The 144,179-nt window shown below is 36.7% G+C and overlaps 2 protein-coding genes and 2 pseudogenes across 3 annotated transcripts; 2 read left to right on the top strand and 2 right to left on the bottom strand.

Moving 5' to 3' along the window:
• Positions 1 to 6,694: 6,694 nt before the first annotated feature.
• LOC115508992 lies at positions 6,695 to 7,434 on the bottom strand (annotated as a pseudogene).
• Positions 7,435 to 9,211: 1,777 nt separating this feature from the next.
• Positions 9,212 to 31,221, top strand: FAM221A (family with sequence similarity 221 member A). Its single transcript, XM_030308107.1, has 7 exons — positions 9,212 to 9,322; positions 11,382 to 11,555; positions 15,102 to 15,292; positions 16,871 to 17,077; positions 23,921 to 24,028; positions 27,254 to 27,336; positions 31,079 to 31,221. The coding sequence occupies exons 1-7, from the start codon at positions 9,258 to 9,260 to the stop codon at positions 31,145 to 31,147; spliced, it is 897 nt and encodes a 298-aa protein (XP_030163967.1). The 5' UTR covers positions 9,212 to 9,257; the 3' UTR covers positions 31,148 to 31,221.
• An 8,559-nt stretch (positions 31,222 to 39,780) lies between these two features.
• On the top strand, positions 39,781 to 116,392 carry STK31 (serine/threonine kinase 31). Of its 2 annotated transcripts, XM_030295015.2 has the most exons (24): positions 39,781 to 39,830; positions 41,371 to 41,417; positions 41,506 to 41,558; positions 46,468 to 46,566; positions 52,325 to 52,399; positions 54,348 to 54,506; positions 59,570 to 59,928; positions 61,065 to 61,239; positions 67,740 to 67,855; positions 70,218 to 70,377; positions 73,419 to 73,541; positions 77,230 to 77,409; positions 79,457 to 79,573; positions 81,115 to 81,234; positions 83,771 to 83,902; positions 85,150 to 85,251; positions 86,674 to 86,754; positions 88,595 to 88,720; positions 89,336 to 89,461; positions 89,848 to 89,934; positions 90,583 to 90,732; positions 95,417 to 95,539; positions 105,499 to 105,567; positions 116,035 to 116,392. In XM_030295015.2, exons 1-24 carry the CDS (start codon positions 39,781 to 39,783, stop codon positions 116,260 to 116,262), a joined length of 3,057 nt encoding a protein of 1,018 aa, XP_030150875.2. In that variant the 3' UTR covers positions 116,263 to 116,392. The 2 variants fall into 2 exon arrangements, with proteins under 2 accessions (XP_030150875.2, XP_032448418.1); XM_032592527.1 differs by lacking the exon at positions 105,499 to 105,567.
• An 18,189-nt stretch (positions 116,393 to 134,581) lies between these two features.
• On the bottom strand, positions 134,582 to 140,938 carry LOC115501701 (annotated as a pseudogene).
• Positions 140,939 to 144,179: the final 3,241 nt, after the last annotated feature.

Below are 144,179 nucleotides of genomic sequence, written 5' to 3' on the forward strand. Positions count from 1 at the left end.
GCTGGCTCAGAAGATCTGAAGTCAGTGTGATCCAATAACTCATGGGTAGACCAGTCTGAGACTTCTAACGTGGCCATAGATAGAAAGCTCACCTTCTTTTGTCTTCCTGAAGAATATTGGGGCTACTTGTGAGATTTTGAAGGACTTTGTCTCCTACAGGGGAGAGACAAGTCATGCAGTTTAAGTGCTAAGTTTTATAACAGAAGGTTCAGGGAAAGAACAGTCTTTGGAAAGTGGGAATCAAAGAAGACCCTATAGAAGACTGGATGCTTGTCCTAAATTTTAAAGGTGAAGAGTTTGCATAGCAGACAAGGGAAAAGACAGATGTTCCAGAAATATTGCCAGCATAAGCAATAAAGCCCAGAAATCAGAAATTATCTGAATATTCATGAAAAAATTTCATACTATTAGCTATTTCAGTGTTTTTAAAAGGCCTAAAACTGCCGGGCTGGGAAATAGAGTTCCTTCCTTTCCAGAGCTGGGGACATTTGAGCTGTGTTTTGGGGACAGGAGTTTGATAACCAGAAATGTCAGGGAGGAGGGCGGATGCTGCATTAGCCATTTTATGATAATGAATAAAAGTCCAATTTCACTGCAGAAAATGGCAGACATCAGTCATGATGCCATTTAGCTGCTGAACCAGCTAGATTTTATTTATGCCACTTAAGTTTTCTATTATTTTGAGCAGAATGCATTCCTAACTCTAGAGAATTCAGTTCCATAAGTGGGATGCTTAAAGTAAGAGAATCTAAAATATGGAATTGGCTGAGTAGAGGGGTTAGGATAGCAGGCACTGGGGACCTAGGCTGGTGGTAACAGTGGGAGGGCTGGTCAAATTATTATCAGCTATGTTTTGGGACGAAGAATATGTAACAATAACTTAGCTATAGTTTAAGGAGAAATGTTTGGAAAAATCTCAGGCTTTTGATGTGTGTTGTTACTGTTGAAAATAAGAGGACCAGAAAGATATACAATCAACATAAAGTTGGCATGGTTTTATTAATATCAACTAAAGTAGATTTTATTTTATTTTTTTATTTTTTATAAAAAATAATTTTTTATAAATTTTATATAGAAATAAAATTTATTTTTTCATATGTTATATGTATTATATATAGTATTCTTTTTATTTTATTTATTTATTTTTAAATTTTATTTATTTATTTATTTAATTTAATTTAATTTTATTTTATTTTATATTTGAAATTTACATCTAAATTAGTTAGCATGTAGTGCAACAATGATTTCAGGAGTAGATTCCTTAATGCCCCTTACCCATTTAGCCCATCCCCCCTCCCACAACCCCTCCAGTAACCCTCTGTTTTTTCTCCCTATTTAAGAGTCCCTTAGGTTTTGTCCTCCTCCCTGTTTTTATATTATTTTTGCTTCCTTTCCCTTATGTTCATCTGTTCTGTGTCTTAAAGTCCTCATATGAGTGAAGTCATATGATATTCGTTTCTCTGACTGACTAATTTCATTTAGCATAATACCCTCCAGTTCTATGCACGTAGTTGCAAATGACAAGATTTCATTCTTTTTGATTGCTGAGTAATACTCCATTGTGTGGAGTATTACCACATCTTCTTTATCCATTCACCCATCGATGGACATTTGGGCTCTTTCCATCCTTTGGCTATTGTTGGTAGTGCTACTATAAACATTGGGGTGCATACCTGTATTCTTTTTTCTTTTTTTCTTCCTTTTTTCTTTCCTTCCTTCCTCCTTCCCTCCCTCCCTTCCTCCCTCCCCACTTCCTTCCTCCTCCTCTTTCTTTCTTTCTTTCTTTCAGTTTATTTTTTAGGGAGAGAGAGAGAGGAGGAGGAGGAAAGGCAGAGAGAGAGGGAGGAGAGAGAAGATCCCAAGCAGGCTCCTCACTGTCAGCATGGAACCCCATGTGGGGCTTAAACTTATGAACCATGAAATGATGACCTGAGCCGAAATCAAGAGTCGGAGGCTTAACCAACTGAGCCATCCAGGCACCCCTAAAATATTTTCAAAAAAACAAAACCATCATCCTAAAAGCAGTAAGCTTGTCAGGTTGAAGGATATTACCATCCTAACATTATTTTCCTGGATCATATTACCATATCATGATCATATCATTTCAAACACACAGAGACTTTATAGCAAAATTAAGACCTGAATACTCACAAATTAGATTCAATGGCAGTTGAGTCATTTAAAAGTAAATTGCTTGACATCATGACACCTCACCCTAAGCATACTTTAGCATGCGTCTCCTGAGAATTAGAACATTGTTTTGTGTAACCATAGTGCCATTATAAGAGCTCAATTAACAGTAATTCCTAAATTATGGAATATCAAATTAAAAAATTTGTGGTATTTAGACTACCATATATTAATACTTACTTTGAAGCTGCAGTAATACAGAGGGATTTTGGTAAAGTGTAGACAAATAGACCATGGTACATAATAAGGCGTCTATAATGAGGTACATACATATTTGGACACTTGATATATCAGTAGAAAAAGGAAAGTTTTTGATGACTAGTCCCAGGACAGTTGAATATTAAAACTGAAAACACATAAATTAGGTCCTTAACTTTAGGCCATACACAAAAGTCAACTCTAGCCAGATTAACATTCTAAATGTAAACCTTTTCAAAAACAATATAGATACAGATTGCAGAAACAAATGGCAGAAAACAAAATATATAGTATATATACTTATGACCTTTGGTTAGGAAATGATTTCTGAAAGAGGACATAGAAAGCACAGGGGCACCTGGGTGGCTCATTTGGTTGGGCATCCGGATTTGGCTTATGTCATGATCTCACGGTTCTGGAGTTCAAGCCCCGTGTTGGGCTCTGCGCTGACAGCTTGGAGCCTGGATCCTGTTTCATATTCTGTGTCTCCCTCTCTATGCCCCTCCCCTGCTTGTGCTGTCTCTCTCTCTCTCTCTCTCTCTCCCCAAAATAAATAAACATTAAAAAAATAAAAAAAAAAAGAAAGCAAAACTGGAAACAAAAAGATAGATTAGTCTGACAACATTAAATAATTTTTGTTAACTTATGCTGCCATCTGGAGAAGATACTTATAGCACATACAACCAACAACAAAAAAATATTATACAAAACATGTAAAGAACTCCCATAAATCAATGAATGAAGCACTCAAAATGGGAGAAATTTGTGAACAGGCATTTCACAGAAGAGAGAATAGGGATCCTCAATAAAAATGAAGAGGTGTGCAGTGTCATTAATTGTTAGAGAGATACAAATTGAACAGCAATGTTGGTAAGCATGAAAAGTGGACAATTCCAGATGGTCCCTGGCTGGTTCAGTTGGTGGAGCTTGTGACTCTTGATCTTGGGGTTGTGGGTTCAAGACACATGTTGGGTGCAGACATTACTCAAAAATAAAATCTTTTTTAAAAAGGTGGACAATTTCAAATGTTGGTGATGATAGGTTTTACACTGATGCTGGGTGCATACTTTGGAAAACAATTTGACTTTCTATAGAAAGGAGAACATTCATTTATCATACAACTGAGCAATTCTACACCTCTGTACGTTCCCTAGAAGAGTCTCTAGCCACCAGAAGAAGCATTAGGAATAAAAATTCTCAGTATCACCCAGACCTTCTAAATCAGAAGCTCTGAGGATGTGGCCAACAATATGTTTTAACAAGCTCTCTAAATGACTTTAACATACATTAAATTTCAAGAACAGTTGTCCTAGAGAAACTCATTCAAAGTCATGTATACTTTTTACAGGTTTATGGGGATATAATTACATATCATAAAATTGTTTCAAACATGCCCTAGAAAAACACTTGCACCAAGAGAGATGTACATTGGACATTCATAATAGCAATGTTTATAATAACAAAAACTGGAAACAATCTAATGTCCATTACAGTAGAATGGATAAGTAAATTTTACATAATTACTTGATTACTGTTCAGAAACAAACAGGATATTTAATGCAGACATCAGCGTTATGAACCTCAACAATTTTCAAAAAAACAAATCGTATAAAGTTCAAAAGCATGCAAAATTAACCATGACTTAGGGATGGATTTTCTATAAGAAAAAAAGGAAATATTAGCAAAAAAAAATTACTGGTATTGGTTATTTCTTAAGCTGAAGCTACTACTTGGATGTTCATACTATATTAAAAAAACTGAACTGTGCATATATATTATATATGTGCTTTTGTAAGTATAATAGAGTTGAAATAAAAATAAGAAAAATTGATTTTGTCTAAACAGATGTTTGGCTGTGGTCACCCATACATATAGTTGATCAGAAAAAAGAAAAACACTTGAAGCCTGCTAAATTTTTGAGGAAACTATACTGCCCTCAAATTCTCAAGCTTGCTTGGATAACTCAAGATTCTTCCACCCTCACCATCCCCTGGATCCTGCATTTGCATGGATTGTGAAAGTTGTGCATTTCCCCCAGAAAAGTCACTTTCCCCAGTGCCCACATCAGATGCTGCCATAGATGGCTTTAGAATATCTTCCAAGGAGGCATACCAGGAATTGGGAGGGGATGAATAAGGGACATCCTTCTAGAGAGCAAAATCAGAGTCTGCCTGGTCTGATGGGTCATTCAAGGAACTTTCTCCACTGTTGGAACTTGGAGTCATTATTATTCCTGCCTGGCAGAATTTGGTATTTGCCATGGACTAGTGTTTTCTGTGTATTTCCCATTGTCCCTTTTTCTGAATGAGAATCTTTTTAAATGTTTTATTTATTTTTGAGAGAGAGAGAGAGAGAGAGAGAGCAAGGGAAAGGCAGAGAGAGAGGAAGACAGAGGATCTCAAGCAGACTTTGTGCTGAGAGCGGAGAGCTGGATGAACCATGAGATCATGACCTGAGCCACAGTCGTATGCTTAACTGTCTGAGCCACCCAGGTGCTCCCTTAATGAGAATTTTTTATTGTAATTATCCTATTCTACCCTCATCACTGTAATATTGGGTATTTGGGGAAGGTGAGGGGGGTAAACAACTGTCTTGTCTTTTAGCTATCAACTGCCAAACCATTAAGAGTAGATGGCAGAGCAGACTGCCGAGATTCCAGTCTTCCAGGTGAATGCAATAGAAACTCTGGGGTTGCTTTCCTTAGGGGTCTGACGAATGCATGCAGTGTAAAATGTCTGCATGCGAAGAAAGGTGTGCATGGGTATTAAGCAACTCAAGGGGTGAGCTGTGGCAGACCTTATGGTCTGACTAAGCAAGTCCATGTTTTTAACCCTCTCTTTGACCTCTCACAAAGCCTGGGAAATGTAAGTACTATGCTTCTTTTCCAAGTCTCCTTTATGCAACTAGGGGTGGCCATATGACATAGTTTGGGTCAATCACACGTAAATGAAAAGGTTTTGGAGTGGCTTCTGGGAAAACTTTCTTACTTGATAAAGAGGAATAACTGACGTTGGTTGTCTCCCTTCTTTCTTTCTTGAATTTGGAAAGCATTTCAAGAAATCTTGCAGCCATGGGGAAAATGCCCTGAACCAATGCCAGCAACCGTCTACACCAACATTTCTTTAAAACATTTTTTTTAATGCTTATTTATTTTTGAGAGAGAGAAACAGAGGCTGAGCAAAGGAGAGGGAGACAGAGAATCTGAAGCAGGTTCCAGGCTCTGAGCTGTCAGCACAGAGCCTGACTGGACTTGAACTCATGAACTGTGAGATCATGACCTGAGCCGAAGTCTCAGAGCTTGACTGACTGAGCCATCCAGGTACCTCCCAACATTTTAGAATAACAACAAAGATGAGGAAAACCCTATGTTTAATTAAGCCACTGTTAGTTGATTTATTCTGTTATTTGCAGAAAAAAACACAAGACTGTATATGTAAAATATCTAACACTTACCAAGGCAAGTGTCCCTTTTTCATTTCCATCTGTCCATCTATTTCCTAGATCACTTAAGACAACTTTTAGAGGAAATTATAGTCCCACGATACTTTTTTTTTAAAGCAGAGGTCAAAACCATATATAGTATTTTAATTAGCAAAGGTGTCAGTTTCATAAAAGGTTAGAATAACATTTTCAATTTTGTTCCATTGTCTTATTTGTCATGCCTTATATTTTTATTGACTTTTTTGGTCAGAGTTTATTGCTCCAGCATCTTCCTAGAAGAGTCTACAATTGCACTAAGTCTATTTTAATTATTTCTTTCTGGACTCATTAACTTGTACCTGCCTACATAGACACTCCCCTGCCACTTTCTATAAGGTCACATAGCCTGGCACTTTCTGCCATTTATATTTGCTAGTTTAGCTGCTGCCTAAAAGCAGGGGTTGGTGCTCATAAGGAGATAAAACGGGCAACAGCAAGCAGCCCACCAGGTGTGATTGGAGAGCAGCGTTCTTTCTCCTAAAATCCCATTTTGGGATTACTCTTCTATCTGGCTGTTGAAAAGTTTTTAACCTTCAACTGTCTCTATAAAATTCTAATGTATTTGGGAGATTCTGAAGTTCATTGGCTAAGCCGAGTTATGAGATAAGATTCAGGTGGAGAGTAATTAACAAAAAGTAGTGAGGATGTCAAAGTGGGACTGGGACCTGCCTGAGCAGGCAGACAGCCTTTGGAAAGGAGAAAAGGGGCACCGAAAAGGAAAGAGGGAGGGGCATCTAAACAATATTTCTACATAACATCTTGTCTTTGGGACCCGAAATACAGTGTTCAGGAAAGTACTTTTTTTTTTTTTTATAGATCAGTTATTTAATTAGGTTTTGGTAAGAAATTTAGAACACCAATTTGTGAGGGTAAACTCCATTCGTGAGAGAAAGCACAGAGTGGAGGGAGGTAGCCCTGTAGCTGAGGAACAGCTTTGATTTTTGGTGGAATTTGCGAGTCCACAGCTTTCTGATCAACCTTGCACTGCTGTGTAATCTCATATTTCTCTTTCTCCCTGTTGAAGATCTCATCTTCCTGGTGTCTAGGTTTACTCAGCTTCTTCTTAAAGTAAGCATCTTTGAGGTGTTTGGGGATTTTCACACTATTGATATCAATTTTGGTGGAGGTGGCAAAGACAAATTTCTGGTGTGTTCTATGCAGAGGAACTCGATTGAGGAAAGAGGTCTGGTCACAAGTAGCAAGCCACTGCTCAGTTGCTTCAAGAAAACCACCCTCTTGCCTCTGTGGCGCCCAGTGAGGATGATGGAAATGGTCCTAGGGGCGATGATAGCTAGCAGTGTCCTCACATGTTGACTGAAAGGTTTTTTGCTGTGGCTCAACAGCTTTCGAGGCACATCTTCAGTAGGATAATACCTAGGCATTTTGTAAAGTTTAACACTCGGGTACCACCATTCTTGTCACACCAACTGGTTTTGTGACCGTAGCAAGTACCTTCTCCTTTTTCTTTTCAGTCCTGGATTTAGCTGCTGAATACTTCCTCCTGTACATAGCCTTTCTCGAATACATAGCTGATTGGGAATATCTGCCAATTCCTCTGACTAGGACAGGGTTTTGGCTGCAGTGGGGCTTCTTCTTCTTTAGCCTTGAGGTTATCCTTCTTAGCCTTGCCACCAGCATCAGCCTTCTTGGCTTCAGGTGTCTTCTCCTTAGTATCGGCTTCTCAGCTTTTTTGTCCGCCAACTTGCAAGATGGGAAAGAGTCAGGAAAGTACTTTTGAAATAAAGTATTGCAGTTCAGCCAATTATTTTTCTGTTTGCCAATTATTCCTCCCAGATAATTTATAGAGAGTGCTGAAGGTGATCTGTAGGGAGCCTCAGAGTTTAAGGACTCCTTGAGTAATGATTGATTTCCTATTCTTTTTCTGGGCTGCTAAATGTTCTGCATTGTAATTCAGCTTTAAAAAAGACTTTGGGCAGGAGCACCTGGCTGGCTCAGTTGGTGGAGCTTAGGACTCTTGTTCTCTGGGTTGTGAGTTTGAGCTCCACACTGGGTGTAGAGATTACTTAAAAACAGAATCCTAAAAAAAATTTTTTGTGGAGAATATTTTCAAAGGTGTAAAAAAATCTTGACTATATTGTTTTTATTTGTTTTCTCTTAAACCACCTTTCACTACCTTGGAAGAACACGGTGATTTAGTGACACCCAAACTGGACACAGACACCCAGGACTATTGATTTAACAACACAGGGTGTTTGTGTTTTGTTTTGTTTTTTTTTAAGTAGGCTGCATGCTCAGCGGGGAGCCAAATATGGTGCTTAAACTCAGAAACCTGAGATCAAGACCTGAGCTGGGATCAAGAATCAGATACTTAGGGGCGACTCCGTGGCTCAGTCTGTTAAGCCTCTGACCCATGATCTCACGATTCATGAGCTGGAACTCTGAGTCAGTCTCTGTGCTGACAGTTCTGTGCTGACAGCTCCCAGCCTGGAGCCTGCTTCGGATTCCATGTCTTCCTCTCTCTCTGCCCTCCCCCCCCCCCCCCCCCCCCCCCGCCAAGCTCGCGCGCTCTCTCTCTCTCTCTCTCAAAAATAAATAAATAAATAAATAAAAATAACATAAAAAAAAAAGAATCAGATGCTTAAAGGAGCCACCCAGGTGTCCCTACATTACAGTTTTAAATTTTATTTTTATTTACTTTAAAAATTTTTAAATATTTATTTTGAGAGAGAAAGAGCAAGCACACATGCAAGCTGGGGGGAGGGGGGAGAGAGAGAGAGAGAGAGAGAGAGAGAGAGAGAGAGAGAGAGAGACTCCTAAGCAGACTCCTTACTCTCAGCATAGAGTCTGACCGGGGCCCATCTCACAAACCAAACTGTGAACTCACGACCTGAGCCAATATCAAGAGTCTGATGCTTAACCCAGTGAGCTACCCAGGCCCCTCCCTATATCATAGGTTTTTAAACGCCAATTTTGAAAACACGACTGGGGGAATCTGGGGAGCTGGGCCTCCAACGACCCAGAACCTTTTCAAAATCAGCGGGAAGCTCTGTATGAAGAAATAAGCCACGTTCTGGGCATCCGTTATATGCAAAGCACTGCACTCCCTTGTCACTTGTTATCTTACAAGGAGACCTGCAAGACCAGGGGTTAGGGAGAGGAAACAGGCACCAGGTTTGTGCTTGCAGTAAACAGCATTCCAAGCCGGATGGGCTGCGCTTGGAGACGGAAGGTTTCCTGCGCCAGGAGCTGCCGCCAGGTGGAAGCGCACGCCCATGGGCCTTCGCTGCGGTCTTCGGTCCGGCCAATCAGGACTCGGGCGGGAGGGGGCGCGGCCGGTGGGGTCGGAGCCGGCCCGGCTCCTCAGAGGCCGGCTTCCTAGCTGCTCCGGCTCCGAGCGCGCGGCCGGGCGTCTCTCGATTCCCCCGGCCATGGAGAGGCTGACGTTGCCTTCCGGCGGCAAGGCGGTCGTGGACGAGTACTTGGAGTACCGAAGGTGAGGTTGCGGTTTGGCGGGGCGAGGAAAACCCGGGCGGGCCGCGTCCCCGTCGCCGGAGGAGCGCTGGTGGCGCGGACAGGGGCGGGGCGCCGCCCGCCGGGGCTCCGGGAATCTGTTCCCGGGTTGTTGGGGAGGCTTACTTACATTGATATAAGTTTCGTCTTTTTGTAATTAAATATTGTAATGACATGCAGTTCTATTCTAATAAGTCTCTTCCAAGAGTGTTTAAGAGGTCTCCCTATTTGACCCCTTACAGGAAGAATTTTTAACTCTTCTATTTATGCCGAGGTCCAAGTGTTTTTATCTAAATGGCCACTGAAGAGTTACACATCGAGTGCTCGGGCGTTATAACAGACATCGTTTGCATGTTAGTTTAGTTAATAGGGTATGTCGTGAACTTCCAAACGTGCTCCCAACCCCGAGGTGCTGTTTTTAGGAGAAAGACACTACTGGTGTAGTTTCGGTGGTTCTGGAGAAACTCCTATCACGGAAATGGAAACAGAGCCACCGCTTTGGTTTGAGGACACGACTCACTGCCCTGGGCCCTGAGGAAAGCTGATGCACCTGCGGAGACGTGTTATTTTTTCCGGTCTCCCAAGAAACATTTTTGGTAGTTGGGAGACTGGGTGAGTGGGAATTCCTGGAGAGGGACAGGCTGGAGGATGTGCGGTTGAGGGCGGCGGCAGGGGTGGGTGGTGGGGGTGTGGAAAGGGGGGGGGGGCGGATTGGCCCCGGGGCGGGGGTGGGGGGTTGCGGGGAGGAGAATGTGTGTGTGTAAACCGGCGTGAGGCACTTTCCCGCTCCGCCTGGGAAATCTGAGCGGCTTGGGAAACCTGAGCGAGAGGGGCTGCCCTGCTTAAAGGTGGTCGCTCCAAATCACCCAGGGGCGTTGGGGGAAACGGATTCCTTAGCTGATCTTCACTCCTTCTGGCTGTCTAGGTGGTATAGTTTTTGATAACAAGTAGAAATGGTAATTCTGAGTCAGACAAGTAAGAATGAGTAGCTCGATGGGTCAGGCCTTATCTCCAGTTCAGATGGGTCCAGGTAAGGCCATGAGTCCTGTGCCCAGAACAGCTTGCATCCAACCCTCACCGCGGGCAGAGCCGGCTCCTTTAGCCTCCAAGTCTTCAGGGCTTTTCCCTGTGAGGGAGTTGTGGGCCTTGCTGTTGATTGATAACTTATTAGAGATTTAGATGTTTAGATGTGTGGATTGTGTGCCTTCATATATGGTCTTTTGCCTGGTTCAGATATTAAGGCCTGGTGGAAAATTATTTTTGTAAACATGAATAACCTGGAACATTTCGCTGTAAAAGTTAGAGCCTTGCTACTCAAGGTGTAACAGTCATGGACCAGTGGTATGGGCATCACCTGGGAACTTGTTGGAAATGCACACTCTCAGGCCCATTCCAAACCTATTAATCTGAATATGCATTTGAACTAGATCCCTTGGTTATTATGTAACTACCGTTTGAAATAGTGGCGGCTTGATTTTTTCCATAAGATTTTGAAGTTGTAGTTTTGGAATTCAACAATGATTACCCAATACAGATGTGGGTTTGAGCTTGTGCAGATCCAAGGGTATTTGTGGGTTTAAACTCCCAGCCAGGATTTGGGTTTCCATTACCCATGTTGTCTTCTGCACTGACGTTTTTTGTACTATTGTGTTTTTTTTGAGGGGAGTACTGTTTTTAAAGGAGGAAAATATTAGAATTTTTAGGAGATTAGGCTCCAGCGTTTAATGCAAAGAATGAGCATGTTTGCTTCAGGATCAAAGGACAAATTGTGATGGATTTGTGGTAATTCTCCAGTGATAAACCTGGATCGGTAAAGTCAGATGTTATGAGTTCATTGTCTTCTTTATTTATAATCCTGTTTTACATGGGAAGCAAACGTTTTATTACCATTGTGTCTAATTTTGCTATTAACATAAGCCTAAAGTAAAAAATCAAAGCTGAAGCCGCATTTCCTTTGACTGTACAAGTATAGTTTTAGAGTTTGCTATTTATAATCTGGAAAATAAATATTCAAGGCTTAAGAGACTTTTTTGTTCTTGTAGAATTGTTGGTGAGGACGATGGAGGGAAACATTTTACTCCTGAAGAATATGAAGAATACAAAAAAAAAGTATTACCGATGCGCTTACAAAACAGATTATTTGTGAGCTGGCGATCACCAACTGGAATGGATTGTAAACTTGTGGGTCCAGAGACACTGTGTTTTTGTACACATAGGTAAGATTAGAAAATATAAAACTATGGAAGAGTGTACTTCCTTTGATAAATAACATTACTTGTGATAATTGAGAAACATTAAAAATAGGCTTTATATAATAACCCAGACACTGTGAAAAGTTTTTTTTTTTTTTTTGCTATAATTAAAAAATTTCCAGTATATCTTATTAGAACTCATTATGGAGTCCATCACCCTAAGTATCTTTTCTCTTGCAGTTGGTTAAACAAGATTGGTACCCCTGCAGCTTTGGCAGGGGTCTACTTCACCCACTATTGGATGAGGTACCAGAGGACAGGTCATCAGAATGCAAAACTGCCTTAAGAGTTGCTTGAGTTGACCCATAGTGAACAGGTTACAACCTACAAATAGAAGCTTTTCTCCTCAAATTTACTAATCTCCCTTTGTATTTTAAGAAACATGTTGTGTTGATACCTTTCTTTAAACAAACAAAAATACAAGCACACAGCTTTTTATTGCAAATGGTCTTTTTCCAAGTAAAGCACAGGGAGGAAAGAAAATACAGGAGGCTCCAGTCATTGATGCGTATTGCCAATACCTGAGGTTTGCATTTAGCTGTGTTTGTTGTGTCCTACTTTAAATATTACTACTGTCACAGGTCACAGTTGTAAAACTCAAAAGGACAAAGCTGCATCATGAAAAAAAAATCACTGAACTTATTATGTGTTTTCAGGTAACAACTTTTTCTGTTCAAAGAAACTGTGGAAGGAGAGCTGCCCTGTTCTGATAGTTTCTGGGGCGCTCTCGTGAGAGACTCTTTGTAGAGTTGCTATTTACAGACTTGCTGTCTGCCAAAGGTTGTTAAGCGGTTGCTAGGATGAGTAATGTTGTGTATAGATCTACTTGAAACGTATTTAGCAACCCCGATGAAAAACACCACGGAGGAATGGAGGATGAGGGTTATGTTGATATCTTTCAGAATTGAAGAGGAGTTTGGTAAATTTGTGTTGGTTTTATCATTTATCCTTGTATAAATTTACTGCTAGTCTCATATATGTGTAATTACGTAGCATGGAATTAACCTTCAAAATTGACCCAACCCAACTTTCATCATTAAGTTCTTTAGTACCAGTTGAGCACTCAGTGAGATTTCTGTCTAAACTATTATTTTTCCCTATTATACATATTATAATAATTATTATTTTTAAAAGATTTTTATTTTTATATTTTAAGTTTATTTATTATTTTTGATTGAGGGTGTGTGAGCGAGTGGGGGAGGGGCAGAGAGGGAGAAACCCAGGCAGGTCTCTGCACTGTCAGTGCAGAGCCCTGCGTGGGGCTCAAACTCACAAACCATGAGATCATGACCTGAGCCGAAGTGGGATGCTTAACTGACTGAGCCACTCAGGCATCCCTATTTATTATTATTATTATTATTATTTTTTTTTTTTAATTTTTTTTTTCAACGTTTATTTATTTTTGGGACAGAGAGAGACAAAGCATGAACGGGGGAGGGGCAGAGAGAGAGGGAGACACAGAATCGGAAGCAGGCTCCAGGCTCTGAGCCATCAGCCCAGAGCCCGACGCGGGGCTCGAACTCACGGACCGCGAGATCGTGACCTGGCTGAAGTCGGACGCTTAACCGACTGCGCCACCCAGGCGCCCCTATTATTATTTTTTTTAAAGTTTAGAGAGAGTATAAAGTGGGGGGGGGGGGGAGCAGAGAGAGAAGAAGAGCGAGAATCCCAAGCAGGCTCTGCATTTTCAGTGCAGAGGCTCATGCGGGATTCGATCTCACAAACCATGATATCATGACGAGAACTGAAATAAAAGTCAGATGCTTAACTGACTGAGCCACCAGGCGCCCCTATAAATACTATAATAATTATTAAGGTAAATGAAGAATATCCAGAAAAATAGAAAGAAGACTCATCACCCAAAGCCAGCTGCTATCAATAAATTTTACTATATTCATGTATTTTTTCTTCACAGTTCATTTAGTTGTTAATTATGTGTGCTCACAAATATTGTTTTTAATGACAGATTCAGAGAAATGTTTCCCCATTGTTATGTAGTAATCACAAACAAGATTTTTTTTTTTAATTTGAAAAAAAAATTTTGTTTTTAATTTTAGAGAGAGAGGGAGAGTGTGAGCCAGGGAGAGGGGCAGAGGGAGAAAGAGAATCAATCCCAAGTGAGCTCAATCCCACAACCCTGGGATCATGATCTGAGCTGAAATTGAGAGTTGGATGCTCACCTGACTAAGCCAGCCAGGCTCCCCTTAAACAAGGTTTTTAATACCTGCTCAATATTCTAGCTAGTCCAGTGGTGTTCATTGTATGTTCCCCAGAGCCTTGGAGGAAGTCTCAGGGGTGTACCAGGTAGAAGGGGAGGTTAGGGGAAGGACAGACTCTAGTTCTGGCTCTTTCCCTTGCTTTAACCAATTCTGCTTTTATCTACTTTATATATTATGGTTCTGTAAAAGTGTTTATTTGAAAAAGGGGTTTCACTGCTAAAAATTTTAAAAACTGTTGTCTAGTGGTTTACTTATTCATTCCTTTATTAATGTGTTGTGTATGTATTTATGTGTGTATGTTGCTATTGTAAGTACTATTGCTGATATTATCTATGCACAAAACTCTTTATACACAGAATTATTTTGTTAGGGTATATTTTTAAAAAATGAACTGTCAGGTTAAAGGATTTTTTTCTATTAAATTTGATGATTTTATTTTTATTTTTATTGAAGTGTAGTTGATATATTATGTTAGTTTCAGGTGTATAACAGTGATTCAACAATTATATATATTAGGAAATGCTATATTTGAAATTATATACACTATGGAAATGATGGATCTTTTTAAGTTTCTTGAAACAGTAAATGAGATTGTTTCTTTTGTAACACTCCTGACAGCATTGTGAATTATGTATAGTATAAAAAATGTTGGTTCTCTCTGCTAAGTGAAAAATGATATCTCATCGCTATTTTAACTTGTACTACTTAGCTTAATATTGAGAATAATAAATTTAATATTTTTTTATTGAGTGTCACCTTAAGAGCAGGAAGCGACTAGCCTATTTAAGAAAATTACAGTGTTTTAATTAACAAAGAGCTTTTGCTTTTAAAAATGTTGACAATTTATTTTGAAATTAAAAGTTAAAAATTAAATTATATTAAAATAAATTACATTATTAAACTCATATCAGTTTTAAGTAGCACACCTGTGAAAATAAATTTAAGTAATGCACTTTGATAAAAAGAATTTTTATAAAGAACCTTTTTCACACTCTTAGGTTGTCCATATTAAAGAATCTGTAGTGGTAAGTATTTTAAGGGGATTCTATTTCTTTGTATATTGCTGTGAAAATTGTTCTTAAATAACTAAAAATAAAAATATAAAAGAGTGAAAGATTTTTCTGACCAATTTCTGACATAGTTGACAGAAATACTGCAAGGGAGTTGATTTTTACCTTACTAGCAAGAAAAGCAAAATAAAAAAGAATAGTTGTGCATTTAACAGAATAGACCAATTCTAATTTCCAGCAATACTTGTATTGTTTTTACTTCTTCCCTTTTATTTTTTTAGGTATAAACAACATAAAACTGACTTTGAAACGATTCCACAGCAGCGGCTTATTAGTCTCCCTTGCCGAGTGACTGGCTGCCAGTGCAGGGCTTACCTTTATGTCCCTCTCAATGGTGCGCAGCCCATTCGCTGCAGGTGCAAGCACTTTGCCGATCAGCACAGGGCTGCGCCTGGCTTTATGTGCAATGCCTGTGAGTTAACGTTATTACAAACACACCCAACAGAATGTTTGTACTTCTTTATTGAATATTTAATGTGTCTTTGTGGCAGTTTTATTTAGTTGTGTTGTCAGTATTAAACAACACAGAAAAATTTGATGGACAGCTACTCTAACATGTTACTTTTGTGGAAAAACTTGGAGTTATTTGTATGCTTTGCAATCCTAAGCCTTAACCTCATGTAATTAAAATAAGTTAAATGACAGTGATAGATTTTAAAGAATACCTAGATGTGATGTGGTTTAAATTTTTGAGTGGGGATTTTATCAACTAAATTGTATTTACAGGCTTTTAAAAAGGATTTGATAAGTTGAAAAAAATGTTATGCTTTGCTGGTAGATTATTACGTTATTGCCTAAAGCGTAGGCTGATGGGAAAAGCAAAATGTAACATAATAATTTTAACACTTTATTTGTGATAGCACTCTTACCTCAATAGCTGTACCCAAATCCCAGCCCCGATCCTTTAGGCCCTTTTACTTGATCATCCTTTTAAAAACCCCTTGAAATAGGTAGGACATTAGTTCAGTAATTTATTCAGGAGAGAGTTATTCCAGTTTTCATAGCAGTTGGAATTGAAATACGTTATAAAACATTTTTAATGACAGTGGCAGGAATAAATGTTTCATTGGCTATGGAAGTAGTCAAATAAAACTTATTTATTGTTTATTATGTACACACTTTTTGGAAGTGTGAGCATGTAAAATTTTGTTAATGGTGTATTTTGGCTTCTATTTCAGTATGGCTTGGGTTTTTTTTTTTTAATATATAGCAATTTTATTAAGATATAATTCAAATACTATATAACTGATCCATTTCAAGAGTATAGTTTAATGGTTTTTAATATACTCATAGAGTTGTGTGACCATCACCACAGTCGATTTTAGAACATTTTCATCACCCCCAAAAGAAACTCCATATCCATTAGTAGTCATTTCTTATTCCTTCTTCTCCCCCACCCCTAGGCAACCAATAATTACCTACTGTCTGTATGGACTTGCATATTGTAGACATTTCATATAAATGAATATGTAGCCTTTTGTAACTGGCTTCTTTCATTTAGCATGATGTTTGTGTGAGTCATCCATTTTGTAGCATGTATCAGTACTTCTTTCCTTTTTATTGTTAAACAGTATTCCATTGTGTCCTTTTTATGTCTGTGGGTTGGCTTTCCTATGTGGCTTTTATGGGGCATTAATCCATAGGGAGGTTTCCACATTATCTCTTCACCTGATCCTACCACTGGGCAGACATTTCCTAGCTCTCCGGTGTTAGCCCAATTTCTTTTGGTCCTAGCTGGTTTTTCCAGTATTTTATTTTATTTTATTTTTCTGCTACATGCCTTACCTTGCCTTATCCACGTCAGTACCTTACAGAAGTAAGAGCAGTGGCCGGGAGGGAATTCTAGGGCTGGAGATTAGAGTTACAGAGGCCAGAGGACAGCATAGAAGGATCTGGATTCAGGTGATTGTGGCCAAGCTAAGCATTTTGAGGGCACACAGCTTAGTACCTGTATTTAAAGACATTTAACTCCCTTTACATCTTGATTCAGGTTCCAAGTGTTCAGGATTCCATAGTTGCTTCACTTGTGCTTGTGGTCAGCCTGCATATGCTCATGACACAGTAGTGGAAACTAAGCAAGAAAGACTTGCTCAGGGAAAACCAGTGGGACAGGATGTCACTTATGCAGCAATGGGAGGTTTGACTGGCTTCAGCTCACTGGCAGAAGGCTACATGCGATTAGATGACAGTGGGATTGGTAAGTGACAATCTATGGAATGTGAGTTTGTCATACTGTTTTATGTGTGCTGACAATAGTGAAACCCTATATTTATTTTATACTTTATATTCTTTGTTTTTTTCCAGAAAAAGTCTCTCATTTTATTTTTATTTTTTATAAAGGTTTTATTGCCACTATAAAATATATGGTTATTACAGAAAATTTAGAAAACACAAGAATAAAAGATCACGCCTACCCCAATACCCAAATCCCAACCCAACCCTGTTTGTAATAGCTGAATATTTCTTTTATTTGATATGATAGAGTTTACCTAACTGTTACCCTGTTGTATGCATGTTTTTGCCATTATAGCCATCTCATTTTGGAAACAGCCTTATGTCTATGTGTGCGTATGTCTATACACGTGTGTACATGTTATCACATGATAATGTATGCACACACTGCTTGCATACATGAAAGTTAAGTAATATAGGGAAAAGTTCTGTTGGATGTGTCTTGAACTATTGAAGGTAGCTGGATTCTTCTTTTTTTGAACCTTCTGAGTTGACTAGGATTGGGGAGAATATGGTTCCCATGTATTTATTTATTTATTTATTTATTTTTAATGTTTATTTATTTTTGAAGGAGAGACAGAGCATGAGCGGGAGAGGGGCAGAGAGAGAGGGAGACACAGAATCCCAAGCCAGCTCCAGGCTCCGAGCTATCAGCATAGAGCCTGATGCGGGGCTCAAACCCATGAACTGTGAGATCATGACCTGGGCCAAAGACCTGACCCAGAGTGGGTTGCCTAATTGATCCATCCAGGTGCCCCTATTTTTTTTTAAATTTCTTAAAGTTTATTTATTTTGAGACAGAGAAACTGCACATGCGAGAGCGCGAGTGGAGTAAGGAAAGGGAAGGGTGGAGAGAAAGAGAGAATCCCGAGCAGGTTCCATGCTCACAGTGTGGAGTCCCATGCAGGGCTTGAACTTACCAACCATGAGATCATGACCTGAGCTGAAATCCAGAGTTGGTGGCTTAACCAACTGAGCCACCTAGGGGCCCAGGTTCCTATCTACTTTAAATACTTTGTGTAGGGACTTTTTTGTATTCTTTTTTTTTTTTTTCATTTTTTCATTACAAAAATTATATAAAGATGAACAAACATTTTCTTGTTATAAAGATTCAAACAATAGAAATGAAGCCAACTGGTGGCTCAGTTGGCTAAGTGCTGGACTCTTGATTTCAGCTCAGGTCATGATTTCATGGTTTGTGCGTTTGAGTTCCCTGTAGGGCTCCATGCTAATAGCACAGAGCCTGCTTGGGATTCTTTTTGTCCCTCTCTCTCTGCACCTCTCCTTCCACCCCAAATAAATAAATAAACTGAAAAAAAAGAAAAATGAAGTACTACAAGGACCCCTTAAACACTTCTTTACCCGAGATTCTTTTCAGAGAGTAATTTGCTGTCAACAATTGATATTTTTTCTTTTTAGCATACATTTTTATAGTTTTTATCTTGGAAAAAATTTGAAGGCCTGTCATATCAGGACACACAAATCTATTTAATTCTTTTAAACTGCTGCATAATATTTCACACTATAGATTTATCAGGTTTTCTAAACCATTTCTGTGATTTTTTTCTTTTTTTTCCCTGAGACTTTTTGCTTTTAATAAATCAACAATGCTGCACTAAAGGCGCACAGTCAGACAAATGTACATATTTACAGTTCTTGGGAGCATTTCCTTGTAAAATGCAAGTGCATGGGGCTGATCTTGCCTTCTCAGCCCTGCCCACTGGCCAGGCCCCCTTTGATCATGGTGCTTTGTGGGAGTTTCTAAACCTTGTTCATGAAATTTAGATGGTTTCCTTTTTGTTTTTTTGCCTTTACATACAGTCCTGCCAAAAACATCCTTGAACTTGCTTCCTTGTATACTACATAAATTTGAGCCTAAGGTAGATACAGAGAAGTAGAATAATTGTTGGGTTGAAGTGTGTGAGATTTAATACATGCTGTCAAATTGCCTTCCAACAATGCCTCACTTGTTTATGCTTCCTCTAATGATTTTTTAGCTTCCCTGTTTCTCACATTTATGCTGATCATTGATATCATTAAACCCAATTTTTTTCCAGTCTGACCTGTGAAATGTTATTGTTTCAGTTTGATTTCCCTAGTTATTAGTGGGATAAGAGTCTTCTCGTAGTTATTGGCCATTTTACTTTCTATACTTATCTGTTCATACACTTTGCTCACTTTTATGCTTTTAACTTTTCTCATTTATTTATTGGAAGTCTTCTATATTCTTTTTTTTTTAAATTTTTTTTTCAACGTTTATTTATTTTTGGGACAGAGAGAGACAGAGCATGAACGGGGGAAGGGCAGAGAGAGAGGGAGACACAGAATCGGAAACAGGCTCCAGGCTCTGAGCCATCAGCCCAGAGCCTGACGCGGGGCTCGAACTCACGGACCGCGAGATCATGACCTGGCTGAAGTCGGACGCCCAACCGACTGCGCCACCCAGGCGCCCCAAGAAGTCTTCTATATTCTGTCTACTGATCTTTTGTCATTTACTTTGCGGATATTTTCTTCCAATCTGTCATTTGTTGTCTTGGCTTTTTTTTTTTTTTTTAATGTTTACATATTTATTTTTGAAAGAGAGAGAGGACAAGCAGGGGAGAGGCAGAGAGAGAGGGAGACACAGAATCCAAAGCAGGCTCCAGGCTCCAAGCTGTCAGCACAGAGCCTGATGCAGGGCTTGAACTCATGAACCGTGAGATCATGACCTGAGCCGAAGTCGGATACTTAACCGACTGAGCCACTCAGGTGCCCCTTGGTTTGTGTTTGTTTAATACAGTTTTTAAATTTTGGAGGCAATTTTATAATTATGTTCACCTTAATTTTACTGTAATACTTATTTTTTTTTGTTTTTTCATGTATTTGGAATATATTTTTTGGGAAAGTGTGAGTTATGTATAACTTCAGGTTTTGTCCAAATTGGTGGCAAGTTATCCAAACACAGTTCTTTCCCTAGTTATTTGAAAGTTTATCTTTCTCAAACTCTGTCATACTCACTGTTTTGTGGCATTGGACTATTTGTCTATCTTGTGCCAATATTACATACATTTAATTATTATTCCTCATAGAGTGTTTTGATGTTTTTGGTATGGTAAATTCCTCCTGTTTGTGTGTGTATATGTGTGTGTGTGTGTGTGTGTGTGTGTGTGTGTGTGTGTGTGTGTTTCAAGATTCCTTGATATATCTTTGCATTTTCTCTTCTAGGTAATTTTACAACTAGCTTGTTAAATTCCATAAGTAAATCATTTTTCAGTTTTCTTGGGTGCATGATCGTATTAAACTCATGAAATAGTTACAGAAGATCCAGTTATAAGTGACAGAAAAAATAATGATGTTGTTGATGATGATTGCAGCTTTGTACTGCCAGGAGTCTTTCTAGCCTCTTTATATCTATTAACTCATTTAGTCCTCCCTATAACTTTGAGTTAGGTACTATTATTACTTTTATTTTGCAGATAAGGAAACTCAGCACAGAAAAGTGCAATATCTTGTTCTTTGTTATTCGGCTAGTAAGCGGTAGGTTTGGCTCCAACTCAGAAATTGTTCTGGGCTTGTTAGTGTGCCTCAATGTTGCCTCTTTCTGTGCAACAACCATACTGTTTTCAATACTATAACTTTATAATAAATTAATATTTATGATTTCATTTTGTTACTTAAGAATTTTCTTGTGGCATCTGGGTGGCTCTGTTGGTTGAGCATCTGACTTTGGTTCAGGTCATGATCTCGTGGTTCACATTTGAGCCCCATGTCAGGCTCTGTGCTGACAGCTCAGAACCTGGAGCATGCTTCAAATTCTGTCTCCTTCTCTCTTTGCCCCTCCCCTGCTCATGCTGTATCTCTCTCTCTCTCTCTCTCAAAAATAAGTAAAAACATTAAAAAAAAAGAATTTTCCTGACTATTCTTATTCTCTAATTTTTTCAGAACTTTGGCATTATTTTTTGAAAACATTCTATTATTACAAAATATTCTATTATTTAGTTGATAACACATTGAATGTATACATTAATGTAGGAAGAATTGATATTTTATTTTTTATTTTTTTATATTTATTGTTTTTTTTTTTTAAGAGAGAGAGCATAAGCAGGGGAGGGCAGAGTTAGAGAATCTTTTTTTTTTTTTAATTTTTGTAAATGTTTATTTATTTCTGACAGAGAGAGAGACAGAGCATGAACAGGGGAGGGGCAGAGAGAGAGGGAGACACAGAATCTGAAGCAGGCTCCAGGCTCTGAGCTGTCAGCACAGAGCCTGACACGGGGCTCGAACTCACAGACCGCGAGATCATGACCTGAGCTGAAGTCAGATGCTCAACTGACTGAGCCACCCAGGCGCCCTGAATTTTTAAAGTTTATTTATTTATTTTGAGAGAGGGAAAGCGAGCAGGGGAGGGTCAGAGAGAGAGGGAGAGAACCCCAAGCAGGCTCTGCACTGTCAGCACAGAGCCTGATGTGGGGCTTGAACCCACAAACCATGAGATCATGACCTGGCAAAACCAAGAGTCAGGTGCTTAACAAACTGAACCACCCAGGTGCCCTGATTGAGAGAGAGAGAGAGAAAGAGAGAGAGAGAGTGAGTCTTAAGCAGGCTCCACCATGCTCAGCATGGAGCTCAACAACCCTGGGATCATGACCTGAGCTGGAATCAAGAGTCAGCCGTTCAACTGACTGAGCCACCCAGGTGCCCCAGGAAGAATTGATATTTTAAAATATTGAGTATCTTCATTTGTCTTTTTCTATGTAGGGTGGAATTCTGAAGTTATCTTCATGAAAGTCCTCTATTTCTTAATTTTCTTAATTCTATTTCTAGGTATTTTTTTTTTTTTTAAATAGCTATCATACGTGGGTTTTTTTTTTTTTTTTTTCCTTCCTTTAAATTTTCTAGCTGGTTATTATTTGTTTATAAAAAAGCAAATGTTGGCTGGCTCACTCTGTAGGGCATGTGACTCTTGATCTTGGGGGTTATGGGTTCAAGTCACACATTGGTTGTGGAAGCCTACTTAAAATTAAAAAAAAAAAAAAAAGATTGCTTCTGTTACCAGTCATTATTACTTAATCTTAAGAGTTTAAAATAAATGTTTGGTTGATGTTGTAAATAATGGTATTTTTGCCTTTTCCAATATTTCTGGCTCTTACTCTTGACTAGTTACAATGGCTGGTACTTGCAGAAAAGTGCTAGGGAATAGTGGGAAGAGCTGGCATATTTGCCTTCTTGTGACTTCTGGTATTTTATCACTTAAGCATCTTTATAATGTAAGGAAAGAAAATCTCTCCCTTTTTTTGCCCCCAGGGGAAGGTGGGGTGAAGAAAGGTGAGAGTGAAGAGAGGAAATAAGTTGTTTTTGTCTTGATATCAGATGTAGGGGAGCCTGGGGCAGAGGGACATCTGCTCTGTTAGCTATGTAGAGTCCTGGACAGAGATGGTATCTTGCTGGAATTTGGTTCCTTTATGACGCAGAAGGAGTCCATCATTTCCAACTCCTAGTGGGTAGTTGGCAGGCAGTTGAGCTGTTGGGCCGTGGACATGCTCTGACATTTATCATAGCAAGGGGACCCCGAGCAGAGCTAAAGGTGGGTCCCCTGAGCTCTGGGGGATTCAATAGAGGAAGTTGTAGGCATTGAGGAGTCTGACTTTTAGTGAGAACACGCGTTAGGACCTACCAAGCTGTGGGTCTAAATTACCACTTACCAGCCTTGAGCATTTGAGATAAGTAGTGCATTCAGCAGCCAGAGGACAGCACAAGGACCTGAGTGGACCTGAGTCCCTTGTCTTATATTCCTACAAGCCACATGAGACAGGAGCTAGGGAAGGAACAGACAGGAATCTGAAAAAATGAGCAATTGTTTAGGTTTAGGTTATAAGGAAGTACTCAATTTTATTTTTTTTTTAAGATTGTTTTTTAGGTTTATTTATTTTGAGAGAGAGAGAGAGAGAGAGAGAGAGAGAGAGAGAGAGCGCATGCAAATGAGCATGAAAGGGGGAGGGGCAGAGAGAGAGGGAGAGAGAGTGAATCCCAAGCAGTCTCTGAACTGTCAATTCAGAGCCCCATGCGGGGTTTGATCTTAACGGACTGTGAGATCATGACCTGAGCCAAAATCAAGAGTCGGACACTTAACTGACTGTGCCCCCAGCTTCCTTACTTTTGATTTAAAAGTCAGTGTAGTTAGCAATGGGTATTCATAATTTGTGGATGAATCTTTATTTAATTGAATTTTTCTTTATTTTTCATGCTTCGTTTTGAGATGGTTTCCTAGAGAGGAACAGAGTAAAAACACACTCGTTCTGCCCTCTTCAATTAGAGGTTCTTTGTCACGAATGTCTTGCTTTTTAAATTTTTAAAAAAATGTTTATGTATTTTTGAGAGAGAGAGCATGCACATAAGCAGGGGAGGGGCAGACAGAGAGGGAGACACAGAATCTGAAGCAGGCTCCAGGCTCTGAGCTGTCAGTACAGAGCCGGATGTGGGGCTCGAACCCATGAATTCCAAGATCATGGCCTGAGCTGAAGTTGGATGCTTAACTGACTAAGCCACCCAGGCCCCATGAATGACTTGCTTTTGATAGTGTTTTTGTGACTATATTAAGGTTTTATTCATGCATAATTTTTTTTCTGTGAAGAAGATCTCTGAGAAATAAAAAAATACTTTTACCTAATTCCCTTTACATGGCAGATAAAAATTTAACTAAAAATTTCTTTTTTATAGAAAGGATTTTTCTAATTATTCTGCTGAGGTTCTAATTTATTTTGCACGGAAATAACTTTTTGTATTTTAACAGAGAGATTTAATTTTCATTCTTCATGCATTTTGTTATCAGGTGTACCTTCAATGGAATTTTTAGACTCTCCAGTTACAGCCATGGACCACCCATTTCTGAAAGCATTTCAAGCATCATCTAGTTCTTCTCCAGAAACACTAACGGATGGTAATGAAAATAAATTGACAAATATTTTTGGATGTGGTAAATAAGAATGTAGATTGATTTCATTTTTTAGATCTTTTTTTCTTCAGTATTACCACAATTTGGTTATCATTTTACTTTTTTTTTTTTTTTAATGTTTATTTATTTTGGGGACAGAGAGAGACAGAGCATGAATGGGGGAGGGGCAGAGAGAGAGGGAGACACAGAATCGGAAGCAGGCTCCAGGCTCTGAGCCATCAGCCCAGAGCCTGACGCGGGGCTCGAACTCACCGACCGCGAGATCGTGACCTGGCTGAAGTCGGACGCTTAACCGACTGCGCCACCCAGGCGCCCCTCATTTTACTTTTTAACCATGCACTGAGAAAAAAGCAAGAAACTTCTTTTGGTGGGCAAACTTTCTAAACAGGAGCATTATGAGTATTCTAATAATTCAATAATTTAAAGTTTTAAAACCTTATTTTTGCATGTGATTGTTTTGATGTCTGAGTAAGAGAGCCCTCTAGTGGACTGCCTTGATCCTTCAGGCTCTCCCAATCAGGATGTAATCCAGTGGTAAGTATAAATTAGCAAGGTTTTGTCATTTATAAATTATGCATATACATATAAATTATACATTATACATATACATGAGTTTTATTAATTTTTAAGCACTTGTATTCTATTTCCTTTATTAAGACAAAACATTGAAGAAGGAATTTTTTTTTTTAGTGTTTATTTTTGAGAGAGAGAGAGACAGACAGACAGACAGACAGGGCACGAGCAGGGGAGGGCAGAAAGAAAGAGGAAGATACAGAATCTGAAGTAGTTTCCAGGCTCGAACTGTCAGCACAGAGCCCAATACGGGGTTTGAACTCACAGACCATGAGATCATGACCTGAGCCGAAGTCGGACGCTTTAACCGACTGAGCCACCTAGGTGCCCCTGAAGAAGGAATTTTTATGGTGCATTAGGTATTTAATATTTGCAAGTATTTTTAAATGAGAATTTTTTTTAATAATTTCATATAATCTTTTCATGTACCCTGACTTTCTCCACAAGGGATTTTAGGGCTACTTACATACTTACAAAAACAACACACAACAAAGTAATGATAAAATATAGATAGAAGTAAGAAATGTAAACCAAGAAAAAGGATACAATTATATCAACTTTCCAGGTTGATGTAATTGCTGATGATGTAATTAAGCTTTAGTTTTGACTGAGTGTAGTGGCATCCAAGGCACAGAGAAAGGTGTGATCAGCCAAATACTTTTCATTATTAGAAAGACTCATCATATTATTGTGAGTTCCACAGTGTTAATGAAAGGTATACTGGTGCTGGATTTTATTTTATTTTATTTTATTTTATTTTATTTTATTTTATTTTATTTTATTTTATTTTATTTTATTATTCTATTCTATTTTATTATTATTATTTTTTAACATTTATTTATTTCCGAGAGAGAGAGGCAGAGCATGAGCGGGGGAGGGGGAGAGAGAGATGCAGAATCTGAAGCAGGTTCTAGGTTCTGAGCTGTTTGTTAGCACAGAGCCCAATGCAGGGCTCGAACTCACTAACTGCGAGACCACAACCTGAGCTGAAGTCGGATGCTCAACCGACTGAGCCACCCAGGCACCCCACCAGTGGTAGATTTTAAAGATGTGTCTATAGTGTGAACCTCAATGATGCAGTGGCCCAAGGTCCTTGAAAACTTTTTTCAGCAAATGCAGCATGTGGTTGCTCATTTCTGATAGTCACCTTGATAAAAGTGGTGAAATACTGTTTTACCGGATAAATGGTAACATATCATTAAAATGCAACTCAATGAAGGTGATTCTACAAGTGACTTAGCTCAAATGGTCCAACATGATCCAGAGAAAGACCCGTAGTTTTGAGATGAATGGATAGGCAGCACATATTCTAAGCATTTTTTCTTACTTTTCTCCATAGGCTTTTGTTAGATAGTTGACAGAGTGTGGTTATACTCTGTGCTGATTGTCTGTAGTTAGGTGATTTTTGTGTTGCTGGTTGTGGTGAATTTATATGCTTTGAAAACTAGAACATGTATTCACGTTGATATTCTTTTTTGGATACGAAAGGACCCAAGCAGCACATTCCCCTGAAATGAAGGTGAACTTTTCATGGAACAAGGCTCTTAGTGCCCTTAGTGTTTTCTTCATGAAATCCTGATTTTCCTTCCTGAAGCAATTTTAAATTCCTTTTACAACATAAACTATTGCTTGTTTAGCTTTAAAAAGTGAATACCAAAGGGGAGCCTGGGTGGCTCACTTGGTTGAGCATCTGACTCTTGATTTTGGCTCAGGTCATGATCCAGGGTTGTGGGATCTAGCCCTGCATCGGGCTCTGTGCTGAGCATGGAGCCCACTTAAGATTCTGTCTCTCCCTCTGCCCCTCTCCCCTGCTCTCTTTCTCTCTCTCAAAAAAAAGGAATACCATGGAAAATGGTTAAAATTATTTTAGTTTTGAAAAGTTTCAAAGCAGGTAGTATCTTGGTTGCTTATACACACTGCCATAGTCCATTCGGGTGGCTATAAGAAAATACCATAGACTGTGTAGCTTATAAACAAAAATTTATTTCTCATGGTTCTGGAGGTAGGGAAATCCAAGATCAGGGCACCAGCATGGTTGTGTTCCGGTGAAGGTCCTCTTCTTGGTTCATAGCTGGTCCCTTCTCATTGTGTCCTCATATAGTGGAACAGTTGAGGGATCTCTGTAAGAGCACCAGTCCCATTTGTGAGGATTCCACACTCATGACCTAACACCTCCCAAAGACCCCACCTCTTAAGACCATCTCACTAGGCATTATGATTTCAACAGATGAATTTGAGGGGAACACAAACATTCAGACCATAGCATAGACCTTCTGTAATTACTTCTGTGTGTTATTGGTTATGGTGTTACACGAATTTCTAGTTTCACTATAAAATTTAAAATGTCGTTGAAGAAAGCAAAGTGTGCTCTTATGTGAAGTAGCTATATGGTATTATTGAATATGAACCAGTTGGACATTAGCAGAATGTTTGCCAATAAAAATTACTTTGTCTTACAATGCCCTGAACTCTAAAAAATAATTAGGTGGTAGGATTAATTACCATTTAGACCATTCTGGTTTGAAAAATAAGAATTCATCATTGGTAACAGTAAAGTTTTCTTTCTTTTTTTTTTTTAATTTCAGGAGAATTTATAATGATGTAAATATATCACATAGAATTTTTTTTCTTTATTAGTAGGTACAAGTGGTCAAGTTTCTTCCTTAAAGAGACCTGAAGAGGATGATATGGCTTTCTTTGAAAGACGATACCAAGAAAGGGTAAGTCTGTGGGGAAATCTGCTTACTTTAAGCATTTACTTGTGACAAAGACACAGTAGAATTACATATTGATTGTGGATCATCATTGAAAATAATTTATAAAGTCTCTACTTATAGCTGTATTAGGACTTGAGGCTTATTTAGAATGATTCAGAGAGAAACAGGATGAATGAATAATATGATATCTAATATGCTAATTTATGAAGGTCATAAATATTGATTAAATATACAAATAAAATCGTCAATAATAAACACCAACCATCAGCAGATTTGTAAATTACGTGTATCTTGAATTCTTTTTTTTAATCTTGAAATTTTAATATGTAATATTTCTTCTTCTCAGTGCATTCAAGGTATATCTAGACTCAAATTAAAATTACCCATTAGTCTTTAAGAAACAGAACACAAAACCTAAATGTATGTTAGCGATCCTGAGAGCTCAGCAACTGTAGTATTGATGTTTTCCCAGCTTTCACTAGTGATAATTTTCATCAGTTCTCCACCACACTATAAACTCCTTAGGGATAAACAGTATTTCGTTCCTTTTTATATTTTCTTCAGAATTAACTACAGTGCATTGCACATAATAACTTTTCAATAAATATTTATGGAAAATTGAAAAAGTAAACACTTATTGATTGATCATCACTTTCATACATCTCATAAAGTTACACATTTGATGCATTTCCTGGCAGTGTTCATATTTGATAGCTTTATTTTTGGTTATTGCCAGATGAAAGTGTGTTGGTTTGATGAGGTATGGGGAATGGTATCCATCCATATGGTACATTACCCAAAGTGCTTTTCTTAGGACTATTTTATAGTTGTTCAGTGGCTATTTATTATCTCTCCAACTGGGTAATAAGTGATAAGAAAGTAAAGACACTCTTGTCACTTTTTGTTGTAGCTTATTGAGTAACTGAGGGTGGTAAAAGGAGACCATTAAATAAATTCACCTTCCAAGAGGAGAGGAAGGGTGTAGGGGGCAGAGATCAGCTTGGTTTTCCTGATGAAGAATTTTGAAGCAGAGGGGGAGTGTCCTAGATATGATTTAAGGCAGAGAAAGAACTAGAACTTTTTGCAGTGATGCAAATGTTCTATACCTGTGCTGTAGCTATTCATTATATGTAGCTCTGTAAATCTAAATTTAAATCAACTGAAACTTAAAATTATTTTCCTCAGTCACACCAGCCACATTTCAATTGCTCAGTAGGCCACGTATGGCTAGTGGCTACCTTAACTAGAAAGTACTCATCTAAAGGTAAAAGGTGGTGGTAGGATCTCTGGAAGGGAGATTAAATGGCCAGAGTGAAGAAAGAAAAGGCTATTTTTACAGTATCATTAAGGATAGACTTTTTGAATTAAATCAGTCTCCATTTTTGGAATACACAGGTGCACAGCTGAATTTTAGTTTTTCGTCCTAGGCTCATGAGGAACAGTGTTCTAGAACTCCTTCCTTCCTTCCTCCAGAAGCCTGGGTAGTATTGACTACCTTGAAAACATGCCAGTTGGTGTTTGCTTGTGGGAAGATAATGGGGGGAGTTCTTATCTATGATTGTTTTAGAGGATATACCTGGCCAATCCAGGCTACTTATTATAAATAGACCTAGAATTTATGGATTTATGAGATGTAGTTTATAACTCTCCAGCTTGTGTGATTTGTGGATTTATGAGACACAGCTTATAAACTCGCCAGCCTGTGTGATTAATGGAGTATAAAAACTAAGAAGTTCAAAGCTAAACAACTTCTTCTGAGCTGACATGTACTATACACATTATTAGTACTTGCATTTTACTCCATGCACTGTTGAGGGAAAAGGGATAACTAGGAAGCTCAATCTGATAGGTCAGGGCCCCTTTAGAAAGCAATGCGATGTCTGTATCTCGTTTTTGCTTGTATCCTTTGCTAATCATTGGTAACATTTAGTGTGGGGAAGGATCTATGATAAATATGAGTTGGCTTTGATAGTTGATGCCTTTGTGGTAACATGGTTTACTAACTACTTTTAGATATTATTGAAGAGTTGCTTCATTGCTTTTATATCTTAGGTCAAGTTATTTTCTTCCATTGTGGATGACCCTTGGTCTCCTATCCCCAAGAAAGGAGAATTTTATTAAGGAAACAGTTATCAAAGGCCAACTAGGTGCAAGGTGCTATTGCTATTAGTGCCAGGAAATTGAAAAAGAAAAAAGGAAGGGGGAGATATCTTTGCTCTTCAGACACTAGACTAGGTGGATGTATTTGCTAAGTACTATTTTAAGTGAGGAAACCCTGCTTTAGCTTTGTTTGGTTGTTTAGCATTTTCTCTCTTTTTTGATATTACATAAAGCTAACACTTGGCCCTAAATGAGGGGAAAGGATTTGTTGACTGCTTATTAAGTACCTAGATCTTTATATATACGATCTTATTTACACCTTTAGAACAACCCTGAGAACCACCTATTATTATGACCTTTTTTTTTTTTTTTTTACAAATGAGAAAATTATTGGTTATGTAGCTTGTCTCAAATAGTTAATAAATGGTAAAGATTCAAATACGCTTTTATAATCTTTGCCTATAATCTTTGCCTTAATATAGGGTATTTTTTGGAGGTCCTTCAGATGACCTGCTGACTGATCCAGTGTATAAGAGTGATATGAATGTATGATTTCTTTTTTTTTTTCCTTTAAAGCTTATTTATTTATTTTTGAGACAGAGGGAGGGAGAGGAAGTGGGGGAGGGGCAGAGAGAGAGAGAGAGAGAGAGAGAGAGAGAGAGAGAGAGAATCCCAGGCAGGCTCTGTACTGTCAGCACAGAGCCCAATGCGTGGCTCGAACCCACGAACCATGAGTTTGTGACCTGAGCCAAAGTCAGATGCTTAACCAACTGAGCCACCCAGGCACCCCTGAACGTATGATTTCTGAATCAGGTCCTAACCAACTCAGAGAGGAGAGAGAGGGGAAAAAATGGGGATGAGACAAATGTAAGATATAAACATTTTATTATTGGGATGTTATGATTTACAATTTGATAAGATTGGGTACTAGGTCCCTTCTGGTTTCTTGATATTATTCCTATCACCTTAGAAGGTAGGAGGCCCTGCCTCCACCTATCATGCCCCATATTTTGTCTCCCTTTGTCTTGCAGAGAGAAGGCAGTGGTGTTGCCTCTGGGAATTGTAAGAGGCAAGTGGGCTCTCTGTTCTCTGGGACGTTTTTTCCCATGGAAGGGGTTTAAATGTTTCCAAAAGGTCAGAAAGCCACTAGTAGGGAATGCAAGCTGCTTCTTTGCTTCAGTTATAGTGGAGCCTTCAGGGATGTAACTGTGGAAATGTGAAAACCAGAATTAGAGGAAACTGTCCTTACAGTAGCCCATGTGCCAGAGATAATTCAGCTGCATTAGGTATATTCTGTAGGGAATATGCATAGGCTGGATGTATGGTTAGGTATTTAAGCTTTTGTAAGACAGTTTTTAAGTGGAAGTTAAAATACACTTAGTAATTTTCTCCAAAGCAATATTCACTATGTTATTTTTATTAAAATGCTTCTGTAAAGTTGAAATCAAACCACAGTTTAAAAATGCAGTTAGGTCCCTTTAACTATTAGATTTTGGCTTTAGAATTTAGCAGCTTAAGAATTGCTAAGTAACTGTGTGAAATGGCTGTGATAAATGAGACATGAATCCAAATAAGGTGTGTACAACCTTTTTTTCTTTAGGATGTTTTACACATTATTGTATCAACAAATATTTTAATTTTACAGATAAAAATGGAAAAGGTTGCTAAACAGAAAGGAAAAGCACCGTTGCCATCAAGTACAAAACCTTCATGAAGACTATCAAATTAAAACCATCATCCAAATAGGTTTTGTTTGTGTTTATTTAAATACAATAATAGTTTATTTTCTCCCAAATTATTTACTTATTTTACTATGTAAAAATGTCATTTTGGTTGTTTCCTTAATTTTTAAAAAAAATTTTTTAAATATTTATTTTTGAGAGATCAAGAGAGAAAGAGAGAGAGACAGAGTGTGAGTGGAGGAGGGGCAGAGAGAGAGGGAGACACAGAACTTGAAGCGGGCTCCAGACTCTGAGCCGTCAGCACAGAGCCTGACGCGGGGCTCGAACCCACGAACTGTGAGATCATGACCTGAGCCGAAGTCGGACACTCAACTGACTGAGCCACCCAGGTGCCCCATTGTTGTTTTCTTAATTTATTTAAACAAGTGAGAATACTTTATATTACTTCTGTCAAAAGTCATCATTTCATATCTTGTATATACTTTTTGTCTCTCCTAACAAATGAGGTTATTTTCATATTAGTCAAAATGAGAAAATACAGTAACTGTTTTTAGTCCGTCATACATTATCTTTTTAAGGCTATTTAGAAAATTAAATATGTTATTGAGGGTTTTGACCACTGCTTAAAATGAGTAAGTTAAAATCTTGATTTTTTATTTTTCAAGCTTTGTAATCTTGATTTATGTTTTTAAATAAAAAGCTGTATTTTAAAATTATATAATCATTTTCTAGTGGTGTCTACTGATTTTTTAAGTTGTTTTGTTAACTATGGGTTGTATATAACTGTATTGACACTTCTCGTGTGCTACTTCAAATCCTCTTGGCCCCACCTCTTACTCCATTACTGCTGTGAAACAGTTTGAGGCAGACTCTGACAGCTTCTTATGGACAAAAGTACAAATTTCATTTGATGGCATTTCATCTTGGGAGCATTTCATGACTCTCTCGCTTTTTTCTCCAGGGATCTTCTGACACTGTGACTTGGGATGCATCATAGATGTATGAAATATATGGGGGAATTAATGACCTCAGGACCACCCTTAACTAATGGGTAAATGCTCTCTTCCATCTCCTAGGAAGATAGTTCTGAGATGCCTTTTATAAGCTTCCTCAGAAAATCCTGTGGGATTGAGCACCAGTCACCCATAGCTGTGACCAACTCCATAATATATTGTTATGTTAGCTTTCTCTAACTTCTCCCTTTCTGATCCTTCTCTCTGGTTCCCTCAGATTACTTCTCAAATAAATACCTGTATGTGAGTATTTGTCTTAGGCTTTGCTTTTGGGTGGCTGGTAAACCCAGGCCAAGATGGGTACCAGGAATGGCCTTAAAAAGCAAACCCTCTGGTTTGGATTCTGTGACTGGATCATTCACTGGACTGATGATAACAAAGACCCAATAGCTAGTGGTAAGTGGTGTAGTGATAACTTCTGTCACGTGGATGCGTCATAGTTTCTGAATTGGATTTGGGTAGGGTGTAGGTGGAAGGTGAAGTGTTAGGTTACACAGTAGCTGTGGCATTACAGTGAAATGAGACTAATGGAAATTATAAAGCTGGAGATGTTGGTTAGCTATTGTTAACTGCTTTAACAAGCTTGAAAAAAGAAAATGGCATAGGTTCATGTTAGCTATTAAGTCAAGGGATGCTGTGAAAGCCAGAGTGCTGCCTCCATAGCACCCTTTAAGGAAAAATCTCATCTGCAGACGCTGGCAATCTGTGCTGATGATCCAGCCCAAATAGTAAAAGTGGCAAGGCCACAAAGGAAACTGAATGCACAGCCTCAATCGTCTCCTCCAGCAAAGTCAGTATGCTGATAGGAAAAGATTAGAACCTTGGATCATAGAATGGGAATATTTGTGTTGGTGAGCCTGAGAAACTTGAACTCTGATGTTCCCTTGGTTCTCTGAGCCACAGAAGCAGACTCTTCTCCTCCACTTTGCTGATGGAGATCAGTGTACACTTGTTTGGAGATCCTGCATAGAATTTATCGGGGGCACTTGCATTGTAAGATGATACTTGCCCTCTTCAAGACCCACCCCTGCTACCTCTCCTTACTCCAAACTGATAACTAGGATCAGGTCTCAGCATACCCTAAGTGGGGAAATACAGTCCTTCCTATAGGAGGATAAGTTACAACTGAATGAACTGCAGGTTCTTCTTAAAATGTATTGGCAGGAACCTGGGAAATATGCCTGGGAGTAGGTCTCGAAGGTGTTGGAGGGGGATGGAATATATGGCTTGATAGGAGAGAGTAACATGGTAGCACTTAAACTCCTAACTTGGGTTTTAATGCCTTAGATATCTGGAGTTGGTCCTAACACTGCTAGGGTGGCATCTGGAAGATATGGTGGAAATGCTAGAATTTATCTGGCATGGTATTGAGGAAGGGGTCACAAAACTCAACGAAGTCACAAGGTTAGAATGGATGTGTTGTTTGAAACTTCAGAAGCTACCACTTGAGCGTTTTCCCTGTGAAGGCTCAGATGACACTCACAATTAAGGAAATAAAAAATGTAATGGTGAAGAGTATACTGGCAATTTTGAGAAGATTGGCTGTGGCTGACATCTACAGGCTAGAATTGATGGTAGAAGATGCTGCCATGATCTTGGGCTCCTTGAAATCAATGTAGATGATGGGATGCAGTTGAAGGCCAGGTTGTGGAACTGAACTGTCAGATGCCCAGTGGACATAATTAATGGATACCAAGGCATGGATCTGTGAAGGAGTTTAAAATCATGGTGTTCCAAGGGGCAAGATAGAAGGACAGCTGATTAGGTTGTTACTTGATTTGTAAATCCACTTGTGTAACTACTGGATTCTTCACCTAGTTTTCAGACTTCAGGTAGGTCAGATCTAGAGCCCACTCATAGAAGGGAGAGCCCAGATTCCCTTGAGGAGGGGTCCTCCAGTATATATGATAAACATCATGTATATACTTGCCCCAGAGGGGCACCCATTAGTGTAACTATGCAGTGGAGAAAGAGGAATACTCAGATTTTTCAACCAAGGAGTTTTGGATATAGCATCTGAGCTCATATGGATCCCAAAGAACCCAAAACACCATTGTGGTCCTCTGGTTGTATGCAACCCAGTGATTAATGGAGTCCTAACCAAAGTCTGTCCCAGTGAGTATAATGTATCTGGCCCCACTTTTTGTTTATTTCTAAAGTACCTAAATATATATAATTGGGACAGATATACTCTACTTAGAAGCTGATAGAGTCCTTGAGCCTACATTGATAACACTTGCTTCATGCCCCAGATACTGTTCAGATACTGTAGGTTTGGGTCAGAGTTAATGACCCAGGGGCCTCCCTTGACCAAAGCATTATATAGGCACAAAGTCAGTAAGGATATAGAAGACTTGAACAACTATTAACCAACTTTATGTAATTGACATTTACAGAACACTCAACCCACATTTTTTTTTAATGCACATGAAACATTTACTAAGATTGACCACATTCTAGGTCACAAAACAAGACTCAATACTTTTAAGATAATTCAGGTCATGATGTCTTCTGATCATAATGGAATTAAATTAGAAATCAGTAACAAATATATCTGGGAAATCTCCAAAAATTTCTAAGTTATATAATATCTATATAATCCATGGGTAGAGGAAAAAAAGTAAAAAAAGGAATCAAAGTACTTTTAACTGAATGAAAATGAAAACTATTTGTGGGATTTAGCTAAAACAGTATTTAGAGGAAAATTTATAGCATCAAATGCCTATATCAGAAAAGAAGAAAGATTTCAAATCAGTTTCAACTTAAGGAACTGGAGAAAGAAGAGAAAATGAAAACTAAAATAAGAAAAAGGAAATAATAAAGACCAAAGCAGAAATATAAAACAATGCAATAGAGAAAATGAATAAAACAAAACAGTTTGTTTGAGAAGACCAATAAAATTGATAAGCCTCGGGGTGCCTGGGTGGCGCAGTTGGTTAAGCGTCCGACTTCAGCCAGGTCACGATCTCGCGGTCCGGGAGTTCGAGCCCTGCGTCAGGCTCTGGGCTGATGGCTCAGAGCCTGGAGCCTGTTTCCGATTCTGTGTCTCCCTCTCTCTCTGCCCCTCCCCCGTTCATGCTCTGTCTCTCTCTGTCCCAAAAATAAATAAACGTTGAAAAAAAAATTTAAAAAAATTGATAAACCTCTATAACCAGACTGATCAGCAAAGGCTAGAAAGAAAGAGAACACACAAATCACCAATATTAGGAATGAGAGTTATGACATCACTATATGTTCTATTAGAAGGATAATAAGGGAATGTGATAAACAACTTTATGCCAATGAATTTGACAACTTAGACTGAAATAGATAAATTCCTTGAAATACAAAAACTGAAGCTCATTCAATAATAAATAGATAACCTGTTTAGCCCTTTATTGTATGCTGTTAGCTCATATATCAATTAAAGAACTGATTTATACTTAAAAATCTTCCCACAAAGAAAATTCCAGGCCCAGATGGCTGTACTGTGAATTTTACCAAACATTTAAGGAGCAAAGATGACTAATTCTATATAGCCTTTTCCAGCAAATTAAAGTTGGGAATTCTTTACAATTTAATCTATATGGCCAGCATTACTCCGATATGAAAACCAGACAAAGACATCACAAGAAAAGAAAGTTTCAGACTAATTCCTCTCAAACATAAATACCAAAATTCTTAACAATTTTGGCAAATCTAAGAATATGTAAAATGGATAATATTTCATGACTGAATGGGTGTTTTCCAAGGAATGGAAGGTTGGCTTAACATGAAAATTAATATAATTCATCATATTAACAAACTAAAAAAGAACCACATGACCATCTTAATAGATGTAGGAGTACTTGACAAAATTCAGCACACATTCAAGACAAAAACTCTCAGCAAACTAAGAATTAAGGTAATTTCTTCAATCTGATAATGGGTATTTACTAAAAAGCCACTGCTAACATCATAGTTAATGCTGAAAGGCAAACGCTTTCCTCCTCAGATGAGGAACATGGCAAAGATGGCTGCTCTTGGCACTTGCATTCAACATACTGGAGGTTCTAGCCATTGCTATAAGGAAAGATAAAAGAAAAGATACCCAGATTGGAAAGGAAAAAGTAAAAGTCTTCATTTGCATGTGACTTATATGCAGATAATTCTATTAAATATACTAAAAAAAACTCACCGGAAATAAGTGAATTTAGCAAGGATGCAGAAAATAAGATCAATATACAAAAATTATATTTCTATATACTATCAACAAAACAACTAGAAATTGGAGTCAAGAAAATAATAACATTTACAATAGCATAAAGAATTCTTAGGGATAAATTAGACAAAGATGTACAAAACCTTTTGTACATTGAAAAATTTGTTCATTGAAAAAACATTGAAAAATACAAAACATTGCTCAGAGAAATAAAGTAATATATAAAAAATGGGGATATATACACAGTGTTCATAGATCAGAAGACTCAATATTGTTAAGATGTCAATTCTCAGTGTATAGATTAAATGTAATTCCAATAGAAATCTCAGCAGACTTTGTGTATGTGTTGTGTGTGTAGACATTGACAAGTTAATTCTAAAATTCACACAGAACTGCAATGCTAAAACAATTTTGAAAGAGAACAATATTGGAAGGCTTATAGTACCTGCCTTATAATAAGTATCTGTCTATAATAAGTCTTAAAGACTTATTATAAAACTACAATAATCAAGATGGTGTGTTTTTAGACTAAAGCAAATATATTAGTGTAACAGAATAGAGAATTCAGAAATAGTCCTACACATATATGGTCAATTGATTTTTTTTAAATGTTTATTTATTTTTGAGATAGAGAGTGAGCAGGGCGGGGGGACGAGGGGGAGAGAACGCGCACGAAAGAGAATCCCAAACAGGCTCCACGCCATTAGCCCAGAGCCCAATGCGGGGCTTAAAACCATAAACCGTGAAATTGTGACCTGAGCCAAAACCAAAGTCAGACAACTGACTGAGCCAGCCAGGGACCCCTGGTCAATTGATTGTTGACAGTGATGTTAAGGCACTTCAATGGAAAAAATAATAGCATTTTCAACAAATGGTGGTGGAAAAACTGGACATCCAAATGCAAAAGTATAAACTTTGATTCATGCTTTGCATCTTATACAAAAATGAACTCAAAAAGAATTATAGATCTAAACAAAGCCTAAACATGTAAAATTTCTAGTAGAAAATATAGGAAGCTTTTGTGAACTGGGTTAGCCACTGATTTCTTAGATACAACACAAAAGCATGATCCATAAAAGACAAAACTTATAAATTGGACTTCATCAAAATCAAGAACTTCTGCTGTTTGAAATACTCTTTTTAGAGAATGAAAAAATAAGCCACAAACTGTGAGAAAATATTTGCAAATTTGAAGGAGTTATATCTGCAGTATGTAACAAACTGCAAAGCTCAGTAAGGAAAGAATTCAGTTAAAAAATGGGAACAAGTCTGAACAGACACTTTACCTAAGAAGTTGTATGGTTGGGAAATAAACATGAAAAGATGCTCAACATTTTTAGTCAATAGAGAAATGGAAATTAAAACTACAAGGAGATGCTATTGTACATAAATGTCTAAACTTAAAAACATGGACCATATATAGTCGGTTAAACACCCTGACTCTTTTTTTTTTTTTTGCAACTTACTCTTGATTTTGGCTCAGGTCATGATCTCATCCTTTGTGAGTTTGAGCCCTGACTGGGGCTCTGCCTTGCTGGTGTGGACCCTGCTTGGGATTCTCTCTTTCCCTCTCTCTCTCTGCCCCTCCCCTGCTTTCTGCCCCCCTCTCAAAATAAGTAAGTAAACTTAAAAAAATAAAAATAAAAATACAGAAAAAGAAAAATAAATCTATATATGGGGCACGTGAGTGGCTCAGTCGGTTGTGTGTCCAACTTCAGCTCAGGTCATGATTTCATGGTTCATGAGTTCGAGCCCTGAGTCAGGCTCTGTGCTGACAGCTCAGAGCCTGGGGCCTGCTTCAGATTCTGTGTCTCACTCTTTCTCTGCCCCTCCTCCATGCTCTCTCTCTCTCTCTTTCAAAAATAAACATTAAAAATAACAACAACAACACAGACCATATAAGATGATGATGAGGATACGGGGCAACTAGAATTCTTAAACACTGGTGTGGGAATATAAAATAGTAAAACTATTTTGTGAAAATAGTCTAGGAGTTTCTTAAAAATTTAAACACATGCAGTAATATGACCCAAACATTCTACTCCTAGGTATTAACCTGGGAGAAATGAAGGCATATGCCCATACAAAAACTTGCACATGAATGTTCATAGCAGCTTTATTTGAAACAATCCCAAACTGGAAACAATCTAAATATTAAAAGGTAGATAAATTGTGTTATATTCATGTAATGGAATAGTACTCAGCAATAATGGGCAATAAACTGTTTATACACATGACAAAATGGATGAATCTGAAAATAATTATGCTGAGTGAAAGAAACCAGACAGAATATACATAGTGCATGATTTCATTAACATCAAATTCCAGAAAAGGCAAACTAATGTATGGTGACAGAAAGCAGAACCTGTCACTTTGAGTGTGTGTGGGGGGGAAGCCAAGTATTTTTCTGGGGCATGAGGATACTTTTGAAGGTGGTGAAGGAAATGTTTGTTACCTTGATTGTGAGGATGATTTCAACAGTTGTATACATATGTTCACCTATGAAATTGCATACTTTTAATAACTGCAGTTTACTGGATGTTAATCATACCTCAGTAAAGCTGTTAAAAATTAACAGGGATGGGGTGTTTGGGTGGTTCAGTGGATTAAGCCTCCAACTCTTGATTTTGGCTCAGGTCATGATCTCACAGTTTGTGATATCAAGCCCAGAGATGGGCTCCATTCTGAGAGGAAGAGAGAGGAAGAGAGAGAGAGAGAGAGAGAGAGAGAGAGAGAGAGAGAGAATGAGAACGTTAAATGAGCGCATGCTAAATTCACGTGACATGAGCCGAAATGAAGAGACCAGGGCTCAACCCAGCTCAACCCACTGAGCCACGTAGGCGCCCAACAGAGGTAACTTTCAACTGTTGTGCAAAGTTTGCCACAAATAGGTGCATATAACAGCTAAGCTCTACTAATTTTTGTTCCTTACTGTTCTGAAAAAAGGCCGCAACAAGAGAAAGATCTGATGCCAAGTTTGGCTGGGAAGTGCTTGTAAAGCTACTGATATAAAGTCACATTTCATTTACTTATTTTCCAACTTGTATAACAAATGTTGGGATTCTTCTATTTCGGTTGTTTTAAAATTTAAATCAATATGAGCAAATTAGTAGACTGTGGAATCCAAACCACTCTCTTCCGTCATTATTTGAAGCCTTGTAAAATTAACCTCCCACCTGCCATCGCGCGTGGAGCCCGGAAGCTCAGGAATCCCCGCACTTGCAGCCTCTGTGCGCAGCTTTCCCCGTGCGTGGCCCCGCCCAGCACGCCGTGCCCCAGGCCCCAGGCTTTGGCGGCCACGTGAACCAAGCAGCGGCTCCCGAAAAGCCACGGTGATGGCGCAGCAATGTGGGCGCAAGCGCAGTGCGGGGCCTGAGCGACCTAGGCACGCGTGGTAAGTCTCTCTGCACGTGCGCGACGGCGGGCTGACGGCAAGCCGCGGTCGCGGGCGGTGGAGGGCCGAGGGCCCAGCATGTGGGGTCAGGGGCACTTTTCTGGAGCTTCTGTGGTGGAAAGTGTGAGGTCAGTGGTAGTCTTTTTGGTAGGTGCGGTTGTAGCCGCCGCAAGGACCGTCTTTTCACCTCTGCTTGCCTTTTAGGTCTCCCAAGTATGGGGTAAGGCCCATTTCCTGGTCTTCCTTCGCCTTGGAGCCGTCCACCTATTTCTGAGGGTGCCGGGCACCCCCGGTTTTGAGTGAAGGGCTGCGAGGCGAAACCTGTTTACAAATAACTTGGGCCTACGTAGTCTCGGTGGAGATGGGGTCTTGCAGGCCTGTTGTGCGGTGGAGTTATCTTTTCCCGCAAATTCTGTGCCATTTAAACTTCAAAATCCCTCATAAAATAGGTGTCAGGGGGCAACCTGGACTCACTTATTCCGAATTTTGCCACGAATTGGAGATTTGGAAGTGCCATCTGGTAATCCACTTTTGCTGGAAGCGGGTACAGCGTCGGTTTCTTCATAATCATCGCGGGAAAGTCTTTTTGACCCCTTTTAAAATCAGATTTTATGATGAACCATACAGCTTCTCGGCATTTCCAGATATTTTCAGTTTTACTAAGTCTAAGCCAATGGCTTACAGAGAAATACAGTCTCTCTAAACATTTCATCTTGGTTTTACGACTTTTTGCTCAATTAAATAAAAAAAAATTTTTGACCAGTAGTGGAGGTAGGATACGTATTTTGAACACCTTTTCATGCAGCTTAATGTATGTGAAAAAACTATGTAAGGTATAACAAAAACCAGAAGAATAAAAGTTTAAAATTTTTGACTTTTTTTTTTTTTAACCTGGGACAATTTTTCTCTTTCTGTTAAGTACTTGAGGGAGCATTTGAAACTCTGGTGTAACACAGTTCTTCGGTAACTTTTAAAGCTCTTAAAAAGTCTGTTTTCTGTTTCCTTCCAAGAACTAACATTTATGTAAAGGGCAGTATTCTAGTATATTAATGATAAAGTTATAAACAAGTAGACATTTATTTTGAAATATTTTGGAGTTAGAAAGTATAATACTGTGTAATGAAAATTAGTTTTGAAGTAATAGGCAAAATTTGATTTGATTTTGCAGTCTTTAATTGAAATATCTCTTCAAAAATAGAAATCACTGTACCTTTTAAATAAAATTGATTACCAGTCTGAAGCGTTTGGTCTCTATATATTTGTAGTGTTTCTTTTTGTTTGAATTGTAGAAGTCCTGCTCTCCTTTTGGGAGGGCATCAATTTTTTTGAAAGAATATGCATATTGTTCTGAAGTATTGATTTATGTAACTGACTAGAATATGTCTAGATATCTACTTCAGTGTAAATTTGTAAAATCTTGGCTAAAAGAGATAATTTCAAAAGATAGAGATTGTATATGATGAAATTGCAGAGTACAGTATACTCAAGACAAGAATTATTGGAGAAAATCTCTCAGGTCATGTTTGATATAGAGGTTGAATTTTGATAACTTTATTTAGGAACAAAACATACTTGCAGGAATTTGAACATTATATAGTTTAGGCTTTCTTGATTCACTGTGAATGGACAGATTATTAGAACTTAATTTAAGGTATTGAATTGTTTTAGTTTTTCAGGAATTGCCCAGATGGATGAAGATACACATTACAATAAAGGTACTGACACTAAAAATTATTTTTGGATGTAAGAGCTAGATAATCTTGATTAGTTTCTAATTTTCTTTGCATTTTGATTTGGTTTTAGTTGAAGATGTGGTTGGAAGTCATGTGGAAGATGCAGTAACATTTTGGGCCCAGGTAAATAGCCTGGTTGATTTCTTTCCCCATCCCTTTCCTCCACCAACCCAGGTCCTGCTCAACAGAAACAAAAACAAAAACCCCAGAATATAGATATCCTTGTCATTCTCAGTGCCTAATTATTGAACATTTAACACAAGCCATTTTTGGAAGCGCACTGGTTACAGCTGGGACTTACTACCTGAGTTATGAGTAGTATGCTTATAATGCACTGAGTTAAAAAAGAAAGAAAGCAGCAAGATTATAGTTGTGGTTTCAGAATTACACTCAATTTAACACCAACAATCTAGGCTGCATAAATTACTGAATGCGCTAGGAAACTTATATTTGTGAAGTTATAGCCCCATCTAGGGGTCTTTTATAAGATTGTTTCTTGAAAGATACTACCTTTTTAATGTAATTTTTTTTAATACTTTAACTTTGAATTTGACATATAATCTCTTTTTCATCATGAAGTTGGAAGCACTAGTGGAACATTTATAGTTTTCTACAGACTTCAAGTCAGATAAGTTTCCTTAGGTTTAAATATAAAGCAAAGTACCAAAGTGCTTGTGTTCTAGAATTTAAAAAGGTGAATTCCTCTAATTACACAATTACTCACTAGTTTTTAATTTTGTGAACTACACATAATATGGGAGGGAAAGGTATGGCATTTTTCTGTAAGAATTGCAGTATGAGAACTCTTTTGTGGTGGTGGAGCGAATTGGCAATATGGGAAATAGAATTTACGAGAAGAAACGTTGTAGAAGTTCGATTAACCACTGTTCTTATATCTATATAGAAAACATTGTGGAAGGGTGATATTCCTAGAAAACTTGTGGTAAATTTGTATTTCTGCTTATGCAAATATTTTCTGCTTATGCAAATATATTCTACCCAAATGTTTTATGCATGTTGTCTCTGTATTAATAGCAACTGTGTCACTCAACAATGTCCCAGATTAGATGATAGATATGTTTAAGCTCATAGCTTAAATAAGATTTTCTAGACCAGCACTGTCCAGTAGAAATGTGTGAGCCACATAAGTAATTTAAAATTTAGCAGACTCATGAAAACCTAAAAAGAAAGGGTGAAATAAATTTTAATATACTCAATATATCCAAATATTTCAAAATGCAGTTAACACAGATATATTTACAAGTATTTTATTTTCCTTTTCATATTAAGTTTTGAAATCTGATGTGTATTTTAGATTTACAGTATACTCTATCTCAAATCAGACTAGCTACATTTCAGGAGGGTATTGCCTATTGATCAGTGCAGCTGTAGACTTTGATTTCAACTGACCTTTTTGTGAAGCTGTTGATTGAATTTGGAGTTATTATTTTTTAATTTTTAAAATTTATTTATTTATTTTGAGAGAGAGAACCAACAAGGGGGGGCAGAGAGAGAGGGAGACAGAGGATCCGAAGCAGGCTCCACGCTGACAATGGAGAGCCTGATGCGGAGCTTGAACCCACGAACTGTGAGATCATGACCTGAGCCGAAGTTGAATGCTTAACCGATTGAGCCAACCAGGCATCCGAATTTGGAGTTATTATTTAAACCAGGAGTCAGCAAACTATTCCTGTAAAAGATTAGATTGTAAATATTTTAGGGATAGTGGGCCGTATAGTCTATAGTAACTATTCAACGCTGTCAGCTCTGCTGTTGTAGTGCAAAGGCTTACGAAGACAGTACGTAGATGTGGCTGTGATCCATTAAAACTTTATTTACCAAAGCAAGTGGTGGAGGCCAAAATTTGCCAACCTCTGATATCAACCATGAAGTGGAGGCCTTGTAGAAATTTAAACATTTTAAGAAGTTATGAAACATGTCATAAATGTATGAAAAGATTAAGAGTTAAAGCTACTAATGGCATTCATATGAATTGAATGATTATTTCAAGAAGCAAGTTATAAAATTTGACTGGAGTTGGAATGGGATATAAATAAAGAATAAATATTCACAAATATGTGGAGGCTGATCAAGATGAAGTTCTTCTCACCTATACTCTCTGTTTTTCTGACTCCATGGATTTCTGCCATATAGGCCACTTATATGAGAATTTTTGGTAGGCCAAGTGGAATGAGTAGCAGCTGAAGGAATCATAAGTGGCCTTCACCTTTTTTTGAAAGAAAGATATTTCCTTATTTTAGTCATATAGCTACAAAATATTTTGTAGATATATTAAGAACATATATGTACATTTAATTATTTATTTTGAAATAACTTTAGATTTATGGGAAGGTCATAAAATTAGTACAGTCTTTCTTTATACCCTTCATGTAGCTTCCAGTACTGCTAACATTTTATATAACCATAATACAGTTAAACAAAGCCAGATAATTAGCTGCAGCCTGTATTCAACTTTCAACAGTTTTTTCATTGTCTTTTTTCCATTTTTTTTAAATTAAAAAAATGTTTATTTATTTATTTTTTTTAATTTTTTTTAACGTTTATTTATTTTTGGGACAGAGAGAGACAGAGCATGAACGGGGGAGGGGCAGAGAGAGGGGGAGACAAAGAATTGGAAGCAGGCTCCAGGCTCTGAGCCATCAGCCCAGAGCATGACGCAAAAATGTTTATTTATTTTTGAGACAGTGTGAGCGCATGCATGCGTGAGTGGGAGAGGGGCAGAGAGAGAGAGGAAGAGAGAGAATCCCAAGCAGGCTCTGCACTGTGGGCAAGGAGCTTGACTCAGGGCTGGATCTCATGAACCTTGTGAGATCATGACCTGAGCCAAAATCAAGAATTGGATGCCTAACCAATTGAGCTACCCAGGTGCTCCCATCTTTTTTTCTAGTCTGGGATCCCTCATTGTATTTAGTTGTCATGTTTTTTTAGTTTCTTCTAACTTTGTTCTTTTATTTATCCTTGTCTTTACTGATTTTGACATTTTTGATGAGTACTGGTCACTTACAGACTATTTCTCAGTTTAAAGTTTTGATGAGTACTGGTCACTTATTTTATACAACATCTCTCAGTTTAGGTTTGTTTGATGGTTTTTCATAAATAGATTGGCTGTAATACTATAGAAATGATACTTTGTCCTTTATAGTGCATTATCTTGGGGATTCATGATATTGATAAATCATTATTGATAATGTTAACCTTTATCCACTTGGTTAAGGTGCTATCTGCTGGGTTTCTTCACTTTAAGGTTACTGTTTTTCCTTTTGTAATTAATAAGTGTTTTAGGGGTGCCTGGGTGGCTCAGTCAGTTAAACGTCCAGCTTTGGCTCAGATCATGATCTTATGGTTTATGAGTTTGAGCACTGTATTGGGCTCTGCACTGACAGTGTGGAGCCTGCTTGAGATTCTCTCTCCCCACCCCCCCCTGCTCTGCCCCTCCCCCACTTGTGCCCTCCTCCCTCTCCCTCCCTCCCTCTCTCTCTCTCCCCCCGCCCCGAAAATAAATAAATAAATAAATAAATAAATAAATAAATAAATAAATAAATGTTTTAGAGGGAGATACATTAAGATTGTCTAGTTGTATTTCTCTTCAACTTTTCACCCACAAATTTTATTATTTATTACTGTAGTCATTGTCTAATGATGATTTTTTAAATTTTTTGTATGCTTTCTGCATGTATTAATTGGAATTCTTCTGTGAGGAAGCGCTGTATCTTCTCCAATCATTTATTTACTCAATTATTTAGGTTACTATGGACTCATGGGTATTTATTCCATGGGCTATAATACAGCACTATCACTACTTACTTTGTTGTTTACATTGTTGCAGCTTTGGGCATCAGGAGATTATTCACATAGGCTGTTGTGCCTTTTAAAACATATCCCCATTTCTTTTTTGAGCATTTCTTTACTTTCTGGCATGACCAAAAATTCCAGTATCATCTTTTTTTCCCTATCTTCATCCTGGAATCCACCACTCTCCAGAACCCTGGTTCCTTTTATTGGAGAATGGTGTTTAGATATCAAGATCTGGGCACTAGGTGTGCTTTTTGCTGATGGTGTCATTGGTTTTAGGCCCTGTCAGCAGACAGAGCTGGAAAAAATATGTGTATAAAAACGTACACATGTACATATCTATATTTTTGTATCTTTCATATATGCATGTATATGCACACAAATGTGTATATATACACATACATACTATGAGTTCATATGAATATCTTCCAATTCTAATCTGACGGTGCAGGTTCATTTTATCCTTCTTTCTTTTTTTTTGTAACTTCTTTCCTGCTCTCATTGTCTGTGGTATATTTACTTATTTGTTCGATCCTAGTATACACTTCAAAATTGTTAGCCCATACCCATGACAAATGAATTTACTAACTAGATTGCAGTATTTGTGTATAGAGGATTATATACATTTAACTTTTTTTTTACATCTGTTTTATCCAACAACAAATATATGAGAAGACTCATCATTTGACCAAAATATGCTACCCATTTTGAGCCGTTAGATGTATAGTAAAATCCAGACACAATTGTTTATATTACATTTTAGGATTTAATAGTTTTTGCTTTCTTAGTTTGAATTCCAAGTAATTTGAACTCACTGCAAAGTAAAGATTTTCTAAAGCGTAGTACCACTTCTTAATAAAGAACTCATTTGAATTATGAAAAAATGTTACTGTAAGAATTTGATTTAATCTCTAATGCTCCAGAATCTTTTTTTAATGTTTATTATGTTTTGAGAGAGTGCATGAGTGAGGGAGGGGCAGAGAGAGAGGGAGCGAGAATTCCAAGCAGCATCTGTGCTGTTAGCGTGGGGCTTGATGTCCTGAACCGAGAGATCATGCCCTGAGCCGAAATCAAGAGTCCCAACGCTTAGCCAACTGAGCGATGTAGATGCACCTTGAATGCTCCAAAATCTTTTAAGTAATGCTTAGTAGAACTCTCAGTTGTATAGCACTGTCAAATAATTTATTGAATTTTACACTATAGCTATTCTTCCTTCTAGAGTATCAGTAGAAATAAGGATATTATGAAGATTGGTTGCTCACTGTCTGAAGTTTGTCCCCATGCCAATTCAGTTTTTGGGAATCTTGATCCAAAGAAGGTGAGCCATATTCTCGGGTATAATTATTCCCTCTCTCCTGATGGCTTTCTTATGTCTTAGATTTTATAATTTTTGGAAGTTTTGATGTATTTGAAAAAGAGAGGCAAATTTTTAGAAGTGATATAAACTATAGTCATAATAAATTTATTCTTTCAAAAATACTATGGACTGTGTGCTCTTACGGTGGTAAGCATTGAGTATACAATGGTGAACAAAACACAATCCTTGTCTTCGACACTGATTGACAAAAAAAATCTTTAAAATTTATCTTTATGGAGAAAATTTTGATGATTTTTTTTCTTTTTTTAAAAATTGAGGTATAATTTACATACAGTAATGCATACAAGTCATAGCTGTACAGCTTAAAGAATTTTTATGCAGATCAAGATATAGTAATCACTCAGATCAAGATATGGTTTCCTCTTCCTGGAAAATTCCTGCAGACCCTTTCTCAGTCAATTCTTCGTCAGTAGTCCTTCTAACAAGATGTAATTATTCTGATTTCTGTCACTGAAAATTCACTTACCTGTTCTTAAATCATACAGTGTGTACTCTTTTGTGTATGTCTGGCTTCTTTCATTAGCAGAATTTCTGAGATTCTTCCGTATTATTGTGTGTATTGGTGTTGGTAGTTGTTCTTTTTCAAGCTATGCAGTACTTGTATAAATACACCACAGTTGATATGTTTGTTCTCCTTTGATGACCGTTTGGATTGTTTGCAGTTTTTGGCTACTGTGAATTATGCTACTATGAAATACTTACACAGTTTTTTGTTGGATGTATTAACTTTTTTATTTTGACTGCATACCTAGGAGTAGAATTGCTAAGTCATGGGGTAGGCATGTTTCACTTTGGTAGGTACTGGCCACAGTTTGGCAAAAGTATTGAACCAATTTTTATTCTTACCAGCAAAGTATGAGGTTCTAGTTCCTCACTGTCCTCATCAATCCTTTGCATTGTCATTCTTTTAAATTTTAGCCATTTGGTGGGTGTAGTGTGGTGTTCTGATTTTATTTTCCTGAGTACAGAGCTTCACCATATTTTCATAGTTGTAGTTTTTCATAGGTTTTTTTTTTCTTTTTTTTTTTTGAGAGAGAAAGTGCACATAGGGGTGTGGCAGAGGGAGAGAGAGAATGAATCTCAAGCAGGCTCCCATGCCCAGCACAGAGCCTGATGTGGGACTCTATCTTACAGCTGACCCTGAGGTCATGACCTGAACTGAAATCAAGAGTCGGACGCTTAACCAACTGAGCCACCCAGGCGCCCCACTATTTTCATAGTTTTATTAGCCTTTTGAATATCCTCTTTTGTGAAGTGCCTTTTTACATCTTTTCCCCATTTTCAAGGTTGTCTTAATTGATATGTAGGAAGTTCTATATATATTCATTACATAATTTGGATATGAGTCCTTTGTCTTACATGTGTATTGTTAGTATGTGCTCCTTATCTGTGTCTTCCCTACTCACTTTCTTTATGTCATTTGTAGTCTAATTTATAATTTTTTTTTTTGGTATATACTTTTTGTTTCCTATCTAAGACCCCTTTACTTAACCCAAGGTCATGAATATATTCTATGTTTCCTCCCAACCCCTCAAGCTTTTATCTTTTGGATTTGGGGCTGTGGTTTACCTCCAGGAAAATTTTGGTTATGATGTGAAGTAGAAGTCAAATTTATTTTTTTTCCCATATGGTTATCCAGTTATGCCAGCATCACTTATCAAAACAGTCATCCTTTCTTTATTGAGTTGTACTGGAATTTTTGTTTTCAACCAGGTGATTGTAAATGAGTGTTTTTGAAATAATAAATGCTTGTATTCTTGGATACATCAATTTCTCTGTCAAAAATTTACCCTTTGGACATTTTTATAAGTACACAAAGAAAGGTGTTTTATGATTAATTGCAGTATTATTTGTAATAGGTAAAATGGAGATTAACTAAATATCTAGTAGTAGTAGTAGTAGTAGTAGTAGTAATAATGGTAGCTGGCATTTATTGAATCTTATCCTTTGTGAAACAGTGTTCTAAGCACTTTACACGTATTAGCTCATTTAGTCCTCATAGCATCCCTATGAAGCAGATGCTGTTATTTTATATGTGTTTTTGAAAATTGAAGCATGGCTATGATAACTTTATGAAAGTCACCCACTAGTTTATAATGGATGAAGTATTCAAACTCAGAGAGCCCACCCCCTTAGATGTTAATCTGATACTGGAATAATTAATGAATTGTGGTAGATCCTTATTTTGGAATACTTAGTTATTTCAGATGCTGATACTATGGTAAAGTAAATGGAAATTTTAAGGAGGCACTTACATTTAAATTAAAATTTAAGGAGGCACTCTAACGTACACCTCAGAGTGAGTGCCTCTTTAAATTTTGGCCATGGGTGCCTTGTTTGCCTCACCCAACTCTAAGCTCTGTTTGTAAATAAGATCTCTTACTTAAGATCTCTATATTTTAATATGGAATTAGGTATATAAAATAGTGGATGTAAAATGAGCACATTTGTGTAAATAAACATATCCTAGCATATATGTAAAATTAGTGTAAGTGTAAAATTATTTTTAGGAGGTGTATGTTGAAGAGTGTTGGTAAGGAAGTCTTACTTTTTTTGATGTGCTTTGATTGTCTTTTAATAATGTGCCTCTATTACTTTTATTTTAAAATAATTACAACCCCAATGGCATATATAAAAATGTGTAAAAAGAAGAGATTAGAAGGAAAGAATGTAGGTTGGATCTGAACATTAGAATGGTTAACTAGAATTTGTGAACTTCTAGGTTTTTTTTAAGCATCCTTGTAGTCTAGGATTGTGTTTACTAGTGTTATAAATTAAAATATACCCACTTTTCCTCTGTTGAATGCAAAATAAATTACTTGCTTTACAAAATACTCAAACTAGTTTCAATAATAGATTTCCTGTTATAAATGATTACTCAGCCACTCTGGTTACTTATGAATGGATTATACTTTGTAAATTTTCCGAAGTGAATGAGTATCTGCCTCTCATCCTGTAGATGGGTCATGGGCTATAAATAGTGGAGCTGTGAGAGGAGAAGATTGGTACCCGGCACAATGGGAGTGCATGTATAGTTATGATAGTGTTTGAAAGTTATGAGGGGCGCCTGGGTGGCTCAGTCGGTTGAGCGTCCGACTTCAGCTCGGGTCACGATCTTGCGGTCCGTGAGTTTGAGCCCCGCGTCAGGCTCTGGGCCATCAGCCAAGCAGAGCCTGCTTCCGATTCTGTGTCTCCCTCTCTCTCTGCCCCTCCCCCGTTTATGCTCTGTCTCTCTCTGTCTCAAAAATAAATAAATGTTAAAAAAAAAAAATAAAAAAAAAAAAATAAAAAAAAAGAAAGTTATGAAAGTGTTGAAATTTCCTCAAGATAGAGTTGTATTTGTGCTGGTTTTTGTGATTATTCACACTAACAGAGTCAAAAACTTCAGATTCCTCAGCTTTGTTGGGTCCCAGCTCTATTCTTGGATACAAGTTTCCCCACCTCTATGTACACTGGGTTGCAGTGATGCTCCATTTATGTCACTTACTTAATATTGAATTTTTAATTATATTAGCATATTATTACAAAGTCTTAACTAAAGGTTAATGTGACCTTTTGCAGAGTTTGAAATTGGATAGGAGCTATTTTTGCTACTAAACCTTTTTGCTTGCTGAAAAATGAAGTAAGATGGTTGGGAGAATGTACCCTGCCATTTGTGTTCTCTGTTGCTCTCCAGTTTTTGAATGTTAGCTGAGGGAACCAGAGTTAAGTGCTAATTTCATACCTATCCTTTGTAATATTTGCTTTGTTAGATATCCATTGTGTTTCTGAATTGATTTGTACTTTGTTGCTTTGGGAAGTTGAGGATTTTTGTATTTCATACTGTATATATCTTTGCTTCAAAATCTGTGAATTTGTCTTACTTCAGAGTGATACACTTAAAATTAATATTTTTTATTTAAATGTTTATTTTTGAGAGAGAGAGAGAGAGAGAGAGAGCGAGCACGTGCATGCCTGAGCAGGGGAGGGGCAGAGAGAGAGGGAGACAGAGGATCTGTCCCACGAAGTGGGCTTTGTGTTGACAGCAGAGAGCCCAATGCAGGGCTTGAACTCACGAACTGCAAAATCATGACCTGAGCCAAAGTCAGATGCTTAACTGACTGAGCCACCCAGGCACCCTTAAAATTAATTTTACACTTCACTTAAGGCAGTGTTCCAACCTTTCATATGCCCTTTTAAGGTATTTTTTCTCTAATGAGTCTCCTCACCTCAAGACATATTAACACCATAGATACACTATTTATCTGTTTATGCTGTCAGATAGGTTTGAACTTTGGAGGGCTACAAACAATTGTAATATCGAAGACACCCCTCTCTTCCAAACCAGTTTTCACTCCCTTGAGAATAGTATTTACCCTGTTGAGAACGTATGATTAAAATGAATGATTTAAAATGGCTGTGTGGCTCAGTCGGTTGAGCATCCCACTCTTGGTTTTTGCTCAGGTCACAATCTCATGGTTCATTGAATGAGGCCCATGTTGGGCTCTGCACTGACAGCATGGAGCCTGTTTGGGATTCTTTCTCTCCCTCTGTCTCTGCCTCTCCCCCGCTCATGTGTGCTCTCTCGCTGTCTTTCTCTTGATTTCAAATAAACTAAAAAAAAAAGAAAAAAAGAAAGTCATTATCAACCTAGGGTGATTTTGTATCCCCCACCCTCACCCCCAGGTGATAATTTGGCAGTGTCTCGAGACATTTTTGGTTGCCACACCGGAGAGGGTGCTTCTTGGCATTGTAGGTGGAGGCTAAGGAGGATGCTGCTAACTATCCTACAGTGCACAGGACGGGAATGAGCCCCTGCCCCATCTTCCTGCCAAGGAATTATCCTGTTTGAAAATGTCAGTAGTGCTAAGGTTGAAAAATTGACATAAAGTATGTAAATTTTCCTTTGTTTTTTAAAAATTTTTTTAAATGTCTATTTTTGAGAGTGAGCAAGTGAGAGAGACAGAGTGTGAGTGAGCAAGGGAGGTGCAGAGAGAGAGGGAGACACAGAATAAGAAGCAGGCTTCAGGCTCTGAGCTGGTAGCACAGAGCCTGATGTAGGGCTCAAACTCATGAACGCGAGATCATGACCTGAGCTGAAGTCAGATGCTCAACCGACTGAGACACCCAGGCGCCCCTCCTTTGTTTTTATATTTAGCATAATTAAATTAAAATATAAATTTAAAATAAAATTCAGTATTAAGAATATTATCTAATTTAATTTTATCCATTTAATAACACTAGAGTCCTTACATATAAAGTAAAAAGTATAAGAATCTTTCTTGGCTGGTAGGATGTATGGATCCCACATGGTTGAGATTTATGGTATGTACTTGGCATCTTTATATTTTAAGAACAATTAATTGTACCAGTTATGTCTTCAGACATTAAAATAGCATGATTTTAAGTCTTTGATGCATATGCTTTTTTTTGAATTTTGTTTTTTATGTCTTTTTTTTTTTTTTTTGAGAAGCAAAATTGAATTATGGACTCTGAAATCAGATTGCCTGACTTTGAATTGTAGCTTATGAGTTTGGGGATATAATGGTGAACAGAAAGTATCTGCCTTTTACAGTTATTGTGAGAATAAAATAAGTTATATATAAGGTGCTTATTGCCATTTAGTAAGTGCTTAATAAATGCTAGCCATTCTGATCTACGTGGCATGCTTTGAGTCATTAAAGTGCCAAATAATTTTACTTTCTTTTTCTCTTTATAGATTTATGGTGGATTATTTTCTGAAGATAAATGTTGGTACAGATGCAAAGTACTGAAAATCATCAGTGATGAAAAGGCAGGAGCAAGTGTTTCCGTTTTTTTTTTTTGCCCCGAGTGACAATTATTTTGGTTCCAAAATTCTATGCTTATTTAGCCCTTCATTCCTTATATATAGTAGTAATAAGATCTGAAGATCTGGTTCAAATGAACTTATAAATTGATTAAAACATTTTTTTTTTTTTTTTTTTACCTAGTGAACACAAAGGAGTGAATTGCTTAAAAAAAATCCAGGTTAGATTCAGGAATATCCTTCTGAATTTAAGTTGTCATATAATCACTGCACATTGTCCTAGGATAGATTACATAATTTGTGAATGATTTTTGCTGACCAGTGGGCTCTTTGTGTCTCGGTTCTTAATCGTCATGTTTGGTTCTTGCTAAGTAACTTTAAAAGTTCATTCTATTAAGATTGAGTAGGAAAAGAACATTTGATCTACCCAAAAGAAGTTCTCTTTATCTTTTGCTTAGTTGATTTGCATATTGTTAATGAAGATTGGCTTACTGCTTTTTCATGCTTTGGTTAAATGTGATGAATTTTCTTTGTGTTTAGCTATTTGATTTTTTTAAACTGAACTTGAGGGAGATTTTAAGGGGATTTGTGGAGATGAGATTCTGAATGGCTGTTTGATGGCAGTTACACATTACAGGCTGTGTAAAAGCATCTCTGTAGGCTTTCCTTTACTGTTTTTTTTCTTGTATCTGCTTTACTGGAGTTAAAATATTTTCTTTTTTTTTTTTTTTAACGTTTATTTATTTTTGAGACAGAGACAGAGCATGAACGGGGGAGGGTCAGAGAGAGGGAGACACAGAATCTGAAGCAGGCTCCAGGCTCCGAGCTGTCAGCACAGAGCCCGACACGGGGCTCCAACTCACGGACCGCGAGATCATGACCCGAGCCGAAGTCGACCACTTAACCGACTGAGCCACCCAGGCGCCCCTAAAATATTTTCTTAAATGTATATGTTTTATAAAATATTTTTCTTGGTGTAAAAGGATATGATAAGATAAAACAAGTAATGCTCAGAGTAACTTAAAAAAAAAATCTCATGATTTATTACCATCACAGGTAATGGTTTATCTTGGTGAAATAGATCTTTCTAATTAGATGTTTTCCCCACAATTTGACACCTGGAGATGATATATTGTGTTTGCTTTTGCTTTGGCTGTAACTTTTTAAAATTAAGGGGCAAGATGGCTTTGACCTCATGATAAACTCATTTTCTTTTTTACTTTCTAAATAGAGCTGGATGTGAGGGTGAATTTAATTCATATCCTACGTCTAACACCTGGGATGAGCTTAATTTTACCAAAGGAAGTTTGAGAATTTCCTTTGCTTTTCAGGTGTTACTGTTTCCAACTTGGATTTAGAAGTGTTGATTGATTTTAACATTTGAGATAGGGGAGGCCATAAGCTTCATAGATTTGTTTATTTAAATATTAGCTGTTTTTTTACCTTTTTATTTATTATTATTATTTTTTAATTTTAGAGAAAGAGAGAGAGCATGAGTGGGGGAGAGGGGCAGAGGAGGAGAGAGGGAGGAAGAGATAGAGAGAGAGAAAGGGAGAGAGAGAATATCTTAAGCAGGTTCCACACTCAGCATGGAGCCTGATGCGGGGCTCAATCTCACAACCCTGGGATTAAGACCTAAACTGAAATCAGGGGTACTGTGTGATAGTAGTACTGTTTGATACTAGTATAACTAGTTTGATAGTACTGGTTGATACTAGTATAGCTAGTTAACTTCCAACCAAACAGAAATCACTGGAATCTCATGAACTATGGATGGATTTTCTTTAGTTTGGGGGTATTGTTTGAGCTCTTGTTTCTGAATGCATTTTGTCAATTTGAGGTGAAAGGCTGTCTTGATTTACAGGTAATTAACAGAAAGCAGCAAATTGGTGGTTTCTTTGGAGATGTTTAATCTAAGTTCCCTTGTGTTAGTATTTGTCTAATTTTTTCTCAGTGTCTGGTGAGATACATTGACTATGGAAATACTGAAATTCTAAATCGATCTGATATAGTTGAGATTCCTTTGGATCTGCAGTTTTCTAGTGTTGCCAAAAAGTATAGACTTTGGGGACTACAGATTCCTTCTGGCCAAGAAGTTACCCAGTTTGATCAGGCAAGTCACAGATTTTTAATATTTTTGTTAATAGAGGTAAAGCTGTGTGCTTGAAACAAAATATAAATGTAGTTAAATTCTTCTAATTCTTTAATATAAAAGCCTGTATAAATTAGTGAAAAATATGAATTATAGAACGATTCAAAAACAACTATTTGTGCTCATCTTTGCCATGTAAACATTTGTGATGACCAGAGTGATATGTATGTGTATATATATTTACATAATAAGTGTAAATAGTTTCTTCTCATGTGAAAATTTAAGAGTCTCTTATGATGGAGAAAATGATAATATAATTATTGTTATCTTTTGCTTTTGAGAGAGTATTAAATAAGAGTGATCTTTAACCTAGCCCTGGCCATAAATACCACAAAAAGTGGAGTTGTGAATTAATCAGATTTTATCATTTTGGCAAGGGTTCATTCTGTTTGGTATAGCAGTTGGCAGTGATGTTCTACTATCTAGATTCTAGTTTGTATTCATTCCATTAAATTTTGGATTAGTAGCCTAGTTCTGGCTGATATTTCATAGTTTCAGGGGTAGTCTTAAATTCTACCTCTTTTTAAATCTCCTGTGCAGTAATGATGTTCTTTTGGTGGGTGTTACTGTTGTTGAGGAGATACTATACTGCTAAGTAATCAGATTTATATTTTTTAATTTAGTAGCTCAAATAACATGTTAAAAATGATTTAATCAATACCATGAGGAATAGTAAAATTCAGAAACCTATTTGCCTCCTTTTTTCTTTAATTTGAGAACCTTGTAGGTTGTTGGGTGTAATTTTGTCTGCACTATAGTTACTTCGAAGAAACATTTCTGTACTTGGAACTTAAGACTTTCAGAAATACAGAGTAAAGCATAGATATTATTATAAATTGATAGCCCTAAGTTTCTGGTTTAAAATCTGAAGTTTATTATGTTTCCCTTTAATGTAGATGTTTTGACCAAGGTAGAGGCTCGTCTTGAATTTCTTGCAAGCCTAGAAATTTATTGACCTTAGAATTCATCTGCTCTCACCTCATTACTTTACAAATAAAGAAATTGGCTCTAGAACAATTAGATGACTTATTTAAAGTCATAGGCTAATTATGGCTGAGCTAAGGCTGGAACTCAAGTCTGTTCTGTTCTCATAGTAAGATGATATAAACTTTATGTTAATTGAAACAAACATGAATAAGAATAAAAGGTCATTTTTAAAAGTTGGTTTTGGAACTGAGGAATAAACATTAGTTATTGGTAATGTTTTGTATGCTTCATAGGTTCTTTACAGGTGGTACTATTTGTGTTTGTATGTTTAAGTTCAGTAAAAAGACTGTTGATTGGAGTTCAGCTAATTAGCAAACTGAATGTTTTCTGGAAAAAAATAGTTATTCTTGAGTGTCTCTGCTCAAGAATCCCATGTCTAGCCATTAATTTTCAGTTTAAGGCTCAAATAAAATTTCCTGTATAATGTCTTTGCTAATACCCACCATCCATTCCCCTGCAGCTGTTTTAGTCACTTAGTGTATAAGGCATACAGAGTTGTGGTCTTTTTCTTGCTCCACAAGATAGTGAGCTTGTAGAGATAAGACTGTCTTAGTAGAGAAAAGTGTTTTATTTATTTTTGTATGCCTGATCTCCCTGCTCTTGCCTGTTACGTGTTAGATCACCATCCAATTTATCTAACATTTGAACAAATGAATAGTAGAGATTTAGTTAAAAAGAGAGAGACTTCCAGAGGGTGACCTTGGCACTAAAATAAGTTCAATACATTTTAAACCAGTACTTTTATACCCATGTTATAACACAGTTGAAATTGATACTCAGAACGGTGGTTACAAATGCTGACGCTCAGAAGATTTATGCCCTAAATGCCTCCCTTGTTTTAAAAAATTTACATAGTATCAGGGAATGAGAGGTAGAGATTAGAATTTGGGTATAACAGATTAAAGGCCTTTTTGCCTGTTTTCTAATATTAGGTAGACTAAAGTAGAAAGAAAGTTATGCTTTCTTGTTTCTGAATAAAGCTTACCAGTTTGGGAAACAGAATGAAATATGTCTTAGAAAAATGACATCATCTTTTTAATCATTGAAAGCTCTGTGTTCTAAAACAATGACCAGATTTATTTAACAGGTAAATCTTATGCCTTTTAAATGCCTAAATATGTTTTGAAAATAAATATATCTCTTTCCAGCATGCAAGATTTAATGAGAACTGTAACACATTTCTCACTATAAAAATTAAATATTTGACATTTAAAAAAGAATATGTAGGGGCGCCTGGGTGGCGCAGTCGGTTAAGCATCCGACTTCAGCCAGGTCACGATCTCGCGGTCCGTGAGTTCGAGCCCCGCGTCGGGCTCTGGGCTGATGGCTCAGAGCCTGGAGCCTGTTTCCGATTCTGTGTCTCCCTCTCTCTCTGCCCCTCCCCCGTTCATGCTCTGTCTCTCTCTGTCCCAAAAATAAATAAATGTTGAAAAAAAAAATTTAAAAAAGAATATGTAGAAAATATATTTATGGTAAGTTATAATATTAAAATACCCATGTATCATCTACTGGGTCATTCTTTCTATTAGTTAGAATTTAGGAGAACTTAGATTTTATTCCAAATTTAGGGTTCTTTCTTTGTGATTATAAATGATTCAGGGAGAATTTTGTTGAACAATTAATTGTTATTGGTGGCCATAACTAAAAGGAATTTGACTTCAGAGAAAAGTCTAAAATCAGATTTTTGCATAAAATATTCTAAGCAAGGAGTAGTATACCTTTGGAGCATTCAGCTTCAGGTAATTGGAACTTTTGTACAAAGTAGATTATTTCCATTTAAATCCATATGTTGCCCAAAGACAGAGTTACTTGATATTAAGAATTCTACATATTCCAGTAATAATTTTCAGACACTGTCACTTCCATTAATATTGGTTGGGAGTGGAAGTTGTACTTGATTTTATTTTGTTTTTATTAAAATCTTTTTTTAATGTTTATTTTTGAGAGAGACAGAGCACAAGTTGGGGAGGGGCAGAGAAAGATGGAGACAGAGAATCTGAAGCAGGCTCCATGCTCTGAGCTGTCAGCACAGAGCCTGATTCAGGGCTTGAACTCACAAATTGCAAGATCATGACCTGAGCTGAAGTCAGATGCTTAACTGACTGAGCCATGCAGGTGCCTCAGTTGTACTTGATTTTAGATAAACTTTCAGCATAAAGGGTTGAAACCAAGGAAGGGGTTTTGTATGAAAGAGGTTAATCCAAAACTGTGTTCTGATTGATCAAAATCTTAATCTGATATGTTTCTATGAGTTGTATTTTGAGTTTGTTAGCTTTGCTTGCTTCATCTCATTTATTGGTGATGGCTTTTTTTTTTTTTAATGTTTATTTTGAAAGAGAGAGAGAGCAGGGGAGGGGCAGAGAGAGAATCCCAAGCAGGCTCTGCACTGTCAGCACAGGGCCAGACTTGGGGCTTGATCCCATGAACTGTGAGATCATGACTGGAGCAGAAATCAAGAGTCGGACACCCAACCAACTGAGCCACCTAGGTATCCCTCATTTGTTGGGGATGCCTACTGAACCACCTTTGCTATCTATATTGGTATTCTTGGTAAATTCAAGCCTCTCAGGATGTGTGTATTTAAACATTTTGTGGTTTGAAAAATTGATAAAAACTGTGTTTTTATAAACTTAATATACTTTGTAATTTGGTTTGTGGATGCTTGATGATCCTTGAGCATATATAGTTTGCCTTCCTGTGCCCTTTCAGATATATTCTAGGTACAGGGTTTCTTAACTGGGGGTTAAAATGTATCACAGTGAAATAGTTTTCTCTGCATTTAAAAACATTTTTCTGAGGGGTATTCCAAAAGTTCCATTAGCCTGATAAAGGAGCCCGTGGCACAGAAAAGGTTAAGAACTTCTCCTACACAGGTTTCACTTTTACTCTTTACATACACTTTTCTACTCTTCAGTAATATTGTATAGTTAAAAAAGAGAAGATAGTTACTTCCTACCAATGTTATTTAGTTTCTTGACATTTTTTTCTTTCTGTAGCTCCTCTTCCTCCTTGGACCTTGAAATTTTTTTTCCCTCCCTCCTCCCCCTCTGCTGCCCCCTCCTTTTTTATTTAAATGTAGCCAGCTCATATTTTCTAGTTTTTAGTTTGGTCTTTATGCTCTTGTTACCTGGATTATCACTGGTATGATTTCCTTTTTTTTTTTTTTTTTTCTCTCCTGTTGTCTTACTTTAAAACCAGAGTACCTTTTTTTTTTTTTTTTTTTTTTTTTTTTTAGATTTAATTTTTTTTTTTTTTAATTTTTTTTTTTTTTTCAACGTTCATTCATTTTTGGGACAGAGAGAGACAGAGCATGAACGGGGGAGGGGCAGAGAGAGAGGGAGACACAGAATCGGAAACAGGCTCCAGGCTCTGAGCCATCAGCCCAGAGCCCGACGCGGGGCTCGAACCCACGGACCGCGAGATCGTGACCTGGCTGAAGTCGGACGCTCAACCGACTGCGCCACCCAGGCGCCCCTAGATTTAATTTTTAAGTAATCTCTACACCCAAGGTGGGGCTCAAACCCACTACCCCAAGATCCAGAGACACATGCTCCACCCACTGAGCTAGCCATGCACCCCTAACCAGAGTACCTAATTCTGATTCTAAAACTATTTTTAAAGTTTTGTTGAATTTGAGCCCCTTAACTAGATACCAGAATTCATTTTTATGTGCTGTACTCCTCAGGACACCATTTCATTTCATTGGGGCCAAAATGGTCAACACAGTCTGCTTGCTTTAAAACAACTATTCTAGGATATTTAATTGGTACACATTTAAAAATTTAAAATTTATAAATATGGCTGCCTATACAGGTGCTAGTTCTACTTCTGGAAAGGAAGATTTTATTAAGTGTGTAATTGGAATATATGCATACACATACAGAAATATATTTGTGTACAGTCAACAACAAGGTAAGACTACTTTTATAGAGATTTCAGCATGAAAGAAGTATGGTTGTTTGAAAAACTGGGTAGAAACAAAATAAACACGTTGGTGTAGTTGGTTTACCTCTTTTTTTCCTCCTCATCTTTCTTAGGGAAGAACCTTTCTGGGGAGCTTGATTTTTGAAAAGGAAATAAAAATGAGAATTAAAGCAACTTATCAAGATGGAACAGTTATTGCTCAGGCTGAGTATGGCAGTGTGGATATAGGGGAAGAGGTGGCTAAGAAAGGATTTGCGGAAAAATGCAGACTTACTTCCAGCACTAACATCTGTGAGGAAAAAAGATCAGATCCTGGTCAGCTTGTCCTCAGGAACCTCAAAAACCCCATTCCTACATGGGGACACAGATCAAACCAGTCAGCCTTTAGCCGACCAAAGGGGCGTTTAAGTGGGAGGATGATTCTGGACTCGAAGAATGAAAATGATGCAGGAAATCATGTGACATTTCCAAAGTAAGACTGTTGTGGGGATTTTAGTCTTAACCTAGTTTCTAATTTATGGAAGAAGCTCTTGTCATAGTAGAAGGAAGGTTTATGTTTTAGAGTCCTCATCTACATGTCAGTGATTTTGAGGGATGATACTCATTTCTATTTTTCTCAAACATGTATTCCTCTCTGTTTTAGCAGGAATATTTTCATTAAAAGCCACTTTGAAAGAAAAGTCATTTCTCAGTTGTTTAAAGTTCACATACCAACTCCTCATACTAATTCTTTTGAATATGTTTATCAAAAATTAAAATCTGTCCCTAAATCTGAATTATTTGGGCAGGGCCAGAATTTCAGTTAAACTATGAAGTTTTCCTATGGCTTTAAGAATATTTTAATGGATTTCAGGGAATTGCCTTTCCTTTTTAACAAAAGAGAAACTCTTTGTTCTTCCTGTGATAACTTACTGTGGTAAAATTTGATTATTATAAAGGGAATTCACTTTTTAGTGAATTTTAAACTTTTTGAATTATAAACTTGAAGCAGAAAGCCAGGTTTAATGTTTGTAAGTATCACACGATTTGTATACTTCTGTGTAATGATCCAACAACTGGAGTGGGGTTGATGGGGAGGAGGAATTGGAAGAAACTGATATAGAATGCACTTTACTGTATTTGCCTGAGTTGATATTGCTACAAGGCAGTTGGAATATATTTGAGTGTTGGTAGCATTGTTTTTGAAGTGTGACCTTAGTTATAAAACCTAGTTTTCATTAAAATATTTTATAATGTTGAACTAGATAAAGGTTAAAAAATTATTTTTTAATGTTTATTTATTTTGGGAAGACAGAGAGACAGAGTGCAAGCAGGGGAGGGGCAGAGAGAGAGGGAGACACAGAATCTGAAGCAGGCTCCAGGCTCTGAGCTGTCAGCACTGAGCCCCACGCAGGGCTTGAACCCACAAAGCAGAGGATCATGACCTGGGCTGAAGTCAGATGCTTGACTGACTGAGCCACTTATGTGCCCCAAACTAGATAAAGGTTTTAAATTAGTTTTCAAAATTAAGGTATAGTGTGGTATAAAAAGTCTAGGATGATTTAGTTTGTGATCTCTGTCAGCCTTACACAATTTGGTTTTTAAAATGAGTGAATTTGCTTTTAATAGGGACAGTTTGGCTGTTGGAGACTTGAATCTAGGGTCTAATGTCAGCCTGGCAAAAATTAAGCAGGACCAGAAACTGATTGAAGAAAATGAAAGGCTTAAAGCAGAAAAAGAGGTTCTTCTTGAAAGTTATAAAACTTTAGAATCCAAAGTAGAACAGACCATCCAGGAGCTGCAGGTATGGTATGTTCACTGGTATAAGGTAAAGAATGACCAGCTAGGAAATCTGTGTACTCCTCTTCTTTGTTTAATTTTCTGTTACTTTGTGTTGTCTTCCTTTTCTCTCTCCCTTCTCTCACTCTGTCCTTTCTTTATATTTGTTTACAGATGAAATTTTGTCTTATACTCCAAACTAATCATCTTTGGATTTCATTGAATGTTTGAAGGACTAATTAATAATTTCTCATTTACATTTCCTTTTATGTTTTTTTTTAAAAAAACTTAACTATGAGATATTTCAAACATTCCAGAAGGAGAGAGAGAATTGAATAATTGATCCTGTGTACTCATCACTTAATTTTACAATTGTTAAACACATGGGAAATCTGTACTTCCTGAGTTATTTTATTTTTTTAAGTTTATGTCCTTTGAGAGAGAGAGAGAAAGCACAAGCAGGGAATGAGCAGAGATAGAGGGGGAGAGAGAAAATCCCAAGCAGGCTCTGCACTGTTGGGCCTGAGCCACCTAGTTACTTCCTCCTGAGTTATTTTAAAACAAATCCCATTCATAATATTCTACTGTATATGTTTCAGTGTGTATCTCTAGTTGAAAATAATTTCAAAAAAGACAACCATCATACTGTTCACACTTACAAATTAACCATCATTCTGTAATATCTTTTAATATCCAGTGTTCAGATTTCTTGGATTTCTATGAATGCTCTTTAGTTTCTTCCACTCAGGATCTCAGTCAGGCCTATGCATTGCATTTTGGATGATAAGTCTCTTTAAATTGCTTAATCTGCATCCTTGCGTTGCTTAAGAGGCTCCTTTATCTCCATCTATTTCCTTTTATGGTAGTTAGGTCTCAAGGTTTGCTTAGATTCAGGGCATTTTTTCCCCTAAGAATACTGTGTATTTTTTAAATGTGTACATTTTTTCTAGTGTACATTAGAATAAATGTACACTAAATGTATTATTCCAACACTGTTTCTACAGTTCATATCACCACCTGGATGTCCTGCATTTCGTTTGTGACACTAAATATCAGGAGTTGGCACAGACCCACAAGTTAAGGACTCAGTCCCATAAGACTTCTGTTTCAGATACCAGCCATAATCATGTCCCTCAGCTACCCCACTTCTGCCTATAAATTGAGGGTTCCTATGATCCCTACTCTCTTTGTTCAATAATTCACTGAAACAACTCACAGAATTCAGGAAGGTGCTATACTTATGATTACAGTTTTATTATAAAGAATATAATGCAGGAACAACCAAATAAAAGGAAGAGATGCACTGAGGATGTTATGATGAGGGTGGAGGTGGGGTAGGGGAGCAAGGGTATTTTATTTTAGCTTGCCACTCTCCCAGTACGTTGGTTTGTTCACTAATCTGGAAGTTCCCTAAAATCTAATTATTATTATTTTAAAGTTTATTTATTGAGGGGAGAGGGGCAGAGAGAGAGTGGGAAAGAGAATCCTTGGGATTCTGAACAGAGTGGGGCTTGATCCCATGAACCGTGAGATTGTGACCTGAGCTGAAACCAAGAGTCAGACGCTTAACCAACTGAGTGAGCCACCAGGCATCCCTGGATTTTTTTGTTTGTTTGTTTTTTGTTTTAATCAGGGTTTCGTTAGGCTCAATAAATCAATGGTCAGGATTGGTAACTGAACTGAATTTTCAGCCGTTAAATCCATAAACCCATATCCATAGGGAGCTCTGCCTCATAAATCCATAAATCTTGGGTTCTAACTATTATAAATACTATTCATTTATCTAGGGACATCCTCCTAAGGGCATTTCAGAGATAAGAACTCTTCCTCTTAGAAAATAGTCTGTTTTCTTTAGAAGTCTAATTGACAAGGAGATTAATCACCTGCCTTTTCTTTTCTCTGAGTGTGTTCCTCTGTCCTTTTCCATGAAGACTGTAAATGGATTAAAGGCCATTTACTTTACCTACTCAACATTAAAAATGTTTAGTTCAACTTCATAAAGTTCCTTGGTGCCTCCTTATAGTCTGTTCTCTTCCTCCTACCCAAGGCAACCACTATTCTGATTTATATCACCATAGTTTAGTTTTAGTCTTGTACTTTATATAAATGGAATCTTCTGATACATACTCTGTTGTGTCTGGTTTCATTAACTCAACATATTGTTTGTGAGATTTATCTATGTCGTGTGTATTAGAAGTTTGTTCATTTTTTATTGCAGAGTAGTATTCCATTGTAGCAATATACCACAGTTTGTATTTAGGTTGTTTGTTTCTGGTTTTAGTTGTTATGAATGAAACCACTGTGTACTTACTTTTGTACACCTCTTTTTGTGGACATATGAATTCACATATTTTGGATTACAAAGATTCTTTCCTCAGCTGTGTCCAGTCTACTGATAAGTGCATCAAAATGGTTCATTTCTCCTATAGTGTTTTTGATCTCTAGCATTTCTTTTTGTATGTTTCTTAGAATTTCTATCTCTCTGTTTATAGTGGCTGTCTGTTCTTGCATGCTGTCTACTTTATGTGTTAGAGCCCATAGCATATTAATAATACCATGTTTAAAATTTCTGGCCTGACAGTTTGAGTATCTACCCATGCCATGTCTGAGTCTGATTCTGATTCTTGCTTTATTTTTTCCAACTGTGTTTTTTTGTCTTTTACTATATATTGTAATTTTTTATTGGTAGTTGGGCATAATGTCCTGGGTAAAGGGATTTGCTGTAATCAAGCCTTTAGTAATGTGGTGATAAGGTGTGGGGGAGGAAGGAGCATTTTATAGTCCTCTGTCTCTGGGCTTTGAATTTCACACAAGCTTCCCCCCACCGCCCACCCCTTTTAGGTAGGACAGGGTGGCTAGAGTGGGCTAGAGTTGGGTATTTTCCTTCCCTCAGGTTAGTCTCTGATAAAACCCCAGCAAGTTAGGCTTGGTTTAAATAGTTTCCATGAGGGCAGATCTTGTTAAGAATAGAATACTCTGGCATATTTCAAAATGGTTCCTTTTCCCCTTTCCCTGGGAGCTTGAGGGGACTTTTTTATATTTATATTATGAGAACCTGGTAGAGATTCACAAAACAGATGGACATCCTGATGACAGTCTGCCTGGAGTTTCTAACTCCAAGTTGTTCACCTTGAGCCTTCAGCATTTGTCAGTTAAAGTTGAGGTGTACCTATACCAGACTGCTTCCCTCAGAAGTTTCTGCTCTAGTTAAGTTGTGGATGGCTTTTATTTGCCTGTCTCTCTAGTTTTGGGGGTAGCAGTTTTGCCCTGTGACCTCACCTCATGTAAAGTTTCAAGACTTGTTGCTGTTTCAGTTTATTTAGTTTTTTTACTTGTTAAGATGGTGTGGTGATTTCTAGGCTTTTTACATGCTGGACCAGAAATGTGAAGTTTTTAATGTTTTCAAAGAACTGATTTTTGGATCTCTTGGTTAAAAACATTTTTTTAATGTTTATTTTTATTTTTGAGAGAGAGACAGTGCAAGCAGAGGAGGGGCAGACAGAGAGAGGGAGACATAGAATCTGAAGCAGGCTCCAGGCTCTGAGCTGTCAGTACAGAGTCCTTTGTGGGGCTTGAACCCATGAACGACGAGATCATGACCTGAGCTGAAGTTGGACACTTAACTGACTGAGCTACCCAGGCATCCTAGATCTCTTGGTTTTTTAATTTATTGTTTCTTTTGTATTGATTTCTTTGCTTTATGATTGCCTTTCTTCCTCTTTAATTTGCCCCTCTAGTTTCTTTAGATGGAAATTGATATCATTTTTAAAAATCTTTTGTTCTTTTATAACATTTAAAGTACTTTTAAAAAAATTAAAAAAAATTTTTTTCATCTTTATTTTTGAGATACATAGACAGAGTGCAAGTAGGGGAGGAACAGAGAGAGAGGGAGACACAGAATCCGAAGCAGGCTCCAGGCTCTGAGCTGTCAGCACAGAGTCTGATTCTGGGCTTGAACTTGTGAACTGCGAGATCACGACCTGAGCGAGATCATGACCTGAACCAAAGTCGGACATTTAATTGACTGAGCCACCCAGGTGCCCCGAAAGATACTTCCTTTTAATCATCACTTTATTTGTAGCCCACAGATTTTGATATTTTGTTTTTTATTAATTAAACATTTTTATTTTTTAATTTATTTAATTTATTTTACTAGCTATGTGATTAAAAAAATTTTTTTTAATGTTTATTTGAGAGTCAGAGAGACAGTGTCTGAGCAGGGGAGGGGCAGAGAGAGAGGGAGACACAGAATCCAAAGCAGGCTCCATACTCTGAACTGTCAGCACAGAGCCTGACCCAGTGTTTGAACTCACAAGCTGTAAGATCATGACGTGAGCTGAAGTTTGACACTCAACCAACTGAGCCACCCAGGTTCCCCTAAACATGTTTTAAAAATTATTTTGTGATTTTTTTGAATTATGAATTATGTTGCCTGATTTTAACATATTTGGAGATTTCCCCCCAATTAATTTGGGGGAAATAGTTAATTTTTTGGTATCAGAGAGCATACTGTATGATTTCAGTTCTTTAAAATTTATTGTATTTGCTTTATTACCTAGCATATGGTTTGTCTTTGGAAATGCTCCTTGTACTTTAAAAAGTTGTGTGTATTCTATAGTTGTTGGGTAGAGTGTTTTATAAATGTTAGGTAGTTCGAATCAGTTGATAGTGTTGTTGAAGTCTTTTGTATCCTGACTGATTTTCTGTCTATTTGTCTGATCCATATCCAGGGAGGAGTGTTGAAATCTCCAGATATTATTGTGGTTTTGTCTGTTTTCTCCTTTTTTGTTAAGTTTTACTGTGTGAATTTGAAACTTTGTTATTAATTGCATACACATTTAGGATTACTGTGTCCTCCTGATGAATTGACTCTTCTTTATGCAGTATCCCTGGGAATGTTTCCTGTGTTAAAGTCCACATTGCCTGATATTAATATAGCCATGTTTGCATGGTATATCTTTTCCATCCTTTAATTTTTATCTTTTTGTGTCTGATTAGTGTGTCTTAGCATATAGTGGAATGTAAGCTTTTTTATCCAGATTGATAATCTCCTATCTTTTAATTGGAATGTTTAGCTAATTTTCATTTAATGTGATTATTGATGTGGTTGGGTTTAAATTTGACATATTTTCTGTTTGTCTTACTTGTTCTTTGTCTTAAAAACCATACTGTTTCTATCTGAGTTCTATTTTTTATAAGTGGATTAATAATAAATTCAAGATATTTGAGTTTAATTTCACAGTTTTTTTAGATCTAAATGATTCTTTCCCTCATATTTTATAGTTCTATTCCACATATAATTCATTAGCAGCTTGTGTTAAAGATTTGTTTTAATGTAGTTTTTGTAAATCAGTAAGCACTTTTTCAAAGATTTAACAACTTTTTATTTTCCCACTTCTATTTCTTATGTTTATGCAATTTTGGAGTAATTATAAGAACAATTCCAGTAGTTGTAAACAGAGTTATGAACAAACATAACTGATTCTTCATGGTCTCCTGCTCAACAAATGAGAGCAGAAGGGCATGAGCATACCTGAGTGTAGCATATTAGTAATAAACATCCAGTATATGCTGGTTCTCTCTCTCTTTTTTTTTCTTCAGTTTTTTAAATGTTTTATTTTATTCTTGAGGGAGAGAGACACAGTGTGAGTAGGGGAGGGGCAGAGAGAGAGGGAGACACAGAATTTGAAGCAGGCTCCTGGCTCTGAGCTGTCAGTACAGAGCTCGACGTGGGGCTTGAACCCACAAGCTGTGAGATCATGGCCTGAGCTGAAGTTGGTCGCTTTACTGACAGAGCCACCCAGGTGCCCCCTCTCTCTTTTTATTTAACTGAAGAGCATGTTGTTCAAATACTGAGTAGTATTTCTATGTTTAAGCGTATATCTGGTTTGTAGTATAACTGGAATAAAACTGCCAGATCTTTATATTATTGCTCTGTATGTTATTTTGGATGATTATGGTAGACATGTATTTGAGATACCACTCAGAATCAGGGAGTTTAATCTAGTTTGGGTCAAGTAAATAATGTTTTTGATTCTTTTGTAATGTAGAATGACGTAAGACTTTGTCAGAAAATAAATTGTCATTGAGAATCATTGGGTTTCTATGGGGATCTTTTACTTATCTTTTTAAAATTTAAGTATTAAGACATGTATTATATGAAATTTGTTTCTGTTTGGCTTATTAGGATGAATCCTAATCTGACTCAATGAATGAGTCCCTAATCTGTGTGAAGGTAGAAGCCTGGAATATATTATCTTTTTCAGATCCCAATTTATAGGGAAGTCAGTTTTCCTCTGGCTTACCATTAAAAAAATTTTTTTAAAGTAATTTCAGTGCCCAAAGTGGGGCTCAAACCCATGACCCCAAGATGAAGAGTTGCATGCTCCACTGACTGAGCCAGCCAGGTGCCCCCAAATTTTTTAACCTTTAAAATTTTAGTTATGCCTTAAAATCATGTAAGTGACAGTAGAAATACAGTTTCCTGTTTGAGACTCACTAAGATGTGCTAATTTTTTGTTGCAGCAAGAGAAAGCAACTACCATGGATTTGACTAAACATTTAGAAAGCACTCTGAAGACTCGTGTAGGTACCAGAATGAAAAATCTGGCAGCCAAGGTTGAAATACTGAAAGAAATTAGGTAGGTTTTTTAAGAAGGACAATTTAAAATAATTGCTAATTTGTTAGTACTTTATTTAAATTGTATGCCCACCATTTTTGCTTTGAGACTTAATCTTTATATTTTTATGCCTCAAAGAGAAAAACTAAAACTCCTGAGATAAATTTTGTAGTATTTTTGTCAGCATTCCTTTGTCATTACATGTAGTTATATTCTTAAAAAAAATTTTTTTTTGAATGTTCATTATATATTTTTTGAGAGGGAGAGAGAGAGACAGAGCACGAGCAGGGAAGGGGCAGAGAGAGCCAGAGAGAATCCGAAGGAGGCTCCAGGCTTGGAGCTGTGAGCACAGAGTTCGACGTGGATCTCGAAATCACCAACCATGAGATCATGACCTGAGCCGAAGTCAGACCCTTAACCAACTGAGCCACCTTGGCGCCCCCACATGGAGTTATATTCTAAAGTCATCTATGAGAGTGAAATGTAAAAATTAACACAAGTTCTAAGTGGTAGTTTGATGGGAAACTACGAAGTCCAGTTGGAGTTCTTAGTGTTATTTTCAGGCTTATACTGAAACTAAAGATTTCAGTAATTTATTTCATTTTATTTTTTAATGTTTTATTTATTTGAGAGAGAGAGAGAGAGCGAGAGAGAGAGAGAGAGAGAGACAGACAGACTGCAAGTGGGGGCGGGGCACAGAGAGAGGGAAACATAGAATCTGAACCAGGCTCCAGACTCACCAGGTGCTGACAGCTCAGAGCCTGATGTGGGGCTTGAACTCATGGACTGTGAGATCATGACCCAAGCTGAAGTTGGACACTTACCTGACTGAGCCACCCAGGTACCCCATAGAGTTCGGTAATTTAAATACTTAATAGTACTCTATCTAAAGAAAGAAAAAAGTGGTTTTCATACAGTCAGAAAAGTAGTCTTCCTAGAGTCAGAAGAAGAAGAAATTGGTAAGCAAGTCTTGTACACAGTTTATTTGGTTTTTCTTAGACTCCATATATGATTTATGTAGGTATTTTATATTAGTAGAGAATAGCTTTATTGTTGGTTAGTGATAATTTGTCACCCTGTTCTGGAATGTGGAAAAAAATAGTTCTCAAGACAACTTCGTTCCCTTTCCAATCTAAAATCAGTAATTCATTTTCTCATGTACTTTCAAATACTAAGAAGTTGGTGACCTGAATTAATACTGTGTGTTGGTGTTTTGTCCAGTAGAAATTTATATACTCCAGTATAAATCCATCAATTGTCATCTGGTTTATAAGCCTTTAGGTAGTTTGAGTAATTTTGTCCTTCTAGAACCTAATCAACTTTTGATGCACTACCAAAAATTAAGTGGCTACACTGGCACAGCTGTGAGTCAGACTTAGGACCAAAATAACCCAATAATTGTAATCCATCTTTGAGGAAATAATGTGCTGTTAGAATGGTGGCAGTCTAGTTGGAAACTAGAGAAAAGAATATGGATGGTCCTCATTGGTTTTGCTAACTGGCCTGCTTCTCCAAATGTGTTTTTGTTTTTTCTTTTTTCAATTCCACAAATGCTAATCTGCTTATTAAGGTACAAGGACTATGTGGCTGTAGTCTTGGTAAGCAAGATTGGCCAAGTCTAACATTTTTAAGGAAGTATTCAGAAATCTAATTGTAGACCAAAATTTAAGGTCTGTTTGATATCATTTAAAGTTCTGCAGACTTCCAAAGTTGTCCTTTATGTAAAGGTTTTTTAACAAGTTTTATTTGCTCTTTTTCTCAATCAAATATTTTTAAGTTTTTAATGTTTATTTTGAGAGAGAGAGCACATGTGTGTGAACAGAGGAGGGGGGGAGAGAGAGGGAGAGAGAGAGAGAATCCCAAGCAGGCTCCACGCTGTCAGCACAGAGCCTGATGTGGGGCTTGATCTCATGAACTGAACAGTGATGTCATGACCTGAGCCAGAATCAAGAGTCATATGCTTAACTGACTGAACTACCCACATGCCCCTCAATCAAATGTATGTTTAATTATAAGTTATACCAATTATTTATGATTTTACGTAAGGTTTTAAAAAGTACCTCTTCATGTTAATGTTGTACGTAGTTACTTTAGACCATTATTATTTAAGTGTAACTTCTTCCCACATCCATTAAAAAAAATTTTTTTTTAAATGTTTATTTTTGAGAGAGAGACAGAGCATGAGCAGGGGAGGGGAGGAGAAAGAGGGAGACACAGAATCTGAAGCAGACTCTAGGCTTGGAGCCTCATCTGGGGCTCGAACTCAACCAATGGCGAGATCATGACCTGACCTGAAGTCAGATGCTTAACTGATTGAGCCGCTCAGGTGTCCCGAACTTAAAAATGTTTTGATCTTTTCCTTTTTACTTTTGTTTTTGAATAGACGTGTCAACATCAATGTTCGTTTTGGAAATGACCTTTCAGATGCTTTGCAAGTGTTAGAGGAAGAGTGCTTTACTAACCCAGCTTCTTTGACTGAATTAGAGAGAATTTGGGCAGAATACAGTCTTGCTCAGGAGAACATACAAATTTGTGAAAATGTGGTAGGTCAAGAATTTTTTTCTGTTATGGTTTTATTTGTTGAACATAAGGAGATATCTTTTGAAAAAGAAGAAGGATTGTAGATAATGTAGTGCTACTTTGTATGAAATCTTTAATTTTTATAGCATCTTCATGTTAATAATTTGATATCTTTTATTGCCTTATTAAAAAAAAGTAGGATAGATAATGGTGACTGCGGATAAAGCGTCAACAAAATCTTTTCCCCTTTTGCATGAGAGTTTGACCTTTGGATAATTCTCTTTCTGTTTCCTTGGTAATTTGATAAAATGATAATTCAGTCATGTTACTAGTTTAGATAAATAAAACTTCCTAGTTGGTAATTTATATCTGGACTTGAGGAGCTATAAAGTACAAAGAATTGGTGGAGGCTTTTGCAACTGGGCATACCATCCTTGAGGGATCTTGGAAGCTATGCCTATAAAAGATGGTGGTTTTTGAGGGGACTGAAGCTTGTAAGCCAGGGTGACTTTGACACTTGCTAATGTATCTTGTTTTTGGGTCTGATTGGTGTGTTTTAAGCTTCAGTATTCAACTCTGCCTTACTATTAAATGCTATTAAAGCACCCCTTGTTTAGAGGTGATTATTTGTGGGTAGGGGAGGGGTATGGAGAATGGATTATTTCCTATGAATTCTTTATTAGCATAGGTACAAGTATATTTATTTCGTCTCACAGTTTTCTTTAGTTTATCATATTGAGCTGAACAGAACCCCTTGTTTTTCATGTGAAGATAATTCACCACAGTCATAGCTTTCCAAAGTACCTGTAAGCTCTATACTTGTGTTTGGAGTTGCCCTGTTGTAAGTATTGGTGATTTCTGCCTCTGGGGATTGTACTCTGAAAGTCGTCTTCCCAGTTCATACCTGGGCTGCCCAGTTGGCAACCTAGCTGGCTCTCAGTTGAGAAGTGAACAGAATCACTAGGCCTTTGAAAATGTCGGGGATGTTTAATTTGGAGAAGCGATTATATTTGTGTCATTTTACATATTTGACCCTAACTGATTAATTCTGATGATAGAAGAAAAAAAAGTGACAGAAGCAAGAAGTTTTGAATCTCTATGAAACACAGGTAATGTTAATAGGTACTTTATAAACTTTTTCTTACACTTACTTTTGAAAGGACATTTTTGCTCTTATTTATAAATGAGGAAATTGAGGCCCACGTAGCTTAAGGAAATTGCTGAAGATTACTTAGCTCTAAGTGTTAATATGGAATTTCAACCCAGGTATGTCTGACTGCAGAGTATATTTATTCTCTCCCCATTTAAACTGTACCATCAATATTAAAATATTTCATAATGTATTTTCATGTAATAAGATGAATAAGAACTGTTTTTTAACTTTTGTTTTTCTGGTTTGAGCATAGGACAGTGATTCAAGACAGAAAGGAAGAGGGCTTAATGTAGCTCCAGGACTTAGTATTTTAGTAGAACAAATGTGATTTTTTTTTAAAAGTGATATTTGTTTCTACTTATTGCTAATATTTTCAGGACTTACTTTTAGGCTTCATTGCCCTAAAGCTCATTTGATAGGCCGAAGAGTGGATTATTGGATAAATACAGTCATAACTGCCACTCAAAGTTGCCATTTTATTTCCCTTATTGAACTTAATTTGGGTCTTAGCATTGTTATTTTCATTTATGTATTTGTATTTTTGATGAAGAGATTCTTTTCTTTAGTCTGTAAAGCTATAAAATGGTCTGATTGGGTGGACACAAAAAATATTCTAAAATTCAAGCTTTAAAATTTTTTTTTAATGTTTATTTATTTTTGAGAGAAAGAGAACACAGCACGAGTGGGGGAGGGGCAGAGAGAGAGGGAGACACAGATCTGAAGCAGGCTCCAGGTTCTGAGCTGTCAGCACAGAGACCAATATGGGGTTTGAACCCATGAACCATGAGATCATGACCTGAGCCAAAGTCAGATGCTTAACTGACTGAACCACCCAGGCACCCCTAAAACTAAAGCTTTTAAGTGTTCATGCCAGATATTGTTACAGGTAGCAAAGATACAGATTTGTTTTTGTTTTTTTTTTTTTTTTCAATGTTTATTCATTTTTGGGACAGAGAGAGACAGAGCATGAACGGGGGAGGGGCAGAGAGAGAGGGAGACACAGAATCGGAAACAGGCTCCAGGCTCTGAGCCATCAGCCCAGAGCCTGACGCGGGGCTCGAACTCACGGACCGCGAGATCGTGACCTGGCTGAAGTCGGATGCTCAACCAACTGCGCCACCCAGGCGCCCCGATACAGATTTGTTTAAGACATGATCTTCTCTATCCTTCTTGGGTATGGGATAGATATACAAATAGTTTCAATGTAGTTTGATAAGTACTATAATAGAAATCATGTATGGGGTTCTTGGATATCTCTTTATACCTAGGCAAATTGGAGGTTTTACTATGGTGGAGATTAACTGAATCTTGAAGGATAAGTAGATGAAGGAATTGAGGGTGGAATGGGAGTAGGAGGGAGATAGTATGTAATTAATAATAGAACTTGTATAATTTTCTTAAGAAAAACAAAAATTTCATTGTTGCACAAATAACAGGAAAAATTAGGATTGTTAAATATCTTATTTCTAATTAAGGGAAAGAACTCTGTGAGTTTGGCGATCTCAGGAGAGATATATTTGTCTTTTTTTGTTTGTTTTTGAGAGATTTGTCTTAAAGGCTACTGTGTTTGAAGAATGTAATGTTAAATTTTTTAAAATTAATTTATTTTGAGAGAGACAGAGACAGTGCAAGTAAGGATGGGCAGAGAGAGAGGGAGACAGAATCCCAAGCAGGCTCTGCATTGTCAGTGCAGAGTGCAACCTGGGGCTTGAACTCATGAAACTGTGAGATCATGATCTGAGCCAAAACCAAGAGTGGGATGCTTAATCGACTGAGCCATCCAGGCGCTCCTATAATGTTAAATTTTATTCACTTTAAGAGATCATTTTTTTTTAATATAGGTCAGTATGTAAAAAAAAAAAAAAAAACCTGATGTATTAATGACAGTTATTCTTTGTTTTCTTTTTCCAGAATGAAGTGAGTATTTTGATTGCCGAAAGAAATGAAGTGCAACAGAAGCTGAACATGGCAGTAGAAGTTTTTATTCTGGAAGTAGATGAGTTACCTCTTAATAAACGCTTGAAAACATTGCAGGTTAGAATTCAAAAATATATTATATATACATTAAAATACGTTTATCATTTGAGAGGTGAAATGAGCCGAGAGACCTCAGATAGTACTGATGGCTGCTAAATTTTCTCTTGTCTTCTTTGATGAATTCTGATTTTTTTAATAGAATTAAAATTTTACATTTATCTATTTAATATTTATATATATGTGCGTGTGTCTATCTTGCAAATAAGGTAAAATGGTCAGACACATCATGCTTGCTAGAGCAGCATTCACTGGGAAAGCTCATAGAGACAGAAGCAGTAGCAGGCATGTGAATCCCTGTTTTTAGCAGAAAATCTGGTAGGGTCACGTCAAGAGTTACAAGAGTCCTGATCCTTGAGTTTTAGGGCTTTTAAGATCCAGGATTAGGAGCTAGAGTATAATAGCTATAGGATGTTATGGAACTTTGTCTTCAGCCCTTTCCCTCCATCCTAGCAATGACTTTAATTTGGAGTGAACGGGCATGACAGTATTATCATTCTACCTATTAACACAATTTTTCTCCTCACTTATTCAGATCTTTTTTTTTTTTATTGTCTCCTTTAATGATGTTTAAAATTTTTCTCTGAAAGTCCTCAGCATTTCTTCATTTAACTCCAGGATGTTTATTTATTTATTAAAAAAATTTTTTTTAATGCTTATTGGTTTTTGAGAGAGACAGAGAGAGGCAGAGAGAGAGAGGGAGACACAGAATCTGAAGCAGGCTCCAGGCTCCAAGCTGTCAGCACAGAGCCTGACACTGGGCTCAAACCCACGAACCATGAGATTGTGACCTGAGCCAGACTCAAATGCTTAGCCAACTGAGCCACCCAGATGCCCTTAAACTTGGTTTTCTTTTTAACCACTATATAACTTTGTTTTTCCCTTGTGGTGTTAAAATATTGTTTCCTTTAAAAATTCCTATTCCACCTGTTTTTTTGGTTAATAATTGCTTTGTAGATCTTTCCTTTTTCCCATCCTTTGTTTTAAATTAAATGTCTTTCTTAGACAACATGCTAATGGCTCATTTTTTTTTTTTTTTGAAGTTTACTGATTTTGAGAGAGAGAGAGAGAGAGAGAGAGAGCACTTGAGCTGGGGAGGGGCAGAGAAAGAGGGAGAGAGAGAGGATCCCAAGCAGGCTGCACACTGTTAGTGCAGAGCCTGATGTGGGGCTCAAACTCATGAGCTGTGTCATGCATGACCTGAGCTGAAATCAAAAGTCGGAGGCTTAACTGACTAAGCCACGTAGGTGCCCCAACTAATGGATCATTTTTTAAAAGAATCTAATGTATAAAATTATCTTTTGATGGGTAACTTGATTTATGTATTTGTAATTACTGTTTTAATAGAACTTATTTCTGTAATTATTTTGTATTTTTATCATGGATTCTTTTTTTTCCCTCCTTTTCTACCTTCTCCCCCTATATCTTAGAACATTCTCACTTGCCTGTGGTGTGTCTTCCTCCTCTGAATTTCCCTTTCCCAGATCGGGTAACCGAACAACCACAGTTGTTTAGGATTTTAGGCACAGAGTGTTATGGGTATTGTATAGGATAACTCAGATAAAAAACTTTAGAGTTATCGCCTCATTCTTGTTTTATAAATTGTTGGTATCTTTTGATTTTTCTCTGTGTATGAAAGTATTTTCTCTAAGAGTGCTTTCAAAGATGTCTTTGTGTGGTTGATTTTTGTGAGGTATTACATGTCTCAGGATATCTTATTTAAACACTAAAATAATTGCTTACATTTAAGCACTTTAAACATTTGTTTAGTTGGCTATAAAATATTAGGTCCAAAGCCCATTTTTCCTTCAAGCTTTTGACAACAGTAATCCGTTGTTTTCTTATTTCCATTGTTGTTGGTATCAGTCTGCCTTTTGTTCTGTGACCTTTTCCCTCACTGGAAACTTTAACATTTGCCCTTGACTTTGTTCCTTAAATTGCACTAAACATATTTAAGTTTAGATTTAATCTGAGTCAATTTAGTCTGAGGTTTTATATCTTTCTTTAACTCTAGGAAATATTTGATAAATATTTGATAACTATTCCTCCTTTCCCCCCATTTACTTTTTCTCATTCTGAGACTTCTGTTAAATGGAGATCTAACAGAATGTTCTCTACATATTTTAATTGTTAATCCATTTTTTTCTGTTTTTTTTAATCTTTTCTGTGTCTTTTTGGAGGTATCTGAGGAATCCTTGACTTAACCATCTAGCTCATTAATTGGTTCTCTAGCTGTATCCTTTTTGAAGCTTAGCCAACCCATTGTGTTATTTATTTCAAAGATTATTTTTTTATTCTTAATAACTTCAGTTGGTTTTTGTTTGTTAATAATTGGTTTCGCTTTGTATTTTCAATATTTCTTTTTGTTGAGAGTATTTGTTATGCTTGTTTTGAGTTCGTGACTTTCCTTTTTATAAGATGACTTAATTTGTTATATTTCTTTCAGAGTTCTTGTTTTATTCACACATTTCACCCTCCTCTGAACCTCCCTTCAAAGATCTTATATTCCCTTTGAAAACTATAAGCTGTCTTAGTTTTGTGCTGTTTTGTAGGTATGGGATAGGGTGGTAGAGGGGTCCTAGGAAGGGGTGAAAGTTTGGACCATAAATTAAAAGATTTTGGGTGGTTTAGGGAATAGGATGGGATAGTTTGTCAGAGCTTCTAGGGTTACAATCTGGGTTCAGATACTTCCTGTTGGCTTTTCTTGTAGAGGATCTTACTGTTCAGTGGACCTCCCAGTCCCTCTGCCTCAGCCACTAACTACTGTTTTCCAGGGCTACTACCCTTGGGTGTAAATGCTACCAGGTATTCATGGGAAAAGAGAAGAAAAGTGTTTAGGAGTGGGCAACTTTTCTGTACTGGTTATCAGTTTTTGCCTCATCTAGGTTCCTATACTGTACTTGTATAAACCCATTGCTTCTTGCTTTGTACTTCTGCTTTCCGGTGTGAGAGAGAAGGGCATATGAAGAAGGTTTTCTTTTCCTACATGCTATTTTCTGTTGCAGTGCAGGCTTTTTCCCACTTTGCAGTGATTATATTCATTATTTGCTAAGCACCAACTGTCTTCTGTCTTTCCAAAGGTTTCTTAAGAGTTTTGTGATAAAAATTTCTGGGACCTTTTAAGTTTTCCTCTTGCTTCAGTGACATTTCTAATTTTTAAAAAAATTTTTTTAAAAAAATTGAGAGAGAAAGAGACAGAGCATGAGTGGGGAAAGGGGCAGAGGGAGAGAGAGAGAGAATCCCAAGCAGGCTCCACACTGAGCATGGAGCCCAATGTGGGACTCAATCTCATGATCCTGAGATCATGACCTGAGCCGAAATCAAGAGTTGGATGCTCAACTAACTGAGTCACCCAGGTGCCCCTCAGCAACATTTTTAGAGTTTGATTCCTAGAGAGAGCAACTAGGCTCTAAGGTCTCATCTAGTCCTTTCAAAAATGCTTTTTAAGTACATGTATATGTTCAGTGTCTTCCTTAATAGAATTGTCTAACTTACACTATTATAGTTCAAGTAAATCACCTTCTATGTAGTTTTATGCTTTCATACCTAACTTTTCGAAGTTTTATTTATAAGATTCTCAAGGATAGGGATTCAACATACTACTTTTATCTCTCATAGATTATAATATAGTGTTTGAATGCTAATATGAAGTTACTAAACTTTAATAAACAGAAATATCTTTCTGTAGGATTTGTCAACCTCTTTAGAGGCAGTATATGGAAAGGCCAAAGAAGGGGTGAACTCTGAAGAAATACTTAAGAAATTTTATGACTGGAAGTGTGGTAAAAGAGAGGAGTTCACCAGTGTTAGAAGTGAAACAGAGGTTTCTCTACAACGTCTTGTAGGATGGTTCCAGAACACTGTGAAGGTAATAAGAGCTCCTGCCCAGTGGTGGTGTTGGTGTTGCAGCATAAACCAGGGAATGTGGGCTTTTTAGGAATAATTTTTCAAATATAATTTACTACTTTTCTGAGGGAAAAAGGAGGAAAGGGATTGAGGAGAACAGGGCTGGGGTGAAGGAGTGAGGGACCTACATATTTCTATTCTCTAGGAGTATATATGAAAAAAGCTTCAGTAAGCTGTTGTGGGTATAAGACAGTATTATTGGAATTTATTACAAGTTGTAGTGTATATTCTATAGCTGTAGTGTAACTGTATATACATGTGTTTTAGAGGGTAGTAGAGCTTTCTCTTCGTTTAGTTTCCTTTTTAGCAAGACGTGTTTTAACATTAGTTGACTGACTAGTCATGCTTAAAATATGTGAATTGTTTGGCAGTGTTTAAATCTTTTCCGTTCTAGAGATCTTAAATATCTTAAAGATATCTGAAATAAGTGAAGAACACTAGTCTTAGTTGATACTAGATATTAGAAAAGGTGTTTTGTGTATCATTCTTTTTAGTTCTTATTTATTACTGTAAAAACACCATGTAATTTTCTAAAAGCTATGGGGGCATATGGTTTTGTATAATGAACTCAGAAACCTAGTTAAATTTCAGCCTCATTTTGATACTGATTCTCTGTTTTTTCTGTTCTTCTGTCTGCTTTACAACCTTCTCAGCAAGGGCAGGGATATCCATGGTGGCATTTATCTGTGTGAATGATTTACAAACATGCATTTCTAGCTTTGTTTTGGGAAAAAAGTCTTTAATCTCCAGCTACTTCCAGAACTCTTCATTTTTGGCACTTCTTAGTAGATGTATTAGTATAACTAAGTTATTTCTTTATCTTCTTATATTATTGATCAGAATTGTGTCTCTGCTTAGGTTAACTCTCACTTACCCTTTTCTTTCATTTCCATATCCCAAATCCATATCTCCATAATCACATATCTGAATCTCTGAAATCAAAGTGACTAGTTATGACCTTTATATTCTATAATTTGGGCCCTTGATTTTATTCTGTTTAACACTTTATTTTAATAAAGTCTATTTCCTGATAGAAAATACCTTTGTTTTCCTAATGAGATGGAAGTCATCTGGGTTTAATCTTTAATTTTTAATCTCCAGATTGCTAAATACTTAGCAGGTCACCACCAAATAGCAGGTATAATTAAAGGCCTTTTTTATCTGAAAGGCCTGACATTGTCTGCTTACTGTTTATCAGCTTTTAACTTTTCACCTGAGCACTTAAGGTTCCTACCAGTTTTTTGTTTTTTGTTTTAGATAGTGTGAAAGCATGTGTGTGCATGCGTGTGTGTACATGCAGTTGGGGGAGGGGCAGAGGAAGCGAGAATCTTAAGCAGGCTCCACCCTCAGCATGGAGCCTGATGGGCTCCATCTCATGAGATGGACTGTAAGATCATGACCTGAGCTGAAATTGAGAGTTGGTCACTTAACTGACTGAGCCACCCAGGTGCCCCAAGATTCCTACCAGCTTTTAGTCAGACTGCTTCTTTTACTTTCCCCCCTCCCCCCAAATCTTGGTCTTATTTCTGTTTGTTTGTTTTTTTTCATACTTTTCCTCTGTATTGTCCTCTTCTGTCTCTTAACCACAGATTATGTTAAAAAAAAATCTGTACTTAGTGTGTAATATGTGTGTACTTTTTTTTTTAATGTCTATTTATTTTGAGAGTGAGAATGTGCATGTGAGCAGGGGAGGGGCAGAGACACAGGGAGAGAGAGAATCCCAAGCAGTCTGCACAGCCCAGCGTGGGGGCTCAGTCTCACGAACTGTGAGATCATGACCTGACCCCAAATCAAGAGTTAGATGCTTAACTGACTGAGCCACCCTGGTGCCCCTTACCTTTTCTTCTTTGATGTGTAAGTTTTGTGAGGGTAGTTTATCTTTCTTGTGTATCCTTATTTCCGCCACATTGCCCAGTGCATAGGCTAATGCTCTGTTCTAGGCATAAGGACACAATACTAATTGAAGTAATTAAATGAGATATTTCATGTTTTAATTTTTTGCAAATGAGGCTTTCGATCTCTCTGTGGAAGAACCACTAACTTCTGAAGACACAATTGGTGTTATTGATGAAATCCTAGAGAAGACTGAGTCAAGTGTCTGCAAAGAGCTGGAGCTCTCTCTGATTGTGAGTAATGTTAGTCTTTATTATTGCTTCCTTTGAAGCAATATAGTTTCTCTTGCTATTTAGAAAGTATGAAGACTGATCTTAGTTTTCTTCTTATAGACCTATTCAAAATAGTAACACTGTCAAGTTCTTTTCTTTTTTTTTTTTAACCCTGTCAAGTTCTAATCCAAGTTCTAGTCCAAGAACAATGCAAACTCTTATTCTACCACAGAGTAATATTTTCATTTAATAGGACTTTTCACATTAAAAATAAAGCCTAATGTTTAATTCTAGGAAAACTCCTAGGAAATTAATTCTAGGAAAAATTCTAGGAAAATTCTTCTTAATCTGAGTGTATCAGCTTTCTGTGTCATTTGATTCTTGGGTTTATCATACTCAAAGAGAAAGACTCTTTAGAATTTGTGAAAAGTTGAAATAAAATCTGGGAGAGCTTTCGAAGTATATACACAAGACTGATTAGTATCTTCCTTTAGGTACTGTGTATGTTCTCTATTGCTGTGCCAAGTTAGAAATTAGTATAACTCCTTATGTTATTATTGCTTACTGGGACTCCTTCCCAGTTTTTCAGGCTGCTTGCAAAAGTTTCATTGGTTATGTTGTTCATTTTACTTATTTCTTTTTTACCTCTTGCAACCTTATTCAGATTAGCGTTAAAAAATACATCTATGTTACTGTATTTCCCTATTTTCAAATAGTCGGTATTTAGAAGGTTTAGTCAAACTTTACTTTTATTATTTTATTATTTTATTGTTGAAGTATGATTAATATATAGCATTATATTAGTTTCAGGTTACAACATAGTAATTTGACAATTCTGTACATCACACAGTGCTCACCAGGATAAGCTTAGTCACTGTATGTTTATTTTGTAACATTATTGCAGTGTTATTGACTATGTTTTCTGTGGTGTACTTTTCATCTCCATGACATATTTATTTTATAACTGGAAGTTCTTACTTCTTTGTCAGACTTGATTTTAGAAGTGTTTAATAGATGATTTCTAAAAATAATTTAAAGTGTTGAAGTTCTGTTTAGTTCCTACATTTAATGGAGTGGTATCCCTGATTTCCTTTAATACTACTCTAGAAAGGTATAGGAATAATAGTGTAATGGGAGCAAAATTTCCTATATGAACATCTTTGACATCAGTCTCTCTTTTGCTTAGAAAAAGATACATGTTTAAGAAATACTTTGAAATAGAAATTTCTTTTTTTTTTTTTTTTAAACGTTTATTTATTTTTGGGACAGAGAGAGACAGAGCATGAACGGGGGAGGGGCAGAGAGAGAGGGAGACACAGAATCGGAAACAGGCTCCAGGCTCTGAGCCATCAGCCCAGAGCCTGACGCGGGGCTCGAACTCCCGGACCGCGAGATCGTGACCTGGCTGAAGTCGGACGCTTAACCGACTGCGCCACCCAGGCGCCCCTGAAATAGAAATTTCTTAAAGGCAACATTTTAAAGTTTATTCATTGTTATTGTAGGTTTAAATTATTTTGGATACTCTTGTCATTAATTCCATATGTATGATTTATTTCACTTAGGAGCAAGGTGATGCAGACAAGGAGATCATTTTAAATACATATAGTCAAGTACTACAAAAGATCCGTTTAGAGGAAAGGCTTATCGCTACAGTACAATCCAAGTACAAGGACAGTATTGAGGTTGGATTATGCTTTATTTTTTTGGTCTTATATATTGATGCTTTGAATTTTTTAGGACTTAAGTTTTTTTTCAAATAGTTTAATATCCAGTGTGTAGGTAATTATTTATTATTGCTAGGAAAACAGTGTAGCCATTGTTAGCTGATTTGTAATTAAATTCATCCTACAGTGGAAACAACAATTTAGTTGATAAAAAATGTTGAATTTTTTGATTGTTATAAATCTTTGATTTCCTTGTATTCTTTAAAACCTAACCTTTACCACATCTTCTTTATTAATTCGTTAGTTGTTGGACATTTGGGTTCTTTCCATAATTTGACTATTGTTGATAATGCCACTGTAAACATCAGGGTACATGTGCCCCTTTGAATCCCTATTTTTCTATCCTTTGTGTAAATACCTAGTAGTGCAATTGCTGGGTAAAGATGTGGGGGGTGTATATATGCATAGACACACAATGGAATATTAGTCATCAAAAATAATGAAATTTTGCCATTTGCAATGACATGGATGTGTGGATGGAGCTACAGTGTATTATGCTAAGTGAAATAAGTCAGAGAAAGACAAATACCATACGATTTCACTCATGTGGAATTTAAGAAACAAAACAGATGAACGTAGGGGAAAGGAAGAAAAAAGAAGAGAGGGAGACAAACCATAAGAGACTCTTAACTATGGAGAGCAAATTGAGGATTGCTGGAGAGGAGGTGGATGGGTGATGCGCTAAATGGGTGATGGGTATTGGGAGAGCACTTACTGTGATGAGCCCTGAGTGTTCTATGTAAGTGATAAATCACTAAATTCTATTTCTGAAACTAATATTACAACTCTGTGTTAACTAAGTAGAATTAAAATAAAAACTTGAAATTTTTAAAAACAAAAAAGAAATCTGTGAGTCAGGATCTGTGAAGACCCCAATTTGGTAAATCAAAAAACAAAAACAAAACCAAAAAACCTTATAGTTAGAATGATACTTTTGAGGTTTAAATCTGTATCATTGGGGTTTAACATTTCCCTGGTGATGGGTATCCAGAACATGGATAATGTTACTTGTGGTAATGTTACTTATGTTTAAACTTAGTGTGGTTTCATCTGTGGGACTAAATTAGAGGTGGTATGTAATATTCAACTAAACTTGATGAGTCCTTGCTCTATTCTAAATGTCTGTGTAGAATAAATAATCAAGAATAAAAAAATAAATTAAGTATAATGGAGACAAAACAAAAAAAAAAGTTGTTATCTTTATGCCTATACAAGTTTACAGTAGAAAATTTGCTAAAAACAGAAAGATAAGGAGAAGTAAAAATATCAATTATAATCCCCTTGCCTAATGATCAGTGCCAGTTTCAGAGTATTTTCTTTTTGGATGGTGACTTATACACACACACACTGAGATATATATATATATATATGTCTCGTGCATTGATTGCACTGTGTTGTAAGTTGTTTTGAAGATGTTTCTTCATTTAATGGTGTATTATGAATATTGCCTATGTGATTAATGATTCTTCTATACTGTCATTTTGAGCAACTATAACATCATCATTTGCATAGATGTATAACATGATTTAACCTTTCATCTGTGTTAGATGTTCAGGTTACTTCTAATTTTTTTTAACCATGAATAACACTGTACATACTCTTTTGCATAATTTTGTGTGTTTTTAAGATAGATTCCCAAAAATTGTTAATTACTAAGTCAAAAGGAGTGAACATTTGTCTTTAGAGCTTATTATGAGAGAGAGAGGGAGAGGGAGGGACGGAGAGAGGGAAAAAGAAAGAATCCCAAGCAGGCTCTGTGCTGTCAAGGAGCCTGATGTGAGGCTGTATCTCACGAAATCAGAGATCATGACCTCAGCTGAAATCAGGAGCGTACACTTAGTCTACTAAGCCACCCAGGTGTCCCAAAAGGAATGAACACTCTTAAAACTTGATACATACTGGGGCGCCTGGGTGGCTCAGTCGGTCAAGTGTCTGACTTGGGCTCAGGTCATGATCTCATGATCCGTGAGTTCAAGCCCCACGTCGGGCTCTGTGCTGGCAGCTCAGAGCCTGGAGCCCGTTTCAGATTCTGTGTCTCCCTCTCTCTCTGCCCCTCCCCTGTTCATGCTCTGTCTTTCTCTGTCTCAAAAATAAATAAACGTTAAAAAAAATTAAGAAAAAAAAAAAAAAGAAAAACTTGATACATATTGTCAAACTACTTTGGGGAAAGGTAATTTCAGTTTACATCCTCACTAGAAATCCCAGTTTGCATCATCTCTAGCAAAATGTGTCTCATTGTGGGTCTCAGCTTGAAATATTTCTTTGCCCTTTGCTACTTTGATTGCTGGGACTGATATTCTGAAAAGAAATGTGGTAACTAAGAAATCAGTTAGTAGAATTGTATTGTTGAAAATTGTAGAATTTCTTATTTCATTCTGAACTCAGTTCAATACTAGTTGAATTTTAATAGAAATATAATAAATGGTCAGTAAGTGACTTCAATAAATATTGTTGTCTATGTTTTGAAAATACAATAACTTTTTTTCTTACTTAGTTTAAGAGGCAGATTATCGAATATTTAAATAAAAGCCCCAATGTGGATCACTTGCTGTCCATTAAAAAGACACTGAAAAATTTAAAAGCTCGACTGAGATGGAAATTGGTTGAAAAGAATAATTTGGAAGAAGTAAGGAAACTCTTGGTTCTTGCTGAATTCTGTGTGTACCTCATTTTACTCTGCTTCGTCAAAGTAATGTGTAAATACATTCTTTAAAATAGGAGAACCATTATTTACATTTTGTTTTATATATTTCATGTTTTTTCTTTGTATGTAAGTAAAATTATTACATTAATAGGGTAAACATTTTACCATGTCATTAAATGTTCTTTAGAAACATTTTATATTGCTGCCTTGGTTTTTAGTAACTGTAAATCCTTGAGAATAATTTAAAAATTCTTTTGGTTTAGACTGTTACAATACCTGTTACAATATACACCTATTAAAGCAAGGTACTCCTCTAAAGGTAGAATTTTGTCCTGAAGTATTTTTAAGATCATGATGTTTTTTGTTAGCTCTCTTTTTAATGGCTGGACAAACTATTTCTTGTGAATATACTAAGTTGTTTTCATATGATAATAGAACTGGAAGAATTAAGACACTCTAATCTGGACTAACCTTCTGCTTTAGGTTTGAAATTGAATAAATTTGTAATTCCTTGGGTTCCCTTGAGGATTTGATTTACAGACAAAAGGAATCCTCATTATATCTTAATCCAACTTGAACTGTCTCTCTTCCTCTTTGGAGCACTTAATTGGGCTTGAAGTGAAACTAATTTAATGGTTTAAAGATTTTTCTAGCTTCTTATTCTATTTTGGGCTGTGGGGAATGGGGTCTTTTTTAGTTGAAATTTTTTAACTTTTGGAGAAATACAATGTTGAAAACATACGTACTTTTTAAGGTGGCTAATTTATTATTGGAGTTTTGTGGAGTCTTTGTGAGTCCTACATTGTCTTTCCTTTAATAGACATACCATACATTTACTCATTTTTTTTTTTAAACCAAATCTCATGTAGAAAACAATTCCAGGGAATGTAATTGTATTCTTGTTCCTATTCTTGACATTTACTTTGTGATGGCAGTTGGTCATCTTCTTGGAGAAAATGTATAGCAAATTAAGAGACTAGAAAAATCTGTGTTGATTTATGTCTTTAGTTTTTAATCCTTTTTGTAGGTTTGGGAAAAATCAGTGTTAGAATAAAGTAATAAATATTAATTCAGCGGGTGTTATGAGGGTCTGTTATGTGCTAGGTACAGAAGGATACATAGAAATCAGAGCGATTTGTTATAGAAGTTATATTCTAGTATACTAGGAAGACTTGTTTTGAGTCTACTTTAATAAACCTGTAAGGTCACTTTTTTCTTTCTGGTTAAAGTCTGATGACCATGATGGATCTGAAATTGAGAAAATAAAACAAGAAATAACTGACTTGCGCAATAGTGTCTTTCAGGAAGTTTATCGTGAGCAGGAGGAATATGTAAGTATTTAATTCTTTGAAGTTTTGAATTAGTTTTTACTCTAGAAATTGAATTCATATATCCATTTTATGAAGTAGACTATAATGACAAGGCTGGAGATTATATTGGCATAGTTATGTTTGCATAGTAATGTTTATGTGACTTTAGAAGTTAATTTCTGATGAGAAAATAATTCATAACCATTGTACCAAATGTGGAAATCACAGAAAATTATAAAGAGGAAAAAAATCACCTGTAACTTTTCCATACAGTTATAACAGTAGTAATCACTGTTAACTTTTTACTTAACTTCCTTTTAGTCTACTTTCTGCCTGTTTTTGCAAGAATCAAGATTATAACACAAACATACTTTTGCATACTGCATGTTTTCTGTTTCATACAAAGCTAAAGATTTTTTCCTTTATTAAAATCTAAATGAACACTGTTTTAACGTAATGCTGCAATGAAAACACTAATGGGGCAGCATAATTTAGTTGAAGAATATAACAGAATGCAACTACCTGATTTTTTGGGGGAAATTACCTCTTTAAGTCTCTATTCTTATGCTAATATTTAGGAGAGTTTGTGAGTGTATTTTCTTTTTAAAATGGAAGGATCTTTTCCATTTTAAAATGGAAAGACTATTTTATGTTTCATGGATGTTATGGGGAACAAGTAAGGTAGACACTGCTTTGAACATTAAAAATACAATGAAAATAATACACATTTAAAGTGTTATAGTTTATAGTAATCTCATCTGACTGTGTATTTAATTATTTTCCTTATGTGTATTTAATTATTTGCCTTATGAACCTTGGATAAATAGCTGTCTCCCAGTGACTTGACAAGTATCCAAAAGTTTTACTTAATAAATGTGACAAGTGACTTTTCTAAGGATCCTCAGTTTTCACATTTGCTTCACAGTAGCTTTTGTAGGGCTGCATATTTGTTTCTTTCAAGGCTTTTATGATTTTTTCTCTCCTAAATGAAATAGCTATTATTTTAAAATGTTAAGTGTGTTCTTAATATTTTGAGAAATGATGACGATTCTATGATGCAAATTGATGTTATCAACACACATTTTCATTTTAGCTTGGAAGTGATTATATACTTTGATTTTAGGCAAGATATTGTGCCTATTTATGTATACCAAGAGTAAAATTGGTAATTAAGTTTTTCTTCTATTAGTAAGATGGTAATTGAGATCCAAGATGACTCGGTAATTGAGATCCAAGATGATATTTCTTGTGGTAGAAGGCAAAGTCAGTGATTACGTATCTTATTAGGCTATCTATATACAATAGATTATGTATCTTGTTAGAGATACAATAAGGGAGTTACTGGTATGTTTTTTTTTCCTGAAGACCAACATGTCACAATTGAATATATATGACCTATACACATACATATAGATCCTTAATAAAAATATTTTTTAAATTTAGGAGAAGCTGAATAGCTTGGTACATAAATGGTTTCCTGAGCTGCCTCTCCTTTTTCCTGAAATAGGATTACTTAAGTACATGGTAAGCTTTGTTGCCCCTGAAAATTACTACTCTGCAGAGAGGTTAAAAGTGATGGTACAATCGTGTGTTAGTGTTAAATTTATCCTTACTATGAAAATGTTCCTGATGAATAGTTTTTGGGTAATGTTAGAACTTTTCCTCAAGATTGTCTTTAGTATTGGCATATTGTATTTTAATGTTTATATTAATTTGCATGTTTGTTTCTGTTTTTTCTTCATGTCTATTCAGTACATTGCATGGCACTTGTTTGAATGACAGGTGTTTATTTTCTTAAATGATAAAACAGTTTTAGCTATTGTTTCAAGAGTTAGAATAGGGGTGCCTGGTTGGCTGAATCGGTTAAATATGTGACTGATTCCAGCCCAGATCATGATGTCACAGTTTGTGAGATCAAGCCCCTGTCAGCTGTGCTGACAACTGGAGACTTCTTGGGATTCTCTTTCCCTTTCTCTCTGACCCTCCTCCACTCACATGCTCTCTCTTTCCCTCACTCTCTCTCTCTCTCTCAAAATAAATAAACTTAAAGGAGTTAGAATAAAAGCAGGACAGTGCCATTCATGAGGAATTTAAGCAGAATATATTTTTTAAGTTAAAACAGGTAGTAAAGAATTCTAGAGAACTGGTTAAGTAGAGATGTTGACATGGGTATAGTTTTCTAGGTAGGCAGGATTCAAAGCCTGGGAGATCAATGTATTAGATAGAAGGGCAGTATAGAGCAGGATTGGTAAACTCTGACTCTTAGGGCAGAGTCTATTAGCTCTGTGTTTTATATTGTCTGCTAAGGATAAGGGACTAGATGAAATATCTATTCTGTAAGATTGTCATTAAACTCATGATAATAGCTTAAATGTAGTACAGAAAGAGTTGTACACATAGACTTAGGAACTATAAATATGTAAAATTAAAGTCTCCTTAAATTGTTACAGCAATTACTATCAAATTTTTCCAGGCTAGACTTTAAAATAATGTGGTGTTTTCCTCATAATTATTTAATTCTAGCTTAGACACTCTCTCATGTAGGATGCATGGTGGGTGAGTATGTGGTGCTGTGTAGGACTTGGAAATTAGTTTTTAAAAATGTGCTGATCTCTTCATTATGGAACATTATAAAACATTTTAATCATAGCTGATGGACTCTTTTATTGATTTTAAGTTGTTTGACTGTGATGTATGCCTAGGAAACCCCTGTTGGTTGATTATATTTTGTGGTTTACTTAAATATATTGACAACACATAAAAATAAAAACCAGAAAACACTTTTGCAACCCTTCTTACTAAAACTACACCATGATAAGATTTACCTTGATCTAAAATGTTGGTAGTCAGGTTTTAGTGCAAAAATTTTATTCCTTTTAAAAAGTGGCAGAAATATCTAATAGAATCAAAATATTTGAAAGCTATTTTCACTTTTGAGGATTCCACTTCAGAGGCAGAGGTGTTAGAATTACTTCATAGGGGTCATAATTTTTAGAGTTCTCATTCTCATTATGCAACCTTCTTTGTATTTGTCATCATTTTAATATTTTTTAGGAAACACATGAAGTTTTCCAAGTAAACATCAGGGTTTTTTGGATGCATGTCTGATTAACCCAGTTATATTTAGAATTTGTTCTGGAACTGTAGCAGCCATTACATGTATGTTGATTATACTTTGGGTGAGAGGATTTCAAGAGCTAGGAACTAAAAAAACTAGGAAGCTTTCGGTATTTTTATTTTATTGGTTTCTCTAGTAGGGTTGATGATGTTCAAACCATCTCATAGCATGTAGTTAATTATGTCGATGATTTAAAAGTAGTGGAATTGTTTGGATTCTTCAACTGTAACAAAAATTTGTGCCTAGAAATCTGGTGGTCTTCTTACTATGAGTTTGGAACGGGATCTTCTTGATGCTGAGCCCATGAAGGAACTTAGTGGCAAGCGCCCTTTGGTTTGTTCTGAGGTAAATGGACAGATAATTCTTTTAAAGGTAAGTTTAAGTTTTGATTTATGGGAGATTCAGACATATTACAGGGGAGTGGTGGCATTACTTTCAGGAAAGTGAAAATCCACTGCTTGTTTTTTGAATTATATGAGTTGACTAGCCTGATGATTATGCTTCCAGTTTGGCTGCCAGACCTAATTTTGAATTCAGAGTTTCCCTCATTTCCCTAAATAACACATGTCTTTAATTGGATATACTTGGTTTTCTTTTTTGGGTGAACTTATTACTTTCTGTCCAATTCTAGCCTTTTAAAGTTCTTATTTTCTTATGCTTCTCTTAGAAATCTCAGCTATTTTGCCAATACAGTCTTCTCTTTGGCTACTTTACTGATCTGGGAAACTGTTTATCATAATAGGATAATTAATTTGGCCATTGTGGCAGTGTGTTATAGAATATTTATTAAGGTATAGGTAGAATTGTTCTTTCTAAATTATAAAGGAAATTTATATATTCAAAGCAGGTAGAAAAGGAACTTATACAATTAAAAAATAAAATTAGATGTAATTTAATTTATAATTACTATGTTTAAGTTGGAATGATGTATAACTATAGTAGGATTCTTAATGTTGGGATTATCATTGCCTCTTTTTCTGGTATCAGGGCTATTCTGTAGATGTGGACACAGAAGCCAGGGTGATTCAGAGAACAGCTGCCTATCACAGAGCTTGGAGAGAAACTAAAGAAGATTCTGGGTTGCTACCACTGATATTCCTATTTTTGTGTAAGGTAAAGTTTTTTTTTTAATGTTTATTTTATTTTTGAGAGAGAGAGCATAATGGGGGTGGACAGAGAGAGAGGCGGGGGGACAGAGGATCTGAAGCAGGCTTTGCGCTGATAGCACAGACCCTGACACAGGGCTCGAACTCACAGTCCGCGATATCATGACCTGAGCTGAAGTCGGACACTTAACCAACTGAGCTATCCAGGTACCCTGGTAAAGTTTTTATGCTAATCTCTTACAGAAAACATTTTATTTACAGTTTTACCTCCAAGCTTTAAAAAGGTAGTTCATTCCTTTTAACATAAAGAGAAATTTATTTTGTATAATCACTGTATACTGAAAATACATTGAAGAATTTTTCACTTTGAGTTTCATTCTGTTTTGCTTTTAGTCTGATCCTATGGCTTATCTGATGGTCCCGTACTATCCTCGGGCAAACCTGAGTGCTGTTCAAGCCAGTGTGCCTTTAACTTCAGAAGTGAGTAAAAAACACTATTTCTAATAAATGAGAAAATAACACCTAATGTTAGAGGGAATACTACATGCTTTATATATTATGTAAAATTTTGCCTGGTATCAGGCTATTTCATTGTCACATCAACCCTGTGATGCTGTTATATACAGATGAGAAAAATGAGGGTCACAGAGATTCAGTGACTTGCACAGGGTCCTCAGCAAGAGGCAAAGATGAGAATTGAAATTAGGTCTTTTGGTACCAAAGCCCATGCTTATAACCTTTAAGCTGTGCTGTATGTAAATTGCATAGTATAGTGTATTTGATATTATAAGTGCTTAAGTAACAGCTTTAATTTGTATTGTAAATTTGAATTAGTAATAAAAATACAGGATGCCCTGATTCTTCTTATCTGGTAACACTAGTCTCTCTAGGTGCTTTATATGTTCATTATTTGTAATCTCAATCTTAGGGGCTGTAGTGTCTTAAGTTATATGTGTATGATGTTACATAATCAGGGCTTCAGGTCTTTAATTCCTTCTCTATGCTATATTCTTATTAAAGGATCATTTGGAGGTACTCTCCTGGAAAAGTCTTTTAATTAAAGAAAAGATTCAGTGTTAAAATGATTTGCCTACTTCCTGACTTCTTTTTTGTGTGCTTTATCTGTAGGAAGCTTTAAAGGTCATGAGAGGTGTTGCCCAGGGCCTGCATACATTGCACAAGGCTGACATAATTCATGGATCACTTCATCAGAACAATGTATTTGCTTTAAATCGTGAACAAGGAATTGTCGGAGATTTTGACTTCACCAAATCTGTGGTAAAATATAGTGGTTTTACAAATAGGTTAATATTTAATATTATTAGACATTAGTTCAGCCTTTTACATAATATGGTAATTTATTATAAGATCTTTGCCTTGGTTAAGACATGTAGCATGTAATATAAACAATTAACTGTTACCAGCTAGGTGCTAGAACAAGAGTTTCTAAGTCTGTGTATTGTATTTTTTAAACCTAAGTATTAGGAGCAAACTAACATTATATTCATTGGCATTGACGACACTACTTGTTAATTATTTTTTCATCATCAAGAAATATTTAATTCCTTGGATATATACAAGGAAAACTCCTGTGTCCCCTTCTGCTTGTGCCCTCCCCCATGTAGATTGAATGTAGTTATAGGTACTTTGCTATTTTTTGATTAATGGGCATTTTTAGAAACTTGGGAACCTTGGACTTTTCTGGGTTTTTTTTGTTTGTTTATGTAAAAGTATTTATTTTAAAGTTTATTTATTTTCAGATACAGAACATGTGAGCAGGGGAGGGGCAGAGAGAGGGAGAGAGAGAATCTGGGGCTTGATCCCATGAACCGTGAGATCATGACCTGAGTTGAAATCAAGAGTTGGATGCTCAACTGACTGAGCCACCCAGGCATCCCTGGACTTTTCCATTTAGTTTAAGTGCTGGTTCAACTACATTAGTTGCTAATTTGGTGTCTTATAACCTCAGAACAAGCAGTTTGTAGAGATAGGAGATATCAGACAATGAAAGAGCATATTGTGGTCTTTTTTTTTTTGGCAGAATGGGTGGCCTCAAAATATATATGATCACAAGGGAGCAGTTTTTTAAATTTTATTTTATTTTTTTTAGAGATAGAGTGCATGTGCACATGAGCAAGGGAGAGTGGCAGAGGGAGAGAGAGAGGATCTTAAGCAGGTTCCATGTGCAGCATGGAGCCTGATGCAGGGCCTGATCCCATGACCCTGGGATCATGCCCTCATCTGAAGTCAAGAGTTGGATACTCAACTGACTTAGCGTCCCAGTCGCCCCAGGTTTCTTTTTTAAGACAACAGCTTTATTGAGATATAATTCATATATTACAATGTGTACAATCAGTACTGTTTTTCAGTATATTGACACAGTGGTGCATTGATCACCTTTCTAATTTCAGGACACTCCCTCCAAAAGAAACTCCATACGAATTTGCAGTCACTCCTCATTTCCTCCTTTACTCAGCCCTTTGGAAACCGCTAATTCAATTTCATCTCTGTGGATGTACTATTCCGGACATTTCCTATAAATGGAATCATTCAATACGTGGCCTTTTGTGATTGGCTTATTTCATTTAGTGTAATGTTTTCAAGGTTTATGTGTCTTATAGCATGCATCTGAACATCATTCCTTTTTTAAAATGCCCAAGTAATATTTTATTCTGTGGGTATACCATATTTTGGTTTTATAGTCATCATTTGATAGACATTTGGGTTGTTTCCACTTTTTGATTATTGTGAATAATGCTGCTATGGACATTAGTATACAAATTTTTGTGTGGACATATATTTTCATTTCCCTTGGGAGTGGAATTTTTTGCTATATATATTTGTTTTGCTCTATAGTAACTCTTCCACCTTTTTAAAAAATTTTTTCTTTTAATGTTTATTTTTAACAGAGAGAGAGAGAGAGAGAGAGATAGCAAGCAGGGGAGGGGCAGAGAGAGAGGGAGACAGAGTCTGAAGCAGTCTCCAGGCTCTGAGTTGTCAGCACAGAGCCTGATAGGGGGCTCTAACTCATAAACCGCAAGATCATGACCTGAGCTGAAGTCAGATGCTTAACCCACTGAGCCATCTGGGCTCTTCCCACTACCCCCTTCTCCATCATTTTCCAAATATACCATTTCCAATGATTTCTAATGTCAAAGGATGATCAGTAACAAGGACGTGAACCCTGGATTCAGACAGACCTTGGCTGCAATTCTTACCCTCCCACTTACTTGCTGTGTGACCTTGGGTTTTAAACTCTTTGAGGCTAAATCAACTATAAAATGGAAATAATATCTACCTTAAAGAGTGATTGTAAAGGTAAAGGTAATTAGCACGATAATTACTTAGCACATACCACTAATTGTTAATTATGTCTTCTCCTCCCAGTATGTTTATCCTTGCTTCTCACAGTGTAACCAAAAGACCAGCAGCTACAGCATTACCTGAGAGCTTGTTAAGAAATGCACGGGGTGCCCGGGTGGCTCAGTCGGTTAAGCGTCCTTAACTCAGGTCACGATCTTGCGGTCCGTGAGTTCGAGCCCTGCGTCAGGCTCTGGGCTGATGGCTCGGAGCCTGGAGCCTGCTTCAGATTCTGTGTCTCCCTCTTTCTCTGCCCCTCCCCCGTTCATGCTCTGTCTCGCTGTCTCAAAAATAAATAAACGTTAAAAAAAAAAAAAAAAGAGCCTCTTAAAAAAAAAGAAGAAATGCACAATCTCCATCCCAAAAATGCTGAATAAAAATTTGCATATTAACAAGATCTCAGGTGATTCACATGCACTGTAAAGTCTGAAAAGCAGTGATCTTGACAACAGACTATCTTTTAAATTTTTCTTCCTGATTAATATTTCAATCTGACAGTAGTGTGAAAAAGTTGAGCAAAGGTGAGTTTAATCAGTATTTCAGTGTAAATAATTTTATTTTATTTATTTATTTTTTTCAACGTTTATTTATTTTTGGGACAGAGAGAGACAGAGCATGAACGGGGGAGGGGCAGAGAGAGAGGGAGACACAGAATCTGAAACAGGCTCCAGGCTCCGAGCCATCAGCCCAGAGCCTGACGCGGGGCTCGAACTCACGGACCGCGAGATCGTGACCTGGCTGAAGTCGGACGCTTAACCGACTGCGCCACCCAGGCGCCCCTCAGTGTAAATAATTTTAAATGAAAATTAAAACAATGTTTTGGGGGATAACGATAGTTGACAAATCAGTATAAAGGGGGAAGAATAATTCTTGGAGTAATCATGATATGTATAATATTGCAAATGGCATGCTCAAAAGGTGAGTTAACCAGGACCCTTACCAGTTGAGAACCTTTTTAAACTCCTAACTTAGTTGTTTTTCTTAGGACATTATCTTAATTTTCAGATAAACTGATATGATAAATATTTCAATAAATATACATTGTATAAATCCTTCATAATCCAGCATTTCTTTATAGTTTTACATTTTCATTTTCTCATCTTTTTGAGCTACCATATGAAAACCATTAAGACTGCATATACACAGGTGGCATTACCCTGTGATTTGCAGATGACTGAAGTATAAAGCATTATGACTTATACTAGTCAAAAGGGAATTGCTCTGGGGCACCTGGGTGTTGCACTCTGTTAAGCATCTGATTCTTCATTTTGGCTCAGGTCATTATCTCACTGTTCCTGAGTTCAAGACCCACATTGGGTTTGGCTCTGACAGGGTGCCTGCTTGGGATTTTCTCTCTCTTTCTAAATAAACAAACTTAAAAAAAAAACTGGTCAGACAATAAAATGTTCGCAAGAATGCAGAGAAATTGAAATCCTCAAACATTGCTGATGAGAATGTGAAAAGATAGAGGAATCACTTTGTAAAATAGTTTGGTACCTCAAAAAAACCCCAAAAAACAGGGGTGCCTGGGTGGCTCAGTTAAGCGTCTGACTTCGGCTCATGTCATGATCTTGCACGGTTTGTTAGTTTGAGACCCGTGTTGGGCTCTGTGCTGACAGCTCTGAGCCTGGAACCTGCTTCAGATTCTGTGTCTCCCTCTCTCTCTGCTCCTCCCCTGTCACTTTCTGTCTCTCTTTCTCTCAAGAGTAAAAAAAAAAAAAAAAAACAAAAAAACAGCAAAAAAATAACATTTAAAAAAAAAAAACGATCACGGCGCCTGGGTCACTCAATCGGTTAAGTGTCCAACTTCGGCTCAGTTCACGGGTTCGAGCCCCACTTCCTGCTCTGTGGTGACAGCTCAGAGGCTCAGAGCCTGGAGCCTGCGTCGGATTCTATGTCTCCCTCTCTCTCTCTGCCCTTCCCTTGCTCCTGTTCTCTCTCAAAAATAGACATTAAAACAATTTTAAAAAATGAAGCGCCTGGGTAGCTCAGTCGGTTAAGCGTCCAACTTCGGCTCAGGTCATGATCTCATGGTTTGTGAGTTCAAGCTTGGAGTCGGGCTCTGTGCTGACAGCTCAGAGCCTGGAGCCTGCTTTGAATTCTGTGTCTCTCCCTCTCTCTGCCCCTCTCCTGCTCACGCTCTGTCTCTCAAAATAAATAAATAAATAAATAAACAAACAAACAAACAAACAAACAAACAAACATAAAAAAAATTAGAAAGCAAATTAAAAAATAATGATCAGTAAGGAAGAAAAGTACTTTGTTGACTTCCAGTTTTTAAAGTTATTTAGAATTTTCAGAATTAGAAAATAGCACTCCTTCTTGCCCTAATGAACTTTATTTTTACAAGAAGTACCAAATATTTAAATAATTGGTGTTTTTTGGTTTTTAGTCTACTTCAATCTGTAATGTGAAATGTAACCAAAGTCTCACTATTAATTGTATGAGACTAAGAGCAATTTATAATAGCAAAAATTGAATAAAAATATTTTAAAGCAAGAGAGAATGAAATATTTCAAATGAATTTGTTTTTTTGTGTTAATTAAATGCAGAGGACTTAACTCATCTGTGTTGCCTCTAAAATAAACTGTTGTTTTTGTAGAATCAGCGAGCCTCAGTGAACATGATGGTTGGTGACTTGAGTTTGATATCACCTGAACTGAAAATGGGAAAGCCTGCTTCTCCAAGTTCTGACTTGTATGCTTATGGCTGCCTTTTATTATGGGTATGTAATTTTTTATTGTAATAGATTAGTTTCATATATATATATATATATATATATATATATATATTAGTTTCATATATATATATTAGTAGAAAATTGTTTTTTTCTTTTTTTTATAGTTTTTTCAAAAACTATTCATATACTTCCTGTCACCTATTGTATACTTTCTACAATTTGCTTGATACATATTTTACATATTATGCTATTGTTTTACCTTTCTTTAAGGCAAGATTAACAGTGAAGATAATTTTGTCCTATATTAATCTGTAAGCAGTTCCTGCATATGTGGAAAGTAAATGTTAAATGAGCCTTGAGTAAGTGTTCCTGTTTTCATTATAAACCAAATAGCTGTTTTTTAATCCATGGCTTAAACCTATTCTTTCCTGTGAATTTTGAGGGATTGGTATTAACAAGGGAGGAATATCTGTTTTTACTTTTTTTTGTTTTTCTTTTTTTATATTTTTCTGTTTTTATTTCTTTTGCTTAACATTGTTCTGGAGGTTCTAGCCCAGGGGTCAGCAAAATTTTCTATAAAGGGCCAGATGGTAAATATTTTAGGCTATGTGAGTCATATAGTCTCTGCTGCTCTATAAGGTAGCCATAAAATATGTAAATGAACGAATGGCTCTGTTGCAATAAATAAATAAGTAAAACCTTATATGGAATTGAAGTTTGAATTTCATATAATTTTAATGTGTCATGAAATAGTATTCTTTTTTTTTAAGTTTATTCATTTTTGAGAGAGAGAGTGAGTGAGCAGGGATTGGGGCAGAGAGAGAGACAGAGAGAGAGAATCCCAAGCAGGCTCTGCACTGCCAGCCTGGAGCCTGACATGGGGTTTGAACTCACGAACTGGGAGATCATGACCTGAGCTGAAATCAGGAGTTGGATGCTTAACTGACTGAGCCACCCAGGTGCCTCGAAATAGTATTCTTTTCTTTTCTTTATTTTACTTTTTAAATGTTTATTTAAAAACTGAGAATAAACTGAGGGTTGATGGGGGTGGGAGGGAAGGGAGGGTTGATGATGGGCACTGAGGAGGGCACCTGTTGGGATGAGCACTGGGTGTTGTATGTAAACCAATTTGACAATAAATTTCATATTAAAAAAATAAATAAATAAAATAAATGTTTATTTATTTTGAGAGGGAAAGAGCGTGAAGGCAGGGGAGGGGCAGAGAGAGAGAGGAGAGAGAGAATCTCAAGCAGGCTCTGTGTTGTCAGTGCAGAGCCTAATGTGGGTTTTTATCTCATGACTGTGAGATCATGACCTGAGCTGAAATCGAGTTGGGTGCTTAACTAACTGAGCCACCCAGACACTCCTAATTTTCTATTAAACATTTAAAAATGTGAAAACCATTCTTGGCATGTAGGCTGTATAAGAAATAAGCAGTGGCATAAGTCTGGTGTGCAAGCGAGAGTTTGCTGATCCTAGTTTTAGCCAGTATAATAAGACTACAAAAACAAATAAAATGCATACAGTTTAAAAATGAAGAAGTAAAGCTGTTTTTATTCAAAAATGACATGATTAATTATGTACAGTCTTGAGGAATGTACTTAAGAGCTACTACGACTAACAAGTTTAGCAAGGTTGCAGGATGTAGTCATCATAATAATTAACTGTATTTCTCTATACTAGCAACCAACAATAGGAAATTGAAATTAAAATCATTTATATAGGTTTCAAAAATACAGAGTTTTTAGGGATAAACATGACAAAAGATACGTAAGACCTATATCCTGAAAACTATGATATATTGTTGAGCAAAATTAAATAAGATGTAAATAAATGGAGAGTTGCATCATGGTCATGGACTGAAGACTCAATGTTGTGTGGATGTGAATTCTTTTTTTTTAATGTTTATTTTTGAGAGAGAGAGAGAGAGTGTATGTGTGTGGGAGAGGGGCAGAGAGAGAGGGAAACACAGAATCTGAAGCAGGTTCCAGGCTGAGCTGTCAGCACAGAGCCTGACGTGGGGCTTGAACTCATGGACTGTGAGATCATGACCTGAGCCAAAGTCGGACACTCAACTGACTGAGCCACCCAGGTAGCCCTGGATGTGAATTCTTAAATAAGTCTATGGATTCAATACAATTTCAGCAAAAATGCTTCTAGGCCTTTTTTTTTTTTTGAAAAATTATTTTGATGTTTATATTTGAGAAAGAGAGAGTATGAGCAGGGGAGAGGCAGAGAGAGGGAGACACAGAATCTGAAGCAGGCTCCAGGCTCTGAGCTGTCAGCAAAGAGCCCAGCGTGGCGCTCAAACTCACAAACCATGAGATCATGACCTGAGCCAAAGTTGGTGCTTAACTGACTTATAAAGTATTTTATATAAATTATACCTGGATGTCAATTACTGCCTCATTGTATTTCTTCTTATTCTGTACTTCTCCATCAGCCTAAAAATATGGTTAAGTCTGGTGTATCACAAAAACAAAACGGGTGCCTGGGTGGCTCAGTCAGTTAAGTGTTGGACTTTAGCTCAGGTGATGAACTTGCACTTTGTGAGTTGAAGCCCCATGTCAGGCTCTGTGCTGACAGCTCAAAGCCTGGAGCCTGCTTCAGATTCTGTGTCTCCCTCTCTCTCTGCCCCTCCCAGGCTCGTTCTCTCTCTCTCAGAAATAAACATTAAAAAATTTCAAAACAAACAATCCACAGTTATTTATTTATTTATTTATTTATTCATTTATTTATTTTAATGTTTATTTTGAGAGAGAGGGAGAGAGTGCAAGCAGGGCAGGGGCAAAGAAAGATACGAAGCCATCATGGTCATAGACTGAAGACTCAATGTTGTGTGGGTGTGTGAATTCTTTCTTTTTTTTTCTAATGTTTATTTTTGAGAGAGAGGGAGAGAGAGAGGAGGGAGGGAGTATGTGTGTGGGGGAGCGGCAGAGAGAGAGGGAGACACCGAATCTGAAGCAGGCTCCAGGCTTTGAGCTGTCAGTACAGAGCCCAACATGGGGCTTGAACTACCAAATGGTGAGATCATATGACCTGAGCTGAAATCGGCAGCTTAACCAACTGAGCCACCCAGGTGCCCCCACGGTAATTTCTTTACTCATTGTTTTCTATGGCACATCTTCTGAGTTCCTTTTACCTTTGTGACTGGGCATTTCTTTTACTCTTCTTTAATGCATGTTAAGTGTTAGTGCCCCCACCATTTTTCCTTACATTCTACTAAAATTTTCATTGTATAGCCTTTCCTTGGGTTTTCTTATTTACTCTCATAGTGTCTGGTACCGTTTATTTGTTAGAGCTCCCACATTTATGACAGTAACCCAGTTCTCTGGCAAGAGTTTCCAGTAGTGTGTACATTCCTGCTGCATAACTTCATCTTAATTTACTAGATACCTTATATTGTTCCAGAAAGGACACAAGGCAATTCATTCACAGAAGTACTTTAAAATAGAACAAGACATGATAAATTGAAAGTAGATAAGAAAGAAAAAGAGGGTGTGAACATAAAATCAAACCATGAATGAGAGTACTACCAAATATCCACCACAGAAACCTGTTTAGTACTGCTGATACACAATTCATGTGTTGCCATTCTTTTCTTATAGCAGACACTGCAAAATGATCATGGTCATGTTCATTGGGGTCAGATATGACCTGAAAATAGCACTCAAAAGGAATAGTACTGATTGAAAAACAAGCCTTTTTTCTATCCTTGATGAATACATTTTCTATGGATAAGCCACTATGATAGCTCTAATCTTTCTTCTAGCAATTATAAGAAAGGAAATCTAGTCTGTCATACAAACCATTATCCCTAAGATCAAAGTGGGCCAGTTAGGACAAGCACAACTATTAGTTTTTGTTTTGTTGTGGAAATTTTTACTCAGAAACAAAGAATCATGAAACTCTATACTCTTCAACCAGATTCAACTATTGTCAACATTTAATTACCAAGCTATTCTTAGGGATAAGACTAGAGGCCCTTATAAAGACAACATTTTACATTGCTAACCCTATGTCCCGAGTTACGTGATACTTAAAAAACAAAAATAGGTAACACTTATTGAGTGCTTACTATATATCAGTTACTTTGCATGTATTTATCCAACCTAATTCTTGCAGTGGCCTTATGTAGTAGACTCTGGGTCTGGAGTTCTCTCTTGTCCAGCAAGAGAGTGGATGCAGGATTGAAATGAGAGAGAGGCTAATATCCAGGAGGAGACAAGAGCCTGAGTAAGGGTCCTTGCTCCATTTTTACTAGGATCAGAAGACTTATAAGCATGATGGGAATGCACAAAGAGACAATTAAACTGTGAACATTAACTCTAGGTGTGAGGGAAAGGGGGTTTTGAAGATATGTGGTATTAGGGGTTTTGGTCAATAAAAACATATTAGGGGTTTGGGTCAATAAAAAACAAAGTCCTGATGCCAGGCAGATGGTTGTTTACAGCAGGCATGAAGTATCCCATCTGTTTATCTTAGCTAGCCTAGGGGATAAGACAGAGCATGCTACATCAGGGTCAACAAGGCATCTATCTTTTGCTAATTAGCTCCACTCTGGGCAGCTTTGCCCTGCTGCTGTCTATAGCCCTGTTTAACTATTTACCTATTTTGGTCCTTCCTTCCTGTGAAAGCAGCTTTCTGCTATTGTGCTAAATTGGGGGGTGCTTCCTCCCTGAATACCTAATCTTGTTTACCCAGTCTTGGGTATTTTCATCCTGAGATTTCCTGTTCCTATACCTTTGTCCTATATTGGGGGCCTTTGCCGTGTTTACCTAATCTTGTTTATCTAATTTTGGATGTGTACATCCTGTGTCTTTCTATTTCTTTATGGCTTGTTGACCCATCGGTGCAAGCTCAGGGAATTCCTAAGCTTATTCCCCACAGCCTTATAAGTGAGGAAACTGAGGCAAAGAGAAATTAGATGATTTGTCTAGGATCCCATGGCTGCTAAGAGATGGAACCAAGATTCAAACCCAGCCAGTCTGTCTCCAGAATGTGCACTCTTTACTACTATCCCATTTCACCCAACTTTCCCCCAATAGCCTTTTCCAGTCATCTGAGCCAACAACTTGTGTTCTTCTTTGATTCTTCCATCTCCCTCATCTTGCCTTCTAGTTAATCATGCCTTGGCATTTTTACCTGTTATGAATTCTCAAAATTTTCTAATTATCTCTTAGATCAGTGTGCTACTTCATGCTAATAAGAGGCTAATTAGCTTCTTAGTAAGAGGCTTGTTAGAAGATAAGCCTTTGTTAAATAACAAAATGTCAACTGAATAAATTTTAAAGATCTGTTAGCTTTATTAATCAATTCATGGATCTGGCAATATCCCATCTAGTAAGTAGAAGCGAGCTCCAAAGGACTATAGAAAAGGAAAGGTTTTTAAAGGTAAAGTGGAAGTAGAATAAAAGAAATCATTTGCAAAAAATCCATTGTTTTAGGCAAGATCATTCTCCTAAGGGGAACAAAGGGGATTTGTCAGTAAATTTCCTAGTGCTGACCAGGAAATTCCCATGTTGATTGGCTAGAGGTTACATTCCTGGGGGGAGGTTGAAACTGAAGTTAAGTTAGATATTAATAAGTCTTGGTTTACTGACTTGGGAGCTTAACTTGAGTGATACCATTTTTGGGCCTGTAGTTTTCTTTTTATTAACTTCTTATAATCTGCAATTTTCTTTGCTTTGATGCTAGATAGAATGGAGTTTTGAGGACTCAGGGTTCAGTCAGGAAAACGGAAGCCACACTTATTTTACTTCTAAAGAGTTTTAATACAGGAGATTGAAGCTTTTGTTGGAAGGGGTAGTATAACAGAGGTAAGGGAAATAGTAATCTATTTCAGCGTGTAGCACTTGAACCACATGGTTCTTAAGAGTTTGTCTGGACGCTGCTGGGAATCTCAGGAATCAGTGAGCAAACCTTACCTGCCGTTTCATTTTGTTTTATGTATGTTTTAACTTCCTTTGAGATTTCTTCTTGACCATGAATTATTTAGAACTGTGGTATTTAGTTTTCGTGTGTTCAGACATTTTCTTTCTTTTTTTTTTTTTTTTCAGACATTTTCTTACTATATTTCTCTATTTCTACTTTGATTTAATAGTGGCCAAAGAGCGTAATCTATGTGATACCATCCTTGAACATTGGTTGAGGTTTGTTTTATTGCTAGGATATGGTCTATGTTGGTGAATATTTCTTGAGATCTTGAAAAAAATGTATTCTGTTATTGGGTGGAATTTACTATACATATACATGTAAATTACATCTTGTTGGTTAATTATGTTCTTCATATCTTTTTATCCTTATTGTTTTTCCATCTAGTAGTTTCATTAGTTACTGAGAGAGCTGCTGAAGCCTGCAACTCTAATTTGAATTTGTGTATTTCTCCTTTCAACTTTACCATTTCTGCTTCCTATATCTTAAGATCTTATTGTTTGGTGTGTACATATTAGGATTGTAATGTCTTTCTGGTGTATTGATCCTTTTATCATTATGTAATATCCTTCTTTGTACTAATTTTCTCTACTCTAACATCTACTTTATCTTATAATTAATATGACCATCTCTTTGTTTTTAAAATTAATCTTGTGTGGTATTTTTTTTTTACCATCCATTTATTTTAAAACTGTGTTGAATTTGAAGTCAATTTCTTGTAAATATGGTTGTACATACTATTGCATTGTGTTGTATATTTGCTAAGTCTTTGCTTTTTAATTGAGGTAGTAGACACTTATGGTGATTTAAGAAATATTTTTAAAACATGGGAATTTTCTAGTTAACACTAGGAAATTTTATTTTTTTTAATTGAAATGTAGTTGACTAACAATATTATGTTAGTTTCAGGTGCACAATATAATGATTCAGCATTTATATATACACATTATGAAGTGAATCTAGTTGCCATCTGTCACCATATAAAGTTGCTGAATTATTACTAACCATATGCCCTATGTTTTCCATTGCATCCCAATGTCTTGTTTATTTTATAACTGAAAGTTTCTATCTTTTAATCCCTTTCTCATCTTTTGTCCATCTCCCCCAAATTCCACCCCTTTAACAATCACCAGATTATTCTCTATATCTATGCGTCTATTTTGTTTGTTTTTTAGATTCCACATTGAAGTGAAATCATATGGTATTTATCTTTCTCTGTCTGACTTTCCTTTAGTATAATACTCTCTAGGTCAATTTATGTTGTTGTAACACTTAAGGTGATTATTGATACTTTGGGGGTAAATCTATCATTTTATTATTTGTTTTGTTTTTTTTCTTCTGTTTCTTATTTATTGATTTTTCTTGCCTTCCTTTGGGTTATTTGAATATTTTTTAAGAGTTGATCTTGATTTATTATGTGTTTTTGAGTGTATTGCCTTCTATAGTTTTCTTAGTTGTTAGTATGGATATTATATGTATGTGTCTTATTACATTCTACTGGTATCAGTGTTTCAACACTTTGAGTGAAGTGTAGAAGCCTTTTGTTTAGGTTCCTTTGCCCTCCTACTTTTAACCAGCATTGTCTTGAATGTGAGATAGTGTAATACAATCAGTCATTGTATATGATTTAGGAAACTTATGGTGAGAGGGATAGTCTTTGGTATTCCCTCATATTTCTGTTCTTTCCATTGTTATTCCTTCCTGATGCTCCAATATTCATTTTTCATTTAAATGTTTATTTAATTTATTGAGAGAGAGCGAGAGAGAATGAATGAATCCCAAGCAGGCTGTGCATCGCAGAGCGTGTTGTAGGACTCAGTTCCATGAACTGTGAGGTCATGACCTGAGCCAAAACCAAGAGTTGGATGCTCAACCAACTGAGCCACCCAGGTGCTGCACCCCGTACTCTTTTCAAAATTTATTTCCTTTTTGGTTGAAGTGCTTCCTTTAGCCAGTCTTTAAAAGTATGTCTTCTGGTGACATATTCTTTTAATTTTCCTTCATTGGAGAGCATTTTGATTTCACCCTTTTTCCTGATGGATAGTTTTGCTGGATATAGAATTTGTGGTTGAAAGTTCTTTTATCGGGTGAAAGATGTGCCACTTCCTTCTGGTTTCCATGGTTTCACATAAGAAATGCTGTTATTCAAATTGATATTTCTCAGTAGGTAATGTTTTTCTTTGGTTGCTTTCAAGATTATTTTGTTTTGTTTTTAGTTTTCAGAAGTTTCATTAATTTGAGTTTATCCTATTTGAGTCACATTTTTTTTGTTTTTGTTTTTTTTATGTGGGGGCGTTAAGACACCCTGTCACTCTCACTCCTCCCGTCCCAGGGTCTCTAATCAGTTTATTTTCCTCTTTTGACCTTTTGGAGATCGCCTTTGGTTGTTATGTTATTTGAAACATAGTTTTACTTAATGGTGAGAAGCAGGAATAAACCAGAAGTCCTTTTGCTCATAAAAAAAAATGTTTATTTATTTTTGAGAGAGAGAGGAGGGAGGGAGGGAGAGAGAGAGAGAGAGAGAGAGATAGAGAACAAGCAGGGGAGGGGCAGAGAGAGAGGAGGACAAAGGATCCATGCTTACAGCAGAGAGCCCAGTGTGGGGCCCAAACTGTGAACTGTGAAATCATGACCTGAGCCAAAGTTGAATGCTTAACTGACTGAGCCACCCAGGCACCCTGTCTTTTTGCTCATTTTTAAATTACAGTGTGTGGAACTTATTTGGGTATGGATTTAAATAAACTTTATATAAGTAAAGTAACTTATGATATTTATGAGATGAGTAAAAATTTGAAAACTAGGGGTACCTGGCTGGCTCATTGGGTGGAACATGTAACTCTTGATTGGGGTTGTTAAGTTTGAGCCCCATGTTGGGTATAGAGATTACTCAAAAATAAAACCTTAAAAAAATTGAAAATGATATTTTATACAGGCATATCTAGTTTCATTGTGCTTCACTTTATTGCATTTTGCAGATGCTGCATTTTTTACAAATTGAAAGTTTGTGGCAACCCTGTGTCAAGCATTTGTTGGTGCCATTTTTCCAACAGCATTTGTCTCCGTAGTGTCTGTGTCACATTTTGGTGACTTTCATAATATTTCAGGCTTTTTGATTATTATTAAATTCATTATGATGATCTGTGATCAGTGATTATGACTCACTGAAGCTTAGATGATGGTTAGCATTTTCTAACAGTAGGTATTTTTTAATTTATATATATATATATATGTATATATATATGGTTTTTCTTTTAGGCATAATGCTATTGTACACTTAATAAACTACAGTATGATATAAATGTAACTTTTATATGCACTGGGAAAACAAAAGATTCATTTGACTTGCTTTATTGTGATATTTGATTTATTGCAGTGGTCTAGATCCAAACCCATAATATCTCTGAGATATGCCTGTATTAAAGAATTACTAAAAAAAATTTACTGATTTTTAATGTGATAATATTGTGTCACAATAAAAGACTTTATCTTTTAGAAATATGTACTAAAATATTTACAGATGAAATTATGAGACATACAGGATTTACCTTAAAAATAAGATATATGGGTTTGTGCATAGGGTAAAAGTGATCATTGGTTGATGGTTGTTGGTGCTGGGTGAAATACATAGGATTTGGAATACTTTGTGTATGAAAGAAATTCTCCATATGTAAGAGTTTTAAAAGTTTAACACGTATTTCTTGAATTATATAGGTTAAGTATTAGGGAGGAAAGAAACATGCTTAATTTATTTGTACTTAATGTATACAACCAACATGATATAAACTGCTGAGTTTTAATATATTTACTCAAAAGGTGATGAAGTATTGAAATTGCATGTAGTATATTCATCAAATCTGATTGATACTTGAGGAGCCCCAGGAACTGTTCAGTTATCTGTGAACAAGTAGTTATTAACATGAAAGTGTTTTTATTCTTTAAAAGCTAATGTGTGTCCTTTGAGTGAGCCCTTCTTTTTTCTGCAGAATCTGAAGAGTTCCAGATTTGACTGGGTTGTAAGGATTAATGTTTTGTTACATTGGGAATTTATTTGTTCTCATTTTCTTTAACAGCTTTTTGTTCAAAATCAGAAATTTGAGACAAATGAAGATGGAATCCCAAAAGTGGATCGGTTTCATTTGGTATGTGGTCTTTTTGTCATTTATTGGTTGGAAACATATGCTGTAGGTGTAGCAGTAATGTAAAATGTAAATATTTGAAAATGCCCTCTACTTTTTTGTAAGAATGCAAAACGGCATTCACAATAAAGAAATACCAAAAAAATTCAAATGCCTTGCTTACACCACTGCCAGAGAATTATTGCTAGAAAATACTGCTAGATTGTCCATTTTCCACACAAATTATATAAATAGTATAAGTAATAATTAAAAATAGTCTTTATGGTATCTTTCAAGATCATATTATATTTTTTTAATTTTTTTTTTAACGTTTATTTATTTTTGAGACAGAGAGAGATAGAGCATGAACGGGGGAGGGTCAGAGAGAGAGGGAGACACAGAATCAGAAGCAGGCTCCAGGCTCTGAGCCATCAGCCCAGAGCCCGATGTGGGGCTCCAACTCACGGACCGTGAGATCGTGACCTGAGCCGAAGTCGGACGCTTAACCGACGGAGCCACCCAGGCGCCCCTAGATCATATTATATTAAAATTAATAAGTATCTAACTTTATCTTTTTTAAGATCTAACTTTATCTTTTCTTTGTCATATGTTTGTCATTCATATTGCTTTGCCATTTATGCTGTATTCAGCCAACGTATTTTGAGTATCTGTTTTACCCTGGGAATTGAACTAGATGCTTGATTACCAGGATTGTAGCCTTGAATAAATGGATAATTTAGAAATGTGAACAAGTGAACAACCAAGATCCCTAAGAAGGGTACTAAGAAAGTACTTTGGAGAAAGATAATTTTTAATTCTGCTGAGAAAGGGAGAGGGAAGGGGTAGGTAGAAAATGCCACCCAAGTAATTTGAGGAGAATCTTCAACATTGAATTAGGAGTTTACAAGAGGTAGAATGAGATGATGGTAGCTTAGGTAAAGATAATAACCTGCACTAAGACATTAAAATATTAAATTCTTTTGAAAGGGAATAGTCCAGTATGACTAGATATTGATAAGTTATAAATATGACAGTAAATGAGTTTATGGAGGTATGATAATCAAACTCTAAAAGTTCTTATGCCATTTTTTAAAAATTTACAGTTATTTATTTTGAGAGAGAGAACAGAATGAGCACAAGCAGGGGAGGGGCAGAAAGAGAAGGGAGAAAGAGGATCCTAAGCAATCTCCATGCTCTCAGCACAGAGCCTGATATGGGGCTCAAATTCATGAGCTGTGAGATCATGACCTGAGCTGAAAAAATCAAGAGTTGGACGCTCAACTGACTGAGCCACCCAGGTGCACTTCTCATGTCATTAAAAAAATACTTACTTAAAATATTTTACAACTATTTTTATGACTTTATTTTATTAAAGAGAAGTTTTAGGTTCACAGCAAAATTGAGAGGAAGGTACACAGATTTCCCATATACCCCCTCCTCCCACATATACATAGTCAGTCCATTAACATCCCCCACCAGAGTGGTCCATTTGTTATAGTTGATAACCTGCATTGACAAACCATTATCACCTAACGTCTGTAGTTTACATTAGGGTTCCCTCTGGCACTGTGTATCCCTATGGGTTTGGACAAGTGTATAATGACATGTATTCACCATTATAGTGTCCTACAAAGTATTTACAATGCCCTAAAAATCCCCTGTGTTTTGCCTGCTCTAAACCCCTGGTACCATCAATCTTTTTACTGTCTCCAGGGTTTTGCTTTTTTTAAAATGTCATGTAGTTGGAATCATACAGTATGTAGCCTTTCCAGATTGGCTTTTTCCCACTTAGTAATATGCATTTAAGGTTCTTCCAGGTCTTTTCATGGCTTAATAGCTCATTTCTTGTTAGTGCTGAATGATACTCCATTTTCTGAATGTACCACAGTTTATTTACCTATTTACCTACTGAAGATCATTTGGGTTTTGTGTAGGTTTTAACAGTTATGAATAAATATCCATGTGCAGGTTTTGTGTGGACATAAATTTTCATTCCCTTGGGTCAGTACCAAGGAGCACAGTTGCTGGATTGTATGGTAAGAATGTTTAGTTTTGTTAGTGCCAAACTGTCTTCTAAGGTGGCTGTACCATTTTGCGTTACCATTCCTATTGCTCCACATCCTTGCTAGCATTTGGTATTGTTAGTATTCTAGATATATAGTGGTATCTTGTTTTTATTTTACATTTTTCTGAGACATGATCTGGAACATTTTTTTCATATGCTAATTTGCCATCTGTATATATCTTCTTTGGTGAGGTGTCTGGCAAGGTTTTTGGCCCATCTTAAGTCATGTTGTTTTCTTATTGTTGACTTTTAAGAAATCTTTGTATATTTTAAAACACAGTCCTTTATCAGAAATGTCTTTTACAAATATTGTCTCATAATTTGTGGCTTGTCTTCTAATTTTCTTGACAGTGTCTTTTGCAGAGCAGAAATTTTTAATTTTAATTTTAACGAAATCCAGTTTATCAGTTTCTTCTTTCATGGCATTTGGCCTTGTGTCTAGAAGTCATCGCCAAACCCAACTTCATCAAGGTTTTCTCCTATGTTATGTATTGGGAGTTTTTAGTTTTGCCTTTCACATTTAGATCTGTGATCCGTTTTGGGTTAATTTTTTGTGAAGAGTGTAGGGTCTGTGTCTTGATTCGTGTGGATGTCTAGTTTTAGTGCCATTTGTTGAAAAGACTATCTTCATTGTATTGCCTTTTCTATTTTGTCAGAGATTAGTTGACTATAATTAACAGGTCTGTTTTTATCCATTGATCTATTTGTTTATTCTTTAGCTGACACCACAAAGTCTTCTTGATTAGTGTAGCTTTATAGTAAGTCTTGAAGTTGGTAATGTCAGTCCTTCAGCTTTGTTCTTCAATATTGTGTTAGCTATTCTGGGTCTTATTGCCTCTCCATGTAAGCTTCAGAATCAGTTTGTTCATATCCACAAAATAACTTTCTGGGAATTTGATTGAGATTGCATTGAATCTATAGATCAAGTTGGAGAGAATTGATACCTTGACAGTATTGAGTCTTCTTATCCATGAACATGGAATATCTCTCCATTTATTTAGTTCTTTAATTTCTTTCATCAGAGTTTTGTACTTTTCCTCATATAGATCTTATACCTTTTTTGTTAGATTTATATGTAAATATTTTTTTTCGTGTGCATTGTGTTTTTAAATTCAAATTCCACTTATTCATTGCTGTATATAGGAAAGTGATTGACCTTTGTATGTTAACTTTATATGTGACAACATTTCTGTAGTCACTAGTTCTAGGAGTCTTTCTGGTGCTTTCAGATTTTCTAATACAGACAGTTGTTATCTGTCTATGAACAAAAACAGTTTTATTTCTTCCTTCCAGATAACATGATCTCATGCCATTTTGATTGTGTGGACTGCAGTGAAGGAACGCATACAGTTTTATTTAACTCTGTAGTCCTTTAACTTATTTGGCCACAGAAATATTGTATTTTGTAACATCTAATATCCCATGAAGTTAGCATTTAAAAAACAATCATTAGAAATGATTACTAAGGAGCTTTCCACACTTCTTGGATAGTAGTAAAAAACACTGGAGACAATTTTTGGGAGACTATGAAATATTTTATTACACTTACTGACTATAGTATAGAAATGGGATAACAAAGTTGATAATGTCTTACACTTTTAAAAAACCTATGATACAAATTTCTTGCCATTAGAAAAATACCAGTACTGCTACGTTAGAGGTTACAGCTTCCCCCAAAGTGAACACTTGAAACTCCTCTTTTAGGCTTAATATAAAAATTACACTGCAACAAATTATCCTGAAATTTAGTGATTTAACACACATTTACTGTCCTATTGTTTGTGAGTCAGGAATCTGAGCATGGCTTCTTTGGGTTCTGTGCTTCAGGGTCTTTCACAGGCTGCAATCGAGTTATCTGCTAGGCTGTAGTAGTCATCTTTTTAAAAAAATTTTTTTTTAACGTTTTATTTTTGAGACAGGGAGAGACAGAGCATGAACAGGGGAGGGTCAGAGAGAGGGAGACACAGAATCTGAAACAGGCTCCAGGCTCTGAGCTGTCAGCACAGAGCCTGACGCAGGGCTCGAACTCACGGACTGCGAGATCATGACCTGAGCCGAAGTCGGTCGCTTAACCGACTGAGCCACCCAGGCACCCCTGTAGTAGTCATCTTAATGCTCAGCTGAGGAAGATCTACTTTTAAGCTCACATGATTGTTGATAGACTTCAGTTCCCCTCTAGTTGACCAGCAGTTGCCCTCAATTTTTGCTGTATTTCCATCATGGCAGCTTGTTTCATCAAAGTGTATGAGCAGAGAAAGTAGTAGACAGAGTCTGTTAGCTAGACTGAAGTCACAGTTTTTCATAACCAACTCACTAGGTCAATCCTACACTCAGCAGGAAGGGATTGTATAAGGACATGAATACCAGGAAGGAGAAATCATTGGGGAACATCTTAGAAGTTTGCCTACCGCAGGTTGTAATCCATTAGCTGTGTGCTAGGCACTCTGCTAGGTGTATACATAAAGAAGGTGAATAAATAGAAGTCTTTATTTAATGTGGGTAGCTACTTGTGGAAATCAAATTAGAAGAATACTTGGCTTGTGTAGTATTTGCTTGTGTGATCTGAGGCAGCTGTTAGTGCTGGGAATGGGGCTGTCTTTATTTATGTTTTGCAATCACACGTAGTTATCAAACAAATGAGGGAACTGTAGTCTAGACCTTACAGGGGCGCTATCACAAGTGGAGAGAAATCATGGAATTATGTAACTGACAGAGGTATTAGAGGATAATTAATTCACTAGTTTCTAGCCCTCAGAAGAATTTCTTCAGTAATAGATCCAACAGATGGCCTTCAGCCTCTGCTTAAGTTCAGAGCAGTTCATTCTCTGTTGTACAGCTCTTATGTTGATTTCAAGGTAGTTCCTTAATATATCGTATGTATGATAAAATATTCAAAAGTTACGAAAAGAAGCACATCTCTATCATTATGTACCTCAGCCATCCAGAAGCACCATTGTTATTGTGAATCTTCCCAGAAAAGTCTATGTATGTATCTATCCTTTTAAAAATAGATTATTGTGGGGTGCCTCAGTGGTTCAGTCAGTTGAGCATCTGACTGTTGATTCTGGCTCACAGTTTGTGAGTTCGAGACCCATGTTGGGCTCTGTGCTGATGGCACAGAGTCCGCTTGGGATTCTCTCTATCCCTGTCTCTCTGCCCTTTTCCTGTTTGTACTCGCTCACTTTCTCTCAAGATAAATAAGCATTAAAAAAATAAAAATAGATTATTGTCTCATTAAATTTTTAAAAAATTATATTTAATCTGTAGCTCAGTAAGGGCAGGGACTTTGTGTTGTGCATCATTGTATCCCTAGTGTCCATAGCAGTGTTTGAGGTATAGTAAGACCTTATTAAATATTTTTTGAATGAATGAATCTTTTCTATTGTGGTAAATGTTCTTCATCTGCCATTTTTTGGACTCACTTTTTCCTCTGTTTCCACTCTGTATTTTTAATCTCTCTGGAATCCATTTTTGTATATATTCAGTAAGGTTCTAATTGTATCTTTTTATATGTGGATAGATAATTGACCCAGCACCATTTATTCAAGTGTCAGTCTGTCCCCACTGATGAATGATGCCACTCTGTTCTGTGCCAAATTTCCATGTACTCATGAATCCTGGGCTCTATTCTGTTCTTTGGCTTGTTTATTGATCCTTGTGCCAACACTATGCAGTTACATGGTAACTAGTGAATTAATTATCCTCTAATACCTCTGTCAGTTACACAATAACAGTTAAGAGGCCGTTTCTTTTTTTGTCTCTCTTTTTCTTCTGCTTGTTTGTTTTGTTTCTTAAATTCCACACATGGGTGAAATCATATGGTATTTGTCTTTCTCTGACTGAGCATTTCTTATTTCACTTAGCATTATACTCTCTAGGTCCAACCATGTTGTTGCAAATGGCAGGATTTCATTCTTTTTTATGGCTGAATAATACTCGTATTGTTATTGTGTGTGTGTGTGTGTGTGTGTGTGTGTGTGTGTGTCTGTGTACGTACCCACATTTTCTATATCTGTTGATCTATGGGTAGACACTTGGGCTGCTTCCATAATTTACACCACATTTTTTTCTTCATCTGTTGATGTACACTTAGGTTGTTTCTATATCTTGGCTATTATAAAATAATACTGCAGTGAACATCTTTTTGGGTTAGTATTTTTGTTTTCTTCAAATAAATACCCAGAAGTGGAATTTCTGGATCATATAGTAGTTCTATTTAAAATTTTTTTTGGAACCTCCATACTGTTTTCCACAGTCGCTGTACTAGCTTACCTTCCCAGCAATGTTTTTTTTATTTTTTTATTAGAAAAATTTCTTTTAATGTTTATTTATTTTTGAGAGATAGAGTCAGAGTGGTAGTAGGAGAGGGACAGAGAGAGAGGGAGACACAGAATCTGAAACAGGCTCCAGGCTCTGAGTCGTTAGCACAGAGCCTGATGTGGGACTCAAACCCATGAACCGTGAGATCACGGACCTGACCTGAAGTTGGACACTCAACCGACTGAGACACCCAGGTTCCCCCCACCCAGAAATAATTCTTCAAGGTCATGTTTTAGTTTCCTAATTTTCTCAAATATATTTATATATATGTATTTTCTCTGATCAAGATCTCAGCAAGATCAACTTGTATTTGGTTAATATATCTATTAAATTCCCTGTTATCTGTAAAGTTTCCTCACACCCACATCCTTTTCTACATGCCATTTATTTGGTGAAGAAACTTTAATTTCACATTTTGGAATTGATTGATTACATCTTTATGGTATTCATATTTCCCCTTTCTCCAGTTAAAAAAAAAACTTGTAGATATGGAGACATAGTTAATTCAGATTCAGTTTTTAAATTTTTTTTTTAACATTTATTCATTTTTTGAGAGTGAGGGAGACAGAGCGTGAGTGGGGGAGGGGCAGAGAGAGAGGGAGACATAGAATCTGTAGCAGGCTCCAGGCTCTGAGCTGTCAGCACAGGGCCTGACACAGGGGGGACTGCGAGATCATGACCTGAGCTGAACTCGGACGCTTAATTGATTGAGCCACCCAGGCACCCCTCAGATTCAGTTTTTACACCAAGTATGTATTATAGGTGGTGCTTTCCACATCTGTTGTATCATATGAGGGGTGTCGTAAGGTGTCAGGTGTCACAGTAAGAGTTATCAATGGGTTCAGCCTAATCCATGCATTAATTAATTTTTCCATTTACTGCCTAATAGTTTTAGCATTGATGATTGTAGTATAGGTATTTTGTTTTATTGAAGAATGGTGATTTTTCAGTTCTGTTACTGCATCTGTGTTTATTAATTGGAATCCTTCTGTAAAAATAAACTTTGTCTCACCAGATATTGGGTTACCCTAAATTTTACTTCATTCAGTAATTTCAGGGAAAGCAATTTTAACAATAGTGAGTTGGTGTCTTTGTAGCCTCCAGAAGACATCAGTCAGATTTCAAAATTTTGTTTTAAATATTTTAAAATCGTAATAGATTTAAACATAGTTTCATGTGTCTCATTTAATTTTAAGTCAATTTTTTGCTCACGTTGTCCCATTTTTTGGAGAATGTTATTTAAGATGCATCCTGTGACTTTTGTCACAGATCTGTCTTTTATAAATTGATTTTTGCATGATACTATGTACCTAATTATCTTCTACAATCCTTATCTAATAACTGGATCGGTCAGTTTTCCAAGGAATCCTGAATCCTTTTAGTTGGAAATTTGGAGGCAAAGATATGGGTTTAAAGGTTGCTCATTGTTATTGGATCTTTTCAAAAGGCAGTGCATATTTTTTTTTTAGAAAAATAAAAATGAGGGGCGCCTGACTCGGTTGAGTGTCTGACTTTGGCTTCAGGTCATGATCTCATAGTTTGTGAGTTCGAGCCCCACATTGGGCTCTGACAGCCCAGAGCCTGCTTTGGATCCTCTGTCTCATCCACTTCTGTCCTCCCCACCAGTAAATAAACATCAAAAAAATTTTTTTTTTAAAAAAAGAAAAGTAAAAATGAATACATTGTATAAGTTTTTCCAAGTCAAATTCAAGATTATAGACATTTTACTTAAATTTAAATCTCCTCTTCCTTTTACACTAATTATCTTAATATTTATGATATTAGCAGTTACATAATAGCTTTATTCTACAACAAATGTAATAGTTTAGTAATAACAATGATATTATTAGAAATACTTAAGGTTCTTGAATATAGTTTTTAACATTTCTTGGTAGGTTATTCTATTTGTTCTTAGGATAAATCTCATTAGAATTTTATCCCACTAAGATCGTAAAGTCAAAATACATGTCTTAAAGTTACTTGAATTATTTTCTATATGATTATATCATCAGATACATAGTTAATTTTGGTTTTGATTTTTTAAAACATTTATTTATTTTATTTTCTTAAAAAAAATTTTTTTTTTCAACGTTTATTTATTTTTGGGACAGAGAGAGACAGAGCATGAACGGGGGAGGGGCAGAGAGAGAGGGAGACACAGAATCGGAAACAGGCTCCAGGCTCTGAGCCATCAGCCCAGAGCCTGACGCGGGGCTCGAACTCACAGACCGCGAGATCATGACCTGGCGGAAGTCGGACGCTTAACTGACTGTGCCACCCAGGCGCCCCTATTTTATTTTAGTTTTGAGAGGGAGAGAGAGAACCAGCAGAGGAAGGGCAAAGAGAGGGGGGACAGAGGATCTGAAGAGGGCTCTGTGCTTACAGCAGAGAGACGGTTACGGGGCTCAAATTCGTGAACCAAACCATGAGATCATGACCTGAGCTGAAGTTGGATGCTTAACTGACTGAGCTACTCAGGTGCCCCTAAGTTTGAGTTTTAGAGAGATGGTTTTTGTATTTGTTCTTTAATTGTGTTTTAAGATTTAGTGACATTTAGTAATCTATGAGAGGGAAAAGCTTAAGGAAGAATTTTTTGTTTGTCATTACTTTTGGGAGTTGAGTAGTTTTTTCCCAGTACTTATATAATTTTATTTTTTACATTTAGATTTTTGATACATTTGGAATTATCCTTTGGTGTGAGGAATAGATCTGATCTTTTTCCATGGGGTATCCCTTTGTCCCAGTGCCTTTTATTAAAAAGTTATATCCTCCCTTCAAATGCCATTGTTTTGGATACTAAAATTTCATTTGTGCTGGAGTTTAGTTTTTCTAATTTGTTTCATTGGTTTGTTTTTTTCATATTTCAGTGTTATATTCTTTTAATTAACAGATTTTTACCTTTTAATACTTGGGAGGGCTAATTTCTTCCTCATTGCTATTTTTTATTAGAGCTTTCATGTCACTTTTTGCTTATTGTTTTTCTAAAAGATCTTTACAGTTAACTAAATCTAGTTCCAAAAAAAATGATTATATTTTTTTAGAATCGTATAAGGTTTATAAATTAACTTAGGGAAAATTGACACATTTGTGATGAGAGTCTTTTTCCAAAATCCTGATATGATTTTCTACTTATTTTAAATCTACTTTTGTGGTTTTCACAAGCATGTGCTAATTTTTTCTCATTTAGATTTTGTAATTTTTAGTTGTTTATATCTGTTGAATGTTCTGTCTTTAAATATTTTAAAAAACATTCTGTAGAGTGCAATGTGGGCATTGTCAATCATAAATTTAGCAGGTGTTTACTGAATATCTGCTATATCCCTACCACTGTGCTAGGGGATGTGTTGGGGATGAAGTGATATACTAAAATTTCTGATCTTGAGGATCTTAGAGTCTAATGAGGACAGTAGCAATAAATAGGTGATTTTTATTCAGTGTGAAATATGTTCTGTTAGGAGTCATCATAGAGAGGAAAAAAAAGACATACCCAGGTGCTTTGTCAGGTGGAAATAATGGAAGAGCAGTTTTATAGTGTTATTTAAATTGATAATACAAATAACTGTGAAATAGTGATACCTAATAAATTCTGGCTCCCATGATGATGATGATATAAAAATTGAAAAAAAAATGAGAATGATGACAATGGTAGTGGTGGTTGAAGAGTTCCTAGAGGTGATAACCTCACAACTGAAACCAGAGACAGTTGATCAGTAAAGGAGATTACCCTTCCAGACAGAGATTCAGTGTAATAATTTCATAGTGTCAAACTCTGACCAGTGCCCTAAAAAAAGGGAAAAGGAATAATCTTAAAATACTCTTTTTTGGAATTTCACTTGTTTTTGAGATATTTCAGCTGTGATTCTCTTTCCTATTACAGTTTTTCCTTGTAATTCAATGCCATTGTTTTATTATAGGAATAATAATTCCTTTCCAATAAAAATTAATTGAATTTTATAGAAATCGTAAAAAATCTAAATAAGAAAAATTGATTTTAGTTTTGTGTTATTGATTAAAAGTATTTTTGAATTGGATCCTCCTTCCTTATAGAGGTTTGTCTTTTTGTTTTGATTTTACTTTTGTTTTGTAACCTGTCTTTTTCCTTGCAGGATGATAATGTCAAATCCCTCCTCTATAGCTTGATCTATTGTAGAAGTTCAGTGACTGCTGAGCAAGTTTGGAATGCTGAATGTTTCTTGGCACCAAAGGGGAAATCACCTCCAAACCCAGAAAAAGATACTGAATATACCCAATATAAAGAGGAAGAAGAATTAAAGACGGAGAACTTGAATAAATATAAGGAAAAGACAAGAAATGGTGAAGCCAACTTTGATTGATAGATTAGTATTTTTTTTGTTGTTGCAGATGTTCCTTTTAAAACTGTTTAGTTAAATAAACAGAAAAAATCTGGAAGTGTTCTGGAGCTAGTTAGGTTGTGTCTAGTATTCAGTTGTGAAAAATAAAAGATGTTTGGCTATACAAAAAATTGTATACTTTGAAATTTCATTTAACTGGAGTTGTTATGGAAGGATTTTTTGTCTGTGGTTACTTTTTGAAATTGCATAATTAGACTATGATACTTACAGTAGAAAAGTTATTAGATTTTTGGACAAATCATATGCAGATTTTCAGTTATATGAGCCACTAATGGTGAAAGGTGATACATTCAACAAATGATAATTGGTTTTGTACTCAGTTCTGGAGATATAAAGGTGATTAAAACATTGTCTGTACACTTATAAAGCACACAGTCTATTGAGAAAGTCAGAGATACAAATGAATCTTCATAATACAATGTGGAATATCCAGTGATAGCTCTGTACAGAGCTTTATGGGAATGCACAGGAGGGATACTTACACTGTGGAAGAGGGATGTCATGGAAGGCACTCTGGAAGAGGTAGTACCTTAGTGAAATGTTAAAGAATGAGTAATAAAGTTGAAGGAGGGGCAAGAGTATCTTAATTGGCATAGAAAACATTATAAAAGCACTGAAGGGAGAAACAGTTTGTTGTGTTTAATAGTATAGGCAGGGAATAGTCCTATAGTAGGTGGGTGAAGGCTTTGTAAAAATAGTAAAATACTCAGACCTAATCATTTTATAGAAAATGTGGAGTCGTTGAAGAATTTTAAATAGCTTTACCTTCTTCAAAATCCGTCTTCTGCTTACTACCAGGATAGGAGGTAGGGAGACTGGTTAGAAGGCTGTTAAAATAAAGTAGGTGAGAAATGATGAAAACAAGGTCTAGAGAAATAGAGATAGTGCTGAAACTCATGGGACAAATTTATGAAATAATTAGAAGGCAGACCAGTTGAACTTGGTGATTGAAGTGTATATGGACTAAAGTAGTATGGTAGACTATCTAGTTGCCTATTTAAAACCCAGCCTTCCTTTCTTTGTTAATAATAGGTCCCAGTTTCATTTGGGATGGTAATGTGTTTGCCTAAAAGACTACATTTACCATTTCCTAACCATTAGTTGAGGTCTTTTGCATAAGTTCTTGCAAATAAGGCTCCTTAAAAGGAGCTGACTTAGCTGGGAGATGTGCTCTTTTGCTTTTACCCCTTTTTTATTGCTTAGAAGTGAACATGGTGGTTAGAATTTAGGCAGCCTCCTTGGATCATGAAGTGACTTTGATGAAAGTCAGGATGAAACCCTGACTGGAGTGATGGAGTAGCAAGTTAGAAGGGGCTAATGTCCTTAATATTCTGGAACTTCTGTACCAGCCTCAACCTTTCATATTACTTGAGAGAATAAATCCTTACGTCAAAGTGTGGTCCCTGTACTAGCAGCTTCAGCATCACCTGAGAACTTACTAGAAATGCAGATTCTTGGCTCCATTCTAGACTTACTAAATGAGAATCCAGGGGTAGAGCCTGAAAATCTGTGTTTTAACAAGCACTTTAAGTCATATTCTAATCCACAGTAAAGAGAACCATTGCCACACGTTCAAGCCATTGCTACTTTTTGGGTTTCCTGTTTTATAGTAGAGCTTAATTTTAGCTGATTCAGTTATAAAGATGCAGTAGTTAGGTTTAAAGTAAACTTCGATAATTAAAAAGAACAAAGAATAGATCACTTTGTTTATACTCAGTGTTTAAAGAATTAGACCGGCATTTTCCAAATGTGTTTTGCTGAACACTAGTCCCTTGGGATGTTCAGCACAAAAAGAGTTCTGTGACTAGTTGTTTGGAAAATAATGAATGCTAAATTGGAGATTGATTATACACATTAGATGGTAACATTTCTAAAATGTCTAGAAAAGAAACTGTTTAGTTTTATTTAACCCAGTGTATGCCAAAATTGGTGAGATCCTTTTTTTTCCACATAATGCCTAGCAACTTTTCTCTTGTGAAACTGGGGTGCCAATCAGATTTTGTGGCATACTAAGGTAGTATTTATTTTTATTTATTGTTTTAAAATGGCAAATAATGATGTGTGATGAAAAGAGACAAATTCTTAAGTATCTCTTTAATGCCACATGTTTATTTAAAAATTTTTTTTTAAAAGTTTATTCATTTTTGAGAGAGGCAGAATAGGGGAGGGGCAGATAGAGAAAGGAGACACAGAATCCGAAGCAGGATCCAGGCTCTGAGCTGTCAGCACAGAGCCTGACGCGGGGCTCAAACTCCCAAACCGCGAGGTCATGACCTGAGCTGAAGTCAGACGCCTAATCAACTGAGCTACCCAGGCACCCCAAATGCTACATATGTTTCTTGAAATATGTGTATATACGTTTAACAGCAATGCAAAGGCAAGTAGATATGTTCACTGTCCTGTGGGCAGTTTGAGAATGATGCAGTATAATGAGCTATAAGAAAAGCAATAATGTATGTCACTACAAGAAAGAAAGGCAAGAGAAGAATGATAAGGTTGAGGAATAGACATTTGAACCATTTTAGAGGAACAATGGAATTTCACTTGTTTGTAAATGGAGATGGTATTTCAGTCCAAGGGAATTAAAAGAGCTCAAAGAGTAGATTTGGGAAAAGGCAAGAATTTGGTTGGAGTATAGGACATTAATGGGGGAGCTGAGAATGGGCTTGGAAAAGTATTTTGCACATAGATCATAGAGGATTGTGAGTTCTATAAGAGATGAAACTATTAGAAACTTGTGAGCAGCTGAATTGCACAGTCCAGTTTATGTTAGAATAAAGTAGCTAATCAGGATGATTTGGGCAGGGAAATAATGGATGTGAGGAAAGAGTCAAGGATGGCACATTTCACTAAAGTAATTGAGGCAAATAAAATGTCCTGTATTAGATCAAGGTACTGAAAAGGAGAGAATTAAGAATATGAACTTTTTCTGAAAAGAAATTTATGGGAAGCTTCTGGTTCATTTCATAGTATCAATGCTAAGTCATTTCAGGGTGTATTTAAATGTCAACATCTGTTAACTCAGCAAGTGTCATGCTTTATCATTTCTTAGTTGTTGGTATAACATATCTTCTGTTATTAAAACTACATGTGGAAGCAGTTCTGGATTGGTCAGAGTAAGGACTTCTGAAAATATCCTCCATAAAAGCAATAAGAACACTGGCAGAATATTGTCAAAATCAACTTTTTCAGAACTCTGGGAATTAACCAAGGACTTGCATCAATTTGAAGAACATTTATTCAAGGAGAAACAGCTGAATCTTGGTAAGAATTGCAAGCTTTGTCATGTTTTAACTTGTCCTGTTCCCATGCCCCTGCCCCCAGCTCTGCAGTAGCCTCATAAACCAGCAGCCTTACAGTCATGTTAGCTGTGAAAACCAATGGCTTAATAACCAATATTCTCAAAAAGCACCATTGCCAGGAATTGTCACTATTTGACCTATATGGCAGCTCTCTGGGAAAGCCCCATGCACAGGACTTGTCTTTATTGACCTGAGTCAGAGTTTGCTCAGTGGAAAAACTCTTTTCCCAGGGCATTTGTTGAAAAAAAAGTCATGGCATTTGTTGAACATCACAGCTGCCTGAGGTGGTAACACCTCAACACCTGTTGAGGGAAAACAGTTTAATAGGAAAATCTGGGAATGATGTTAATAGGCTGCTTTGAAAAACTGTAATGAATTCCTGGATTTCTAAAGGCTGTGGACATGTTCAAAGCTGTGTGTATGTCCTGCAAAGACTTTGATCTTTCACACTGGCTGATCTTGAGGTTCTGGAAAACAGGATGTGAAGGCTAAGGCAGAGTTGTAAACTGCCAGGGTGTTGAAAATGTGCTCTAAAATACAACCTCTAAGCAAAGGTTCAGAGGTTTACTGGTTTCAGGCATTTTAAGGAAATGTCTGTCCAATTATTAACTGACCACTAAACAAAGCTCAACATGAAAAGAGTACACATTTCATAGAATTAGCCCAGGAAAGTCACTAAGTAAACATCATCATCATTGTTAATAAAAACTGGTAGTGACAATAAACTCTGGGTTGAGAGGGGAAAAAATCTGATTCCACAGTTGGAAATTGCTATATTTAAAATGTCCAGTTTTGAAAACAACAAAAGTGAGCGATGCAAAGAAACAGGAAAGAATGGTCTGTGTGCAAGAAAGAATAAGCAATCAAGAAACAATGTCCAAAGCAAGCCTGGATGTTGAACTTAGTACACAAAGAGTTTAGATCATCTATTATAAATATGTTCAAAGAACTACAGGAAACCATATATAAAGAATTGAAGGTATGAGAATAATATCTTCCCAAATAATATCAATAAAGAGAAATTATAAGAAAGAATCAAATAGAAATTAGGGAGCTGATAAGTATAATAACTGGAATGAAAAATTCATTAGAGAAGCTCAAGAGCACATTTGGATTGACAAAAGATCAGTGAATTTAAAGATGAGTCAGTTGGGATTATCTTGAATGAGGAACAGAAAGAAAAAGAAGAAAACTGAAAAGACTGAGGATTCAATAGCACTGCTAGGAATTTACCCAAGGGATACAGGAGTACTGATGCATAGGGGCACTTGTACCCCAATGTTTATAGCAGCACTCTCAACAATAGCCAAATTATGGAAAGAGCCTAAATGTCCATCAGCTGATGAATGGATAAAGAAATGGTGGTTTATATACACAATGGAGTACTACGTGGCAATGAGAAAGAATGAAATATGGCCCTTTGTAGCAACATGGATGGAACTGGAGAGTGTTATGCTGAGTGAAATAAGCCATACAGAGAAAGACAGATACCATATGGTTTCATTCTTATGTGGATCCTGAGAAACTTAACAGAAACCCATGGGGGAGGGGAAGGAAAAAAAAAAAGAGGTTAGAGTGGAAGAGAGCCAAAACATAAGAGACTGTTAAAAACTGAGAACAAACTGAGGGTTGATGGGGGGTGGGAGGGAGGGGAGGGTAGGTGATGGGTATTGAGGAGGGCACCTTTTGGGATGAGCACTGGGTGTTGTAGGGAAACCAATTTGACAATAAACTTCATATATTGAAAAGATAAAAAATAAAAAAAACTGAGACACAAAAAAAAAAAAAAAAAAAAAAAAAAAGACTGAGGCTTGGGACCACCTTCAAGGATACCAACAGCACAATGGGAGTCCCAGAAAAGAGGGAGAGAGATGGAAAGAATATTTAAAGAAATGGCTGAAAATTTTCCAAATTTCATGAAAATTATGAATCTGCATATTCAAGTTTAGAAAACTCCAAGTAAGATAAACTTGAAGAGATCTACCACCAAACATACCATAAGCTATTAAAAGCTAAGCTAAAGTGGGAATCTTGAAAGTAGCAAGAGAAATGACTAATTGAGTACAAGGTATCCTCAATAAGAGTAACAGCTGATTTTTCATCAGAAATAACAGAGGCTAAGGCTGCCTGGGTGGCTCAGTCAGTTAAACCTCCCACTCTTGATTTCAGCTCAGGTCATGATCATGGTTCGTGGGTTTGAGCCCCACATCAGACTCTGCGCTGACAGTGTGGAGCCTGCTTGGGATTCTCTCTCTCTCCCTCTCTGTCTGCCCCTGCCCCACTCTTGTGTGTGCACACGTGCACTCTCTCTCTCTCTCACTCAAAACAAATAACCTTAAAAAAAAATAGAGGCTAGAATTCATTTGGGTGACATATTCAAAGTGTTAGAAGAGAACCCTCTCAACCAAAATTTTATATCTAGCAAAAATGAAGGTGTTATTAAGACATTATAACATTAATGGGGCGCCTGGGTGGCGCAGTCGGTTAAGCGTCCGACTTCAGCCAGGTCACGATCTCGCGGTCCGTGAGTTCGAGCCCCGCGTCAGGCTCTGGGCTGATGGCTCAGAGCCTGGAGCCTGTTTCCGATTCTGTGTCTCCCTCTCTCTCTGCCCCTCCCCCGTTCATGCTCTGTCTCTCTCTGTCCCAAAAATAAATAAAAACGTTGGAAAAAAACAAAAAAATAAAGACATTATAACATTAAGACATTGTTACATACACAAAAATTGAGAGAATACCTGCCCTACAAAAAAAATACAGGCCGAAGTAAAGGCACACTAGATAGTAACTTCAATCCATATGCAAAAATACAGACACTGGTAAAGGTAACTACATAGGTAAATACAAATGACAATATGTATTTTTGTTTGTAGTTCTTCTGTCTGATTTAAAAGAAAACTACGTAAAGCATTAATTATAAAACTGAAGGGGCTTAAAATGTGTAAAGATACAAATTGTATGACAATTATAGCACAAAGGAGAGGGGAGCAAATGGAAATATATTGGGGTAAAGTTTCTGTTTCCTATTGAAATTAAAGCTAGCAAACTAGATTGCTTTAAGTAAGGTTTTAATTGTAATTACTGGGAAACCATTAAGTAAATAAAAAATGTAAAGGGGAAACAAGGGAATGGTATATTAGAAATATCGAACACTAAAGAAGACAATAGAAAAATTAAGAGAAAGCTTAATATATTTTATTGTACATAAAATGATACATAAAATGTATTTTATGGTATATAAAGTATATTAAGCTTTCTAATCAAAAGATACAAACTGGAAAAGTATAGGTAAAAATATCAGATTATGTGCTGTCTTTAGGAGACAATTTAGAATCACTATCGCAGGGCAGTGTTGACACCTTCAGATCAACAAGAGGAAATGCCCTTCTGTTAACATTGGCGAAGTTGGTATTCAGATTGGGGGCACTTTCTGGGAACACAGTTGCCTGGAATATGGAATCCAGCCAGGCGACATCATTCTTGACAATAAAAAGCATCAGTTGGAAAAATTAAAATGGAGACTATGAGTGCCTTTTGATACCTTTTTTTGTGAGGCAAGAGCTGGGAAGTGTGTGCCCAAGGAACCCCTCCCAGATCAAGAACCAACTGTTGTAGATGGAATTCTTACAGGGAAGTACCATTCACTCTTCCACCTAGAGCAGCTTCTTAGCATAACGGAGGGAAGATGCTACAAACAGCCACGCCTGGGTTCGCAACTCTGTGGGGTCAAAGATTGTCAGTCTTGAACTAGAGATGATCGAAAAGCTGGCAGAACACTAGAGGACTTAAGGGAAAGGGATTTTTAATTTTCTTAAGCTTTGGAGGAGGTGTTGAATTAGGATTCACATCTCTCTTAATAGTGTGGCTTTTGATAGAATATAGCAGGAAGATTAAATTGGGAGTTCTTTGTGTATCCAGCCCTCAGGATCCCCACTGCTGCAGTAGAGCCTTACAGCTCTATCCTCACCACCCATGACCATCTATGACATGTGCCATCATGTAGTTGGGGTAGAACACCTGTCTTATTACTGCATAAATACGCTGATAGATCTTCCATTACTGTTTTCCTCTGGTTTGAAGGGTCCTTGAATGTAGACCTAATTGAGTTCCAGACTAACACTGTACCTTATCTGAGAATACATTTCCCCATGACAGCCTTTGCCCTCATCATCTCTGCTGACAAAACCTACCGCAAGTAGATCTCTGTGTCAGTCATACCACTATTTTCTTTAAGTTCTCTAGCCAACCAGTCAAGTGTGATTTTCAACTTGGCAAGTATATGGCCTGCTGCTTACTATACAGAGGGGATATGGTCCCTAAGGATGTGAATGCTGCAATTACAGCCATGAAGTCAAGGAACTCTGTTCAGTTTGTAGATTGGTTTCCAGCTAGTTTCAACAACCATCCAGCCTTGATGCCAGGAGGCAATGTGACCAGAGTGCAGTGGGATATCTGCTTGCTGAGCAATACCATGGAGGCCTGAGACCTAATGGACAGCAGGTTACTTAAAAAAGAAGTAAGAGGTCAATCAAAAACTAACCTAATCTAATCTTAGTTTCTATCTAGTTAACAACTAGAAGGAGATGAGCAAAATAAAGCCAAAACAAGCCGAAGAAAGGAAATGAGAACCAAAATAAAGAATAGAAAAACAATAAAGAAAATTCGTGAAACCAAAAGTTGGTACTTAGTAAACGTCAACAAAATTGACAAAACTTCAACTAAACTGACCGAGAAAAAGAAGACTCCAGTTATTAAAATCAGAAATGAAAAAAATTTCACTATAGACCTTACAGAATTAAAAAGGATTATAAGGGAGTACTATTAACAACTGTATGCCAACAAATTAGATAACATAACTGAAATGGACAAATTCCTAGACCTGTGAAACTGACACTAGAAGAAGCAGAAAATCTGAATAGATAATGAGGAAAGAGAGAGAATTAGTAATTATAAAATTCTTACAAAGGAAACGTCAGGCTAAGATCACTTCATGGTGAATTGACCAAACATTTAAAGAAGAGGTTTCAGTTTTTTTCCTTGTAATTGATTTCCAGTTTCATCGTGTTGTGGTTGGAAAGATGCTTGATATGATTTCAATTTTCTTAAATTTATTGAGGGTTGTTTTGCAACCTAACATGACCTATCTTGGAGAATGTTTCATGTGCATTTGAAACAAATATGTATTCTTTTTTTGGATAGAATGTTCTTTATTTATCTGTTAGTCTATTTGGTCTAATGTGTTGTTTAAAAACACTCTTTCCTTATTGATTTTCTGTGTGGGTGATCTATCCATTGATGTATGTGGAGTGTTAAAGTTTCCTACTATTGTATTACTGTCAATTTCTCCTTTTATGTCTATTAATATTCACTTTTAAGTATTTAGGTGCTTCTATGTTGGGTATGTAAATCTTTACAATTGTTATCTCCTCTTATTGGATTGATCCCTTTATCATTATGTAATATCCTTTGTCTCTTGCTACAGTCTTTGTTTTGAAGTCTATTTTGTCAGGGTGCCTGGCTGGCCCAGTCATTGGAGCATGTGACTCTTGATCTCAGGGTTGTGAGTTCAGGCCCCATGTTGGGCATGGAGCCCACTTTTTTAAAAAAAAAGTCTATTTTCTCTGATAAGTATTGCTATCCTGTTTTATGTTTTTTCATTCTTTCACTTTCAGTCTGTATGTGTCCCTAGGTCTGAAGTAAGATTCTTGCAGGCAGCATATAGATGGGTCTTGTTTTTTAAAGCATTCTACCACCCTGTGGTTTTTTTATTAGAGCATTTAGACCATTTACATTTAAAGTGATTATGCATGGGTATGTACTTATTGCCATTTTGTTAATTGTTTTCTGGTTGTTTTGTAGTTCTTTCTTCCTTTCTTATCTTATTCTCTTCCCCAAAGTTTGATGGCTTTCTTGAGTGTTATGCTTAGCTTTTTTTTTTTTCTTTTCTTTTTTTTTCTTTTTTTATATGAAATTTATTGACAAATTGGTTTCCATACAACACCCAGTGCTCATCCCAAAAGGTGCCCTCCTCAATACCCATCACCCACCCTCCCCTCCCTCCCACCCCCCATCAACCCTCAGTTTGTTCTCAGTTTTTAACAGTCTCTTATGCTTTGGCTCTCTCCCACTCTAACCTCTTTTTTTTTTTTTTTTTTTTCCTTCCCCTCCCCCATGGGTTCCTGTTAAGTTTCTCAGGATCCACATAAGAGTGAAACCATATGGTATCTGTCTTTCTCTGTATGGCTTATTTCACTTAGCATTACACTCTCCAGTTCCATCCACGTTGCTACAAAAGGCCATATTTCATTTTTTCTCATTGCCACGTAGTATTCCATTGTGTATATATACCACAATTTCTTTATCCATTCATCAGTTGATGGACATTTAGGCTCTTTCCATAATTTGGCTATTGTTGAGAGTGCTGCTATGAACATTGGGGTACAAGTGCTCCTATGCATCAGTACTCCTGTATCCCTTGGATAAATTCCTAGCAGTGCTATTGCTGGGTCATAGGGTAGGTCTATTTTTAATTTTCTGAGGAACCTCCACACTGCTTTCCAGAGCGGCTGCACCAATTTGCATTCCCACCAACAGTGCAAGAGGGTTCCCGTTTCTCCACATCCTCTCCAGCATCTATAGTCTCCTGATTTGTTCATTTTGGCCACTCTGACTGGCGTGAGGTGATACCTGAGTGTGGTTTTGATTTGTATTTCCCTGATAAGGAGCGACGCTGAACATCTTTTCATGTGCCTGTTGGCCATCTGGATGTCTTCTTTAGAGAAGTGTCTATTCATGTTTTCTGCCCATTTCTTCACTGGGTTATTTGTTTTTCGGGTGTGGAGTTTGGTGAGCTCTTTATAGATTTTAGATACTAGCCCTTTGTCCGATATGTCATTTGCAAATATCTTTTCCCATTCCGTTGGTTGCCTTTTAGTTTTGTTGGTTGTTTCCTTTGCTGTGCAGAAGCTTTTTATCTTCATAAGGTCCCAGTAGTTCATTTTTGCTTTTAATTCCCTTGCCTTTGGGGATGTGTCGAGTAAGAGATTGCTACGGCTGAGGTCAGAGAGGTCTTTTCCTGCTTTCTCCTCTAAGGTTCTGATGGTTTCCTGTCTCACATTTAGGTCTTTTATCCATTTTGAGTTTATTTTTGTGAATGGTGTGAGAAAGTGGTCTAGTTTCAACCTTCTGCATGTTGCTGTCCAGTTCTCCCAGCACCATTTGTTAAAGAGGCTGTCTTTTTTCCATTGGATGTTCTTTCCTGCTTTGTCAAAGATGAGTTGGCCATACGTTTGTGGGTCTAGTTCTGGGGTTTCTATTCTATTCCATTGGTCTGTGTGTCTGTTTTTGTTATGCTTAGCTTTTTAACTCTTTATTTTTTATGTCTCTATTATAGGTTTTGTGATTACTGTGAGGTTCATATGTAACATCCTATAGCAGTCTGTATTAAATTGATGGTTGCTTAAGTTTGAACACATTCTAAAAGCACTACATTTTTAATTTTCCTTCCATGTTTTATATATGTTGTTATATTTTACATTTTTAAATTTTGTGAATTCATAAATATAATTGATTTTACTACTTCTTTTAACCTTCATAGTAGCTTTATAAGTGATTGATCTCCTACCTTTACCATGTTTGCTTTTATGCATGACATTTATTCCTTTTATAATTTTTTCTAGTTATACCCTTTTCTTTTAATTTAAAGAATTCTCTTTAGTCCCAGTAGCTCAGTTGGTCATTTGACTTGAGGGATAAACACCATTAGTTTTCCTGCTTCATAGATTAAATGTTTGATTGTCTGCTCTACTGCTGAGGTATCTCACGGGAGGTCCAGGAGAAATAAAACATGGGACAAATAAATAGTAGAATCTTCACTGTACTCCTGGATTACATGGGTTGTGAAGAAAGCTTCAGGGTGCAAGCCAACAAAACATCAAAGGAATCTGTGTTCTGCAGTGTGCCTCATGACATGAGGAAAAATAATGTGACATATGGTACTTAACCTTATATGTTCCAGATGGCAACATGAGAAGGACTTCTTGTGACTTTAAACATATAATATGGAGAAGGACCACAGTCCAAAGGACGGAGCTTATCTGCCTCTGGGGGTGCTTCCTGGAGAGAAAGAGCTTAAGAATATTATCTATCTGGGGGTTCCTGAGTAGCTCAGTTGGTTAAGCATCTGACTTCAGCTCAGATCATGATCTTGTGGTCTGTGAGTCGAACCCTACATCAGGCTCTGTCCCTCTCCCTCTGCCCCTCCCTTGCTCATGCTCTGTCTCTGTCTCCCTAAAAATTAAATAAATGTCAAAAAAATTATTATAAGAATATTTTGTATTATAGATGTTCAGCTGGGTTTTTAATGTTTTCAGTTAAAAAATTGTTTTTCAAGTATGCAAAGATGCAAAAAAAAACCCCTAAAACCAAATATAATGATTATGTGTATACTTACCTCTCAAATGAAAAAATAAAATAAAGCATTATCAGTACAAGTTAAAAAAAAAAAGAAAAAAATTCTCTTTAACATTTTTATAAGGCTGTTTCAGTGGTGATTAATTCCTTTAACACTTGTTTATTTGAGAAACTCTTTATCTTTCCTAATTTGAATGATAATCTTGCTGGATAGAGTATTCTTCATTGTAGGTTCTTTTCTTTCAGCACTTTGAATATATTAAGCCACTCCCTTCTGGCCTGCAAAGTTTCTGCTGAAAAATCAGGTTATAGCCTTATGGGGTTTCCTTTGTATGTAACTAGTTGTTTTTCTCTTTCTACTTTTACAATTCTTTCTTTATCTTTAATCTTTGCCATTTTAATTATTATGTGTCTTGATATGGATTTCTTTGAGTTCATCTTGTTTGGCATTCTCTGTGCTCCCTGACAACCCCCAACCCCCCCTCCAGCTAGAGAAGTCTTCAGCTATTATTTCTTCCCTTTTCTCTTCTCCTTCTGAGATCCCTATAATGTGAATGTTATTATTCTCAATGATGCTACAGATTTCTCTCAAACTCTTCTCATCTTTTATTATTTTTCTTTTTGCTGCTCAGCTTTCTTGCTTTCCATTATCCTCTCTTCCACATCATTAATCTGTTCTGCATCCTTTACCCTGCTTTTGAATCCCTCTAGTGTTTTTTCTTTTAAATTTTTTAACATTTATTCATTTTTTTTTTTGAGAGACTGTGAGTAGGGGAGGGGCAGAGAGAGAGGGAGATGCAGAATCCGAAGCAGCTCCAGGCTCTGAGCTGTCAGTACAGAGCCCGATGCAGGGCTCAAACTCACAGACTGAGAGATCATGACTTGAGCTGAAGTCGACATTTAACTGAATGAGCCACCCACACGCCCCTCTAGTGTATTTTTCTTTGCAGTTATTGACTTCTTCAGTTCTGACTAGTTCTATTTTTCTTTTTAATTTTCTGTCTCCTTGTTGAAGTTCTCATCGAGTTCATCCAGTCTTAAATCCAGTGTGTATCTCTATGACCATTACTGTGAATTTTAATATCATGCATATGTATCTCCATTTCATTTAGCTCTTTTACTGTTGATTTTGTCTTGTTCTTTCATTTAGGACATATTTCTTTGTCTCCTTGGTTTATCTAACTCTCTGTTTGTTTTATGTATTAGGTAGGTAAGCTACATTTCCTGGTCTTGAAAGTAGTGGTCTTATGTAGAAGAGGTCTTGTGGAACCCTATAGTGCAACACCTGCCAGTTACCAGAACTGGATGTCCCCTGTGTGGGCTCTTTACACCCTCCTGTTGTATCTAAGCCATGATTGTTTTTAGCCCAGCTTGCTTCAGTGACCTGCTTTGCCTGCTGTAGGTGCATCGGGCATCGTTTGCTCTCTGTATTGTTGAATGGCTTGGTAAAAGCTGCTACAGGCTCATTGGTAGGTGAGGTTAACAGTCAGCATAGCCATCTGTAGTTAGCCTTTCTGTCATAGCTGCATGCCCACAGAAAGACTGGGCTTGTTCCTTGCACAGCCAGCTGAAAGGCTTGGCTGCAGGAACTGGGTGCATTGTTGTGTGTAGTTATCCCCTCTGCCTCCTCAGTGAGGGAGTCACTTTGGAGTGGCACTGATCCTGGCTGAGACTTCCTGCTGGGTGTGGTGGGGTAGGAGCTGCTTTGAAGGAATACTTCTGAGGCAAGTGGTTTGGATGGGGTGGGGCCACAGGGGAACAATGGAACAGGGCACGAGGTGCTAGCAAGGTAGATGAAGAATGTTGGCACTGGCTCCTGCAAAGGTCTGGCTATCCAGGCTTGGGGAGAGGAGGAAAAATGGTGTCCACTAGCACTTTTATTCCTGTAGAAATCTGCAGGTCCTTGCCCCTCTGGCATAAATTCTAATATTAGTCAGTAAATGTCCTTTATGTATACCCCAGGTGCTGCTTTTGTGCTTTGTCTTGGGCTGAGTTATTTAGTATGCTGGGTATTAAGGTCAGAAACTTGGTTTCCTATTTCCTTCCAGCTCTCCTGGAGTTAAGCCAGGAGAGTTTTATAATATATAAAATTCATATAAATTTTAAATTATATATATAGAGAGTGCATGAGTTGGGGAGAGGGGCAGAGGGAGAGAGAGAGAATCTGAGCATGGAGTCTGACACGGGGCTTGATCCTCTGACTCTGGTACCACATTCTGAGCCAAAATCAAGAGGACACTCAACCGACTGAGCCACCTAGGTGCCCCCAGCCCACTAAGTTTTAAATCTCTAAATTAAGCCCTGCTGGTTTTCAAAACCAGACATTATGGTGGCTCGTCTTCCCAGTGCAGTTCCCCAGTACTGGGAGTGCCTAGTGTGGAGTCTGATCCCTTTGCTTCTCTTTGCTTGTGTTGTCCCTCCCATTTGTGGTTGGTCACTCAGGGGGTCTGTTTCCAAACAGTATCTCTGCCTCTCCTACCCTTTTTGATGTGGCATTTTCTCTGCAACCAGCGATGGTAGGTCTGCTCTGCCAGTCTGCAAGTAATTTTCAGAGTTAGTTGCATAGTGCTAGCTGTTACCTTGGTGTATCTTTGGGACATGGTAAACTCAGGATCCTTCTCCTTTGCCATCTTTCCTTCTTCCATATCTAGTAACATTTAAAAAGGATTATACATATGAACAACTGGGATTTATCTCAATACAAGGCTGATTAATATTTGAAAATCAATATACTATATTAACAGAATAAAGACAAAACTCCATGATCATGTTAATAAATACAGAAAGAGCATTTGACAAAATCCAGCACCCTTTTATAAAAACACTCTACAAACCAAGAATAATAAGGAACATCCTCAACCTGATAATATTTATAAATAACCCACAGTTAACATTATACTTCATGGTAAAAGGCTATGGGTGTTTTCCAGTAACAAGACAAAGATGTCCACTCCTGCTACTTCTATTCAATACTTGAATACTTCAATATTTTTGTTCTAGCCAGGTCAATTAGACAAGAAAAAGATATAAAAGACATCTAGATTGAAATGGAAGATGTAAAACTGTCCTTATTTGCAAATGACATGATCTTGTACATAGATAATCTTAACAAATCCATTAAAAATCTTTTAGAATATGTTCAGCATGGTTGCAGACACAAGATCATTACACAAAAATTAATTGCATTTCTATACCCTAGAAATGTCTATAACTGAAAGCAAAATTAAGAAAACAATTCCATTTACAATAACATCAGAAAGAATAATTAGTAAATTTAACAAAAGAAGTGTAAAACTTGTACACTAAAACTATGAAACGTTGGTAAAATAAAGTAAAGAAGACCAAAATAAATTCAAAGTAATAATGGATTCGAAGATAATATTGGCAAGTTGGTAATACTCCCCAATCATCTAAAGATTCAACACAATCTCTATCAAAATCTGTGCTTCTGTTTTTATAGAAATTAACAAGCTGATGCTAAAATTCATATGGAAATATAATAGACTAAGAATAGCCAAAACAATACTGAAAAAGGAGAACAATTTAATTTTTCTAGGAACATACTCCTAATTTCAAAACTTACTATAAAGCAACAGTAATCAAGATGGTGTGGGTGCTGGTGTAAGTATAGACATATAGATCCATGAAATAGGATTGAGAGGTTTTTTTAATGTTTATTTATTTATTTTTGAGAGAGACACAGCAAGCGGGGGAGAGGCAGAGAGAGGGCATCCCAAGCAGGCTCTACGCTGTCAGTGCAGCCCAATGTGGGGCTTCATCTCATGACAGAGAGATCATGATCTGAGCTGATATCAAGAGTCAGATGCTTAGCCGACTGAGCCACCCAGGCGCCCCTAAGATTGACAGTTTCTTTTATAAATTTCATTATGGTCAGTTGATTTTTAACAAGTGTATCAGGACATTCACTAAGGAAAGAAGTATTTTCAACAAATGATGCTGAGACAGCTGGATATGTAAAGGAATGAAGTTGGACCTCCTATCTCATACTGTATGTAAAAATTAAGTCAAAATGGTTCACAGACCTAATGTAGAGCTAATACTATAAAACTCTTAGAAGAAAAAAACATAGATGTAAATCTCTGTGATCTTGGGTTAGGCAAAGTTTTCTGAGATATGATGCCAAAAGCACAAGTAAGAGATGAAAAATTAGATATATTAGAATTTATTAAATTACAAATTTTATGCTTCAAAGGACACTATTAAGGAAGTAAAAAAACAACCCACAGAATGGGAGAAATACTTTCAACTCCTATATCTGCTAGAGGACTTGTATTTAGTTTAAATAACTCTTACAACTCAATAATAATGTAAAAAAAAACTATTTAAAAATGGGCAAAGGGTCTGAATAGACATTTCTCCAAAGAAGAGATAAAAATGGCCAATAAGCACATGAGAAAATACTCAATATCATTAGTCATTAGGGAAATGCAAACCAAACTACAATGAGATACTTCATACCTACTAGGACAGTTAGAATCAAAAAGTCAGATGACCAATGTTGGGGAGGACTGGTAGAAACTGGAATGCTGGTGGAAACGTACAATGGTGCAGCTGCTTTGAAAAACAGTTTGACAATTCTCCTAAATGTCACACATGGAGTTACCATATAGCCTGGCAAACATGAAAACTTATGTTCACACAAACACCTCATACATGAACATTCATGGCAGCATATTTATCAGAAAATGGAAAAAATCCATTTACCTACTGATGATAAATGTAATATGGTATATTCATACAATGGAATGTTATGGGGCAATGCAAAGGAATAAAATGCTAATACATGTCATAATATTGATGAACCTTAAAAATATGACACTAAGTGAAAATCAGTCACAAAAGACTATATACTGTGTGATTTCATTTATCTGAACATTTCATATCTGGGTATTGTGGAATGTCCAGAATAGGTAAATTTGTCAAGACAGAAAGTAGATTAGGGATTGCCTGAGGATGGGGAGTAGTAGGGAGAAGGTGTGACTACTAATGGGTATGAAATGTCTTTTTTGGTGTGATGGAAATATTCTCTAGTTGATAGTGGTGATGGTTTCACAATTCTGGATATAGTAAAACCACTGAATTGTTCACTTTTTAAAAAGGGTGAATTTTGTGGTGTGTGAATTATATCTCAAAAAACTATCCTGTGAGAAAAAGATGCATGTATTATTCATTCAGAACATATTTGAGTATCTCCTGATTGTCAGGCATCTTAATAACCCCACTGTGTGACTCACCTAGAATCTTACTCTTGGTTTGTGATTTTGGGCCTAAATCAGCATGAAAATCACTTGGTTATCTTTTAAAAAAATGGAAATTTCCCAGTGTCCATACCCAGAGATTCAGCCTTAATATAACAGAGATGGGATTTGAGAATGTATGTTTATAACAAGTGCCCTTAGGTATCTGTGATGCAGCTACTTGGGAGGACCACATTTAAAAACAGTGCTCTGGGGGCTTCTGGGTGGCTCAGTCAGTTAAGTGTCCAACTTTTGATTTAGGCTCAGGTCATGAGCTCACTGCTTGTGAGATTGAGCCCCAGGTGGGGCTCAATGTTGACAGTATGGAGTCTGCTTGGGATCCTCTCTCACTTGTTCTCTGCCCCTCACCTGCTCACGCACATGCACAGGTGCGCTCTCTCTCTCAAAATAAATGAATAAACTTAAAAAATAAAAATAAAAACAGTGATATGGGAGAATAAAGTCTCAGTTTTACCAGCTACATTTTTATTTCCTTCTTCTCTTCTTAAAGGGACATTTTCTCCTCCTCCTCCTTCTCCTCCTCCTCCTCCTTCTTCTTCTTTTTTAAAGTTTATTTATTTTGAGAGAGAGAGAGAGAGAGAATGAGCAGGGGAGGGGCAGAGAGACAGAGAGAAGGAGAGAGAGAGAGAATCCAAAGCAGGATCTGTGCTGTCAGTGTGAAGCCTGATGCGGGGGAAAGGAACTTTACTTTCTGAACTGAATGTGTATAGATTAAAATAAAAACATTTTATTTTTAAAGTTTATTTATTTATTTTGAGAGAGACAGAGTGTGAGGGGAGGAAGGGCAGAGAGAGAGGAAGAGAGAGAATCCCAAGCAAGTTCTGAGCTGTCAGCCCAGAGCCCCACACAGGGCTCCATCCCACGAACCTAGAGATCATGAGCTGAGTGGAAATCAGTAGTCCAAAGCTCAACCAACTGAGTCACCTAGGTGCCCTGAAAACATTTTATTTTATTTTTATTTATTTATTTATTTATTTTTTATTTATTTATTTATTTATTTATTTATTTTTGGGACAGAGAGAGACAGAGCATGAACGGGGGAGGGGCAGAGAGAGAGGGAGACACAGAATCGGAAACAGGCTCCAGGCTCTGAGCCATCAGCCCAGAGCCCGACGCGGGGCTCGAACTCACGGACCGCGAGATCGTGACCTGGCTGAAGTCGGACGCTTAACCGACTGCGCCACCCAGGCGCCCCTTATTTTATTTTTTTTCATGTTTCTCAGTGCCTTTGATCAGGTCTTTTTTCAAAATTAGCTGTCCATACTGGTTTGACATTTACGGAGTAAACATTTATGCAGCAGGCTTCGCTTCTTCCGTGCTGGGTTGCTTTTCTGCAGGCTTCTTCTCAGCTGCTGGTTTCTTCGTAGCTGCAGCCTTTTTCCCACCAAAGGTTCTTCTGCTTCTTCACACCAACAGCCTTCTTTCCTTTCTTCCCACAGGCTTCTTGCCTAGATACCCCTTCTCATCTGATTTGGCCTCTAAGCCTACTGCTGCCTTATCCATCTGGAGTTTATGATTCCTGGCCTGGTGAAGAATGGTTGTTCCAGCACATGGTCTTTGCATATGGATTTATGTTCAGCATGATACTCGGGTTATTCAGTGGATTCTTTTTTTTTTTTTTAAATTTTTTTTTTTCAACGTTTATTTTTATTTTTGGGACAGAGAGAGACAGAGCATGAACGGGGGAGGGGCAGAGAGAGAGGGAGACACAGAATCGGAAACAGGCTCCAGGCTCTGAGCCATCAGCCCAGAGCCCGACGCGGGGCTCGAACTCACGGACCGCGAGATCGTGACCTGGCTGAAGTCGGACGCTTAACCGACTGCGCCACCCAGGCGCCCCATTCAGTGGATTCTTTTTTAGGACTCTGTGATGACTCTTCTTGGATGGTGCTCAGAGGGTTCTTTGGATCTCTGGGCTTTTTCAGGATTCTGCTAAGGTCTGTATTAAGCATCTTGTGCATGGGAAGGTTATAGTCACCCTTGAGAGAGGCAGCCTTATGCCAAGTGCCATACAGATCGTCTAACTGCAGAAAGCACTTTCACTACAAATGGAGAAACATCCCACATGCCCACGAGGAACAAGTTTCAAAATGTTCAGTTTGCTTACATTAAGTAGATTAATTCCAGGGATGTTTCTGCAGGCCTTGATGGTACTTTTGTCCTCATTATAGATAATGCAGGATCCCCTGCATTGGATACAACAAATTTTTTTTTTTTTTTTTTTTTACATTTTGCCCTTGCCATTTCTCATGTACAGAGAGGCATAGACCTTTTTGATCTCATTCTTGGCTTTAAGTGTCTTAAGAAGCAAAACAGCCTCCTTGGTCTTCTTGTAGCCTTCAACGTTATCTTCAACTACCGGAGGAAGTTCAGGAACTTCCTCAATACGATGATCTTTAAGACATGAGCAGTGATGATAAGGCTGAGGAGGCAGCCAAGGCAGAGCAGATTACGTATTGCTTGTGTTGTGTTCACTCTGTGGTGCCAGTGGTTGGTACAAACATGTGGCCCCCATGACACATATTTCTAGAAGCACCCTGGCCAGAAGAGTGAGTCCCACCACCTCAAACTCTGGGAATTCAAGCCACTGCCCTGCTAGTACCCCAAGATTCAGCACTGGTTTGATGACTGGCTAATTCACTGACAGCATAGTACTATCTGTTGTTTTTGTGCAAATTGGTGTGAACAAAGTTCACAATATCAGTTCAAATGGGAGCCTTGAACCCAGCAGGCAAAGTATTTTTTGCTCAATGACTGCCCCTTTTTAGAGTACATGGATATCAGTGGATAAGCATATGTAATGGCGGGGACAGGAGAGAGCCCTGCTCTTCTCAACCCTACAGCTCCCACTGGAAAAAAAAGAAAACAAAACATTTTAGAATATTTATTATTATATTTCTGGAGAAATAGTCTATTTCTTAGTTCTCAATGGATTGAAGAAATCACAATAGATGATACTGACAGATTAGAATGTATAAAAATAAACAATGAAAATGGTAAAAAACGGTAGCTAATGAGAAAAACTTGCCTGAGTGTAGGAGACAGTGGGTTAATAGTTATAACAAAGTGATTATTCAAATTTATAAGAAAATTATTAAGATTCCAGTAGATGAATGCAGAAATAAATATGTAAAAAATTTTTAAAAATAAAAGAAGTGCGAATTAACTTCTGGATTATATTTTTATGCTTAATAAAGCAGCAAATTATTAAAATGGTTAGGTCCTATGGTTGTGGTTAAATTGGTGTGGGTTTCCATTTAGGAAAGCAGTGTGAAGTTAGTATAAAGTAGTTTGATCATGTCTCATGAGCCATAAAAATATTTATCTCCTTTGATTCCAATGATATCAGTCATGAAAATTTGTCTTAGAAACATGATTTAACAGAAACAAAAATGTGAATTTTTAGATATTCAGTTGGAAATTGAGTAAATGTGAAACAAGTAAATTGTTTGATAATTCATTGTATGTCAATATAATAGACAGTTACACAAGCATGAATTATAAAGACATGCATTATGCTCATACATAAGGGAAACAATACCTAAAAAGGTGTTTGTGCTACAAATAACAGTGGTGGAATGTTTTTAAAAATCCTTAATTTTTTCAACATTTTATTATGGAGATTTCCCAGCATACAACAAAGTTAAAAGAATTTTACAGTGAATATCCATATATCACCACTTAAATGCTGCCACTAACATGTTGTTATACTTTATCATATAGTTATATACTGTAATATTTTTATATTTATTTTTCATTAAAAATTTAAAATTCCCCCTGTTATGCATATTTTTGATTAACAGAGACATAACTTCTAAGTTTCCATTAAAAGATTTAGAACAGTTTCTTGTAAGTTTGTAAACTGGCCACCAGGTGTAGCTCTGGACCCATAGCATCCTGGGATAAGCATCTTCAAGGAAGGTTTTAGAAAGGTAACTTCCAAATGCAATCAGACTTGTTTTGTTCATTCAGTAAGGGTACAGTAAATCTCTTTTTCATTAAGATCTAAAGTAATTTAGGTTACATATTTATTTTATTGTTCATAAAGTCTTTGCCACAATTTCTTTTACCTGGAACTTGACTTTCTGACTCCACAGCATCCAGGTCAAAAGTTTTGGGTTATGTTATTTGAAATGATTATTTTAAGAAGGTTAAAATTAGTTATGGAAATGCAAATGTTCATATTTTTTTGTACAGTGAAAACTCATCTGAACTATAATTTTTCTTTAGTGTGATTTATGTCCTTATCTCTTTAAACATAAACTCTGTAAGGTTTGCAACTATGTCTAGCACAATGACAGGCATGCAGTGAATATTTGTTGAATAGGTATGCAAAAAGAATAATTTGAAACATTTTTCTGAAGGCTGTTTTGAAGGAATTGGAAAATCTATTCTATAAGAAGTATGATTGTTCCTTTTTATTTTCTTTTAATAAAGGAGAAAATGATTAATTTTAAATATTCTTCATAGTTTAAAAATAGCTCCCAGATAAAAATATTTTTCTGCTTTTAATTGTAAAAAAGAACATTGTCATTTTTAAAGGAAAATAGAGCCTAACTGTGTTGAAATCCATTTTAAACAAAAATACTGTCTCTTCTTTTCTTCCCCTTAAAGGAATCCTCAATTTCTCTCTATGTTAGATGCCATCGACTATCAATTTGTTTCTACACACCAGAGGATAAAATCATGGAGGCAAGAACCTAATGGTATGGTCAAATATACTCTCAACTGGAATAACCAGGGGGAAGGATTTTCCAATTTAAAGTCCCCCCCCCCCCGCCCCTTTTTTAAAGGAGAGAATATTTGATAAGCTGTCTATGAAACAGTAGTTGTTTTTTTTTTTTTTTCTCATAAAATAAAGGTATTCAGAATAAAAGGTGTTGGGAGAATTTTAGTGTAAGTAGAGATGTCTTTCTCAAGGAATTTAATATCATGTTTTAGAATTTTTTATAGTAAGATGGAAAGATTCATCATGAATAAACATTATAGTTGTTTTGGGGCACTTGGGTGGCTTAGTCGGTTGAGTGTCCTACTTTGGCTCAGGTCATGATCTTGTGCTTCATGAGGTCGAGTCCTGCACTGGGCTGTGTTGACAGATCAGAGCCTGGAGTCTGCCTGGAATTCTGTGTCTCCCTCTTTTTCTGCCCCTCCCCTGCTCACCCTCTGTCTGTTTCAAAAATAAATAAACATTAAAAAAAAACAACAACAACCCAAAACATTATAGTTGTTTTCAGAAGGATTTTTGTTGTATAGAAAAAAGAAATATTCTAAGAAATAGGACCACAAAATTACTTAGCTCAAGAATTAAATTACTGGCAAACTTTATGTTTTGTCACTGTATTCTGCTTTTACATGTATTCTTTTAATTATACTTGACAAAGAAGAGTTATTTCATATATAGCCTGAAGGGCTGGAACTTTGAGGGTCTTTACTGTTCTTCATTTCCTTGAAAAGTAAGTAATGTCTATATTGCATACCTGTCTTGCATACCTTCTCTCTCTTCCTTTGTCTTTTCTCTCCTCTTTCCCCTCTTTTCTAACCCACGCTTTTTTTTTTTAAACCATTACTAGTTTGTTTAGAGAAAGATTAGTTACCGCTGAAAGAATTTTACAACAGATATTTGGGGAATATAAAATACTTGTTAAACAAAGTTATACTAGGTACAGATTTAGGTCATTATCACCATGTTCTTTATAACTGCCCCCAAATATACAGATTAATATTTTAACATTTATTTGCTTTTACTTGAATATCTTGATTCATTTTTATCTAACATCAGCTCCACTTATGATAATCAGCAGATAACTTCAAATTACAATTCCTATTGCAAAGTGTATATGAAAAATGCATGCATAATTTTGATCATGATTATTGTACTTGCCTGAGTCATGGGTTGCATCATCTTCTGCAATCTGATTTATGATTCAGAAACTTTTATTTCCACTATATATTTTCAATCCCTACATAAGCATCAGTCATAGCAGATAAATATGCGATTACAATTTGCTTTAGTAGAAAAATCTGGATAATTTCTTCTGGGCTATTGTAAGAATTTTCAGCTTTTTCTTTAAATAATAAACTTTATGCCCTGCTAAATGACAATTTTTTTTCTGTTTCATAATTCTTAGAGGTTATTTTAAATTTTATTTTTTACTAGTTAATGAACTTGACAAAATCATTTTATTTTGCAAGTTGGGAAGGCGTGTGGTTTGTTCTCATGTGAATTTAGCACTTTCACAGTAACAATCAGAGCCAGAGTAGCCATAGAAGACTTTGATGTTCTAGGGGAAGGAAACTTTCCCCTTCTTTTCTTCTAGGCTCTTTGGCTGGACTAATATTACATTGAAATAAGACAGATTGACTAAAAAAACCAAATTTAATTTTGTATGTATGGGAGCCTGACACAGGCATTAGAGGGTCAAAGATAGTATATATGCCATCTTAGGCTAAAGAGAAAAGGGTAGGCATCTGGGCTCAAAGGGAAGGAAGACAATTCATAGGAAGACGAGAAGAGCAAATGTTTGCCATGTTATGCAGTTAAGTCTTTCTGATTAAAAATTATCTCTGGTAATTGCTCTCTTCCTGATACAAGTCCCATATCTAAAATTTTTTAGGTAGTTAAGGGGGAGGTAAAAAGCTCTTCTTGAGTCTGAGAGACGCCTTGATTGCCCTCCAGTCAAATAATCCATATGCCAAAGTGGCACATTCTAGGGTGGCTTGTCCTGAACCCCATCAATATAATTAAGTAAACCTTCAGACCCTGACAGAACAATTGATTTTAAAATATACATTGGTTGTTAGTTTAATTTCCTTGCTTTCAATTTTCACCTCCTTTTTGTGTTTAAAAATTGGTGAATATGGAAATGTTATTTTGTTTCATAATTAAAGGCTATGTACAATTATCACAGTGCCCAAGATGAGGTGGGTGCTAGGCATTATGTCTACATTATCTCATGGAATCTTTACCATAACCCTATAAAGTACAAGTAGTGTTGCAGGATTTTTACCGCAATACCCAGGATTCGTTGGCTCGCTGCTTCAAAGAATAAAGAACAAAACTGAACAGCACGCAAAAGTTTATTAGAGTATAAGATCAGAAAGGAAGAATAGTATGAAAGTACTCTTTACAAAGAAGGGGCATTGGAAAGTGAATACCCACAACTATAGGCAAGTGTCTTTGTTTTATACGGTTTTTGTCAGCCCCCTCTTCCCTTCCCCCTTATTCCTTCTCAGGTTCTACCCTCATTGGCTGGATAACTCTAGGTGCTGTGTTGTCCATTTCTTATTGGCTCATTTCCATTGTGTGAGGGGTAGTCTATGACCATACCATTCCTTGTGGGTCATATGTTTTATGGTCTACTTATTTTTAGTCAGGTTTTTTGTCAAATTCCTGAGGGAAAACTGAGGGGGAGTTGGTGGTGTCTGTTACATTCTTAAGAGGAACCTTATGCCTGAGGGGGTTTGCTGTGGTCAGACACTCCCAGCATTGTTCCAAAATATGTGTTTTTCCCCACCCAAGGACCTCAGGTTCTAATCTTTCCCTACTGAATCCTATCTTTTCCTACCATAGTAGTAGTATTCTTTTACAGAGGATGAAGGAAAATGAGGCACAGAGGCTAGGTTCTTAGCAAGGATCACATTTATCATCGTTGAAATTATGTGTGGGGAACCAGGGTAGATACTGAAGACACTAAGAGGTATGAGTCTTTATTCTAGAAAATCTTCAGTATGGGTTATTGAGACAAGGCATATCTGAAAAAAAGAAAAAAAGAGAGAGAGAGAGATAAGACCTTTCATTTTTTGGCAAGTGCCATAAATCTTACAGTACTATCTCCTGGGAGAAGTGAGTCAATTTTGGGGTTGGAAAAATTATCTGAGACTATTCTAGAGACCAAAGTGAAGTGCAACTCTACTATTTTTTCATGAATCTATTTATTGCCCTTATATTCTTAAGAGTTAAAATGTATTTCCCCGTATTATTTTTTTGAAATGAGATGGAAGGATAATTTCTTTTCTTTTCTTTTCTTTTCTTTTCTTTTCTTTTCTTTTCCTTTCTTTTCTTTTCTTTCTTTTTTTTTTTAATTTTTAACATTTATTTATTATTGAGAGAGCATGAACAGGGGAGGGGCAGAGAGTGGAGAGTGTTAAAGTACTCATATGAGTGAAGTCATATGATTTTTGTCTTTCTCTGACTAATTTCACTTAGCATAATACCCTCCAGTTCTATCCACATAGTTGCAAATGGCAAGATTTCATTCTTTTTGATTGCCGAGTAATACTCCATTGTATATATATACCACATCTTCTTTATCCATTCATCCATCATTGGACATTTGGGCTCTTTCCATACTTTGGCTATTGTTGATAGTGCTGCTATAAACATTGGGTGCATGTGTCCCTTCAAAACAGCAACCCTGCGTTCCTTGGATAAATACTTAGTAGTGCAATTGCTGGGTCATAGGGTAGTTCTATTTTTAGTTCTTTGAGAAACCTCCATACTGTTTTCCAGAGTGGCTGCACCAGCTTGCGTTCTCACCAACAATGCAAAAGAGATCCTCTTTCTCCACATCCTTGCCAACATCTGTTGTTGCCTGAGTTGTTCATGTTAGCCTTTCTGACAGGTGTGAGGTGGTATCTCATTGTGGTTTTGATTTGTATTTCCCTGATGATGAGTGATGTTGAGCACTTTTTCATGTGTTGGTTGGCCATCTGGATGTCTTCTTTGGAGAAGTGTCTATTCATGTGTTTTGCCCATTTCTTCACTGGATTATTTGTTTTTTGGGTGTTGAGTTTGATAAGTTCTTTCTAGATTTTGGATACTAACCCTTTATCTGATATGTCGTTTGCAAAAATATTCTCCCATTCTGTCGGTTGCTTTTTAGTTTTGTTGATTGTTTCCTTCGTTGTGCAGAAGCTTTTTATTTTGAGGAGGTCCCAATAGTTCATTTTTGCTTTTGTTTCCCTTGCCTCCAGAGACATGTTGAGTAAGAAGTTTCTGCGGGCAAGATCAAAGAAGTTTTTGCCTGCTTTCTTCTTGAGGATTTTGATGGCTTCCTGTCTTACATTTAGGTCTTTCATCCATTTTGAGTTTATTTTTGTGTATGGTGTAAGAAAGTGGTCCATGTTCATTCTTCTGCATGTCGCTGTCCAGTTTTCTCAGCACCACTTGCTGAAGAGACTGTCTTTATTCCATTGGATATTCATTCCTGCTTTGTCAAAGATTAGTTGGCCTTATGTTTGTGGGTCCATTTCTGGGTTCTCTATTCTGTTCCATTGATCTGAGTGTCTGTTTTTGTGCCACATAATGCTTACTTTTTATTACTAAATGTGTGTACACACATGGGAAAACCCAGAAGAGTAGAAATATGAGGAAATAAAATACCACATTTCAATCACTTAAAATTTTTTTTTTAAATTTTAGTGTTTCCATTACATTTTTTCTGCAGATTTAAAAAATCTGTTATTTTAATGTTATATATATAATAATTTTTTTCAGTTTAAATCTTATAACTTTTTCATATAATTATAAAGTCTGTACAGATTTTTAAAAAATGGCTTTAAAAAGTATTCTTTTGGGGTACTTGGCTGGCCCAGTCAGAAGAACACGTGACTCTTGATCTCAAGGTTGTGAGTTCAGGCCCCACATTGGGTGCAGAGATTACTTAAAAAAATAAATTCTTTTTAAAAAATGTATTCTTTTAAGTAAATATATCATAGGTCACTTAACTTCATATTTTTGTTTTTGTTTTTATTTTTTCCAGTTTGTTCTGGAAGGTAGGAGGAGATAGGGTTAAGTTAGTTAGGTGGACTGGACTTAGAAGGTGGAACAGAAATCTGGATTCTGGTGCACCTGGGTGGGTGGCTTAGTCGGTTAAGCATCTGACTTTGGCTCAGGTCATGATCTCGTGATTTGTGGGTTTGAGCCCCATGTCAGGCTCTGTGCTGACAGCTCAGAGCCTGGAACCTGCTTCAGATTCTGTATCTCCTTCTCTCTCTGCCCCTCCCCTGCTCATGCTCTGTCTCTGTCTCTCAACAATAAATAAGTGTTAAAAAAAAAAAGTCTGGATTCTGAACTATTAAATTAATGATTAAAATTACTCAAATTGGAAACAACTTAAAGATCAAGTCCAGGACAAGATTAACAAAAACTAAAATGCTACCCTCTGGCTCCATGGTTGATTCTTTTTTTTTTTTTTTCAATATATGAAATTTATTGTCAAATTGGTTTCCATACAACACCCAGTGCTCATCCCAAAAGGTGCCCTCCTCAATACCCATCACCCACCCTCCCCTCCCTCCCACCCCCCATCAACCCTCAGTTTGTTCTTAGTTTTTAACAGTCTCTTATGCTTTGGCTCTCTCCCACTCTAACCTCTTTTTTTTTTTTTTTCCTTGCCCTCCCCCATGGGTTTCTGTTAAGTTTCTCAGGATCCAAATAAGAGTGAAACCATATGGTATCTGTCTTTCTCTGCATGGCTTATTTCACTTAGCATCACACCCTCCAGTTCCATCCACGTTGCTACAAAAGGCCATATTTCATTCTTTCTCATTGCCACGTAGTATTCCATTGTGTATATAAACCACAATTTCTTTATCCATTCATCAGTTGATGGACATTTAGGCTCTTTCCATAATTTGGCTATTGTTGAGAGTGCTGCTATAAACATTGAGGTACAAGTGCCCCTATGCATCAGTACTCCTGTATCCCTTGGATAAATTCCTAGCAGTGCTACTGCTGGGTCATAGGGTAGGTCTATTTTTAATTTTCTGAGGAACCTCCACACTGCTTTCCAGAGCGGCTGCACCAATTTGCATTCCCACCAACAGTGCAAGAGGGTTCCCGTTTCTCCACATCCTCTCCAGCATCTATAGTCTCCTGATTTGTTCA

The sequence above is a fragment of the Lynx canadensis genome, chromosome A2 (genome assembly GCF_007474595.2).
Source record: "Lynx canadensis isolate LIC74 chromosome A2, mLynCan4.pri.v2, whole genome shotgun sequence".
NCBI lineage: Eukaryota > Metazoa > Chordata > Mammalia > Carnivora > Felidae > Lynx > Lynx canadensis.

Coding starts and splice junctions, on each gene's coding strand:
- FAM221A (XM_030308107.1), top strand. CDS start 9,258: ATGGAGAGGCTGACGTTGCCTTCCGGCGGCAAGGCGGTCGTGGACGAG. Junction 15,293..16,870: donor TGGCTTTATGTGCAATGCCT/GTGAGTTAACGT, acceptor ATCTTGATTCAG/GTTCCAAGTGTTCAGGATTC. Junction 24,029..27,253: donor TCCAGAAACACTAACGGATG/GTAATGAAAATA, acceptor TTTCTTTATTAG/TAGGTACAAGTGGTCAAGTT.
- STK31 (XM_030295015.2), top strand. CDS start 39,781: ATGTGGGGTCAGGGGCACTTTTCTGGAGCTTCTGTGGTGGAAAGTGTG. Junction 39,831..41,370: donor TCTGTGGTGGAAAGTGTGAG/GTCAGTGGTAGT, acceptor GAATTGTTTTAG/TTTTTCAGGAATTGCCCAGA. Junction 52,400..54,347: donor AAATCATCAGTGATGAAAAG/GCAGGAGCAAGT, acceptor ATTTTTTCTCAG/TGTCTGGTGAGATACATTGA.